Source organism: Rhizophagus irregularis, chromosome 16 (genome assembly GCF_026210795.1).
Source record: "Rhizophagus irregularis chromosome 16, complete sequence".
In the NCBI taxonomy this organism is placed as follows: Eukaryota; Fungi; Glomeromycota; class Glomeromycetes; order Glomerales; family Glomeraceae; genus Rhizophagus; species Rhizophagus irregularis.
In genome coordinates, this window is record NC_089444.1 from 3,467,303 (window position 1) to 3,611,481 (window position 144,179).

The window sequence follows — 144,179 nt, forward strand, 5'->3', positions numbered from 1 at the left end:
TTTGTTGATGATATTAACTCTCTTTTCTTTTTCTTTAATTTAGAGCATAATATCTCCACTTTGGACAAATGAAATCAACTTTATTTATTAATTGAAAGTTGTTCAGGCAGGTTAAAACCACTTGAATATTAATTTTCATAAGATTTTATTTTTTTGTAGCTGTATTAACTTTAAAACACTTATTACAACTTACGTCATTATTTTAAATAATAAGAATTAATTTATATTATTGGCTAATTATAATCACATGATACTAAGGATTTTTTTTTTATTTTTATATTTGATTTAATAATTTAGTAAAATATTATTAAAATCAAATTCATATAAATGCAACTAATATTAATAATTGTAATTTAAGCAGTAAATTCATTAACCAAATCGTGTAAATTCTATGCTTAAATTATGTAATTTCTGTGATCAAATCAATATAAATTTGGCATAAATTATGGTCAAATCATGCAAATAATACATTTTTGTGATATGGAATTGTGCATTTTTTCGTATCCCTATATAGATTAGAAACATTATTTTTAAGAAAAAATTGGATAAAACCTTATTAAAAACATGATTTTTTATAGGGTCTAATTATAATAAAATTTTATTATTCGGTAATATTTTACATACAATATCAAAAAATTTTTTTAATTATAAATGTTATGTTTGGGGGACGAAGTCCCCCAACAAATCGCATATTCTAGTTATTTTTGAATGTCAAATGTAACACAATAATATTAAGCAATGAAAATCCTGATTATGCGTGATTTACCTAGTGAATTTACTAATTATGGGGCGCAGTATTATATTTAGAATTAGTGTATAAATTTTTAGTAGTCTAAAATAGAAATCTTTTACATGATAAATTGCTCGGTTAAACTGTCGGTCGAACGCTTGGCCAGATGGACAGTCAAACCGGTCGGTTGATCAACTAAGCTCGGTCACAGTCATGACCGGTCATAATTGGTTAATGACCTATGACCGTTGTCATTTCTGGAATATATAAGAAAATATATTATAAATGAAAACTCATATAAAGGATGACAACAATTTCCCGTTATATTTACTAAAGAACTCAATTATGGCGAGCTGTACTACTCAATACTGTAAATTATTAAAGTCTTATTATTGGAATAAAATAGTATTTTGGCATCATACAACGAACTTTTTATTTATTTGTAAATTATCAATATTTAATATCAATATAGTAAATTTGTTATTTGAATAATTATTTAAATAAATATTTTAAAAATAACATCTTTTACAAATTTTATTAGTGTCTATAGATAGGAGCAAATCAGGCAGTATCATATGAAACAACTAGTACCATCTCAATGAGGCAAAACAAACGAATTAAATATAATGCAGAAACATTTTTTTATTTAATAATAATGTTTTTCAGTAGTGATAGATACAAAAATTCATACAAAATAAGCGGTTAAATTTATAAATTTGCTAAAAATATTTCTACAGTTTTCACTTTTCACATAGCCTAATGTAATTTATCTAAATAGAGAACATTGAGCAATACTATATTCAATTGAATCATAATCGTGAACACTACCCCTACTTAATTTACCAATCTCAATGACCTCCCACATACCTTGTCCAGCTCTTGATACACAACACAAAATGACAGCTTGAGACTCAGCAGCTTTTTCCAATTGATAAGTACATAAAGGTTTATCAGGTTGAGTTTCATCTATCAACTTAAAACCTGAAGCTTTAAAATGACCGATAGTAGGGGATGTAAACGTACTCAAAACGAAATATAATTGTGTTATTTCAGGTGGTAATGCATTTAATTTCGCGGTAATACGTTGGCTACCTTTTTTATTTGGTTCGTCCATCTTATCACCTGAATGTTTCATATCCGGAAATCTTGGATAGAATATTGACATATAATCGTATTTTCTAACAAATTCATCACTAAAATAACGTAACAAAATTAATTCAAGAGAAAGTTTATCTTAAATCATATTTCTTAAAAAAAATTGTGATATTTACCCCTTGTAAAGTAAACAACTTCCATTCAAATAATCTATACTTCCATGATAACCCCAAGTTAGATCAAAGATGAGACTCTTGATGGATTCTGCATAAAGTACAACAATCAATTGTATATGACTTCCTGGCTCAATTTTATAATCCTGTAACGTACAAGGTGTGGTAACTTGATCCTTAAATTATAACGAAATGAATTTAAATTAATTGGGTTAATAATCAGTTTCCATCTCACATAAGATGAAATAATTTTAATAAATTACCTGCAATTCAACACCATTATAAATTAATTTTTGTTTACTTTCATCAACATCTAATTTTTTTCTAATTTCTTTTCTTAACATAGGAATATTTTTAATTTGATTGTATTGGAAACAGCACTTTTGCCCATTTAATAATACAATATAAATTTCTTCCATATTATTATTTCCATAAGCTGCATTAATATTTTGTTTTGTTTTTTCCTTTCCAATATTACCTACATCAATTTTAAATGAAACTTTATCCCATGCTAAAGATATTAGTTTTAATTCTTTTACGGATAATTTCTCTGAGCATTCGGGACATTTACGAACTTTTTGATCAGTTATATTTGCCAAGTCTAAATTTTTTATCAAACACTGATATTATTTGTACCATTTTTGAAGGGAAAGTATTAATAGGAAAGAAAAATAGCGTTTTAGGAAATAAAAAAAGTTAATTGTAAATCATGAAACTTACACTAAAACAATAAGAAGGAATATGATTACACCGTTCTGTAATTATACTTGATGGAAACTCCTTAGAGAGTTTATCATTTTTGCACTTGGAACACTTCATATTAAAACAGCTCAAATTTTGCAATGCGTAATAACAAAAATATCCTCCTTATATTGATATATTTTGGTCATAGACAACAAAATAAGGTATTGTGTAACAGTAAATTTTATTTCAACATTGATTGTCAGTACCCTTTTTCGATAAGCATATTTTATGTTACAAAATATCAAATTGTATAAGTATAGACCATTTAATGCTTTTCTGTTAAATAACCTAATTGAAAAAACAAAAAAAGTGCACGTGATTTCACGAAAGGTTTAATTAATTAGTACATGCATGTGATTTTTTTTTTGTAAACTATTTTTTATGAATTAAGCGGTTACCATAGATTAATATTTTATAGCAAATGCACTAGTTTATTTTTGCTTATCAATATTATAAACCTGCTGTTTGTTATTTAGGAACTAGTGTAATGTTATTTAATTAAGTAATGTTAAGAATTAATATAGGAATATCAAAAAAATATATATATTATAAAAATGTATAGCGTTAAATTTATTTGTTATATATCTTATCAATATATTTTAAGAATATATTTCAAATTCATTTTTTTATCTAAACTATTCAGTTGTTTCTCGTTAAGAAGCAGTCATTCATTTATTATTTCTTACAGTCATTCATTTATTGTTTCTTATAGTCATTCATTTATTATTTCTTACAGTTATTTATTTATTATTTCTTACAGTCATTCATTTATTGTTTCTTAAAGTCATTCATTTATTGTTTCTTAAAGTCATTCATTTATTGTTTTTTAAAGTCATTCATTTATTGTTTCTTACAGTCATTCATTTATTGTTTCTTACAGTCATTCATTTATTGCTTCTTACAGTCATTCATTTATTGCTTCTTACAGCCATTCATTTATTGTTTCTTACAGTCATTCATTTACTGTTTTTTACAGTTATTCATTTTATTATTTCTTATTTTTAAAAAATTAAAATTAGAACGTTAATTAAACAAATATATATACTGTATATATATAAATGAAATAGAAAATAATGTAATCTATTTACGCTCATTATGAGATGTTTTGATATTTTGGTAATTTTGTATATCAATGGTTAGCTGAATCCATACTATAAAAAATCCAGATTTATAGCATCATGGCCCACATATAACATATGTAACAATAATGATTACGTCATACGTAGAATATTACTGTATGTTGTTGTAATAATTTTTATGATTATGCTTTATTATATTAAGATTATGCAAAATATATGTGTAATAGTAAGTGATATTCACGTTAAATCGGTGAGATTGGTAAATTAACAAAAAAGTATTCCAACATAAAACTCCAACTCGATATTTAACAGTCACATGGCATTAAAATTTTTATCATTTTGAAAGGAAAATTAATGACATAGCCTGATATTGCCACAATAGATAATTGATATTACTATATTAAATTAGGTACTATTTAATAAGGTGAAGTAAAAAAAAGAAAGTGTAAAAGAAAATTTATAGAAAAAGTTTATATGAAGCTTATCAGTTATTCCTGACCGATGAAAATACAGCATGATTAAAAAGAGCCAGATTGATAACTCTTTTATCGGATGTGAGATATATCGGCTACAGGGTCCATTTTCAACTGATATAACTACTTTTCCACTTAATTTCAGTACCAAATTAAATCATCAAAATTTTGTATTTATCAAATTTTCATATTGATACGAGTGAGATTTTTTTTTTTAAATTATACAATTTACGATTGAAGAATATAATTTATGGCAACTGGTATTATATCTTTAATTACATAGATTTTTTTTAGAAAATAATAGTATAATAGTGTTCTATATTTAAAGTTCGATGTGTACTTAGTACTTGCCAATATTTATAATTATAAAAGTAACTTTTGTGCTGTCGATACATTTTCAGTTGTAATGACAAAACCAAAAGGCCGTTTATAGCTAAAAAAAATGTTCGCTCAAATTTCAAATCACTGGAAAAAATGAGAATTGTCATATAGAAGAACGATGACAAAACATGACAAGATTTAACAATAATAAAATGTGTTGGAATGATAATAATTAAACTTATAATTGAAATAAAACTTTTGAATTCTTAATCTTAAAAATTTTGTAAATTCTATTGTCTTTTTATTTATGATTTTTATCGAAAAACTTTAAAAAAAAATCGATTTTGCCCAACAATCTGTGTCCGAAGTCATGTGTAAATCTGAAGCTATTACGTATCACGTATTTTTCTAAATACTTCATAATTTTTCAATTTCGAAACTATAATTTTTAATAATTCTATTTTCGTATTCTTTAAGTCCACAAACTTTATCAAATGTTCGAAGGCCACCATCACCAAAAATAGATTATTATTCGTTGAAAGATATTTACTACTAGAACCCTTCCAACTTAAAGGTCTAATGATTTTATCATCACCTTTCAACTTAATTAATATAAGTCTAGTTCTTTTATTACATCTTTTTTTGGTATTAAGAGCTCCAAAATTGGTAAGAACGTTTACCTGAATGATATACAATGAAGTTGGAATTATGACGTAGTACTAAATGTAATCGCACATGACACAGAAATTATATTGCCATGTTCGTTATTAAGTATTATTAAGAAAAATGATGTTTTATTTTTATTTTATTTATTTATTTATTTTTTTTTTGATTACCATTATAAATTTTGATCTCAAATCTCAATCAATTAATTCTTAGCGTTAATTTGAATATTCGTTACTTTTATTACATAAACGCTTATTAGTCCAAAATGTAATGAACTTCGGAAACCTGGTATTATTACATATGTATGACTAAAGATACAATATTTCTTACATCAAGTATTACTACTCTTTTACGTTTTGAGTACTAATTATTATAAACGACCAATATCTTATTGCTGTATTGCTACTTTTTTAATAATTTCTCATTTTCATTAATTTATAGTGGCCAATTTTGGGCGATGCAGAAAAACGTGACAAACATACTTTTGTGCTTCTTCACTTCGCTTATATTTATTACATAAAAATCAAAATCAAAATACTGTTGAAACAGATGGTAATAATATACAGTTTTTTACTTAGTTTCCTTTTTTTTTTCTTTTTTAACATTAATTTTAATTATTAAATTATTCAAATATTAAAATTTTTTTATAAATTATGTAGGAGGTATTGTTGTAGACTGGGAAAGTAATTATTTTAACAAGAGTTAATGTATTGTGAAAATGCCTAACATTATTTTTTCTTGTACAGTAAATAAACGCTCCGCCGACCCACAATATCGTCTTATTAAAGAGACGCTGATGGTTCGGAAAAATGAGCAGATTGAAATAATTTTTTTAGAAAAATAATGAAGTGTTAAAAGCTTATACAGTATAAAATCATTTATAGGGTATTAAATATTATAAAGGTAAAAAAACACAATAAATTTATTTGTTACAATAATTTGATCCAATTAGAATCTATAAATATATCTTTTCCTTAAAATATCTATAATATTGTTTAAAAAAAAAATAAAAATTATGCTAAGATTTTAAAAAAAAATTGAAATCTTAATTAAAATCGTCTTCTTCCTTTTACCTTTTTAAAGATAGTGGTTATATAGTTGATTTTAACCATTAACAATATGAATTACTTACTAATTCCTGAGTTAATACTTTGACTTTTTACTCTAGTTCTTGGCTTTTTTTTTGGATTAGAGTGTAAACATTCTTTCATTAATTCAACATAACCTTCAGGTGCATTTGTGACAATGATCATTACTATTTACAAGAATAAGATTTGCATCATGATTTTGATCCCAGAAGGGTACATAATCATACCAAAACTATATATATTATCTGAAGTTTTAGTATATTTATTTTGTTCTTGAAAAATTTCCGGAGCTATATAAGAAATAATACCATAAATTTCTAATAAAAAACAGAAAACCAAAGAAAAATTTTTTTAGTTCAAATTTTATTTTACATTTTTTAAATTTGCCTTATAGTAATTTGCCAGCAAAGGTAATCTTTTTTTTTGTATAAATTTTCAAGTGATGCTTTTTTATAAATGTGATAATAGCAAAATACTAAATGATGATTTATTTATTCTTAAATCGCTTATTATTAAACTTTGATGATTTCATCATAAAAAGATATTACCACTATGAAAATTTCTTTGTTACTAATTTCTTGATTGTACACGCAAAAAAAGGATCGGAACGTAGCCCGTGATTCATGATGTTTCTACCACACCTTTTCCAGCCCTTTTGAAATATGAACATTATCCGGCAACACCTTTCTATAACCTCTCTCATAAAGCTGTTGTATAATGAATAGGAAAAAATAAGTGAAAAAAAAATTAATAAAGAAACAAGAGTCCATCATTCGTGGGGAGCTGTGAAATTCATAGCATTCTGTTCATTTTAGTTGGTTTTCAAAATACAGTAGTTGACTCAGTAATTTCGGCATAATTTCAGGTTCAGTTTAGGACAGCAATTCCCGAAACTGAAACTCTGCCGAAAGTCAAAATTCAGGCCGAAATTGTCTGGCCAGCACTATACATTCTGGCTCGCATTGTGAATCAATGATAACTTGTCAAGTGATGAACCGACTGATTGGTAATTAAAATATGGGTTTGTCACATGATTGCCGATCAATGTTGCGTTTTTTTAAATTAACATTTTTTTAATTCTTTATTTAAAAATTATTTAATAGCAAGTTATTTTTAATTCTATTATTACTTATTTATATAATAACTACAAATGTTATAAGTTATTTATTTAATTCTATAATTACTTTATTTATATAATGTTTACATATAATTTAAACTAACTAAATTCTTTATTTAATAGATCGTAAGTTATAAGTTATTTATTATTGCTTATTTATATAATATTTACATGTAATTTAACTAAATTCTTTATTTAAAAAATTATTTATTTATTATTTAATTCTATTATTACTTTATTATATAATATTTACATATAGTTTAAACTAACTAAAATTAACCATGATAAAAAATGTTATTTTAACGTTACTTTAATGTTTTTTTAAATCAACTATGATAAAAAAAAATGGTATATAACGTTAAATAACGTTATTTTAACATGTTTTATAATAAAAAATGGTATATGACGTTAAATAACGTTATTTTAACATGTTTTATAATAAAAAATGTTATATGACGTTGAATAACGTTATTTTAACATGTTTTATAATAAAAAATGTTATATGACATTAAATAACGTTATTTTAACATGTTTTATAATAAAAAATGTTATATGACGTTAAATAACGTTATTTTAACATGTTTTATAATAAAAAATCATGTTATATGACGTTAAATAACGTTATTTTAATATGTTTTATAATAAAAAATGTTATATGATGTTAAATAATGTTATTTTAACATGTTTTATAATAAAAAATGTTATATGATGTTAAATAACGTTATTTTAACATGTTTTATAATAAAAAATGTTATATGACGTTAAATAACGTTATTTTAACATGTTTTATAATAAAAAATGTTATATGACGTTAAATAACGTTATTTTAACATGTTTTATAATAAAAAATGTTATATGACGTTAAATAACGTTATTTTAACATGTTTTATAATAAAAAAATGTTATATGACGTTAAATAACGTTATTTTAACATGTTTTACAATAAAAAATGTTATATGACGTTAAATAACATTATTTAACATTATTTTAACATGTCTTATAATAAAAAAACGTTATTCTAACATGTCTTATAATGGAAAAACGTTATATAACGTTATTTTAACGTTATTTAATATTTCTTATGATAAAAAAAACGTTATTTTAACGTCATTTTAACATTTCTTATGATAAAAAATGTTATATAACGTTATTTTAACATGTTTTATAATAAAAGAACGTTATATAACGTTCTTTAACGTTATTTTAACATGTTTTATAATAAAAGAACGTTATATAACGTTCTTTAACGTTATTTTAACATGTTTTATAATAAAAGAACGTTATATAACGTTCTTTAACGTTATTTTAACATGTTTTATAATAAAAGAACGGTATATAACGTTATTTTAACATGTTTTATAATAAAAGAACGTTATATAACGTTATATAACGTTATTTTAACATGTTTTATAATAAAAGAACGTTATATGACGTTAAATAACGTTATTTAACATTATTTTAACATGTCTTATAATAAAAAAACGTTATTCTAACATGTCTTATAATGGAAAAACGTTATATAACGTTATTTTAACGTTATTTAACATTTCTTATGATAAAAAAACGTTATTTTAACGTTATTTTAACATTTCTTATGACAAAAAATGTTATATAACGTTATTTTAACATGTTTTATAATAAAAGAACGTTATATAACGTTCTTTAACGTTATTTTAACATGTTTTATAATAAAAGAACGTTATATAACGTTATTTAACGTTATTTTAACATGTTTTATAATAAAAGAACGTTATATAACGTTATATAACGCTATTTTAACATGTTTTATAATAAAAGAACGTTATAACGTTTTTTAACGTTATTTTAACATGTTTTATAATAAAAGAACGTTATATAACGTTCTTTAACGTTATTTTAACATGTTTTATAATAAAAGAACGTTATATAACGTTCTTTAACGTTATTTTAACATGTTTTATAATAAAAGAACGTTATATAACGTTATTTAACGTTATTTTAACATGTTTTATAATAAAAGAACGTTATATAACGTTATTTAACGTTATTTTAACATGTTTTATAATAAAAGAACGTTATATAACGTTATTTAACGTTATTTTAACATGTTTTATAATAAAAGAATGTTATATAACGTTATTTAACGTTATTTTAACATGTTTTATAATAAAAGAATGTTATATAACGTTATTTAACGTTATTTTAACATGTTTTATAATAAAAGAATGTTATATAACGTTATTTAACGTTATTTTAACATGTTTTATAATAAAAGAATGTTATATAACGTTATTTAACGTTATTTTAACATGTTTTATAATAAAAGAATGTTATATAACGTTATTTAACGTTATTTTAACATGTTTTATAATAAAAGAATGTTATATAACGTTATTTAACGTTATTTTAACATGTTTTATAATAAAAGAATGTTATATAACGTTATTTAACGTTATTTTAACATGTTTTATAATAAAAGAATGTTATATAACGTTATTTAACGTTATTTTAACATGTTTTATAATAAAAGAATGTTATATAACGTTATTTAACGTTATTTTAACATGTTTTATAATAAAAGAATGTTATATAACGTTATTTAACGTTATTTTAACATGTTTTATAATAAAAGAATGTTATATAACGTTATTTAACGTTATTTTAACATTTCTTATGATAAAAAATGTTATATAACGTTATTTTAACATGTTTTATAATAAAAATTAAGAAAAATTCGCAATTCTTGCGAATTTTTCTTTTTTTTAAGGACAGCCCTTCGGGCAGATTTGTTATTTACTTGATGTTCCAATATCTACTGCGCCACCCAAAGTGCAATACAAGATCTTAGAGAATGCGAAATGAAAATAACAGCTAATACATAAAATATTTAAATGAACATGAATTTTCAATCACTAAATATTACTTAAGGGTTTTATATTTAAGAATCCTTGGATAAATTAGTTTTTAACTGTAAATAAAAATATTGGCAAAATTAAATTTTTGTTTTGTGCAAGAACAAAAATTGATCGACATAATATTAAAAAATGTGATTTATTCGTGATCTATCAAATTAACATTCATCTTTAGTAGCACAGTTAAATTCAGTGCAAAAAGTTAACATTATGATTGACTGTCTATGTACTGTACATGTACATGTACAGTACATGTTCATGTTAATGTACTGTACATGTACATGTACAAGTACAATAAGTTATATAAGATTTGATGGACCTTTTTTTACCAAAAAGGAAATTTTTTTCAATTTCATGGCAATTCTGCATGTGGGTAAATATCAAATTAAGAAACGATGTACATATATTCGAATTAATAAATTTGATAAATTTATAAAATGATTGACAAATGATTGACATAAAAATAACTACTTTTGTAAAAAACGCCCAACAAAAGATTATCTCTGTGTTAATGATTAATATGGTTTTAATATTATTCATTATGATTCTTTAGATAGTGTTAGAAATTACATTTATTTTGGCAAAAATATAATAGAATTTTATACTAATCTTACTTCGTAGCGCCATCGTAGATTTTAGTAGTTGATTTATATAATTTTATAGGGTCAATTTTACTTTCTTCTGCAGGGCGGGCTTCAACTTACCAAGTTTCGGCTAGTGTATGGGAGGTAGTGGGTTAATTAAAGAAATGGTTTTTAGGTGTAGTTGGTTATATCTTTAATAGTTTCGTATTTAATTGCCCCACCGTCGAAGTAGATTCTTCTGATAGTTTAGTTCATTTTTTTATTTTACTTTTTCATTTTTGATATGTTTATAAAATTTGTTTTCGCTAACTATTACTGTTTAATAAAAATAAAAAATAAAAAATGATTAATATGGTTTTAAGGTTGAAGATTCCAAGCTGGAAGGAAGAAATTTCCATTTCGCTCAGTGGTGAAAGTTCGCTTTCTTAATAATAAGGGGTTGTTCCTGGTGATAGTTTGGTGAAATTTCCCTCTTTACCTAGGTTTTTACTCCTTTGGGTTGGTTTTCCTAGGGTTATGAATTTTTCTTATTTTTTTGGTGAATTTTTCTCGTCTTTCTTTTTTGCCTTCTGCTTTTTGGAGTTTTTCTGGGGTATCCCAAAATTGATCGACATCAGGTGGTTTGTAGATCTTTTCTTTTGAGAGAGTTGGGTGTAATTTAAGGGGGGTGCAGATCTTGGTGATCAGTTTTTGGTCAGGTGAGGTCAAGGTGGCATATGTTTGGACTATCATGAGTTTTTACTGCGGTTTAGTTTAGATTGGAGGGATCGTTCGAAATGAGGTGGGTGTCCTTTCGGGGATTGCATGACACTAAAAAGTTCCCCTTTAGTTTACTCTTAGGTAGTTTGTTAACTCTGGTAATATAGTCACTTGGAGAATTTATTTTTATCGACCAGTGTGAGGGGATTTTTCCAACCAGGGGCTGGCGGTTCAGTTTGATAATCTGCGGGGTACGGGCTTCAACTTACCAAAACTTAGGTTTACCTAAGCGAGAGTATGGGAGGCAGTGGCGTTATCTGGGTTTTTGCGTCGTGGGGTCTAATTTTAGTATCTCACATTATACCTTCTTCCTGTTAATTGCCCACCGGTTTGAGTAGATTATTTTCGAGTGTAGTTTAGTTAGTATTTTTGTCAATTTTGACTTATATGTAATTTTCTACTTATAATCGCGTCCATGTTAGGTTTCTAACTGGAACCCATTAATAAAAATAAAAAAATAAAAAATGATTAATATGGTTTATCGCGTCCATGTTAGGTTTCTAACTGGAACCCATTAATAAAAATAAAAAATGATTAATATGGTTTGCCTCATAAGTATTTATCATGAGTATTTGTTACGCAATTTTTCGGTCGTACGATTGACCGTATTTGACTTTTCTTATTAACGCTAATTATTTTTTTTATTAAAAATTATTTCTCTTATAACCATTATATATAAATTATTATATATTAATACGAAATTATATCTAAAAAAAAAAATTCATTCTATAATATGGTAAACGTAAATTTGATTTTAGATTAATTATACGTACGTAATTCTAACAATTTTACAGATGCTTTTTAATTATTCATTGATATCTTTAGAATGGAATATCCAACTTTTAATAATATTTAAATCTTGTAATGCAGATGGTTTTTTAATGGATCCACATCCCAACATTTTTTCATCAAATCTACATAACATTGTGGAGTATTTTCAATAATTTTAGGACGTTTGCCTTAACAAATATTTATAAGAAAGTTGAAGATCATGTTCTTTATCATTATTGTACATGAAAACTACGATCTTAAACATAAAAGTAATTTGTTGAACCATGACATTGTTATGCATTGTTATGCATGAATTGCGTAACTCTATAGTTACTGTATAAATAATTTTATTCCGAAATTTTTTCTTTAGCGCTTTAGAAATAATGTCTTCCCAAAATAAAAAAATTACAGATTGGACCAGTGGAAACGAGAAAGTTGATGATTTCATTCAAAAAATGCAATTAAATACTGGTCTTAATGATGTATTATTTGAATGGATACCATACAGTCAGTTTAGTGAAATTACAGAAATAGGTAAAAATGAGTCTATAACAGTATATTCTGCAGTATGGAGGGATGGTCCATTATGTAATACATCGTATAAAAGAAATTCTAATAAAGAGGTTGCTTTAAAATGTTTACATAACTCTCGAAATTTCATTGAGCTTGTAATAAATAAGGTATAAAACTTCTACTAATCTTTTTCATTTTTTTTAAATTAATATTAATTCTATATTTACATTTCAGGTTGAAAAATATCCCAGTCGGTATAGGAATTTCTGGTTTATTACAATATACGGTATATCCCAAAATCCAGATACTAATGATTATATCTTAGTCCAAAATAATTCTATAAACCTTACAAATTGGGCAAGTGAAAATGAAAAAATTGACGATTTCATTCAAGAAAGACAATTTAAAATTAGACGTAGAGATGTAGTTTTTGAATGGATTCCATATAATCAGTTTAATGAAATTAAAGAAACAGGTAAAAATAGTTCTATAACAGTATATTCAGCAATATGGAAGGATGGTCCATTATATTGGAATGAACAGATTAAAAAAAAGTATACAAGAAATTTAAATAAGGAAATTGCTTTAAAATGCTTGCATAATACACAAAATTCTGTTGAATTTGTAATGAATGAGGTACGAATTCTCCGCAAATATTTTTTATTTTCTTAATACAACATTAATTCCTTATTTGTTATATATCTTAGGTTGGAAAATATCACATAAGATATGAGTGGGGTAATTCTGATCATTCTTTTCATGTATTATACGGAATATCTCAAAATCCATATACAAATGATTATATTCTAGTCCAAAATAATTCCATAAACCTTACAAATTTGGCAAGTGGAAATGAAACAATTGATGGTTTCATTCAAGAAATGCAATTAAAGGTTAATAATCATAGTAGTATAATATTCGAATGGATTCCATATAATCAGTTTAATAAAATTATAGAAACAGGCAAAAATAGTTCTATAACAGTATATTCAGCAATATGGAAGGATGGTCCATTATATTGGAATGAACAGAATAAAAAGTATGCAAGAAATTTAAATAAGGAAATTGCTTTAAAATGCTTGCATAATACACAAAATTCTGTTGAATTTATAATTAATGAGGTACAAATTCTCTACAAATGTTTTTTTTATTTTTTAATACAACATTAATTCCTTATTTATTATGTGCTTTAGGTTAAAAAATATCACATAAGATATGAGTGGGGTAATTTTGATAATTATTTTCATATATTATATGGAATATCTCAAAATCCATATACAAATGATTATATTTTAGTCCAAAATAATTCCATAAACCTTACAAATTGGACAAGTGGAAAGGAAACAATTGATGGTTTCATTCAAGAAATGCAATTAAAGGTTAATAATCATAATGGTATAATATTCGAATGGATACCATATAATCAGTTTAATGAAATTATGGAAATAGGAAAAAATAGTTCTATAATAGCATATTCAGCAATATGGAAGGATGGTCCATTGCATTGGAATGAACAGAATAAAAAGTATACAAGAAATTCTAATAGAGAGATTGCTTTGAAATGCTTACATAACACTCAAAATCTCATTGAATTTGTAATAAATAAGGTAATAAAAGATGAAAGGCTTTCTATATTGTACGGTATATCTCAAAATCCAGATACAAATGATTATGTTTTAGCTCAAAATAATCTCGCATGGACTACTAGAAATAAAAAAATTGATGATTTTATTCAAGAAGTACAGTTGAAAATTAATGATACTAATACTATAACATTCGAATGGGTACAATATGATCAGTTTAATGAAATTGAAGAAACGGGTAGAAATGGGTCTGTAACACTATATTCTGCATTATGGAAGGATGGTCCATTATATAACATATCACTTAAGAGAGATTCTAATAAAAAGGTTGCTTTGAAATGCTTACATAATTCACAAAATCGCATTAAATTTGTAATAAATGAGGTATAAAATTTTCACAAATATTTTCATTTTTTTGGTATAGTATATTGATCTTTCATTATATTTCAGGTAAAAAAATATCAAATAGAAAATGGTTGGTATACAATATGTGGAATATCTCAAGATCCATATACAAATGATTATATTTTGGTCCAAAATAATTCTGTAAATCTTACAAATTGGATCAGTGGAAATGAAATAATTGATAATTTAATTTGGGAAATGCAACTGATGATGAAAATTAATAATCCATGGAATACAGTATTCGAATGGATACCATTTAATCAATTTATTAAAATTAAAGAAAAAGAGAAAAATCATTTTATAACAGTATATTCAGCAATATGGCAAAATGGTCCATTACATTATAATAATAATAAGGATGAATATATTCGAAATTCAAATGAAGAGGTTGCTTTGAAATGCTTGCATAACTCACAGAATTATACTGAATTTGTAATAAATGAGGTATATATTCATTTGAAATGTTTAATTTTTTCACAATTTAATTATTTTTTTTCATATTTTAGGTTAAAAGTTTTTCAAAAAAAGAATTTAGTAAGAATATCCATATAATATATGGAATATCCCAAAATCCAGATACAAATGATTATATTTTGGTTTTAAATTTTATAAATCAGACAAGTGGAAATAATAAAATTGATGATTTTGTTCAGGAAATGCAATTGAAAATTAATGATATCGTATTTGAATGGATACCATACATTCAATTTTATGAAGTTAAAGAAACAAACAAAAATAGTTTTGCAACAACATATTCTGCAATATGGAGAGAAGGTCCAATTGATAATATCTATAAGTATAAATATAGAAGAAATCCAAATAAAAATGTTTTCTTGAAACAATTACACAATTCACACAATCTTACTCAATTTGTAATAAATGAGGTATAATATTTTACAAATGTAACTTTTTGAAATATCTGATATTAATTTCTTTATTTATATTTTAGGCTAAAAAATATTCAACAAATAGTAGTAGTTTTCTTGTAATATATGGAATTTCTCAAAATCCAGATACCAAGGATTATATATTAGTTCAAAATAAACTCATTAACTTCAATAACTATATAACTGGAAGTGAAAAAATTGACAATGCAATTCAAGAAATACAATTAAAAATACTAAAATATGATGATTTAATATTTGAATGGGTACCATACAGTCAGTTTGATAAAATTAAAAAAATAGGAAAAGGTGGTTTTGCTACAATATATTCAGCAATATGGAGAGATGGTCCATTATATTTGGAAAGTCAGGGTGAAAATTATAAAAGAGATTCATTTAAAGAAGTTGCTTTAAAATGTTTAGAAAATTCACAAAATCACATTAATGAATTACTAAAAGAGGTATGTAAATTTCTCTATATTCTTAAATAAAAAAAGTGATTTAATATATAATTTTATATGGTTAATGTTTTAACAGGTTAAAGCATATTCAACTAAACCTACACATAGTAGTATTTTAAAAGTATATGGAATATCTCAAGAACCATGTACAAAAAATTATATTATTATTCTTCATTATGCAGCAGGTGGAAGTTTTGATCATTGGGTAAATATAAATGAAAATTATAAAAATTTTAATTGGAAAAAGAAAATACAAGCATTATTATATATTGCTAGTGGCCTTAGAGAACTCCATGATGAGCAAATAGTACATCGTGATCTTCATACAAGAAATATATTATTTAATAATCCTTCTATAAAGCCTTACATTAAAATATATATTTCAGATATGGGATTATGTGGAGAGGTTGGTAACCTAGATAAAACAAAATTTTATGGAGTTATTCCTTATGTGGCACCTGAAGTATTAAGAGGAAAACTCTACACCAAAGCTGCAGACATCTATAGCTTTGGTATGATTATGTATTTTGTAGCAACTGAAAGACAACCTTTTGACAATCGAGCACATGATTGTTGTCTAACATTAGACATTTATAATGGAATTAGACCAGAAATAAATGAGAAAGCAATACCAAGATGTTATATTAACTTAATGAAAAATTGTTGGGATTCAAATCCAAAAAACAGACCTGATGCAACAGTATTATCTAGAGCACTTTCATCAATTTCTATAAATAATTTATATAAGGCAGAAATTGAAGAAGCAGAAAAGCATAGGATTTTACACCTATCTTCATCGAAAGTAGATAGACAAGTAAATACTCATCCTCAGGCTATTTATACATCTCGATTACTAAATCCTTTTACGGAAAATCTTCCGAAGTATATTGATGACAATTCTGAATGCCTAGATTGTGCAATCCTAGATGAATGATTTTACAGATTTAGCTTGTATATATATATACAATATAACATTTGTAATTAAATATAGTATTTGTTCAACACTGGTTATAATAGAATATTGTAAATGTAAGTAATTTATCATAATTTCACTTATTTACATAAATAAAATCAGTTTGTAATTGAGCAAATTAATTTAAAAAATCTTAAAACTGGAAATATACAAATGAGAGATTTTTTTATTTTTAAAATAAATTTTCATATATACTTTAATTTCTCAGAGGTGATAGTAACTACGAAATTGTTAGAAAGAATTTGTAGTCTTCTATATCTTTAATAATAGCAACAAAATATATATTCAGATTCGGCAATGTTATTAAATTGAATATTATGTAATTCATGAATGTCTATGAGGAAAATGGGTGAAATTATAGTACTAGATGCTGTAGAATTCAGTTCTAACTTGTAGAATTGGCAGCCCTAGTTCGTTTAATATTCCTGAAACTAGGAGATGAACAATTGTAAGTCCGTAATCAGATCTTATGATAAATAAAATGAGTTAAGTAATGTTTTGGAATTTTTTTCTTTGTTTTTTAGGTTGAAAACATTCCACTGTTAATAAAATTTTCCGTTATATAAAATTAATTTCAAAAATAATAAATATATAAATAAATAAAAAATTTTACCTCCATAAAAAAATTCATTTATTTTTCTTCCCTAGAATAAATAATAATCATGGAAGCAATAATGGCAGTGTTTGCGGCTTCAATACATTTACCAATAGATTACCTTAAATTAGATTAATGTTTTTATTCACATTATCGGAATACATTTCATTTCAAAAGGGATATTTAGGTATAGGAGTAACAACAATATCTGGTACATTTCACACACGTGGTTGCTGTTTCCATTTTCACTATTTTTTAGAAAAATATAAAGATCTTTGTTTCACTTTGAATAATAAAATCTATCATATGTTTCCTTTTAAATGCAACAAATTCGTTGAGAATAAATTATCACATCATCTAGATTTTTAAAACAGTCTATAATTATAGTACGTTATAATATATATTTTATTAAACAAATAAATATTTTTTAATTTCTCGTACATAATCAATACGTTATGTAAAAAAGCTAGCTAAATTACTTGACCTGTTATTTATTTTTCTTAGTTTTTCTGTGGTGTTGTTTCAACTTCAGACTTAAGCCCATTTTTATGCACATCTTTATAACATATAGACTTGTTTATTGATCACTGTACTCAAAATATCTTTCTGTAATAATAAAGTGAGCGTTATAAACATCTTAATAAGGGCCTCTATAATCACACTTTGTTACCTGAGAATCCATAAGCACTTTTGTATCAATTGCAAACTATTCCATATCAATGATTGTAGAGGTATATGGATGGAAATGGTCGAACCATGTATTGTACATAAATCTGTCCATCTCAAAGGAAAACTACTATGTAAAATTAATGAAATGTAAAGTCAAGAATTTTATTATAATGTGATACTCACAGATTGAATACGAGCTTCTTTACAAAAAACAGTTTTAGGCAAGCTTGATATTATCACTAGTTTCCTTACTATCAGGTGAGTATTTCAAGCCTGAAAGAATAAAAAGAAATTAATAATATAACTCAAATTATTATAGTTTGAAATTGAAACTTACCATGTCCGTTCCAGGATGTCCTGATGCATCCAAAAGAGTCGGTTTACATTTTACAATATATATTGTTGTGTCAATCGCGAATGTTCTTTCTAGATCCCGATTCATTTGATTTGGAGTTGTTTGGAGCTTCTAAACGTACAGCACTATTCACCATTAATGTTAACAATAATTTAAAGAACCGAGCATCGTATAGTTAATAATACTTACAAATGCTTCATAATATCTTGTGCAATATCATGCCCTTCATGAAAAAAAGGGTCAAATCGTCCCACAATAAATGACTTTCGCACTAGAGTGGGGATTTGGACATGATCACATACATCATCTGTAAACTGGTCACAAAAATCATTAAACTTGGATGTTGGAATCCAGTTTTGTTTTCTTCTAATCGATATGCCATAATCGTTATTCTTAATCCAATGTCGATTGTAGTTTTTTCACACCAGCATCCGTTAAATCAATTATTTCATTATGGAAGTTTGAGTTCATGAACGTTTTGCCCAATTTAAGGTCTTTGGATTTGCATCTATGGAGTATTTCAAGTAAAGTATTTCAAAGTAAAACTTCATTGAGTTCAAAGAATTTATCTGGAAGATTGGATATCAGTGAGTATAAATATATATATAGTATGTATACATACAGAATATGAAGCAAAAGCTATAATACCTCCAGCAATTCATCTGACAAATCCGATATGTGATTATTATCCGAATCTTGGGCCTGTTCACATTACATTGTGGAGAGAGCAATTATTAATTTTGGAACCTCATCATTGTCCTAAAGGTTAAAAACAAAGAATTATGACTTTTTTAAAACCACATCAAAGAGATTAGACACAAACTAGTAACAAGATAAATTACGTCAACAATAACATTAAAAAAACGCACCATTTACTAACCCTTAAGGTCATTTTACAAAGATTGTTTAGAAGCAGCTGCCACCATCGATGTCACTAAGAATAGCCTTGCGAACCTTTGACATACACTGATTCTGCCCATCAACGTAAGTGGAAACAGTAGCCTCTCTTGCATATTGTAGAATAGAAGCAACAGAAATGAGTGTTAATTGGAAGGATTAACAATTGGAAAATTTCTAAAACTTACTCTGATTTGTCAACAATTACAAAATCCTTCACGGTTTTAACGAGTTTCTTGAAAGAAAAAAGTTAATATAATAATCACTATAATGTTAGGTAGCAACAAGCAGATATCTCAAGAATCTTAACGGTTAACCAAGGAGTTATCATTGAGAGACCAAGGCTAGCTGCCAAAAAAATACCGGCCAAAAGCCATCACCATTCGACCAAGAATAATATGGCTAGGTGAACTAACATGTATCTTTATCCATAAAACCCCAAAACATTTTATTTACGTACATTCCAGCCAGAATTCAAAAGTTGTTCTGCCAGTTGAGCTTCATTGTCTTCCATTTTTGCGCGTTGCTGAAGATCCTTCTTAATGTAGTCGAGAATGCGGGGAACGTATCATTTTGTGGCTGCGTATGACAAAATTTTCTATGCTAATGTGCTGATTTCTGAAGTATTAACTCAAGATACACATCTATCCTAATTATCTATTTTTACCCGGTCAATGATGATTTCTGCTGATTAAAACACTTGATACGCCCAAATAATTTCTTGATAGGTCCAATTAGGCCATCGTGGGATAATGATGGGTAGTTTATAGATAGAGGTGTAGGTGTAGGCAAACACAAAAAAAAAACTTTGACCTTCCCATCATCATTATCATTCCCATCTCCAATACCACTTTGAACTTTTGTTATTATCCAGTTGACTAAAATTGGAATATCAAATAAAAGAGTTAGTAATAATCGCATTGATTTTATCAAGTAGTAGGATTCAGGTCACATTTTTCGAATTTGTTTTACAAACATACCAGTTAAGACAATGCAGTACATTACACCTGATTGCATTGCATAGATGTACGTGCTTGGACAGTACTCTGGGCAACAACTTGGTTAATATCTTCTCATTACAGAAATAATTGTTTCTCCTATTTTGATCACCCAATTGATGGGGTCCCTTTCCATGACTTCCGGAAACTTCATACCGGGATAACTTTTACAGTGCCATCGAAGATGGATGCCACGCCATATATAATAGCAGAAATAAATTCACAGCCGGTGGCTTCATTTGCACTAGTGATGGGTAGGGACGCCTTATGTATTAAAAAATCCTCAATCGCACTGTTCCTGATCTCTTCTGGAGTTGCTGAACTTCCAATCTCAATACATGTTAATTGATCATAGCTATCAGCCTTCAAACTGAAAAGAATTTTCATCTTGGGAAATCATACGAAGAGAAAGGTTGTTGCGCTAAAAATTAACGGATCAGACATTTGATGGAATTAACACGTGAAATATCATTTGGTAGTAGTCCAGATAATGCTCAATAAATCATTGGCAGCAAAAAATTGAATATCCTTTCGCTCTGTCACAATCTCCACCATATCACTTTCTACAATTGCATTCTGGGAATTTGAACTTGTCAAAAATCATTTTATTAAAGTTTGAAGCTATTTATTATGCGAGATAGAAATAGTAAAGCCGCCTATTACACGACCTATTACGATATGTTCTTTTCTCAACAGTACGATGATATGCATGTTTTCGTCAGCTGGTTGAAAGTGTTTGCTAATTTTCGAAAGGGGAAGCAGCTCCATACTACTAAGAATATTAACATAAATTTTTGTATTGACGGAGATTAATTTTTCGTTTTCTTCTTAAAGGACCTTCCATAACTTGAGTTCATCGGCAGCAAAATTATCAAAATGAGGCTTTTTCTTCTCCTTGATAGACTCATTGATCTGTTAACCTTCTTGTTATTATCAATCAGTGACAATTACAACACCAAGATTTCGTTGATATAACATAAATTGTGCCGCAGCTTTATCATTAAATATTATATCTGTTATCAACTTCAAATCGTTTTCATAAGAGTTTTCACCTGCGACCAAACAATTGAGAGTGACAGGTGACATAATGCTTTTAAAGCGATAGTTGATAGTTGACAACGCTTTTATAGTAATATTAGGCTCGGATAAAAAAAATAATGTTACGTTCTGGAATCCGGAGTGAGTGAGATAAAAATTTATTTCTGGCGTTAATATATATTTTTATGTCGTACATGCATGAGCGACATTGCATCATCGCACGTGACTTTAACGAGGAATACATACTTTATTATTTATGAAACAAAAATGTTTCCGGAGAAACAACTGATACAAAATAATAGTAATGCGAAATACATTGCTATTACATGGATGCATGTGAATAAATAATTTCTAATTATCTGTAGCCCAAAATATCATATGAAATTTCGTTAGGAACTGGTGAGTGAATTGATATAAAAAAAATTTGTGCAGAAAAATTATTGTAAATAAATCAATATATCATCTATGGCAAGTAACAGATTTAGGTTTACTTTTGAATTTGAAATTCCTAAAGGTGTTATTGAATCATTTCATACACAATTTGAAAAAGTACAATATATTCTAAGAGCGACAATTAATCGTAAACTAAGAAGGAAGAAAAATTCAATTGAAGTTTTGGTTCCATTATCGAAGTGAACTATTCCAGCTTATCACATCGTAAGGTACGTATTAATTTGTCTAGCACGTGAAATTTTATCTTGATACATTACCCTATATTTTGGCAAGCATTTTTACTTCAAACCTTTTTCGATGCGAATAGTGAAGCTTTGATGAAGTCAATATTAGCGTCTCAGAAACCTGATCTACTACGTGTACGTAAAATTAGTACATGTTAAAACATTGTTCAAGATTTCATAGACGGATGACCTGAAGAACGTAAAAGAACATATTATAACTGGTAATAATGTTTTGATTACCCGTAGGTACTTACAGCAATATTTGAAGCAAATACTATGATAAGGATTCCTTCAAATGGACAGTACCTCCTACCGGTAAAACAAAGTATATGTCAATCAGAAATTGGATTCACTTTTGAATTATAGAAAGATGATAAATCGTTAAATCTGCGAGATTCTATGGATTTTTTCTGACTCCGAATTTAAATAATAATTAGAATATCCTTTTTAATATTTTAATAACGAATGAAAGAAACTAATAGAAATACGAAAAAATACAGTGTATATTAGCGGTGACCTTTTCATTTTTTGCCCTCCCGGTTTTTCCCGAGTTTTCCTCTAATTTTTAAATGATATTATATATAATTCCGCATATTTATCTCAAATATCTTATCCTAACATTATTAATTATTTTAATCAAAATCTCCAAGGAAAAAAAATTAATTGGGGTATTTATTGTAACATTCTACAATTCTTATTACAATTCGATTTTTTTTTATTAGTGTATTTCAAAAATTCATCACATATTTTTTTTTCTTTTCCTTTTTTTTTCTTCAATAAAAAAATATATATCGTTTTTATTAAAAATAAATTGTAAAAATAAAAAAAAATGTCATATTTTTTCACTCGCGTAATCTCGTTTATTAAGACGTATGATTTATTTTTTCTTGATTATTCTTGTGTTTGTTCGTAATACATTGTGATCCGTTCCAAATCCCTTACGATATGATCGATATGATTACAATAATAATGGGCAAAAAAATAAGAAAATTTAACGCCCAAATTTGCCAAACATTTGGTTGACATATCAAATTTAATTAAGGAATATTATAAAAAAAAAATTTAATTCTTCCACATTTGGAAAATAATATGTGTAATATAAAAAAAAAATTTTTTTCGGACATTAACGAGATAATATTAAATATTATCTCTTACAATGAACTTTTTATAAATTCGTTTCTGTTGTCAGACAATAAATAAAATTAAAATGTCGTGTGACTCTTAATACCGAGAATTATTTTTGAACCAAGTTTATTAAGTACTACAAATATGTTACAGAATTCACATTAAAGTAATGTACTTAATTGAACACAAATTTTTTTAGCGGAATACGAATAACACTTGTTACACAGACGTTGCATATGGCTCTCATTCAAACATTCCGAATTTGTTATTAATAATGATGGATTTGTTATTAATAATGATGTACAAATTTATGACGTAAATAAGTTTACGTGACAATTTAAAAAGGAGAATACTTTCGTGTTGATAATTAATTTGGGTTTCAATATTTGTTTAATATATTTTAAGAACAAGAAACATATAAACTGCTTATTATTAATAAGAAAAAACTGAATGTTTAGAAAAAGAAAATATTTAACATACACATGATATACTAAATACGTCAATTTTCCCTATTAATTTAATATTACATGACAGATTAAATAACATTACTTTAAGTCCCTAAATAAAAAATAGCTTTAATATCAATAAAAGATGAGCTAGTACATAATATACTAAGTTATAATAACTGCCATAAAGTAGCCCGTTCCACAAAAAATTATACACGTTATTAGTCTTTTCTCGATATCACGTGCAATTATCATTGGTGTTATTTCTGAAAATACTTTGATATATATGGTCAACAGCGTTATTGTAATTTGAGCCAGTGTGATACATGCGAGATAAAAAGAATTTGTCCAAACGTTGATGTAATACTTATTATATACATACGTATATATTGTGTTATGCGTGAAACCTGGGATCTTAAGTATAAAATTAATTGGTTACGGTACATTACATTGTTGTGCATGAATTATCAATTACGTAACTATATAGTTACTACTGTATAAATAAATTTTTATTCGAAAATTTTTTTTGCGCTTGAAATAATGTCTTCCCAAATTAAATCAAATTATTTAAAAAATAAAATTATAGATTGGACCAGCGGAAACGAGAAAATCGATTATTTCATTCAAGAAATACAATTAAAAATCGAACTCTATGATGACATAGTATTTGAATGGATACCATACGATCATTTTAATGAAATTAAAGAGACAGGCAAAAATTGTTCTATAACAGTATATTCAGCAATATGGAAGGATGGTCCATTATATTATAATTATCGTAATGATGAATATACAAGAGATTCAAATATGGAAGTCGCTTTAAAAATTTTACATGATTCACAAAATTCCATAGAATTTGTAATAAATGAGGTATAAAATTTTAATAAATATTTTTAATTTGCAAAATATTTTTCATTTATGTATTTTATACAAATAATCGCTGTTTTCAAAATGGTGTGGCAGTTTATTTGAGATTGTATATTCGAATATCAATATTCGTCCGGGTTTCATTGTTTTATATTAAATATAACTGCATTCACCATTTTGAGCGATAAATGTTATATATTACAGGCCATATATAGTATTCTAAGTACCTTACAAAATTTAAAGGCTTTTGCTTATAACTTCTTTTTAACTTATTATATTTATCTCCTTTATTTATGTTTAGGCTAAAAAATATTCAACAAATAATGAGGCATTTCTCGTATTGCATGGAATATCTCAAAATCCAGATACAAATGATTATATTTTAGTACAAAATAATTCTATAAACATCACAAATTGGATCAGCAGTGGAAATGAAAAAATCGATGATTTCATTCAAAAAGTACAATTAAAAGTTATTGATTATAATAATACAATATTAGAATGGATACCATACAATCAATTTAATAAAATAAAACTAATAGGCAAAAATAATTTTATGACAATATATTCAGCAATATGGAAAAATGGTCCATTACACTGTAATGATTGGAATGATGAATATACACGAGATTCAAATAAGGAAGTCACTTTAAAATTTTTACATAACTTATTACAAGATCCCATTGAATCCGTAGTAATAAATGAGGTATAAAATTTTTATAGATTATTTTAATATTTTTATTAACATAGTATATTCATCATCTCTTTTGTTTATATTTAGGCTAAAAAATACCCAACAAAAAATAAGGCATTCCTCATATTGTACGGAATATCTCAAAATCCAGATACAAATGATTATATTTTAGTACAGAATAATTCTATCAACCTCTCAAATTGGATCAGCGGAAATGAAAAAATTGATTATTTAATTCAAGAAATGCAATTAAAAATTAGTGACTATGATGATACAGTATTAGAATGGATACCATACGATCAGCTTAATAGAATTGAAGAAACAGGAGAAAATAGTTTTATGACAGTATATTCAGCAATATGGAGAAATGGCCCATTACACAAAAAAGATGAGTTGAGTAAAAATTATACAAGAGATTCAAATAAAGAAGTTGCTTTAAAATGTTGGCATAACTTACAAGATCCTATTGATTTTGTAGTAAATGAGGTATAAAAGTCTACAAATATTTTATAATTCTCAAATAATATATTTATCTCTTTTTTTTGTTTATGATTAGGTTAAAAAATATTCAATAAAAAAAGAAGCATTTCTCAAATTATATGGAATATCTCTAAATCCAGATACAAATAATTATATTTTAATACAAAATAATCCTATAGCTCTCACAAATTGGATTAGCAAAAACGAAAAGATTGATTATTTTATTCAAGAAATGCATTTGAATATTAGAGATTATAATAATGCAATATTTGAATGGATACCATACAATCAGTTTAATAAAATTGAAGAAACAGGCAAAATTGGGTTTATGACAGTATATTCAGCAATATGGAAGGATGGTCCATTATATAATAGGAAGAATCAGTGGAACGAATATTATTATACAAGAGATTCAAATAAAGAAGTTGCTTTAAAATTTTTACACAATTCACAAAATTCCATAGAATTTGTAATAAACGAGGTATAACATTTTTACAGGCATTATTAATACTTTTTTTTACAGTATATTCATCCTTTTTGTTTATGTTTAGGCTAAAAAATATTCAACAAACAATAAAGCATTTCTCACATTGTACGGAATATCTCAAAATCCAAATACAAATAATTATATTTTAGTACAAGATAATTCTATAAACTTCACAAATTGGATCAGTGGGAATGAAAAAATTGATTATTTCATTCAAGAAATGCAATCAAAAGTTAGTGACTATAATAATTCATTATTAGAATGGATACCATACAATCAGCTTAATGAAATTGAAGAAACAGGCAAAAATAGATCTATGACAATATATTCAGCAATATGGAAGGATGGTCCATTATATTGGAAAAATAAATGGAGCATAGAATGTTCAAGAGATTCGAATAAAGAAGTCGCTTTAAAATGTTTGCGTAATTCACAAGATTCCATAGATTTTGTAATAAATGAGGTATAAAAATTAAATCATTTTTTTTAAAAAAAGAAAAATAAAATATATTTACTCCTCTATTATAATTTTGTAGGTAAAAAATTATTCAATGAAAAAATTTGACTATGAGGTCCTTAAAGTATATGGGATATCTCAAAATCCTGATACAAATGATTACATTTTGGTTTTTAACTGGACTAGCGGAAATAAAAAAGTTGATGATTTCATTCAAGAAATGCAATTAAAAGTTAGAGCCAATAATGATACAATATTAGAATGGATACCATACAATCAGTTTGATAAAATTGAAGAAACAGGCAAAAATAGCTTTATGACAGTATATTCAGCCATATGGAAAAAGGGTCCATTATGTTACAATGACTCGGATACAAGAGAATCAAATAAAGAAGTCGCTATAAAATGTTTGCATAACTTACAAGATCCTATTGAATTTGTAATACTAAATGAGGTATGCTAAAATATAGTATTTTTGTTTAAATAAAATAGTATAATTATTTATTTTTATTATACTTTAGGCTAAAAAATATTCAACAAAAAGTGAGGCATTTTTCATATTGTATGGAATATCTCAAAATCCAAATACAAATGATTATATTTTGATACAAAATAATTCTATAAACCTCACAAATTGGATCAGTGGAAATGAAAAAATTGATAATTTCATTCAAAGAATGCAATTAAGAATTAATGATTATGATGATACAGTATTAGAATGGATACCATATAATCAGTTTGATAAAATTGAAGAAACAGGCAAAAATAACTTTATGACAATATATTCAGCAGTATGGAAGGATGGTCCATTACATAAAATGGATTGGTGGAGTAAACATTATACAAGAGATTCAAATAAGGAGGTTGCTTTAAAATGTTTGCATGGTTTACAAGATCCTATTGAATTTATAATAAATGAGGTATAAAATTTTGCAAATATCTTAAAATTTCTCTATATTATTGTATATTTATTATCTCTTGTTTTTTGTTTATATATTTAGGCAAAAAAATATTCAACGGAAAATAAATCATTTTTCATACTGTATGGGATATCTCAAAATCCAATTACAAATGATTATATTTTAATACAAAATAAATCTATAAGCCTTGCAAATTGGATCAGCGGAAATGAAAAAATTGATTATTTAATTCAAGAAATGCAATTGGAGATTAAAGATCATAATGATACAATATTTGAATGGATACCATACAATCAGTTTAATTTAATCAACGAAATGGCCAAAAATAGGTTTGCAACAATTTTTTCAGCAATTTGGAAGGATGGTCCATTATATAGGGAGAATATATGGAGCAAAGATTATGCAAGACATTCAAATAAAGAAGTTGCTTTAAAATGTTTGCATAACTTACAAGATCCTATTGAATGTGTACTAAATGAGGTATAAAAATTTCTCCAAAAATTTAAAATTTCCCTTTAGTATAGTATATTTATTATCTCTATTACTTTTTTTAGGCTAGAAAATATTCAGCAAAAAATAATTCATTTCTTATATTATATGGAATATCTCAGAATCCAGATACAAATGATTACATTTTGGTATTAAACTGGATAAGTGGAAATGAAAAAATTGATAATTTCATTCAAAAGATGCAATTGAAAGTTAGTGACTATGATGATATCGTATTAGAATGGATACCATGCCATCAATTTAATATAATTGAAGAAACAGGTAAAAATAGATATATGACAATATATTCAGCAATTTGGAGTAATGGTCCATTATATAAGGAGAATATGTGGAGTATTGATTATTCAAGAGATTTAAATAAAGAAGTTTCTTTGAAATGTTTGCATAATTTGCAAGATCCTATTGATTTTATAATAAATGAGGTATAAAATTAAATTGGTATAGTACTTTTCTTATATATAAAATATGCTTATCTCTTTTATTATGCTTTATAGGTAAAAAAACATTCAATGAGAAAATTTGGAAAAGAGGTGCTTAAAATATATGGGATATCTCAAAACCCAGATACTAATGATTATATTTTGATTCAAAAAAATTTTGTTTGGATAAGTGGAAATGAAATAATAGATAATTTTATTCAAAAAATGCAATTAAAAATTAAGGACCATAATGATATGGTATTAGAATGGATACCATATGATCAATTTAATAAAATTGAAGAAACAGGTAAAAATAGTTTTATGACAGTATATTCAGCAATATGGAAAGATGGTCCATTACAATATCAGCATGATGATTATACAAGAGATTCAAATAAAGAAGTTGCCTTAAAATTCTTGCATAACTTACAAGATCCTATTGATTCTATAGTAAATGAGGTATAAAATTTTTGCACATATTTTTAAAATTTTATTATCATAGTTTATTTACTATCCTTTTATTTAATGTTTAGGCTAAGAAATATTCAATGAAAAATAATGAGTTTCATGTATTGTATGGAATATCCCAAAATCCAAATACAAATGATTACATTTTGGTATTTAACTGGACAAGTGGAAATGAAAAAATTGATAATTTTATTCAAGAAATGCAATTGAAAGTTAGCAACATTAATGACACAATGTTAGAATGGATATCATACAACCAATTTAATAAAGTTGAAAAAACAGGTAAAAATAGTTTTATGACAATATATTCAGCAATATGGAAGGACGGTCCATTATATCAGAAGAATAAATGGAGCATAGAATATTCAAGAGATGCAAATAAAGAAGTTACTTTAAAATGTTTGCATAACTTACAAAATCCAATTGAATTTGTAATAAATGAGGTATAAATTTTAAATCAATATAATATGCTTTTTTTTAAATGAAATATTTATTTATTCCTTTATTATACTTTAGGTAAAAAAATATTTAACAAGAAAATTTGTTAAAAAGGTTCTTAAAATATATGGAGTATCTCAAAATCCAGATACAAATGATTACATTTTGGTTTTCAATTGGACAAGCGGAAATGAAAAACTTGATGATGTCATTCAAGAAATGCAATTAAAAGTTAATGACTATAATAATGATACAATGTTAGAATGGATACCATACAATCATTTAAATAAAATTGAAGAAACAGGTAAAAATAGTTTTATGACAATATATACAGCAATATGGAAGGTTAGTCCATCAGAAAATAGACGGAAAATAGATCATTCAGTTAAAAAAGTTACCTTAAAATGTTTGCATAGTAATTTGCAAGGTTCCATTGAATTTGTAATAAATGAGGTATAAAATTTAAATCAGCATATTGTTTTTAATTAAATATAATATAAATATAATATAGTATTTATTTCTTTTATTATGTTTTAGATAAAAAAATACTCAACAAGAAAATTTGGCAATGAGGTTCTTAAAGTGTATGGGATATCTCAAAACCCAGATACGAATGATTACATTTTGGTTTTTAACTGGACAAGTGGAAATGAAAAAATTGATAATTTTATTGAAGAAATGCAATTAAAAGTTAGTGGTTATAATGATGCAATATTAGAATGGATACCATATAATCAGTTTAGTAAAATTGAAGAAATAGGTAAAAATAGTTTTATGACGGTATATACAGCAATATGGACGGATGGTCCATTAGTATATAAAGATAATAGATGGAATATAGGCTATTCAAGAGATTCAAATAAAGAAGTTACTTTAAAAAGTTTGCATAGTAACTTACAAGATCCTATTGATTTTGTAATTAATGAGGTATAAAATTTAAATTAATAGTAATCTTTTTTTAAAAAAAATTAAAATATACTTATCTTTTTTATTATACTTTATTATTTATTAGGTAAAAAAATATTCAACAAGAAAATTTGCCAAAAAAATTTTTATGGTGTATGGATTATCTCAAAATCCAGATACAAATGATTATATTTTAGTACAAAGAAATTCAAATTGGATTAATTATATCAGTGGAAATGAAATAATTGATGGTTTTATTCAAGAAATGCATTTTAAAATAAATGACTATAGTGGTATAGTAGTTGAATGGATACCCTACAATCAGTTTAATAATGTTAAGGAAATAGGTAAAGGTGGGTTTTCTACAGTATATTCAGCAAAATGGAAAAATGGTCCATTAGAATATGATGCAGATAAAAAAATATATAAAAGGGATCCAAATAGAGTAGTTGCCTTAAAATGTTTACATAATTCACAAAACATTACCAATGAATTTTTAAATGAGGTATGATTTTTTTAAAAAATTTGAAATAAAACTAATTAAAAAATATATTAACTATTGTTTATATTAATATGTTAAATAGGTTAAAGAATACTCGATAGTTAAAGGAAGTAATATTCTTAATATTTATGGAATATCTCAAAATCCTGATACAAAAGATTATATTATGGTTCTTAAATATGCAAAATATGGTAGCTTTAATAATTGGATAAATGCAAACTATGAACATTTTAATTGGCAAAATAAATTATTTACATTACTTAATATTATAAATGGTCTTAAAGAAGTTCACCAAAAACAAAGAGTTCATTGTGATTTTCATCCTGGAAATATATTATTTAGTAATCCTTCTATAGAAATATATGTTTATATTTCAGATATGGGATTATGTAAAGATGTTAGTAATGCAGATAAAACAAAAATTTATGGAGTTATGCCTTATATGGCTCCTGAAGTATTAAGAGGAAAAACTTATACTCAAGCAGCAGATATCTATAGCTTTGGTATGATTATGTATTTTGTAGCAACTGGAAAACAACCTTTTGCCAATTGTGCACATGATCATAATTTAGCATTAGATATTTGCAACAGAAATAGACCTGAAATAAACGAGCCGGAGGCACCAAAATTTTATATTGATTTAATGAAAAAATGTTGGGATTCAAACCCAAACAATAGGCCAAGTATTATTGAAGTGGAAAAATCAATATCAGTATTACTTACATCTATTTATATTGCAGAAAATAATGAAATAGAAATACAATTCAAAGAAGCAGAAGAATATAGAAAAGAAAATCTTTTATCTATTAAAAATTACCAGGAAACTACTCATCCACAAGCTATTTATACATCACGATTACTTAATCCTTTTACAAAAGATCTTAATTCTAAGTGTTTAGATTGTGGAATCTAAATTAAGTCCTAAGATATTATAATACTAACTTTATTTGATAATTTATTAATATTATGCTAGTATACAGTAATAATGGAAAAAAATAGAAAATCCATTTATGTGATCAATTTTTATTAAAATTGTTTAAAATTTAAATTTTAAGTAAATAAATACTATAAATACTATATTTGTTATATACAAAATTTTAGTATTAAATAATATTGCTATTTTTTTTTTAATTACCAATTTTATTCTCTTGCTAACTATTTACCAAATCAAAGTAGAGGATTTGTCTATATTATCCATTTCTCCTTAATAATCTTTGAGTAACTGTTTTTTCACTAAATTATTTATTACTAACCTTATTTTCTATCCTTTTACTAAGAACTAACCTTAGCCACATGATTTGCCAATTTCGCCTAAAATTAATTAATTTCGGCACAGAATTAGAACCACTTAATTTTTGCCTAAATTAATTGATGCCAAAACATTTTAATTCTGGCCAAAATTGAGATATTGATCACGTGATTTTCTTGATAATCCGAACTTTCCCTAAATCTTCTTTCTGAGAATTTCTGAAAAGGAGAAGACCTAATTTGGAAAATCATTCAGTTGTACAAATTATCGATCGTAGTACCATCATAGTACGAATTAGCAGTCTAAAATCTCAATTTTGCGATGCAATTTTCGAAAATTTTTAAAGAGAAAGTAATATTTATAAAATCACCTGAAATTAAGCACCCCTATAGTAAAAAAAGGGTGCTTAATTTCGGGATTATACGGTATACGGAATTTGTATACGGAACCTATAGAAACGTACATAAAATGTATACAAAACGTATCCTTTCCGTATACATATTTCTTATAGGGATTTATCACTACATCGCTATTTGTCTCAATAATTTTTATAACTCACAATCAACTGTAAATTTTAGTTGAATCATATATTTTTGAATGGGTCGAGAAGTACCTGAGCGCTAAAATAAACTTATTTCGGAAGATTGCGCTCAAAAATGACCTAAGAAATAATTGGAAAAAGAAAACCTGAACAGACAAGCAAATAATACTAATGAAGGTGCTTCTTTACTTGGGTGTCTAATTGTATGCAATTCATTAAACAACATAAACAGCAACTGCAACAACTGGATCAACGGACAGTGATATATATGATTTGAATGTATTCAAATAATTATCTTATAGAATAATTTAAAGTTTGATCTATTTTGAATGTTACATTTTTACATTTTTATAATTATATCAATTTTTTTTTTTATACAATAGATATAGCTTTTAAGCATGAAAGACTTAGAAATTTAATTCAAATAATAAAATTAAATCTTAATATAAAATTGAAAATTCATAATACAAAATAAAAAATTATGCAAAATAAAAAGAAGCCGAATTAGCAAAATTGAATTTCTCCCAAATAAAATGAATTTGCTCTACTGAGTCTTTATCATTTAAATATGAATCACCTGAAATACCTCATAATCTTTAATTGAAAGGCGCCTAGTTTATTTCTTAGTTTAATCTCGTATGAACCCTGCCTATTATATCCAAAATTTTCCAAAGCGAGCCTTCGAAACTTCCCAAAACGGGATGAAAAAACTTTAACTATGGCCAGCACTAGTGATGCGAAAAAAATATTATTTCATATAATTACTACTTACTGGTATGAGACTTAAAAATATTTCGCAGGTCGCAGTCTTCACTGAGCTGGTCCGCAAGAAACTTCCAGAAGGATTGCAAGGTAAGACTATTATCGATAATATTGCCAATAAACGGTCTTTCTCCTTGCGATTACTTGGGTCGCCCAAGTACAATGAAGAAACAAAAGAGCATGTTCGTGTCAAAAGAGCTTTACTACCCAATGATGGACCGTCTTTGACTTTATGATTCGCCCGCCCAATGATGAATCGACAGCATAGACAGTCCTCTTCTCATTGCTAAAGAAACGGAAGTACATTTTGCGAAAATGGAAATGATAAAACCACTCAGCTCGAATTCGAATTAGTAGAGAAATTACTCAAAGATAATAACATTGAAAGATTTAATCTGTTATTTCCGTCCCTTTAAGTGAAATAGAGTAGTTAGAGATTGGAATTGACCAAAAAAACCTTAATTGATTAATTGATTAATTTATAACAAGGTTTTTATTTTATTTATCTATCAATTTTAAGTAATTTTTTGACATTTAATGTGTCATAATCAGTGTTTCAAAATACTTAATTACAGAATTTATAAATAGTGTTAAAAAAATAAATAAATAAACTTGTGTAATACTTAATATATTGATGTGTTCACACTTGCTACTAATAAAGTAATATTCTAATTATGTAATTGAAACGTTCTCTTATACTGCTGTAGTGAACTAATAATTTTTATTTATTAAATTTAGAAAAAAAGTAAATTAATACTTTTTTTTATTTTGAATTTCTTTTTAATAAAAGAATACTTGAAAAACTTTTGGATTAAGGCGTGTCATTCTATTTCCAGCATCTGAAAATAAGCGTTCACTTCACCCATATTAAATGGCCACTTTATATAGATGTAATATAAAAAAAAGATTTATTTTAAAAAAATAATTAAAATATTCAAAATAAAAATTTATTTTTTTACACAGTCAATCTAAATATATTATTTTGAGATGATCCGTCTTAATCGATTCTTAATTATAGAGTTTCTATGCTAATGTCTGCCGGTGTTTGTTCATCTAAACTTTCTATACTAACAAAATATTCCAACATTAACTCTAATCCGATTTCGTTTATCCCAACATCGATATCCTGGATAGAATAAAATGGTTGTCAGTTATGCATAGAACACGCAGAATCAGAAATAATTAACAATACTGACCTTAGTATAACTCGTCGAAAGTTTATGTTCTCCGCCTAATAAGATCATCAAAATTTCTGAACAGAAAAATAGATATTATCTTTATAAGCTCTGAGTCACGTCCTTGCAAATTTTGCGTAATATCTTGTCCGAAACATTGAACAACTGAATGCTGGAATTATTTTATGTGACAGATAATGTGTGTATTGTGACATGTGGCTGATTCTCGATTGATAAATTTTTTTGTTCGTAATTTCATATTTGATCCTTCTGACTCAATTCGTACTAACTCACAGTTCGTAGTAATTGGTTAACAACCATTCATGGAAACAATATATACATATGAAAATGTCAAAATATGTTTCGCCTTCGCTATCTCAAGTACTTTCGCCATTCTGAGTGCAAACTAAGATTGAGGAGACGTTGTATCCATAATCTTTATACTAAAAACTTACTTTCGAACCTTGCTCTTAACTCTCGATTTTATTGCGCAGATGATTTTAAATTGTTTTATCTTAGGTGACACTCGTGGATTTCCGGTTGTTCTTGGAGAAAAAATTACCATTAAGAATGATACCATCCCTTTTGAAATTTTCAATGTTGGACTTCTCATAGACTACATCTATGAAAAGAAAAAGGATATTATTAGTAGCTCTAATATAGATGTTTGGAAGGTTGAAATCGAAGAAACCGACGAAAATAGAGAAAAACTAAAAAATACTGAAATTAATATCGGAAGAGAATTCGGAGGTAAAAGGTTGTCCACAACTAAATTGACTAGAAAAATTTTCTCAGATGGACCGCCGGATGAACGTATCCACATACTCGTCCAACCACCACCTTCGCCCGCCAACACCGGTAATGTGTCTCCCAATGGTTTACCTAATGTTAATTTTGTACTGGTTCACTAAATTTAAATCATCTTTCTTGTACAGGCCTTAAACGGACAAATTCTGATCAAAATATGAGAGCTCGTAAACTCGTGAGGACCTATGGTCCTGTGGATGTATCAGAAAATTTTTACGTTCCATTTAGGGAGCTGGATTCAACCCGTAATCTGGAGGATGTCATAAATCAAAATTTGTGCGCGCTCCTAGTTGGACATTTCCAATCAGGGAAGACATCAGTCTTGCATTATTTACGGGACACCAAAGCGAATTATTTTTATGTACATTCTTCAGTATTAACATGTGGATTTCTGCTTGGGTTGTCCGATTCACTTTCTTTAAAACAGTGTACTAGCTGTGACAGTTTATGTAAAGAAATTAAGGATAAATACAAGGAGAAGATAGTGATACTTATCGATGAATTTGATCGATTCTTATTTAATAGCAAAAAAAACAAAAACATTGAACATGCGATTGATGAAATAAGAGAACTTACTAAACTCATAAGTGATAGGTCGATTGGTATCAAGTCTATTGTTTACACTGGCACTTACTCAATTGTTGCCATGCTAAAAGAAAGTGTTCCACAAATTAGAAAAGTCATTGAAACACCATCACAAGAGAGCATTGACAGTTTATCGGAGGATGAAAGTTTATCACATGATAGTAAGTGCCTTCTAGAGCCACAACCAATTCCGTCTCCATTAAACTCAGCTAAAGCAATTCAGGCGTCTGATTTCACTAAAGATCAGCATATGTTGTTTTTTAATGATATCCAAAAAGATAGACATATTAAATTAAGTGAAGAAGTTCTAGATGATATTTATAGTATCACTAATGGCTACGCCGGTTTAGAGGGCCTTTTGGCATCGTTATGTATGGAATATTCTGCTAATGAAAAAACTCTTGAATTTGATAAGTGGAATGAACGTTTCACGGAATTTAGACGCAGCCCAACGAACTATCAGATTAAAGCGGTTAATCACATTGAAAAACACCTTTCCGGTTCTAGTGATAACGGACTTCTTGAAAGTGCAAGGAATCTCTTAGGGCGCTTTTTACGAAGAGGGACTTTACGTTCATCAGAGATCAAAGATAGTGATACAAACGCTATTATGCACCTGCAAGCGATTGGCATAATAAAGGATCTGGGTAGTGAACTTTTTGGGTTCACATCCAACATTATGCTTGATTTGTTATCAACCAAATATTATCCTCTATATAGAGAGGGCCTAGCAACAATCCCAGATATTAAAGAACCTCAACAATTCCTGAAAGATATCTTAGGACTTTTAAAATTTATTCATCACGATGTAATTTTTCATTCCTTGGCCGCCAATTTACATTCTTTCTCTGAAGCAATTATCCAAGGGGAGCTTTATGCTCTATTACGTTCAGCTGTGTCTAATAATACATATAAGGTCTTTCGTGAGACTCGAACTCTAAAAGGATCTGAGAAAAAATGCGATCTATGGGTGTGTAATGGCAAAGAATATGGTATCGAATGCATGGTTAATGGTGATTCTAAAGATGAGATCAGTAATGCAGTTAAGCAGGCCGTTGGATATACAAAAGGACGAAAAAATGCATGTTCAATGTTTGTCCTTAATTTCATGCCATCTGACAGTATTGCCAACAATTATGGATTTTTTTTCCCATCAGTAATCTATCCGGAAGGACTATACTTTGAAATGGTTCATATATTATATTCTAAAGCAGATCGAAGTGCACAAATCTTTCGCCGTTGTGCGGAAACCGAGAAAATTTCTTTTGCAGCAGAAAGATAATTTCGTATAATATCTACCATTATGTCATGATAAACACTTTTTATGTGAGCTACAATGTAGTCTTGTAATATATTTGCGATTGTAACACTGTTAAATTAACTTTCTGGTCATTTTATTTTCGGTGCAAAACATATATGAGTACATAGCAAACTGACTACCACGAGCCAAAATTTAAATTTGTATAAAATAATGAACGAATTTACGAATCTTGGGAAAATTAGCGTCATATATATTTAATTTCGTAGTGATAACATATTACTATAACTATTTTAAAACACATGCGACTCAATTTATACTTAATTTTCTGGAGTTAAATTTAAACTTTATATCATGGAGATTCTAATTTACCAACATAAATGGGTTCAGCAGTCAGGTGATGGGAGAAAATTTTTATTTGGAACTAGTGTTCGGTAAATGACAGATATACTGTATATAATTGAAATAATTTAAATTACAAATGATAAAGACCCGAGTCCCTTATCGACTCAAAAATACAATAAAAGCTTCACTTTGATTTTGTAACGTGTGTGTGCATGTTTTTTTGTATATGGTTTCGTAAATATTGCCAAGAAAAATTTTATTAATACAGACCGAAGGTTAAAAAATAAATACAATGATTCAGGACGCATCCCATTATACAGGTGTCAGAAGTACGAAATAAAATAAATACAAAGTATCGGGTCTTTGCCCGTGATACATGATTTAACGACTGACCATCGCTGAAATTTCTATTGCTAACGTCTAATCCCTAACTAACCACCTGACATTTACGTGATTTGGAAATTCGTCCCACGTTCTTTACAAAATGTCTACAAATACATTTTTATTAATGGTAAGAAACTTACAAGAAACCGCAGCACAGGATTGTGAAATAATATATACTTACGCATTATATCTATCTAGCAAGTTGGAATAACTTCTTTTTTGTGTCTGCCTGACTTGCTATCCCGAAGTCAATCAGGTACACATCGCCGTTATCATTGATTAAGATGTTTTCATCCCATCCGTAATCCGTAACACACTAATTTCGGGATATACTTGCCTTGAATGTCAGTGAGGTACTTATATCTCGACTTCTTTCTGCATTTCTTCCAGAACATACGGTGGGGCTTTCGACAAGTCTACGCTCTTCAAAGCAATCGTATCGCCACGAAACTCGCATAAAAGTGTTTTACCACTTCGTCCTTCATCTAGTAGTATGCCCTTAAACTTGAAGTCCATGAAGCTAAACTTCTACGAGGATGTTAGAAAGCTATTGTTGATTTGCAAAAGTTCCGGAAGTTGGTTGTTGGTTTAAGTTTAATGAGGAACTGGAAGATGTGATCAAAGAACACGTAAATTATTGTCCCGAACTGGCACTAGTACTTGAGGTTTAGGAGACTTGGGATTCTCTTTCGCCTGTCGAGTTAGATTGAGCACAAGAGGAGATTCGGATTGCAAAGTAAGGCTTTTTGAGATCCAGAGCTCCGTGTGTTCTCGGCGTAGAAACCAGTGACTATTATATGTGGTAAAATACCATATCTAAGTTCGTTTCCTCCCATATAATTATAGATTTGTTGAACTACGTCCTTGCCCTTACTCGTCTGATAAAACTCGGGAAATGTTTGTTCGCCCATATCCTCTAAAACATGCTTTCTTTTAGCCTCAATCACCAAGTTCAATAAACCCACGAGATGACAGTTGAAATCTGGTATGCCGGGAGTGTCAGTAGATCGCCTTAAATACACGTTGTAAGCTTATTTAGTACCAAACAAATATTAACGTGAATAGCAACATGAACATCTTTCTCAATTAACACCTCTATATCTTGGGTAATTTGCAGTCTCTCGAATCTTGGTTGTTGGTCGAAGCGAAACCTGTTCACTTGCTCAAAAAAGTCCGCCATAGAAATACATTTGTTGGTTGGTCACTATTGACCTTTGTAGTGGACTTCGATGTTAGTACACAGTCCGGAGAATATGTTATAGGTGGCGGAATACACGACAACACCCCTTGTCCCCTTCTAAGCTGAGAACGAAAAAACGTGTTAAGTGCTACGAGTGCAAATGACGAAAAATTACAGACCGTACCAAACACTTACGTGGCAACTTTACTGATAACATGAATATGCCTCTTAGGCGGTTTCTCGGCCCAGTGTTATTTCTCTTATTGCAAAGAGTTCGTCCCCGTCATTGAGTGTGAGATTCCCCAAGAGATAGTATTAATCGTCACATTCCATAACTTTAAGTCCTTCACTTTGAAACCAGCAGGAACATTTATTTTATCTTTTATAGTCTATTTGAAGTGGCCGACAAGCTGGTCCTTCTCAATATCGACAGGGAAAGCGTTCGCAAGAGTATTTTCTTTGACCAAATAGAGTAACGTGATAGTCATTTTCGTATTTTATACTGTTTTTTGCGAAATGCTATTGGCTCAAGTAAAAAAGAATTTTATTTGCGAAAAAATATTGAATGGTACTATATGTGAGAAATTTAGCCGTCACACAGACCCTGTTGTATGACGCATTTATTTTGTCGCACAGGAGTACATGCATGTGGCTCATTGAACATCCGCCGAGCTGCTCCAGACTTGCTTCGAATTCACAAAAGCTCGGGGTAATCGAACACGCCTATTACTTTATCTTCCTTTATATTCTTGACAGTAATAAAAGTGTCCACCATTCAAATTAGATATACCGCTCAATATAAGCAAAATATGGTACAATAAGTTAGACAGCCTGTGATCATTTATTTTTATTTTTTTTTTGTTTATACCTTTTAAAAAAAATTATTTATCAAATAAATAATATTTTAATAAAGAATATTAACTTTATGATCGGTACACTTCTTGTAATTGAATAATGTAGCATTTTTAAAGGTTGGAATCCAGCGTCGCCAAAGAAAAAAATTTTTTAACTAATAAAGCAATTGGTTACACTATTTTTCAGCCGAGTTGCAATATAAATTTGGTTAGCTACTTTCTAGGCAATATCACCAATTTGTATAACATCGTGACCTTAAACGGCAAGTATATTTTGATCAAACTTGTGAAATTAATATATTATGACGCAAATTTATCATACTTAGGAACATTATTCTATAACATTTTAAAAAAAAAAATTTCTGGGTAAATTAGCTCAAAAGCCATTTAAGGGATAATTAATTTGCAAAAATGATTCCCCGAAATGTATTAGTAGTTCGGAGACGGATCACGAATTAAGTTCTATTCATTTCAACCAGATAGATATTTATTATATTATTTTATTAAATCCTCCTTTTACTTTTCCAATTAAGTTTAATTACATTTAAATAGTTAAACTTGATGTTTGAATTAGGCATACAACTTTAAACATCTTATATTTTCAAATATTTTTTATACAATTTTATAAACAAGGTTACGAGGTTCATTTGTTATGTATAATGTAATATCAAAATAATTTAAGTGCTCAAATCGAACAACTTTATTTACAGTATATTTATACGAGCTATGAGTTTATCATATGTAGTTTTGAATTATATAGTAAATAAACACCTTATTAATCATCCATTAATCATGTATCGACTATCGAGAAAAATTGGAGCTTGAATAAGAATGATGTCAGTTTATCTGATACAGAAATTTGATATAATCAATCCCGATAAAATGTTTTTCATTATAATTTCTTTATTTGTCTTGTCTGTTATTGTTACGATGCGTAGTCTTCTATATCTTTAATAGTTATAATAATATTTACATCCGAAATCAATCATCTACAATAGTCGATATGGTTAATATTTATAGTATGATATTAATCTAAAAAGAACGAAAATAATAAATTAAATAACAAGTAATAAAGGATAACAATTTAAAGTTATATACTCAACTAAGTTTACATAGTTCCATCAGAGTCCGCATGTTATTTTTTTAGTTATTATCCATGACAATTTTGAGTAAATACTAATTTCACGTTAATCGTCTGATCTTTAATGACAGGTTCATAAGAAAAAATGTGATCGGAATTTTTGATATACAGTATCCAAAAAATCACTATTTTTTTTTATTTTATCATAAAAAAATCATTATACCGATTTTTAAAGAAATTTGCTTTTTTTATTAAAAAAAAAACAGCAGACCAATTTTTTAAAAAAATTTAATAAAATGATTTTTATTATATTTCATTACAATCTAAATAAGAAATCTAATTCACACTTTTTAGCGATTGCACCATAATTTTATGCCACGAGAGATATAATTATTTGGAGAAAGTTCTTGGATAATAAATCCACGATCAATACGATGAAATATGAAATAATGTTAACGGAAAAAATATATCTAAGTATAATATACTCCTTTCATTTTTTCATTTTCTTTTTCATTTTACTTTTTTAGTATTTAATCATTTTATTATTCAAAAGAAAAACTAAGCTATAGTTAAATTTATTTAGATTATAGTTTAGTAAAATTTAGTTTAATATATTTTTATATTGTATCTTATCCCTTTGATAATAAATTATAAAGATAAATTAAGAGAAAATTTTTATTGATTTATTTCATAACTTTTTTTACTGTCAATTTTTATTTTGAACTAATATCATCGTATATATTTATGCATCCAATTAGTTATCTACATATAAATATTTTTGGGTTTTATGGCTGAAGTTGACTAATTATCATGTGGCCTAAGTAAATATAATATGTAATGTACAAAATTCACAAGTAATATGTCACAAGACTCTAACGCTCACTTATAATTCTTTAATTTTTTTTTCTATTTAATTTTTCCTTAATAAAATGATCATGAACAACAATAATGTATTACACTATTACTCATGTATAATTAGACTAATTTAGGTATACAAGAACATTTGGCATTTTTGCTTCAGTATATTGTAGAGAAAAACTCTGGCATGGGTTCAATTTATAGTACACGTGTTCCAAATAGTTATGTGTCAGATTATGATATATTAGTATTAAAGTTGAACATTACCAAAAGTTTCTCATTTTACAATTTACTGTAAGAGTAAGAATTGAATTTCTTTTAATTCACAAAATATAAAATGTGAGACATATTTGATGCTAGAGTCATAGGAGAAGAAAAATTAGATTAGATTAATAGAAATTAAAAATAGGGTAAGAGTTTTATCAAGGTTCTCGCAATTACACTATGAATACTTATTTTATAGTACACGTTAGTAATTTCATCCCCAGAAAATCCAAACTTTTTTTAATCATATTAATGGTTATCATTAATATTATATACTACACAAGCAACTAACTAGTACGGGTCAAAGTTGGTCAAAGTTTTCCTTTGAATATATTGCTGTAATTTGTATTTCTATAAACATCATAATTAATCAAATAATTATGTCTTTAATCTTACTACTTTAAATTGCTATTTTATAAAAATGCATTGTAATATTATATTATTAAAGTGATTTATACATGCATTGGTGACTTGATCTGGAATAATAATTCAATAAAAGATAATTTACTTTACATATCATGAAAATTTACATGATTTTTGGTAAGCTACGCGCTCAGGTGATATTTAACAATAAATTTTGGAACGTGTTTCACCAATAGAATGGTTTATTTTGCATACGATCAAATGAACATATTATGCATCCACTGAAAATTACTGTATTTACTATGTCAAAAAAACAATTTGTTGAGTTTATTTTTATATGAATAATTGAGGTACAAAATTGTAAAAATAAATTCAAGAAAAAAAAAATATGTGATCAAAAATTTGTGCTTCATTGTAATAATTTACTTCGGCAATAATATTCATAATTTACCAGAAGCTTATTGAACAAGACCTGAAAAAAACGGTTGAAATTATAGTTCTAGAATTCGGTTCAATAACTTTATAGAATTGGCAGCTCCAATTCGTTGATTATAGTAGATGAGCAATTGTAAGTCATAATTACCTGTTATGGATTACTTTGGAATATTATAAACTAATCAAATAATTCTTGAAACTATTATCTATTATTAAATAAATTAAAAACGTTATCAAAATAGTATTCATGATTCCATAAAAAATCGTATTGGTAACTCTTATACAATGAATATATTTATAAATTTTAGAATACCGGTAAACGTAAATCACACACATTATAATATTAGTTTTCTCAAATAATCATTAAAAAGTCATCAAAGTCAACACAAATTTTTAAAGTCTTGAAATACTTGAAATAATTTTTTTTTAATTTCCTTTTCTTTTTTAAAAAAAACGTATAACGTTTTTATTAAAATAAAACATGCATAATTACCAAATTACGGTATATTAGACCATATAAATAAAATAATTCGTTTCTCAAGAATATAAATAGTAAAAAGTAATCCGGCCGTCCGGGAAAATAATTTATTTTAAAAAAAAATTAGATTTCTGAAATATGATTGGGTTAAAAATTTTTTCCTATCTGGTGACCCGCATGAAAATTTAAGATCGATTAGTATGTAATTAAATAATGAAAAAAATATTTATTTTTAAAATTTTTTGGACCGGCCGGTATCATGTGACTATAAAATAAAAAGTGTTTTTCGTGACGTTCATGTGACCCGGCCGCTGATGAGAAATTAACAATTTTATTTATATGGCCTTACAAAAAAATGTGTTTAATTTTTAACTCTTCCATACGTGGAAAAATTATGTTGTAATTTATAATTGCTCATGCTTTATATTTTTTATATTGTAATTTTTTTGAATTAAATATGGTCTAATATAAAAATTTTTTTTTTTTTTTATTAATAAGACATTATTAAAACAATACTTATTCATCTATATTACAATCAAACTGAAAAAGGTTATGTATTTTTTTTACAAACATAAAATTCGTTTCTTTTGTCAGACAATAAATTTAAATTCCAAGCGACTGTTTAATATTCATTGGATACTATTTGGTTTCTTTGGCTAATTATACGACTAATGCTGCGGTTGTGTAGGTTGAATATTTGTTACAATAATATTATGATCCAAAATATTTTCTGATTTTAGATCAAAATTTACAATGAGCAATAACGTAAATAGATTTACGTGTCACATTTCTATTAAATTCTCGTTGTCACGTGAACTTTTAGTATTTATTATCTCCTGGCCATTATAATTTTAGCCATGTGACATTTGCGAAGAGCAACTAAATTTGTTGTACAAATATTTTACGTCACGTTCACATTGTTATACGTGTAACCTTGCACATAAAATTGCGTATAAATAAACTTTTTATTATAAATTTTTTCCTTGCTTTTGAAATAATGTCTTCTCAAAATAAAGAAATTGAATATTCAAGAAATTCAAAATATTTAAAAGATATATTTACAAATTGGATTAGTGGGAATGAAAGAATTGATGCTTTCATTCAAAAAATGCAATTAAAAATCGATGACTCTGATAATACAGTATTAGAATGGATACCACATAATCAGTTTGGTCAAATTAAAGAAATAGACAAAAATGACCTTATAACAGTGTATTCAGCAATATGGGAAGTTGGCCCATTATGTAAGGAAAATATACAAAATGAAAGTTATTATACAAGAGATTCAAATAAAGAAGTTGCTTTAATATGTTTACATAATTTACAAACCCCCATAGAATTTGTGATAAATGAGGTATAAAACTTTTACAAAATATTTTTATTATTTCTTTTTACTATAGTATATTTATCTCTTTTATTCATATTTAGGTTAAAAAATATTCAACAGGAATATTTGGCAAAGATATTATTAAAATATATGGAATATCTCAAAATCCAATCACAAATAATTATATTTTAGCTCAAAAACATATTACCTGGATAAATGGAAATGAAAAAATTGATGATTTCATTCAAGAAAGGCAATTAAATATTGGTTTCTATAATGATGTAGTATTTGAATGGATACCATATAATCAGTTTAATGAAATTAAAGAAACAGGCAAAAATGGTTCTATAACTGTATATTCAGCAATATGGAAAAATGGCCCATTATATTATAGTAGGTATACAGAAGATATAAGAGATTCAAATAAAGAAGTTGCTTTAAAATGTTTGTATAACTTGCAAAATCCTGTTGATTTTCTAATAAATGAGGTATAAATTTCTATAAATGTTGTTACATTTATTATTATATTTTGTTAATTTTCTGTTTATGGTTTTAGGCAAAAAACTATTCAACAATAATTGGCAGATCTTTAGCATTATATGGAATATCACAAAATCCAGATACAAGTAATTATATTTTAGTTTTTACCTGGACTAGTGGAAATGAAAAAATTGATGATTTCATTCAAAAAAGACAATTAAATATTAATTCCTATAATGATGTAGTATTTGAATGGATACCATACAATCAGTTTAATGAAATTAAAGAAACAGGTAAAAATAGTTCTATAACTGTATATTCAGCAATATGGAAGAATGGTTCATTACACAAAGAGGATAGGCGGAGTAATTATTATACAAGAGATTCATATAAAGAAGTTGCTTTAAAATGCTTACATAATTTACAAAACTCAATTGACTCTCTAATAAATGAGGTAAAAGAATTTTATAAATATTATTACATTATTTAATAATATTATTAATTTCTTGTTTATGGTTTAGGTTAAAAAATATTCAATAGAATATGATGCATTTCTTTTATTGTATGGAATATCTCAAAATCCAGATACAAATGAATATATTTTAGTCCAAAATAATTTAATAAACTTAGTAAATTGGATGAGTGGAAATGAAAAAATTGATAATGTCATTCAAGAAATGTATTTAAAAATTAAAAACTATTTGAATGTCTTCTATAATAATTACTCCACCTATACTCATTTTGTAATGGATCTTTCTTCCATTTTGCTGAATATACAGATATAGAACTATTTTTGCCTATTTCTTTAATTTCATTGAACTGATTGTATGGAATCCATTCAAATACTTTATTATCATAAAGAAGTTGCTTTAAAATGCTTACATAATTTATAAAACTCAATTGACTCTCTAATAAATGAGGTAAAGAATTTTATAAATATTATTACATTATTTGTTAATGTTTTAGGTTAAAAAATATTCAATAAAATATAATGCGTTTCCTTTATTGTATGGAATATCTCAAAATCCAGATACAAATGAATATATTTTAGTCCAAAATAATTTAATAAACTTAGTAAATTGGATGAGTGGAAATGAAAAAATTGATAATGTCATTCAAGAAATGCATTTAGAAATTAAAAACTATGGTGACATAATATTAGAATGGATACCATACAATCAGTTCAATGAAATTAAAGAAATAGGCAAAAATAGTTCTATAACTGTATATTCAGCAAAATGGAAGAAAGGTCCATTACAAAATGAGTATATGTGGATTAATTATTATAGAAGTCATTCAAATAAAGAAGTTGCTTTAAAATGCTTACATAATTTACAAAACTCAATTGACTCTCTAATAAATAAGGTAAAGAATTTTATAAATATTATTACATTATTTGTTAATGTTTTAGGTTAAAAAATATTCAATAAAATATAATGCGTTTCCTTTATTGTATGGAATATCTCAAAATCCAGATACAAATGAATATATTTTAGTCCAAAATAATTTAATAAACTTAGTAAATTGGATGAGTGGAAATGAAAAAATTGATAATGTCATTCAAGAAATGCATTTAGAAATTAAAAACTATGGTGACATAATATTAGAATGGATACCATACAATCAGTTCAATGAAATTAAAGAAATAGGCAAAAATAGTTCTATAACTGTATATTCAGCAAAATGGAAGAAAGGTCCATTACAAAATGAGTATATGTGGATTAATTATTATAGAAGTCATTCAAATAAAGAAGTTGCTTTAAAATGCTTACATAATTTACAAAACTCAATTGACTCTCTAATAAATAAGGTAAAGAATTTTATAAATATTATTACATTATTTAATAATAATATTAATTTCTTGTTTATGGTTTAGGTTAAAAAATATTCAATAGAATATGATGCATTTCTTTTATTGTATGGAATATCTCAAAATCCAGATACAAATGAATATATTTTAGTCCAAAATAATTTAATAAACTTAGTAAATTGGATGAGTGGAAACGAAAAAATTGATAATGTCATTCAAGAAATGTATTTAGAAATTAAAAACTATGATAACTTAATATTTGAATGGATACCATACAATCAGTTCAATGAAATTAAAGAAATAGGCAAAAATGGTTCTATAACTGTATATTCAGCAATATGGAAAAATGGTCCATTAGTATATAAAGATAATGGACAGAGTAGGGGCTATTCAAGAGATTCAAATAAAGAAGTTGCTTTAAAATGTTTGCATAACTTACAAAATCCTGTTAATTCTCTAATAAATGAGGTAAAAGAATTTTATAAATATTATTACATTATTTAATAATAATATTAATTTCTTGTTTATGGTTTAGATTAAAAAATATTTACCATTAAAATATAATGCGTTTCCTTTATATGGAATATCTCAAAATCCAGATACAAATAATTATATTTTAGTTCAAAATAATTCAATAAACTTAGTAAATTGGATGAGTGGAAATGAAAAAATTGATGATTTCATTCAAGAAAGACAATTAAAAATAAATAACTATGATGATGATGATATAAATAATATAGTTTTTGAATGGATACCATACAATCAGTTTAATGAAATTAAAGAAACAGACAAAAATGGTTCTATAACTGTATATTCAGCAATATGGAAAAATGGCCCATTACAATATAATGAAAATGAATATATAAGAGTTTCAAATAAAGAAGTTGCTTTAAAATGTTTGCATAATTTACAATACCCTGTTGATTCTCTAATAAATGAGGTATATAATTTAAATTATTATATATTATTGTTGGTAAATATATTTACTTCATTATTATATTTTAGGTCAAAAAATATTCAACAAGTATGCTTAATCTAAAGGTTACCAAAATATATGGGATTTCCCAAAATCCAGATACAAATGATTACATGTTGGTTCAGAATAATTTTATTTGGATTAGTGAAAATGAAAAAATTGATGATTTTATTCAAAAAATGCAAATTATGCAATTAGAAACTAAAGTCAATTGTGGTGATATATTATTAGAATGGATACCATACAATCAGTTTAATGAAATTAAAGAAACAGGCATAAATGGTTCTATAACAGTATATTCGGCAATATGGAAGAATGGTCCATTAGTATATAAAGATAATGGACAGAGTAGGGGCTATTCAAGAGATTCAAATAAAGAAGTTGCTTTAAAATGTTTGCATAACTTACAAAATCCTGTTAATTCTCTAATAAATGAGGTATAAATTTCTATAAATATTATTACATTTATTATTTTTTTTTAATATAATGTTAATTTTCTGCTTATGGTTCTAGGCTAAAAAATATTCATCAAAATATGACAAATTTCTTGTATTATATGGAATATCACAAAATCCAGATACAAGTGATTATATTTTAGTTCAAAATTACCTTATCCTGAGTGGAAATGAAAAAATTGATGATTTCATTCAAGAAAAACAATTAATTATTAATTCCTATAATGATGTAGTATTTGAATGGATACCATACAATCAGTTTAATGAAATTAAAGAAACAGGCAAAAATGGTTTTATAACTGTATATTCAGCAATATGGAGAAATGGACCATTACATTATAGAAAATATACAAGAGATTCAAATAAAGAAGTTGCTTTAAAATGTTTGTATAACTTACAAAATCCTGTTGATTCTCTAATAAATGAGGTATAAATTTCTATAAATATTATTACATTTATTATTATACTTTTTTAATATAATGTTAATTTTCTGTTTATGGTTTTAGGCTAAAAAATATTTATCAAAATATGAAAATTTCTTGTATTATATGGAATATCACAAAATCCAGATACAAGTGATTATATTTTAGTTCAAAATTACCTTATCCTGAGTGGAAATGAAAAAATTGATGATTTTATTCAAGAAATGCAATTAGAAATTGAAAACTATGATGATATAATATTAGAATGGATACCATACAATCAGTTTAATGAAATAAAAGAAACAGGCAAAAATGGTTCTATAACTGTATATTCAGCAACATGGAAGAATGGTCCATTAGTATATAAAGATAATAAATACACATGAGATCCAAATAAAGAAGTTTCTTTAAAATATTTACATAATTTACAAAACCCCATTGACTCTCTAATAAATGAGGTAGAAACATTTTTTAAATATTATTACATTTTTAATAATAATATTTATTTCTTTGTTTATGGTTTAGGTTAACAAATATTTGAGGATATTTCTTGAATTATATGGAATATCTCAAGATCCAAATACAAACGATTATATTTTAATTTTTAACTGGTTAAGTGGGAATGAAAAAATTGATGATTTTATACAAGAAGTGCAATTGAAAACTAATAATATTATTATGCTTGAATGGGTACCATACAATCAGTTTTATAAGATTAAAGAAATAAGCAACAATGGTTTTGCAACAATATATTCAGCAATATGGAGAAAGGGTCCAATTGTTAATTTCTATAAGTATAGTTATAGAAGAAATTCAAATGAAAATGTCTTTTTAAAACAATTACACAACTCACACAATCTTACTCGATTTGTAATAAATGAGGTATAAAATTTTACAAATGTTTTTAACTTTTAACATACTAATTTCTTTATTCATGTTTTAGGTTAAAAAATATTTAACAAGTAATAGTAGTTTTCTTGTAATATATGGAATTTCCCAAAATCCTGATACCAAAGATTATATATTAGTTCAAAATAAACCTATAAATTTAACTGGGAATGAAAAAATTGACAATACAATTCAAGAAATACAATTAAAGATATTAAAATATGATGATCTAATATTTGAATGGGTGCCATACAGTCAGTTTGATGAAATTAAACAAATAGGAAAAGGTGGCTTTGCTACAATATATTCAGCAATATGGAAGGATGGTCCATTATATCGGGGGAAAAATATGAAAGAGATTCATATAAAGAAGTTGCATTAAAATGTTTGGACAATTCACAAAATCACGTTAATGAATTACTAAAAGAGGTATGAAATTTCTCTATACTATCTTTATAAAAGTGATTTTGATTTAATATTTTAAACCAACACATAGTAGTATTTTAAAAGTATATGGAATATCTCAAGAGCTGGATACAAAAAATTATATTATTGTTCTTCATTATGCAGCAGGTGGAAGTTTTGATAATTGGATAAATATAAATGAAAATTATAAAAATTTTAATTGGAAAAAGAAAATACAAACATTATTGTATATTGCTAGTGGCCTTAGAGACCCTATAAAAATAAATGTCTGGAAAATGTCTATGAAAATGTCCGGAAATTGTCCAGAATAAATCTGGCATGTCCAGAAATTGTCCGGAAAATGTCTATTTTTTGCTACAAATTTGATACCTAAAATTTTGACATATCCGGACTTTGTCCAGAATATATCCAGAATTTGTCCAGTATAAAATTTTAGACAAATTCCAGACAGATAAACCTAGACAAATTCCGGACATAGTAAAAATTCAGATAATTTGAGCTGGACAAATTCCGGACATGAAAAAATTCTGGACAAATTCTGGACGCTACTTCCAAAAAAGGATAAATTAATTTTGTAAAAAAATGCAAAAAGCACAAGACTGACATTCATAACCTTCTTTGTCATACTAATTAAATTTGCTGAGCAGGCAAAAATACTATATATCTATGATATAAAACTTTAAGTTAAAAGCAATTATAATGATGGTCACCTGTTGATCATCTTTTTGTGCCAAATTTTATGAAAAAATATTTCAGGTCAATTTCCGGACAAATTCTGGACAAAATGAGTGTTCGGAAACGAGTGTGTTTTCAGAACAATTTCCAGACATGGTACCTGGCATTTTCTAGACATTTTCTGGACAATTATTTAGACAAATTTTCCGGACAATTTCTGGACAATTTCCGGACACTTATTTTTTATAGGGAGAACTCCATGATGAGCAAATATTACATCGTGATCTTCATATAAAAAATATATTATTCAACAATCCTTCCATAAAGTCTAACATTAAAACATATATTTCAGATATGGGATTATATGGAGAGATTGGTAATTTAGATAAAACAAAAATTTATGGAATTATTCCTTATGTGGCACCTGAAATATTAAGAGGAAACTTTACACTAAAGTTGCAGACATCTATAGCTTCGGTATGATTATGTATTTTGTAGCAACTGGAAGACAACCTTTTGACAATCGAGCACATGATTGTTGTCTAACATTAGACATTTATAATGGAATTAGACCAGAAATAAATGAGCAAGCAGCACCAAGATGTTATATTGACCTAATGAAAAAATGTTGGGATTCAAATCCAGACAACAGACCTGATACAACAGAGTTGTCTAAATCACTTTCATCAATTTCTATGAATAATCAATATAAGACAGAAATTGAAGAAGCAGAAAAGTATAGAATTTTACATCTTTCTTCATCAAAAGTAGATAGACAAGTAAATACCCATCCTCAAGCTATTTATACATCTCGATTACTTAATCCTTTACAGAAAATCTTCCAAAGTATACTGATGATAATCCTGATAATTCTGAATGTTTAGATTGTGCAATCTAGATGAATAATTTTACAGATTTAGCTTACATAAAATTATATAATATAAACATTTGTAATTAATATAGTATTTGTTCAACACTGATTATATAGAATATTGTAAATGATCATAATTTATCATAAAATTTCACTTATTTACATAATAAAATCGGTTTGTAATTGAACAAATTAGCTTAAAATCTTATTAAACAAATTTGTGACAAAGCAATCGATTAAACTATGTTAAATGAAATAATCATTTATTTTAAAAAGTAAATTTCTTATAAGCATAAGTTATAATAACTACTAAATTGTTAATAAGAAGAATTTGTTTATTTTATATCCTTAATAATAACAATAAAAACATAACAATTCATCAATCTTAAGCTTTTATAACATAAACGTAGGGATGGCAACGGTCGGTCATGGACAGTCATCGGTTGATATGTCTGACCATCTGACCGACCGTTTGACTGACCAAACAAAAAAATGATCTTATGCTTTTTTTACAAAATAAATCAAATAATAAATCAAATAATAATTTTATAATCATTTTGCTTAAAATGATTAGTCAAATGATCAGCGAAATAGCCAGTCTGGTGGTCAGTCAAAGCAGTTGGTCACACAAGTTTGGCCAGATGCCTTTAACCAACCAATATTGGTAACAGTCATGACCAGCGCAGTTAATATAATAACTCATCCTAATTGGAAACAATAGTAAATTAAGATGTGACTTTAAAAATATTACAGGTTGGCTAAATAACAAAATTATCACAATAATAATGTATACATGCAAATGAGAGCCAAATAATAAAAAAGTTATCATTAATATTCAACCTTAATAAAATTATATAAACACATGATATATCATTATTAATTTATCGAGTAATAAATATAAACTAATTAAATCATTGCCTTAGGTAGTACAAGTTTATATTATTAATCATATCAACCCCTGTAGCCTATTGAAATAATTTAAAAACAAAATTCGTAAAACTTTATGTTGAATTATGGATAAATAAAGGTAAGTTATTTGTTAAGGCTGATTTACTTTTTATTATATATTTTTTTTTTTATAAACTGTAACGATATTAATTTAATTTATCCCTCATAATTCAATATATTATTCTAGACTTATTATGCTAAATAATATCATGTTTTTAAACAAAGTTACGTATGACCTTTCTGGTGATGATCAGCTTCAAGTCAGCTGATCAAAAGTGCTTAAATATGTAATTGTTATCGGTCATGTTGTAGATGATAACTGATTTACCACTAGGATTGCTATGTATATCATATGGCCGAAGGCCACATGATAGAGTAGCATCCTAGTGTAAATCAGTTATCATAAACATGACTGATAATAAAGTTATTGGATATGTATGACGTAAAGCAACTGAGACCTTTTTCGCGTATCTTATTTATTATTTTATAATAATGTGATCAAAATTTTGTATATCACTAATTATAAAGTGACCAAAATTTGTGTATCACTATTATAAAGTGATCAATAACATACGTGAAAAATGTCCAGTGCTTACATAGAACATATACAATAAAGTTATATTATACTTTTAGAGCTTATATTAAGAAAGTCTGAATTGCATTTGAGTGTATATTAAACTTATTATAAATGGCTTGTTCAAACTACTTGAAGTCTATAATTATTTCATGGCATAGTTTTATGAAAAAATAGTGTATACAAAATTTGTAATTTCTAACATTTTACCGCCTGATCTTCAATTATAAGTTTATATAAGAAATATACTGTATACATATAATGTACTATAATATTTCATTCAATTTCTCATTTTTTTTATCTTGTTTTTTTTTCATTTTATATTTTATTATTTCATCATTTTTTTTTTATTATTTGAAAGAAAATTTAGGTTGTTTTAGATTATATCATATTTTTATCATTAAATTTTTAATCAAATTAGTAATGAATAAATATACAGTATATATTAAAATAGATAAAAAGTATATCACTTGATTTATAACATTTTATTGTCAACTTTTAATTTAAATTTTATTTTTAAATAGTTAAAAAGCTATCAAAATTTTCTTATTTGTAAACAAAATTGCTTTTGATTTTTTCAATTTTCTCGTGTTCAACCGACTATCTAATTAATGAATGGAATCACGTGTTTTCGGAATTTTTTTTTTTTTTTTTTTTTTTGAAAAAATCGATGAAATTAAATTTATTCAGAAATAAATAATCACAAAATGTATCTTTTAATGTATGATATTATGATATTTATTTACATAAGTAATATGCTACGTCAGACGTCAGCGATATGTAAGTGAGATACAATTATGTTTAATAAGTTTATAGAATGTGTGTAAAATGACTTTTAAAAAAAAAATTTACCCCAGTTTAACGTGACATGTCAGATAAAAGAAATTCCACCCAATTTCCATTTTTTTACTATTTTCGTAAAAAATATAAAGTCCTTTGTTTCATTGCTCTTTTTTATGAATAAAACATTCAGTTAAATATTATGAAACGACTTGGTGAATTAAACGTTTATTGGAGAAATTACCTGTCAGCTAAAAAATGTTTGTCAGTAAAATGATTGCCAGTGAAAGTAATTGTCAGCGAAGCGAACCAACCTCATTTCTTTCATTAATATCTCATATCTGTCCATACATAAAAATTTTGTCCGAATATTACTGTAGTAATCATTACTCGTGATCGGTAATATAGTTGCAACTCATCATCATTTCATCGACAATTATATAACCAACAATCATTTGGTTGACAGGTACGTTTTGCTGACACATTTTACCAACAATCATTTAACCGACAGGTACATTACACCGTTAATCAAATTACTGACAAATATATCTATTTCCTTTTTGTAAATGGGAATAATTTTTTTCTCCATGGGAAAATTTTAACAAGCAATCTAAAGTATATGACAGTTGCCAATTAAGAAATTCAAATTCACGTACACAATCCAATAAATTTTAATGATCAGATGTATAAATATCAATTAATCCCTTAAATTACGTCAATATTAACAAATTTTTTTCAGTATTTAATATTTTACACAATATGAATAATATTATTGTATATCATCAATACAAAATACTTACTTTTTAAATGAAGCCACAATTTAATTTATATAAAAGGAAATTGTATTATTTCGTACGCAGTCAATAATGATTAATTTCTTATCTCTTTTCTTTGTGTTCGGATGATACCCATTTGTTTATGGATAGCATAGTAAATAACTAATAACTTATTTGTAATTTGATTGTCGGTATGATGTACATGTACCTGTCGGTTAAATGATCGTCGGTGTAGGGATTGGAATCGGATTCTACTAAAATCGAATTAATCGAAAATCGAATCAGAATCGACTATCGAATAAAAAATCGAAACTATAATGCCGGCCAGAATTACTAAATTCCACCTCGCGTTATATCACATGACTTTACAAAAAAAGGAAATTTTTTCTCCAATAAAAATCGGAGAATTAGTGTAATATTACACGAGGAGACGATCGTTTAGTTATTAAAAGTCACGTGACACATATTAAGTTGCAAACAAATCTAGAGCACGTGACCTAAAGTGTCACGTCTAAATTTTGTGTAACATTTTGAAAAAAAAATTCGGAGACTTTTTAATACTTAAATATCTTTATAGTAAGAAAAGATATAGTAAGAAAAGACAATGGAAATAAAATAAATTTTTTTAAGTTTCAAATAATTTTATTATATTTTTATTTAATAATTTTTACTTTATATATTTATGAAGTAAAAAATTTTTTTTCTTTGTCGTAAAAAATTCCCTGTATAACTGATAAAATAATATATACCTAACTAATATATTATGATAAAACAATAAATATTAATATTTTACGTTCCTTTAAAATTTTTAAAGTTTGTTTTAGCAAGTATTAAAGTATTTTTTATATTTAATTATATATATTTTGACTTTTTTTGTATAAATAGCACAAACTTGTATATTTTATGATAAAAATAATAAAAAGAAATAATATGGGCTTCCAAGGTTTCCAAAAAATAAATTGTATAAAGAAATGGGTGAATGGACAAGTTAATATTTGACGTGAGAAAAAAATATTTATTTATATCGCATCATCACGGATCACGTGCCACGCTTTTTTGTTGGTTACTAAAATAAGTAGAATAGCTTTTGCGTTAAATTTGTGATCATTGGAATTGCCTTGCCACAAATTTAATGGTGCGCAATCGATTAGAAACGATTAATCGCAATCGAAAATCGATTCTAATTATGGGAATCGATTCCCCCAGTCCCCCTACATCAGTGAATCTAGTGTCGGTGAAATGTTTCTGTCGGTAAAATGTTTCTATCGGTAAATGCTTCTGTCGGTGAAATGTTTCGTTCGGGAAGTTTTTCTGTCGGTGAAGTGTTTCGGTAAAATGTTTTCTATCGGTAAAATGTTTCTGTCGGTGAAATAATTGTCGATCAAATTATTTTTGGTTAATTAAACCAAACCATAGGTTTGAATTACAAAGTAAAAATATAAATAGCATGATATTGCAGAAATAACTCTCGGCGAATTATATGATAATATAAAGACAACGTGAAGAAAAAAACTTTTCAATATAATTATTAATTCAAACCAAAATGCCAATAATAGCTATGAAAAAAATCTTCTTTAAAATATATTAAAAATATATTCAAAGTTTAAAAATATTTTAAAACATATTTAAAATATAATTAAAATACACTTAAAATTACAATTTTAAGCATATTTTAGACGTAAACTTTCTGATGTATTTAAATTATTTAAATTATATTTAAATTTGAGCATTCTTCGTTCTCGATCGGTTAACTTTATTTGTATTAATTTTTTTTTTATAAAGCTTGTCTACCAGTGTTATTACAAAAAACATTGAGAATTAAAACGAATTTGAAAAAAAAAAACTTAAAACTTGTAAGCTATTGTTTTGATAAGCATAAAATACGGAAATATTTGTGAAGTGTAAACTTCAATAAGATTCGGTAAGACCAATAAAACATATAGTATATAATATATCATATATATCATTTAACTTAATTAGCTTAAATAGAAATGCTTATAATAATAATTCATATAAATTTTTAAATTTGTGTAAACGAATATATTACCAATTAAAAAAGTCATATTAATGCTTTCTTTTTCGAACTTGTCAGCGTGGAACGATTCAACGTTTAAGTAAATAATCAATTGTTTGTTCCAACATTCTAATATATTCTCGATCATTAAGTGCATGTGAGGGATTAAAATTTAAAGAATTTACTAGGGAAGTGTCAGTTGAACCGACAGTAGGATGATTCACTCTATTACTATCAAGTTGAACTTCAACATGTTTTTTATTTTCTTTTTCTGTGCAAAAATCCATGTAATTGCTTTTTTGTTTATTTTCAGCATAATCATTCATATGTTTATCTAGAACAATTTGAATGTTATTCTGCTTATAAATTGATTTCGCATCCTTAACTAGCGATTCATAAAAATCTTTTACGTTTTTTGGTTCCATATTCCAAGAACTCTTAGCGATTTTGGAAACTTTACCCACAGGAGGTATTTTACACTTTTTAATACGATATTCTTTCATTAACGCCATTCTATATACGATAAAAGCGTTTGGAACCAATTTTGGTTTATTATTTGTGTTGGAGTTTTTGATTAATTCATCAATCGTCAAGGTCGGAGGGAAAGATGGCTTGATATCAATGAGATTATTGTTGTTGGGGTTGTCGATATTGTTTGCAAGGATTAATGAAGTAACGCGTTTGCGATTTTTTTGTTTTAAAGAAGTTTTAGGCATAATGTAATATAATAAAGAAAAATAGAGAATTTATCATATACATAAACATAAAAAAGAAATTGAAGTCTTGAAGTAATTGAAACGCGCTTTTATATTATAAGTTCTGAAGCCCAAAATTCAATTGAAAATTATAAATCCCGTCAGTCAGTAAAAGAAAGCTAACTTGTAACGTTACTCAAATTTATTGTTTCAGAAACGAATTTTCATTTAAATATATATTATCGGAAAATTTTTTAAAATAACCAAATAAATTATATTATTGGATGGTCAAAATTATTGTACAATTTGACATCACACATTGTGTTAATCTTTAAATTCATGATTCGCCGACTATGGGATGTGGCTATGTAATGAAACAATCTGACGTTACCTTCTATTAAAAATTTATATAAAGAGGAAGTGGCTGAAAATCACATACCAGATACTGTGTTTCCTAATGGGTCTAATTTTTCCCAAATTTTAATTAGTCTCGGCCCACATTACACTAGTCATTTTATGTCACTGATCGGCGAATCATGTATTAATACTTAACCAATAGGATCTTACCAACATTTATTTATAGTAATTAAATTAAGTAAAGAAAAGACATCATATTTTTTATTACCGCATGACATACAGGATACAGCCACATTTATTTTTAGAGGTAATGCAATAGGTAAAATTTATAATTATATATTATCAATCTTTTTTTATTAAGATTATCATTTCATTTTTTTCTAAATGGATATTTGCGATAGAGTTCGTATTTGTTATCCACGGATATTCGGATATTCGGATATCCGGATAGAACGGATACGAAATTTTGGATATCCGGATAAACCAGTGGCAGTAATTCGGGCCAATTTTTATAGTGCTGGCTGGAATAATGTTAAATTATGATTATTATATTTAGTTGTGATGAGAGTGCTTCTTATATAATAAAATATATGATGATAAGTTTATAAAAGAAAAGAACTCTTTAGTTTCCTTAAAAACGGCTGTCTGTGAAACAGACAAAATTACGTAATATTACGCAGTTGCCTGACACCATTTTTACTGGATTTTAAATTCAGTTAATATTACTAGCTCATCCGTACCATTCCCTTTTAATTAATTTATGAATCTTATTAGTTAATTAGCAAAAAAAAAAATTGTTTTTTGAAATAGTTACCCTGCAAAATATTAAATCGTAGATCTCAATATTAATGTGATTCGATTGGTTTATCACAATTATTCACGTGCTCTCGCAGAAACAATGAATGTGATGTACAGTACATAAAACAATGCGAATTAAAAATAAACACTTTCTAGAATTTTGAAAATCGCATTTATTTAATACCTTGCAGCATTCTGGAAATCTATTATTGGTCACATGCAAAGGAATAACCCGTGTCTTAATAAACTATTTGGTAAACTATTATTAGTTTACTATTTTCAGCGAAAGTGACGTTATTTTACACTATCAAATAACCGCTTGGTTAATTTATATTAGATAACTAGAATATGTGGCTTTTGGCTGACCCTAGACATAATATTTATTATTATAAATATATTTATTGTTCAAAAGAAAATTCTATTAAAAACTAATTAATTTAGAGTGTTTTCAAAGGTTTCAGTTACATAATATTTATTTTCTTCATCTCCTAAACAGTAAACACAATATATTGTATTTATAATTAAGAAACTATGATTAATATCATCGAATTTAATTACAGTGTTGGCATTGGACTCATTTCAATTAACTTAATTAGACTTATTTGACAATTGGGCAATTGGATATAAACCAATTGCGTCCAATTGCCTAATTAGTTCAATAAATGTTTATTAGATTTGGATTATAACTAAATCAACCATTGACATTTGGACTTGGTTCAATTCAACTAACTAATTAAATTTTGCATAACATATGAAACATATAATAAATTAATAAATTAATAATTTTTTTTTAAACGATCATTTTTAAGATTATGAATTTTTTTTATTAAAATGATGATATGATCTTAGTGGATACTTCTTAATGTTAGAAGAAGTCTAACAAGTACAAGTATAACAATTTCGTATTTTATCAAGATTATATTAGGGTTTTAAATCGGAAAGAAGTTATGAAAACATATGTATACAACCATAAATTAAATTTTATTGAATTGAGATTTCCTCCATGTTTATACAATATGCATTACTATAAAGAAATGCATGTTGCTGTAAGGAAAAGTCCGATCAAAATTTCATCAATCGGAATGCACGTTAATCGTATATCACGCGTTCACCGTTACATAATTCAATTTACTGAACGTCAGAAGAATTTTTTTAATTATATAGATTACAAGAGATTATTCTTTTTTTTATTAGAAAATTAAAAGTCTATTAGAAAATCATATCCGCCGATCTGCAGAATGCATGTGTGCGGTTTTATATCTGCAAATCGGCCGGATATGTAGAAAAAATTGTTTCGATCATCATGTGGTCATACAAAGTCTCTGAGATAAATAACAGCACATCCCGTTTTTAGTCACATTATCTTATTGAAGTATGTTTAAATGCAATCAATTTTGTAGATCGACATCAATTGGTCCTACAAAATCGCCAATGTGAATAAGCCGAATAAGCCACAAAAAAATTTATTGTTGAGGAAGTCTCCATTCCACCTATATTTTAGCTAGCTTCGAATTTTCTATTCATGAATTTTATAAATTTTATGTTTTTTTTGCACCAAAAAATATATGATATATTTACTCTTAAATTAACAAAATAACACTTTATTTATTCATTTTTTTATTTGGCCATATTCTGGTTCTATCCTCTTGTGGAATACCTCAGGTAATGTAATAAATTTTCAGTGTGTTTATTTTACTGTAAAGTGTTTTTTAAGATTTTGCAAACACAACATATTAAAGCCCGAAAATGGATTGCCGACCATTTTGTACCGCTGAGTGGCGTGTCAGGTTGTCGGGTTTGTCGGTAGCCAATCAGTACGCTTTGGAACCAAAAAGGGTATCACGTGATATAAATCATGTGTTCGTTATTTTTTAACAGGCAACTCTTGGCGTAAAAATTTGCCAAGTGTCTTGTACATTATGTAAATCAGCTGTAACTTGCCAATCACTCGGCGAAAATTTGCCAAGTGTCCCGTACATTATGGAATCAGCTATAACTTGCCAATTACTCTCGGCAAAAATTTGCCAAGTGTCCCGTACATTATGAAATCAGCTGTAATAGGCAAAAAAAAAAATAAATAAATAATTTGGGCGGGTAAATATAAAAGTATGTAATTGTTTATTGATAATGAAAAATTAGATAGTAGATATATCTAAAATAATTATTATATAACAACGATTACATCAACATATTTCTAATTTCACTTTGTTTTTAATGGGTCTGGTTCATTTCACCAACAATTACTTCACCGACAAACGTTTCACCGACATCTTAGACGGGTTAGTAGATAGAATAAGGGGATGGCCAGAAATGACGTAATTTAAATTTTAGGATTTCCCCCCCCCCCATGTCATTATTCATTTTAGGAAATGTAAAATTAAAACACAATTCTGGCTAGAATTATATTAACTACAAGTGTCTAAAAATGGAAGGTGTGTAACATCATCATGGTCTTAACCCTTAGGAAATGACGTCATTTCTGGCCATCCCCTAACATATAGTTATATATATGTTATTATAAATTTCATTAAAATAATAAAAACTAACAAAAATATATATATAAAATAAACTTTTTAGTTATTGATCACAACAAAACATTAATACATTTATTAAAAAAAAATAAACTATTGTAAAAAGTAGTAGTTTTTTTGTATTTATAAAATCTATCAAAGAAATACGTGTTACTAACAAAAAAAAATCCCCATTTCATATAAAGATATATGTAAAAATATTTATAAAATATTTATATTTATTTTATATATATGTCGGTGAAACGTTTGTCGGTGAAATGACCCTGTCGGTAAAACGCTTGTCGGTGAAACGCTTGTCGGTGATATAACCCTGTCGGTGAAACGTTTGTCGGTGAAATAACCCTGTCGGTGAAACGCTTGTCGGTAAAACGTTTGTCGGTGAAGTAATTGTCGGTGAGTTAAACGCGACCCTTTTTACAGTAATAACGCTCATACAAAATTTTTTTATAAAAAACAAATAAATAAGTTATTTCTCTTTTTTTAAAAAAAAAATAAAAAAAAATTAAAAAAATACAGATATCTATTTTTTCTTTAAATATGTAATAATAAGTACTATGCCGACAAAGATCACCCTAAATTGTGTAATTTACAGCAAAATTCGACACTTGAAAATTTTTATTGTCGGGATTGTCGGGTATTCGGGTTAGAAAAGATATCACGTGACATTTATATATATGATGGCGTAGTATAAAGTATAATTAAATTTTAATATAACATAATTACATTATATAGTATATACAATTATACTTTATTAAAGTATACCTGTGTTATTTTCTTTCTAATAACCTGACTAGCCGAGTAACCCGAGTACCCGACAATCCCGACAATAAAAATTTTCAAGTGTCGAATTTTGCTGTAAATGGATAGCAATAATTTTATCATAAAAGAAGATAATACAACAATGAACTCAAAGTGATTACTTTTTTCCCAGAAGATCCTTCAGTCCCAAAAATGGATTCCAGATTTTACGTTTGGAGATTTACAGTAAAATTTGCCCTCAATGAAGAAACCTCCTCATGATAATATTTTGGAGATAATCCATAAGCATTAATTATAATTCTCACAAAAACAGAAGAATTTATTCTTGTCTATATCAATATTATGAAAAAAATTAAAATCCAAAATTAAATTACTTAAAAAAAAATCGGTGATGGTTATTTGCATCGTGTAACATCATGTAACGTGTGACATGTCTGTGTCTGATCTATTTCGTATTGGTTTGCTATTGTGATTACATGTGCATGCTTATAGAATGTTTGTTGTTAATCCAATTCCGGCTAATGAAATTTTGATCGGATACTTTGTTTTGATAGTTTTTCTTATTAATCAGCCTCTCAGGATGATGGATCAGCTGCAGCAGATCAACATCACTGAAGCTACTTTTTATAAATATCTTTACCTGTTCTTATAGAGTATAGACTGAATTTTTTTTTCTTTTTTTTTTTAATTATTTTTTTTTAATTCAATGCCGAAAAAAATTTTTTTTATATTCTAACTAAAAATTATTTTTTTTTTATTTTCAATAACTGATAAGGCTTAATATTTAATGATTTTCGATTTTCGAAATATTGATATTCATATCCTTTTCAGATACAAATCTTCATATATTCTCAAATTAAGTGAATAATAATTAACCTTTTAAATACACGCTTGAACGTGTGATAAGAACCTATTCGCAATAATTGGCTTTGCGGCAAGAGGGTGAATGAGGGTTAGCGAGCAACGAGTTTTTCAACTAAATCTTATTTAGTTTATCCAGCTCCATCTTCCTTTATTTGATTTTCAAAGCTGCTTTTGCCCTTCATGTTGATTTATTTCAGCGTGTATTCGCCATAACACTTCATACATATTTTCGACCACGAAAACTGGTTTGTCATCTCTAAATTCTCCAAAAACAAGTTCTCTAAAGATGAAAACGTTTTATTGCCCAATATAGGATATTTTTATCACAAATATGGATATTTGGGATCTAATGATTTTTATTTTAAAGGTCCAAATTTATTAAAGCTTTATCTCATTTACATTCAGGTATTCTATTAAATTAGTTTATTTATTACAATAAAAGTTAAATATTTTATTAAGTACCGATATGTGTTAGATGATAACTAACGCACGTCAATTGTCAATCGTGTAAACCGATAAGTGAAGCGCGTCGGGTGTCAATCATGTCAATCAACACACGACCCGCATCAACAGTTATCAATTATCAGTTTATCACACTTGAAGCCTCCTTCCTATTTGAGTATGCATAATTTAGCATAGCGGCCAATCACAAAACAAAAATGGTGATCACCTGATACTGTACATATCGCGAACTGAATTAAACTGTGCATGATATCGATTTATGATAGTATAATATATAATAGTTATTGGGCAATATCAAAAGATGGCCATCGGTCCTAAAAAAGACGGACCGGTCCGTCTTTTTTTTTGCAAATAAAAATTTTTTTAGCTTTAAATTTAATATAAAAATCATTTAATATGTGAGTCTACTGCGCCACAAAAAAATGCGCCGAAAACATGACCGAATCCGAAAGTTCCGAAATCTGAAAAAAAAACTCTGGCTGAAACTTCCGAAACTATTTTATAATTCTGGCCAAATTTTTAGTGCTGGCCAGAACCATATATCACGTGACTTCGGATAGAAGTTTTGCCACCGGGAAGTAAAGACATTTTCATGAAATGTTGTGTTACATCAATGTTACACAATATTTACAATGCGGGCCAACGTGCATAATACTGGCCAGAAAATTTCGGCCCAACTTTCGACTTTCGACTTTGGAATGATTGGCCGAAGGCCGAATCCTGAAATTATTTCAAAATTTCCGAGTTTCGGCAACATGTATAATTTAACTACTATATCCAATAACTGTGTTATTATGCAGACTCCAAGATCATGTTCCATATAAAAAGTATAGTTATTTTACCTACAAAAATTAATATGTGTAATATTTAATCTAAATGACGTAATGCGTCAAAAATATCAAATATATTTTTTCGCAATAATAATTTATCTAAAAAATAAAATATCAGTATGTTAAAAACGACATGATCCTATTTGATTGCATAAAAAAACTTTTTAAAAATCCTTATATATCTCAAAGTTCACATTTGTATTAAGGTCTGAGAGTATGGATACACATAAATGTAAATGAAGTATCTGTATTGTATGTAACTATGCAAAGAGTCTATGTTAGTGTGTTCAGATACACAAAAATGAATTTTCAGAGCTTAACTATTGACATTAACTTAGAAGTACTTGGTATGTTACCTATTTAATACTGATAACAGAATTTTAAGAATTTTAATAAAAAAATAAGAACATTATGTTATAAATAATAAATAAATAAATTGACAATGATAACTATAATTTTACTATGGTGCTGCCAAATTCTGTCTTTCTCTATTCCCAGCAGATAACTTATGACTCTCTCCACCAATTTCAGCATTACATTCTGGACATACACTCTTTTCCCATGCTCTTCCACATTCTCCGATCGTATACTAAAAAAATTTGTTAATATATATTATACATATACATATTTTAAAAGAAAATGCTACTAAATTACTTACTGGATGACCGTTAGGGCAATCATACCAATGACCTAATTAAATAATAAAAATAAGAATTAAAAATTTACTTTAAAAAAAAAAACTTTTGGTATAATGATGATTAAACGCACCTGAACTTTTAAATTCAGTTTGCATGACCCGACGAATTTCTAATTCTTCTTCAAAAGTTATAGTTTTGCTTACATCTTCAGCGTAAGTCTTAATTTCATCAAATTTTTTCTGTAAATCACTTAACTTTTTGAGGATATAATCTTTAAATTCTTTCTTAATATCATTATCTGTACAGTATTTAATCATGTTTATAATGAATTTCTTTATATCTTCGCATTTTTCCATAGTACATGTTTGAAGTTTATTGTCAACAATTCCATTAGGTGGACATTTTAACTGAAGTTTAAGCATATTAGCATGTAATTCTATTAATTCTACATTAGCTGAAAGATAATGCCTGATATGATGAGTTGATTCTGCTATCTGCCTTATCGTACATAGATGGTCTTGGATAGAAAGTTGTAAATTATCAGCAAATATTTTCCAAAGTTTTTTACATTTTTTATTTGTCTCTGCAAATATAAATAATACTACATTTTCAATTATGAATAAAACTTCGTGATATAGAATTTTTTGTATATTGATAATTTCAAAAAATACGTCTAAATAAATTTTCTGATCTATTTGTGGTATTGAGATTCCCATTTGTGAAAATGTTTCTTGGAAAGTTAATTGTGTTTCGGAAATTGCAGAATCTAAAGAAGTGGAAGCTAAACTTGATGAACCACTTGATTTAGCTTGGTATCTAAAATAAAATTTCTTTGAATAAATAAAGTTAAAACAATCATCTCAGGAAATAACTCATTTTATACTTACAAACTCGAAACGGCGGCTTCGACTTTTTTATATGGCGCCATTTTTGTGTTATGAATAATTGAAGTTAATTTCTGATAGCAGCTTAATAAAATTTTAACATGATTAACCCAAATTTTGTTGATAGCTTTACTAAACCCATGATACCTTTCAATATTTTCAAAATAATCATAAGGTGTGACTTCAGATGATTTTTTATTCACAGTATTATGATTTTCAAATGTTGCTACTTCCTTTAACATTGAGCCATACAAATTATTTATTAATTGAATTCTTCCATTTCTCATTTCTTCTTCGTGTATAATAACTTGCTTAGTGATTTCATTATGTTCATCACTATATTTTTTTAGAAATTTTATGTTTTGTATATCCAAAGTGTATTTGTTGATTATTCTCCCATACCTCCTGATATTTTTAACTGGCGCTCTACATGCTGGACATTTTATTATATTCTTTGATGAGGTTGGAAGTGCTTTAATTGATGTCCATCCTCCGTTAGTTGAACCTTCATAATATTCTTCCATTTTCACAAGCATGTCCATTGTTTCCATGGTATAAACATGACCACAAGATAGAACAATCATTCTTTCTTCATTCCAGTCTATCTCACTAAACTTAGTACCCATTATTACATCTGGTACTATTTTTTTTAAAAAATAAATAGTAATTAAAGGTTAGAAAAAAATCCTAAAAATAAATTAATAAAAAATTTAACGTACCCTGATCCTTAACCTTCTCAGAAGCACAGTTGACACAAAAATTTTCTGAAGGACAAGTTTCACCGCAAATTCCAGCACATCCGTGTCCACATTTCAATTTCTTGTCACATCTTTCATTACAAGGTAGTCTATAACAAGGTGCGCCACAGCTTAACTCACATTTTCCTTGATGCTCACATTTCCATAAGCATTTCTCTGCACATACATCACAAGGTTCAGCGCAATTTTTATTGCATGTTGCATGTTCACATGATACAGTACATTTATTCTCACATGGTGGACAATCATTTTCTTCATGCATATGACAATATTGTTTACATATATGTCCACAAAATAATAATCTTTCACATATATGCTTACATTCTCCATGCTGGTTTCGTTCAAGTTCATTTCTATTTTCGACTTTGCTTTCATTTTTAGAATTTTCAGGCAATATAGAATTTTTTTGACATTCAGAACACTCATTTAAACACTCATGTCCGCATTTCAATAGTTTTTTGCATTTATCCCTACACTTAACATTCTCAACGGACTCAGAACACTAAAACATGAAAATAAACAATAGATATATTAGATTAAAAATATTATTAATAAAGTAACTACTGTACTCAACGAAAAATTACGTACTTGAATTTCTTTATAGTGTTCGCAGTTTAGTAATTTTTTTGTAACCAATTCAATACAATAGAGTCTTTCTTTATCTTGATTTTGCCAACATCTACCATTTTGTATCTCATGATCACAAGGTAATTTAACTTTGCTAATAGGATATTCACACCTTCCACAAGTTTCAAAGCATGGTTTTGGACATGTATGACCACAAACTGGTTGTGGTTTTCGACAAGGCTGAAAACATTTGATTTCAATATGTTTAGGATCGTCAGAATGACATTTATAAGTACATTCATGTCCACAATTAAGCATAACTTGACATTTTTTATGGCATCCTCCATCTGGACTAAATTGTTTAAATTGTTCAGGTTCAGTAATAATATTCTTGTAATCAGGATGTTGATCACATACAATTGGCATACCAAAACCAATTTGTGGAGGGTTTCGTGTTTTTAACATTTTAATTACAGGATTCCATATATCTTCAGATTTCGTTGCCATCAATTCAGAATTACCAATGAGATACATTCCTTCACGAGCACGTGATAATAAAACATTACTTCTATTTGAACTTTTGAGGAATCCGATAGAATCATAATCACCAGATTTAGAAACATTGCGAACTAACGAGACAATAACTATATTCGCTTCTTCACCTTGAAAATTATCAATTGTTCTTAAAGTTACTTGATGATTTAATGATTTTGTTGTAGCAGCATTTGTACTTTTAACAATATTATCTTTTCCTTTCTTATCATTATCATTTTCTTTTTGTTCCTCTTCCATTTCAATAATATCCTGTGCATCTCTTTCATCAATGATAACAACGAATGATTTAGCTAAAGCCTCTTTAATTTTCATCATTTGTCCTAGATAAGGAGTAAGTACAGTTATATCTTCTGGCTTAGTATATCCATTTCTAACAAAGTATTTTACCATCTCTACCACCATTTTTACTTCATATGTATTCACATAAGATTGTATTGCCAAATCACTATCAGACTTATCTTCTGGATGCCTATGATCGATAAAATACACGTTATGTTGAGCCCCACGTATATTAGAATATTTAGCAGTATTTTCACCATCAATTAAATTGGGATAAAGTGTGTATCTAATTAGGTCAGAGATCTCCCCCTTTCTCATACGTCTCTGAGTTAAAAGTTGAGTTTTCTCAACCTTACTGGTTCTATCACTGTTAACTAATCTTTCAAATAATGATTTATCTAATTGATAATTTCTTCCTGTCTTTGAGTCCATACCAAGAGAAAAAGTTGAAATACGAGGTCGGAGTTGGTTGTGATCCCCAATTAATATTAAATGTTGAGTTGACGGAGTTAGTGCACCAAGAACATGGGCTTCCAAAATTTGTCCAGCTTCCTCACAAATAATTATTTCAGGCTTAATTGATCTAATTAAGTCTTGATATCTTGCCACCTCATTTGTTGTCGCACCAATAACATCGCTTTCTAAGAGTATTTGACGACTTGCTGAATCATAAATATTATTCATTTCTTTACGTTTTTCCTCATATCTTTTTTGTAATTTTGATAATTTTTCTACAAACTCTTTATGGACCTTTGTACGCCAGTAATCGTGAAGTCTTTGTCTTTCTGATCTTGACATTTGCCAGATTGAATAATCATTTAATAACAATGATAAAGGACGATCTGATTTTGGTTCATTGTAATTTTCAATCCATTGCGTTGTCTCATAATCAATTTGTAATTCGTCATAGCTCTCTCCATATTCTAAAAATGAATTTTTACTTACAACTTTTTTACCTTTCTTATTATTATTTTGTACATTTAATAAAATTTCCTTTTGCTTCTTTATAGTGTTAATATCTTCACATTTTGCCCATTTCTCAAATATTGATGCATTTTTCTTCCTTCTATCTTGATGATTACTCCAAGATTCTTTCTCGCTATCATAAAAAATTTCATTGTAACATAATTCTTTCATGTTAGTTCTTAAAACCCAACTAGGTAAATCATCGCTAGTCACGCAAATAAATTTTTCATAAAAACTGTTTTCTTTAATCATCAAATATTCTTGTATATCATCCCATGTCATCCAACTTCTATAAAGCGTCATATCATTAACAGCATCTTCAATAGATTTTAATTCACGATTCAATACTGCCATTGAGTAAGGTATTTTCTTATTATGAGCACGATTTTCACTAAGAACTTCTAAATTAAAATCTTTAATCTTTTCAGATTGTGTTCCAGCACCTAATCTTACTATATTTTTTATATTTTCATCAAGTAAATGCTAAAAAAAAAAGGAGAATATGAATATTACCGAAAATAAATATTTAAATAAATGAATACATAATCAAAAGTTTATAATTACCTCCAAAAATTTATCAAGAGCGTGATTAGTAAAACAAATTATGAGAATAGGACCACTTATTGTTTTACGATTTTCTTTGGCTAATAACACCTTCATTATTTCAATACCAACCGCAGTTTTACCGGTACCAGGTGGTCCTGTTAATTACGAAATGCGGTTACATTTTTTTTAAAAAAAAATTTTTGGTCTTAAAAAAAATACTTACCTTCGATTAATGCAATTTCATGTGTTAAAGCAATTATCAATGCCTTGGCTACAATTTTCAAACAAAGTCAATAATTATTTTTGAAAGGTTATTCGATTACCTTTAAGAACAAAAATTACGTTATACCTTGAGTTTCATCTAATTTACTATAATTAGTAACACTTTTCACTACTTCATCATGAGTTGATTCATCGGCAACATTTAATTTTAAACTTTGTTCTTTGTTTTTACATAACACCGACAGGTCAAATTGAAATCCTGGTGCTCTAGTATAAAAAGGATTATTAACCTTAATTTCGCTCTTGTTATTAGGTGTCAAATATTTTTTGAAAGGGAGAGAAAAAGGATTTGTACTCTGAAGAGCTTTAAGAGTATGAATATAAGTTTCTAAATAAACTCCAGTTGATTCTAACATAAACCTTTTTTCTAAAGACTTTTCAGTTATTTTATCATAATTTAAAATTTCGTCCAAGGCAATAGGATAAATTGATGAATCAATAAAATTAATACCGATCGTAGCACGATCATAACCAGCTAAATCTTCTTCTTTTCTCGTTACAACGACACCAAAATAAAGTGAGTATAAATCAGAATTACTTATATTACCATTAACAAAGTTATTTGATTGTGCTTGTATGATATCTTGGTTTGGCAATAAAAGAGTAACTAGGCTACCAATTTGTAATTTTTTGCATTTTCTCCAATATTCTATTCTACCTTCTAAATTACTTGCACTACGAATATTTGGAGGAGTAAATCTTAAAGTACAAGAAACCCCTTTTCTTTTATCACAAGCAATATCAACAAATTGTATGCCAGTATATACTTGTAAATACCTAGTATTATCATATCTAAATCTACCTCCTTTTTCTTGTATGTTTTTTAATTCTCTATTTTTATTAGAAGATGACCAATCATTCATTAATGCATTTATAAAGTTTGATATTCCACTACGGATCACATTTAACATATCTTCTCTTAAAAGTCGAAATTGTGTATCAAATAATCTTTCTATTTCATCAGGTAAAAAGTGAGGTGCGTTAGGGAGCGAAGAAGGTAAAAAAGGTTGACGATCACACATCACTTCTTCTTTTGTAGGAATAATTGATATTTCTGAAATTCTTTTAAAGTCATTATCGTGTCTTCTACCATTTTTTGATAGTTTACCAGGTGGATCATAAACCACATTAGCTATATATAACATTTTATTCATGATATTCATTTCTTCTTCTAATAGCTCAAAAAAAAATTTTCTAGTTTCCAAATTATTAATTAATGGGTCTGTCGAGGTAGGTGATGGTTGTTGCTCAATTGATTGCTGATAGTCAATTTTTAACCGTTGTAAATCGCGAACAATGTTACACATTGTCTCATTGATAGTTTCTTCTTTGACGCGATGTAATAATTCTGTAAGAAGTCGCACAATTATTAGGAAAAATATTCCTAAACTAATTAATTAAAGGAATATTAGTTAAATGTACGCCACCAGGTTTTGTACATAATATGTGTTTGGTTACTTACGAAGTCGGAATAAATGAATATGGTTCTTCATCTACAAGCGAATTACGTTGCACCAACGTCTCCAACATTTTCATCACACCATTATAAAGAAAAGGGTCCTATTTATTTATTTAATTAATTAATTTTTCATGATATTAAAAAATCAACTGTTAACTTAAATTTATAGTATTAGTGTTATACTTACAAGGTTCGTATAAACAACCATAAAGATGTCATGAACGTAATTTTTCAAAGTACATTCAGTAATAGTAGTTCTAGTTAATACTCCCAATAAAGGTAGCACGACATATTGGAAGGATAATACCTGTTTATCAAGTCCTGCATCACACGACATAGAGCAAAAATTTATGATTTCCTCTAATTTCTTAAGACCATCAGGATTACCTAATTCTGTTACTAATTCATCTGCTCCAGAATCCGCTGCTGATAAAGCTGAACCAACAAAAATTCTAACGTCATTTTGATCCAAAGGACTCTTTTTACACAACACTGACTTCCAAGCGCTATTTTTAATCTCTTTTCCGTTAGTAATAAAAATTATTTTGTCACTACCTTTACATGTTAGTTCGGAAGAGCTAAAAATTTTGGAAATATTAACTGGTGGTGTACAATTCCTTTGTCTAGGCGATTGTGGAGAATAATTTCTTTGTGTAGGTTGCAAATAATTACTTTGTCTAGGTGGCGAGTAATCCCTTTGTCTTGGTGGCGAGTGATTCCTTTTTCTAAATGACGAGAAATCCGTTTGTCTTGGTGGCGAGCAATTCCTTTTTCTAAATGACGAGAAATCTGTTTGTCTTGGTGGCGAGCAATTCCTTTTTCTAAATGACGAGAAATCCGTTTGTCTTGGTGGCGAGCAATTCCTTTTTCTAAATGACGAGAAATCCGTTTGTCTTGGTGGCGAGCAATTCCTTTTTCTAAATGACGAGAAATCCGTTTGTCTTGGTGGCGAGCAAGTCCTTTGTCTTGGCGGAGAGTTATTCCAATTCCTTTGTCTTGGTGGAGAATGATTCGTTCGTCTTTCTCTAAGATGTGGTGGCATATATTTTTCTTCCCCACGGTCAGATTTATGATTCGTATCATGATAATTGTCAATAACATCGCTAACATTGAAATTATTGACACTGTCACTTGTTCCAGCATAACTACTATCATTATTATTGGTACCAGACCTTTTAAACATAATGGTAAATTTCGAACAAAAGTATTTAATAAATGATATTTGTTCTTTAGTTTATAGAATCCTTGTAGCTTTTACTGTAAATCTGTTCGCTTTGTGATTTTAAAAATAAAAATAAAAATAAGTGATATTTGTTATTGTAAGTAATAATATAATATTGTTACTGTGACTTAAAAAGATATTTAAATTTTTTAAAAATAACAATAAAATATTTTTTTTTTCTTACTATCAAGGATTTCCTTGGGGGAAATGACGACCCTTTAAATAATTTTTTTTTTTCAAAATTTGTTTCTTAAATTTGTCTTTATTGTGTACCAATAACTATTAACAATTAAAATTAAAATGTTTCATTTTTTTTTATAAATGACTACTAATTGTTCCCAAATATAGTTAGGCATGATAGTATAATTAGTATTGATAAGTAGATCATTTTGTTTACCGGTTAAAGTAAGGACATGAAGGACATGAAAAAAAAAGTAGTCTATTTTTGGTAGTGAACGGCACTGCGCCATGAAAAACAAACGTTGAGACAAAAAAGTGTTTGAGAAGCTTGTTTCAAGGACTAAAGAAATCCAAAACCCTTTTCAAAAAATTTAAAATGTCAATTATTTAATTTTATATAAAACTCACCATTCTTGGGTGTATCAGTGTTAAGCCCGTTACCCCCCTTTGTGTGTCGTTAGTTTTTGTATCAGAAATATAAAAAAAATTCTTTATAAAAAATTTGTTACATGATCGGCAAAATATAAAGTAAAAGCCGAATAATTCCCAGGTAATAAATTCTATTTATAAAAATAAACCGGGTTAATGTTTTGCATCTCTCAAATAATAAAATTGTAAAAGAAAAGAAAGAAAAAAAAAAATTTGTAAAAACTACAAATTATTACCGGGTCCGGATTTCCGGGTTTCCGGGTTCCGGTCCCGTTTGCAGGCCTCTAACGGTCTAGCCCTTATGACACTATAATATAAGATATTGTTAGTTTGTATATACAGTATATGAAAAAAAAATAAAATAAAAACAATATATCTCAATTAAACGATTTAAAATTTGCATAAAAACTACTCAGTAAACTTTATAAACTAGTTCTTTAATAATTTATTATACACGTATCATTCCGAAATTAAACAAACCTGGCCCGCATTATGGTATTTTGACCAGAATTATGACTACTTTGGCCGGAATTAAGTTCAAAAATGGTTGTTTAATTTCGGAATGGTACAGTAATTAGCAAAAGTAAGAAGTCCTTTTAGAAATTATTTTCTCAAGAAGGATTTATATTAATAAATTCTATTTATTATGCAAATATCATAAAATAAAAATAATTTAGAGAATTTTTGGTTCAGTTAGAAATTATTCATTATTATAATGAGATAATTAAAATGTTATTAATACGTCAATATGTGTCATGAGAACCAAATTTACTAAGATGACTTATTAGGTTTGGTTTTATAGTCACAGTTAGTTAATGTTATCAATGGTATGTCATAATAGTCAGTTGAAAATACTATAAATAAATATATATTAATAAAGAAAAATTCCCCAGGAAAAATTCCTCAACAAATAATCAAAATTGTTCAACATAAGAAAAAAATTCCTCAACATATAAAATTGCCTAATAAGAAAACTCTTCAAAAAATAATTAAAATTTTCTAATAAGGAAAATTCCATAACATTAACTATACATTAACCTAAAATGATACTCTGTGGGGAAACTGTTATTCATATCTATCGGATCATGTGTTTGTTGCTTGTGGCGTTAAATTACGCGATTATTTTATTCAGTATATGTTATAACATATCAATTCTTGGTGAAAATGCTGAAAATTGGAAACACTGTACAGGAGGAAATTTTCTTCACAATATTACTGTCTTTGCTCTTATCACTGATATCATTGGTTTCATTTCAGCAAATAGTTTAAACGTTATAATGTCTATATTATATTGTGCTATGGGTTATAGCGCAATACAAGAAAAAAGTGGGAATTGTCAAATAACGGATCCTAAAAAATACGAATCAGTTCTGCTCAGCCAAATATTAATGATTACATTGCTTTGGATGTCGATTCCTTCATTGATTATGTTTATTGCTTGTGAAATACCAAGTGAAACATGCTGTGAAGGTCGTATAGATAATGAAGTTTAAATGAATCAAAAGTTAATAAGAGTTAAATTATTCTATTTTGATTAAAAGAAAAGAGTTACAATCATAATAAAAATTGCAAGGGGTGGATCGTAATATGTTAAATGAGTGAAAATATTAAAGTAGATTAAATAAGAAATAAATCTTTATGTATTATCTGTATGGCGTTATATTTCAGCTTGAAAAGTGTTAATAAATTATTCTTGCTTTATCGGTTAATAAATTTATTTTCAAATTTAATTAATCAATTCGTTTTATTAATCAATTCGTTTACATGAAATATTTATCAATAAGTACTGACTACATAAATAAATTGTAGTATAATAAATAAAATTTGATAAAGTATAATTGGTTTTTTTCGAGTGGACCCTGAAATAGATTTGGTTTTAATTACTGAACCAAATCCATAACCATCTATTCCCAAAGTACCATTCGTTTTAATATAATAAAAATCTTTATCCAAAAATAAATCTTTAGCATTTTTTCTTTGAAGATAATATAATATTGCATTATTATCAATATTCGCCTTTTTAACAACTGTTCCACTTTTACTCAATCTATCTGCTTTACCAGTAATTCGAATTCTTGCTGTAAAAGGTGTCAAAATATTAACCTTATCTACAATTGTAGTTACTATTACTGAAGTGTGAAATGGGACGATAACTTTTTGTTGAATATGATATGAAACTGTATCTAATACAGTTTCACTGTTTGTTTCCCCTTCCGTTGAACTAAATTTTCCTTCAATACCTATATTATTTCCTACTTTCACATTTATTAAGTTGAAAATATTTATACCAATTTCAAAAGTCATATCTACATGTTTGCCAACTTCAAATGAATCAGCTTTTCTGATTTGCAAAGTAAAGACATTTGATTTTTCTTCTGTTCTATCAATTATTTGTTCTATAATAGCATTTGTTGGATTCTCAATTCTATTATTACCTCTTAAAAGGGTAGCGTTACTAGTCAACATTTGACCATAGTTAACATCTAAATTAAAATCTACTACTTTTGTAATTAATTTATAATTGGTGGGTTTAAATAACCACTGTTGATAAGAATTATTTTTATTAGAAATGCTAATATAAACTAATTTTCCATTACTATCTATACTACCATCTAAACTTCGAGATTCATTTCTTACATTAGCAATATTATATGTATTATTTTTGATTTTCATAAATATCCAATGTTGATAAGGATTAGTATTAGAATCATGATCAAGACTACTAACATATACTCCTTTACCGTTATTATCTAAATTTGTACCTGATCCTATATTTATGATATTATAAACATGATTATTTTTACCTTCAACCTTTCGTAATGACCAATGTTGATATGAATTATTATCATCAGATACACCAACTTGAACATGATCACCAACACTAACTAAATTCTTTTCTGATACAAAATGTACAATGTTATATGTAATTCCTTCTAATAAGCCAAAGTCTTTAGGATCATCGGTATTAACCCAATCATTTGGAATTAAAGAACAATAAGTTGAAATTATAAAAAGAAGGAGAAAACCTAAACAATTAAGAAATTCACTATTTCTTACTTTCATTATTTTAAATTTTTTTTTAAAAAAAACAGTGAATTAAGAATAGAGAAAAAAAAAATCATAATCCATATTATTATTATATTGCGCCATGGAAAAAGTTTTGACGAAACGAAATTTGACCCAAATCTCTGATTAAAATACGTTATTAATTTTCTTTATTCAACGTTTCAAAACAATAATTTTTCTTTTTTGGAAATATGCACAGCCATTTTACGAATAGTACCCATCAAAATATGTCACGAAAGTGGCAATGCTGTGTCATGTGGCTTGTCATAAAAAATAATTTAATCTCACTCCCTATAAAAAATTTTTATCCAAATATTTACATTAATTTACATTATTTCTCCGTGTCTTTCGTAAAAAATTCCGTGAAAATGATACATTTACGGATAAAGATGAAAATTTCCATGATTTAAGCCATGAAAATGATACAATACACGGATCAAATTTTTTCAGGGACTGTGCATGACTTGCACGATTTTACTCTTTCAAGTATTCTGGGGCTAAGTTTTTTCATGCTTTTAGCTTGTGTACTTGTGTAAAAATTAAAAGGATGTTGGAACTAGTACTTCGATCCGTATTCAAATTGATCCGGATCGATCCGGATATTTTTTATCCGGATTTTGCGGTTTTCATCCGGATTATAACCCGGATGAAAAATATCCGGTTTAAACTGGAAACCTTATTTTTTTTTACATAGCGCCGTAACTTTATATAATTAAGATTTATATATATATTTTTCATTAAAGTGCGACCATAGACAAACATATTAAATGCTGAAAAGTAAAAACGCTGAACACTTGCATCATATGTTGATCAACTGAAGTTTAAAATGTAATAATTTACTAAACAAAGAATCATTTTTTCACATTCAAACGTTCAAAAAAATAAAATCTTATTATTATACTTTTACAACGAAATAATATTTATTATTTTTAAATGAAAAATTATTTAGATCAAATTACAAAAAAATTGAGATATTTATAAAATTTATATAATTATAACAACTTTTTTTAAAATATTAAAACCTTAGTGTTATATAACTTGATTCAAATGATTCTTTAATTTTTGAAAGAAGAAATAAATCTCTTTTTAACATTTTAAAAATTGTCTTACTAACTCATAGTAATCTTTAGCTGTATATAATAAAAATATCTTGTTTATTCAGAACTTCATAATTAGTTAATTCAAAAAGAAATGTTAAACAATAGTCTGAGACAATGCTGAAATAATATGAAATCGTTTTTAAAAAAAAGTATTGAATAAAATTAAAATTATGAAAATTTCGCAATCTTAGTCACGTGACACCAAAAAAAATAGCACCGGGTAAAAAATTGCTAAGCATAGTGGCCCGAAAATTTAATGTTACACAAATTTGTAATTCTGGCCGGCGTTATAAATTCTGGCCAGAATTATTGCCGATCGGATTATTTGACTCGGAAATAAAATCCGGATTTTTTTGTGTAACCCGGATGACGGTTTTCATCCGGATCGAAGCACTAGTTGAAACACAAATGATTGATTTTGCCGACACTAGCCAAATACGAAAAAAAAAGTACTTTACGTAGCTATTGTTTAGGTTAAACGTAAAAAAATTCACTAAATCTATCACAAATTTAACTTATGCATAAAAATACCCGTTTTCTACAAGTTTTTATATTTCAAGTTATTTTATTGAAAGTACCGTAATACGAAAAAACATACTATTTTATTTCAATACGCTTGTTTTGAAAATTATCATGAGTAACTGCATATACTTCAGTAATTGTAATATTTTACTATATGAAATGTGGTACAAAAATCAATTGGATATTCTGGCTATACGAATTACGAATGTCAATTATTGTACACGTGGAAGTTGTTGATCGATCGCAAAAAAAAAAAATCTTGACCACAGTCAGAAAATATAGAAATGAGGTGGATTAATATGGTGAAATATAGGGTACTTTTTAAATATTTACTATTTAGACTTTAGAGCAATCAGTGATTGTTTTTTGAACAGACGAATATAAATGGAAATATGTATGAAGGTGAGAATGTTTTAAGATAATTTTAAAGAATGATATTCTGTAATGGAAAATTAATTTACCCTTTCTAAATTAATTTTCTATTCCTAATTGGATAAAGAACTTTATAATAGTCGGTGTGATTTTTTTTTATTAGATGTTTTCGATTAAAGGAAGTATATCGGGACGTTTAGTCCTCGTGATAGAAACAAATTAATTATCGTGATGGTTAATGATATACAGTAAGTATATATCAGATAGCTTTCGTGAAATGACTATTACTTATTTCACAATATTTTACGAAATAATTAGATAAAACAAGAAAATTCCCACAGTCAGATATTAAATATTGGCAAATACTAATACTAGAATGTAAAAGGCTATAAAATTATTATTGTAAGGAATAAGTACAGTACGATGCATTGGATATTTTACAAATATGATTTATAAAATTTTATTTAAATTTATTATTTTTTAAATTTTAATTTTCATTAGCAAAGTTTCTTTTTTATGTTAAATAATGACAATTTAGACAAATTAAAAGGAAAAAAAAAATTTTAATTAAAAAATTTCTTTCACTGTTTCTCAAGAATATTATTTTTTAATGTGAGAGAAACCTAAAGTTCAAGTTAAAATGTTTCGTCTTTTATGTATAAATACCCTAAAGGTCAATAATGAGCGAAATTTGTCGAAACTTTCGATACTCGGGAAATTCATTTATTGGATCATATGATTTAACGAAAACTATAATGTCACGCGACTTCAATCATCGATCACGGTATTACATTTTTGTTTCATTTATCACTTTAAAAGATAATATAAATTATAATTTTATTTCCAAATTTAAATTATTTATTCTGAATACTATAGAAACAATGACTTACTATAAAAAGTTACATTGAAAAAAATAATGAACATTTTAGAAATACTCAAGATCTCTCACGTAAAAAATATTTAATCATAAATAAATTGTAACATAATTATTTGCAATAATGTGAGAATTATTTGATGAAACATAACCAGATTTTTCGGAGAAGACTCTGATGCCGCCTTCGGGGTGGACTCTGGCTTCTTTGGAGTGGACTCTGGCTTCTTTGGAGATAACGTGCCCTGGGATTCCAAAGTTTTTAATTGAGTATATGAATTATATCCATAGCCATTTATTGTTAGAGTGCCATTTGTCATGATATAAAAAAAATTTTCATCCATGACTTTAATTCCAGGATTCTCTCTTTGAACATAATATCTAATTGCATTAGCACCAACATTGGTCATTTCAATAACTTTTCCGCTCGTACTCAGTCTATCTGCTTCGCTTCACAATTGATTCGAATTTTTGCATTAAAAGGTACTACACAATTAATTTTACTTGTATTAGCAATAATTTGTATTGAATTGAAGGGTGGTACGCTAACTTTTTGTTGAATAAGGTAATGTACTTCATCTGTCACAGTTTCTTTATATATATCTCCGGTTGTTTTTTTAAATTCACCTTCAATCCCTCCACTAATACCTGCTTTTACAGGTAGTTCAAAAATAATAGCACCAATTTCAAAAGACATATCAATATATCTACCAATTTTAAAAGACTCGGATTTTCTGATTTCCAAAGTATAAGTATTTAATTTTGTTTCTTCTTTTTTAAACCATCGTTTTATAGTCGCATTTGTTTGATTCTCAATTGTATCGTTACTACTTAAAATGTTAACTAATTTACGTTCCAGTTTATTTTCTTTAAAATTTAAATCAAAATCTATTACTTTTGTACTTAATTTATAATTAATGGGTTCAAATAACCATTGTTGATAACGATTATTCTTATTAGAAATTTTGATATAAACTAGTTCACTATTACTGTCTATACTATCCAAACTCAAAGATTCCATTCTCGCATTAGCAATATTATCAGTTATATGTACAACTTTGGATTTTTCTAAATGTCCAGTGTTGATACGGATTATTACTAGAATCATGTTTAGGACTACTGACATACGCTCCTTTACCATTATTGTCTAAATTTCTACCTAATCCTATATTTATAATATTGTAAATATTACCTTCAACCCTTCGTAATGACCATTGTTGATTAGGGTCAGATCTATTAGGTGCACCGACTTGAACTCTTTCACCAACATTAACCAAGTTCTTTTCTGACATAGAATGCACAATATTATACGTAATTCCTTCTATTAGGTCAAAGTCATCAGGATCATCGGTATTAACCCAATCATTTGGAATTAAATAACAATAAGTTGAAATAATAAAGAAAAGGAGAAACCCTAAATAATGAAGAGATTTATTCGTATATCTTACTTTCATTATTTAAATTAGAAAGAAGATTAATGAAGAAAATATTAAATGTACATGTTCATTCTGTATTTATTGACGTAAAGTTACGCCACAGAAAAAAAAAACTTCGTAGTTCGTACGGTAAGCCAACTCACCATAACAAAAATTTTATGACGTAATATATCAAAAATCATGTTTTTATTAAAGTTATTTAACCGTTTCAAAACAATATACTTTTTTGGAAGTAAAAGGTTGGGGCTTAGTTATCCGCTTATCTAAGTTTTTCGATCTGAATCTAGAAACCGGATATTTCAGGATGATCATTTATATTTTTTTTCTTTTTTTATCCGGTTATTATGAAATATCCGTTTGTTCTATACATTATTCGGATATAAAAAAAAAATTTTTTTTAATCATTTAAACTAATTATTAACTACTAGGATTATTGGTTTATTTATTCACAATAATTTTACACGCAATTTCATAGTTGTAAAACTGTAGAGTTAGCGTTCTCGATTTGTCGATCATCTGGACCCGTGAAAGACTCTGTGATTAGCAATCAGGAATGTGGCGCGGCTAAAATAATATAAAAAAAGTGTAATGATTAGCACAAAGCCACGATTTATTAGAAACATTTTGTTTTTTGAATATTACATACGTATATCCAATGTTACACATAATTTAAGATCTAACCGTGATCATGGATATGTAGATTGATATTCGAACCAGATTTTTCCGGATAGTTGATTATATTGGTTATATTTCTTTATTTCATTCACTAATTTACTTAATACCGTATAACACTGCCTATAGATTTACAAGAAATATAATTGAATAATACTCGTTGTGGCAAATGGGCAAAATAAACCAAGTACTATACATGATCTTATGATGCAAGAGACCTAATTTAAAGGGATACTATAATCGGTGGTACACGGTATTTCTCTACGTACGATTTGTTTATTGGATGTAATTAAAATATTTCAATACTTTTTAATGATGATATAAAAAAAAAATTTTTTTTAATACTTTAATAATGAAAATATCAAAATTTTATTAAATAATGTTTTTAAGTGGATTTAAATTTAATAAATGAAAGTAACAAGTAAATACGGTATTTAAAATTAACGCAATTAATCAATTTTTAAATTAGTTTTGAATAAAAATTTTGATAAGGTTAAATCATATAAATTTGTTTAAAAATACTAAAACCTTTTGTAAACTAAATTTTACTTTTTTTTTTGAAATTAGAAAATATAATATTTAAATGTTTATTCAATTCTTTAATAATAATAATTACGATTTATAATATCCGACGCTAATAACTTTAATTTAATTTAATGAAATTCTATTTCTAATATTTCTAATAAAAAAATTTTTTATTTCTTTTCCCTTTTTTTCATTTTTCTGCTTTTAAAGAGTCTTCTTTCTCAAAAAAAAATCTACTTTTTATTTTCCTTTTTCTAACTTTTTTTTTTTAAAAAAAAAACCATCCCAAGAAAACAAGAAAAAGGTCAAATTTATATCCAGCCCCTGTGATGCTTAGATCTCACTTTACCCAAAAAAGGAAATTATTTTATGCCGATCAGTTAATTCTGGCTAGAATTAAATAAATCACGTGATTTAACGAAAAAAAAAAATCGAAAAAAAGTTTTGTCAAATAAGTCAAAAATGACATTCAAAACCATCTTTGATGCTTTAAGTAAACTTGCGGAGCAGGCAAAAATACACATACTATATAACTTTTAAAAAAGGTTTGTATATTAAGAATTTCTTTTTTACAAATTTTTGTTGGATTTAAGCATCATACGGGGGGCGAGATACACATTTATCCAATTTTTAATGTCATGTAAAATTATTTGACATGATCGGTATTGCTAAATATCTATTGGATGTTATAGGATTCTTTTAAAGGTAGGTAGTATGGATTGGTGTAGGATTGTGGGTTTGATGCTGATGAATGATATTTCTTTTTTTTTAATTTTTTTGTTTTTGAAGCAATTTCGTACTTCAAGTAATGTCTTCAATAAAAGTGAAAAAATAAATAATTATGAAGCTGCTCTATCATTTCTAATATTTCCAAAGGTAGGTGGTTTCTGATTAGGGAATAATTTAAAACAAGCAAATATTGTGGTTTATTTTGTCTAATCTATACTTTACTTTCTCATACTTAATTTTCTCAATATATAAATGAAATTAATTGTGCAATATAATATGTTCTAAGAATTTTGTGATATTTGTGCGATTGTATTTTTAATATCATTTATTTTAATATATTTTCATATATAAATTTCTTTTATTTAATAATGTTTATTGTAAAGAAATGTGATTACAAATAAATTAAAATAAATAAATAAACATAAAAATAAAAAATAAAACAAGTTTATATAATAATAACTAAAAATTAACTAAAAAAATAGGAATTGAGCAAAAATTAAACATTTTATTCAAAATAATGCAATATTTTCAACGAGATTTTTATCTGATAATTGACATTATACGTAAAAATGATGTAATGATGTAACACGAGAAAATTTTAAAGGACATTTCGATTAACGAATGTAAAAAGAAAAAAAAATATTATAATACTTTTTACAACAAATGTTATAATGCACGATAATTTTTGATAATTTTTTTAATTTGCTGTATCTTTTTAATGTATGCATACAAAAAGAAAGTATTTTAAAACAAAATTATTCCTTTAATGTACATTATATACAATATATTAAATATGTTCACACGTAACATTTCCAATTTATTGTCTGACAAAAAGAAACGAATTTTTATATTTGTAATAAAACTTTACGCAGCTCGTCAAAAAGGTTTGGACAACGGTCCAGTTGTAAATAAAAAGTACTACTCTAATATTGGCATATAAAAATTTTTCGAATATTAATTTGATTTCACAATGAGAACACAGTTCTTAACAAAATACGCGTCGCAAGTTTCAACGAAAAAATATTTCATTTTAGAAAAAAACTATGTAAAAGATTTTTTATTTTGATAATAAATTTCGCGCTGACTTTGATGGCTTTTCGTATTATAATGTGCATGATTTTAATCTTTATTAAACAGCTTAACTTTCGCTTTGCTTATTTTAAAATCTATGAATAAATCTGTTGAATAAGAATTACAAATACGATTTTTTGTAACGTTCTGATAAAAATATTGTACCATAAAATTTTATTTTAAATATTCAAAGTTAATAAATACATTACTTTTTTAAAAATATTAGTTTGGTAAATCTTTAAATTTAACTAGAAATAACACAATTTGCTGATTATACTTACAATAGTGTATATTATGCCTACAGCAGAAAAGCTTTAAAAATAAATTCCTATTAGAAAATATTACTTTGCTTATTATGGTAGTATTTTGCTTGAGTTTTAAACCTTTTAGTTAATCAAGCCAGTTAGCTTAATTTGATAACAAGATCATGGCAATAAAAGCTCAAATTCAGCTTACATGAACATCATTTTGATATTGTGAAATATTGTGTTAACATTTTATGAATATAAGGGGTGGAAAATTTTATTTTGCAGAATATAATCAACAAATTCACACATCTGATAAAAAAAGAATGTCTGGAAATTGCCATAAAAAATGTCCAGAAAAATATCCGGGAGTCTGGAAAATGTCTTGAAAATTGCAATATTTTGGATACTGAGATTCCAGAAAATATCCAGGGGATTTCTAGGATGACTCAGGCCTGGTATCCAGAAAGTGTCCGGAATATTACAATTTTCTGGACATTTTTCACTTTCCAGACATTTTCAATGCCAATTTCTGGACATTCTTTCTTTATGGGGGCATTGAAGAATTATTTCATTAAAGTGTTAATGTTACCAGCATTTGTCTATTACATCATAAAAAAATAAGAGATTTAATGTCCAATTACAAACTGATTTATTCATGTAGAAAAAATTACATATTCATACACAGTGTTGGACAAAACTACATATAATTGTAAATTCCTATAAAATAGCAGTTATGTATACAGTATATATTAAATGTCAAACAAAATTTTATTCTCCTATACTTCGTTGTGTATCATTTGAAACTAATTGGAAGAGCACAATGATCCAAAGATTGAGAATTATAATCATCATCATTTTTTGGAAGATCTTTTGTAATAGGATTAAGTAATCGAGATGTATAAATAGCTTGTGGATGGGTAGCTGTTTGGTAATTTTCAATGGAAGTAAGATTTGCTTTTCTATATTCTTCTGCTTCCTCAAATTGTATTACAATTTCTTCATTTCCTACAATAACAAAATTCTCCACATACAACTCATAAAATGATGTGATTAATTTATCTATCTCAAAAATATCTGGTCTATTATTTTTATCTAAATCCCAACACTTTTTCATTAAATCAATATAATATCTTGGTGTTTCTGGCTCACTTATTTCAGGTCTAATTCCTTTGCAAATATCTAATGCAAGAAGATGATCATGTGCATGATTGCCAAAAGGTTGTTTTCCAGTTGCTACAAAATACATTATCATACCAAAACTATAGATATCTGCTGCTTGAGTATAAGGCTTTCCTCTTAATACTTCGGGAGCCATATAAGGCATAACTTTATAAATTTTTGTTTCATCTAAACTATCAACTTCTCCACATAATCCCATATCTGAAATTAATACACAGTTACTAAAATAACTTATGAAATTTAAAAATAATATATTTCCTGTATGAAAATCATGATGAACTAAATTTCTTTGATGTATTTCTTTAAGACCATTAACAATATTAAGTAATACAGATATTTTATCCTTCCAATTAAAATATTCATAGTTTTTATTTATCCAATGATTAAAATTGCCTTCTTCTGCATATTGGAGAACCATAATATATTCTTTTGTATCTGGATTTTGAGATATTCCATATATATTAAGAATATTACTGCTTTTACTTATTGAGTACTTTTTAACCTATTAAAATACATTGATATATATCAAAAATCATTATTACATCATGCTTAAATGAAAAATTACTATATTAAAGTGATTCTTAAAAAAGTTTCATACCTCATTTAGAAATTTATCAGTAATATTTTGGGAATTACACAAACATTTCAAAGCAATTACTCTATTTGGATTCCTAATGTAAATGTCTTCATTCACATCATATTCTAATGGACCATTCTTCCACTCTGCTGAATATACTGTAGAAAAACCACCCTTACCTATTTCCTTAATATCATTGAACTGACTGTATGGTATCCATTCAAATACTATATCATCATAGCCATGGCCATTTATTTTTAATTGCATTTCTTGAATGAAATAATCAATTTTTCCATTTCCACTTGTCCACATAAGAACTAAAATATAATCTTCTGTATCCGGATTTTGAGATATTCCATACAATGCTTGAAATGCTTTATATTTTGTTGTATATTTTCTAGTCTAATTATAAATAAAAGAGATTGTAAATATATTAATTAAAAAAGGTATTTAAATATTTGAAGAAATTTTATACCTCGTTTATTAGAGATTCAATTGAATTTTGTGAGTTATTTAAATATTTTAAAGCAACTACTTTATTTAAATCTCTTGTATAATAGCTCTGCCTATTCTTTTTGTATAATGGACCATCCTTCCATATTGCTGAATATACTTTTATAAGGCCATTTTTGCTTGTCTCTTTAATTTCATTAAACTGACTGTATGGTATCCATTCTAACACTATATCATCATAATCATTTATTTTTAATTGCATTTCTTGAATGAAATAATCAATTTTTTCATTTCCACTTGTCCAGTTAAGAATTAAAAAATAATCTCCTGTATTTAGATTTTGAGATATACCATATAATACTTGAAGTAATTCTCTATGTACTGTTGGATATTTTCTAGCCTAATTATAAATAAAAGAAATTGTAAATATACCAATTAAAAAAAAAGTATTTAAATATTTAAAAAATTTCATACCTCATTTATTAAAGAATCAATGGATTCTTGTAAATTATGTAAATATTTTAAAGCAACTTTTTTATTTGAATCTCTTGTATAATTACTCCTAATATACTCTTTATGTAATGGACCATCCTTCCATATTGCTGAATATACTGTTATAAGGCCATTTTTGCCTGTCTCTTTAATTTCATTAAACTGGTTGTATGGTATCCATTCAAGCACTATATCACTATAGCTAATTATATTTAATTGCCTTTCTTGGATGAAATCATCAATTTTTTCGTTTCCACTTGTCCAGGTAAGAACTAAAATAAAATCTCCTGTATCTGGATTTTGAGATATACCATATAGTACTTGAAATGCTTTATATTTTATTGGATATTTTTTAGCCTAAATATAAATAAAGGAGATATGTAAATATTAATTAAAAAATTATATAAATATTTAAAGAAATTTATACCTCATTTATTAATGAATCAATAGATTTTTGTGTATTATGTAAACATTTTAAAGCAATTTTTTTATATAAATCTCTTGTATATTTTGTATACTGCTTGTTATAAAATAATGGACCATTCTTCCATATTGCTGAATATACTGTTATAAGGCCATTTTTGCCTGTCTCTTTAATTTCATTAAACTGATTGTATGGTATCCATTCTAGCACTATATCATCATAGTTATTTATTTTTAATTGCCTTTCTCGAATGAAATAATCAATTTTTTCATTTCCACTGACCCAATTTACTAAGTTTATAAGATTATTTTGAACTAAAATATAATCTCCTGTATCTGGATTTTGAGATATTCCATACAATGCTTGAAATGCACCTTTATCTATTGAATATCTCTTAGCCTAAATATAAATAAAAGAGATTGTAAATATAGTAATTGAAAAAAGTATTTAAATATTTAAAGAAATTCATACCTCATTTATTAATGAATCAATGGATTCTTGTGAATTATGTAAGTATTTTAAAGCAACCCTTTCATTTAAACCTCTATTATAATTTTTATTATGCTTTTTATAACATAATGGACCATTTATCCATATTGCTGAATATACTGTTATAAAACCATTTTTGCCTGCTTCTTCAATTTTATTAAATTGATCGTATGGTATCCATTCAAGCACTATATTATTATAGTTATTAATTGTTAATAATTGTCTTTCTTGAATAAAATCATCAATTTTTTCATTGCCACTGTTCCAATTTACTAAGTTAATAAAATTATTTTGAACAAAAATATAATCTCCTGTATCTGGATTTTGAGATATTCCATATAATACTTGAAATGCATCTTCAATTGTTGAATATCTTTTAGCCTAAATATAAATAAAAGAGATTGTAAATATAGTAATTGAAAAAAGTATTTCAATATTTAAAGAAATTTCGTACCTCATTTATTAAAGAATCAATGGATTCTTGTAAATTATGTAAATATATTAAAGCAACTTCTTTATTTGAACCTCTTTTATAGTAATTTCTCCAACTATACTCTTTATGTAATGGTCCATCCTTCCATATTGCTGAATATACTGTTATAAGGCCATTTTTGCCTGTCTCTTTAATTTCATTAAACTGATTGTATGGTACCCATTCTAGCACTATATCATCATAGTTATTTATTTTTAATTGCCTTTCTCGAATGAAATAATCAATTTTTTCATTTCCACTGACCCAATTTACTAAGTTTATAAGATTATTTTGAACAAAAATATAATCTCCTGTATCTGGATTTTGAGATATTCCATATAATACTTGAAATGCATCTTCATCTGTTGAATATCTTTTAGCCTAAATATAAATAAAAGAGATTGTAGATATAGTAATTGAAAAAGTATTTAAATATTTAAAGAAATTTCGTACCTCATTTATTAAAGAATCAATGGATTCTTCTTGTAAATTATGTAAATATATTAAAGCAACTTCTTTATTTGAACCTCTTTTATAGTAATTTCTCCAACTATACTCTTTATGTAATGGTCCATCCTTCCATATTGCTGAATATACTGTTATAGAATCATTTTTGCCTGTTTCTTTAATCTCATTAAACTGATTGTATGGTATCCATTCTAGCACTATATCATTATAGTCATTTATTTTTAATTGCCTTTCTCGAATGAAATAATCAATTTTTTCATTTCCACTGACCCAATTTACTAAGTTTATAAGATTATTTTGAACTAAAATATAATCTCCTGTATCTGGATCTTGAGATATTCCATATAATACTTGAAAAGCATCTTTATCTGTTGAATATCTTTTAGCCTAAATATAAATAAAAGAGATTGTAAATATAGTAATTGAAAAAAGTATTTCAATATTTAAAGAAATTTCGTACCTCATTTATTAAAGAATCAACGGATTCTTGTAAATTATGTAAATATATTAAAGCAACTTCTTTAATTGAATATCTTTTATAATTTCTCCAACTATACTCTTTATGTAATGGACCATCCTTCCATATTGCTGAATATACTGTTATAGAATCATTTTTGCCTGTCTCTCTGATTTTATTAAATTGTTTATATGGTATCCATTCAAATACTACATCATTTTCATTATTGATTTTTAATTGCATTTCTTGAATGAAGTTATCAATTTTTTCATTTCCACTGGTCCAATTTGTAAAATCGTTTTTTAAATATTCCAGAATGTTAGGTATCTCTAAAGGTTTTTTTTTGAAAAACATTTTGTAATGCTCAAAAAATTTCTTAATAATAGTACTATTCGAATGTAAGAAATTTGGGCGTTAATAAATTCCAAAAAGAAATTTTATGTAATACAGCTAGTAATATTGTTGCGCAGATCAGCATGTATGCAAAATTCGGCAAAAATTCGGCATACCGCTGACATAATTGAAATGATCAACAATTTGTTGGTGTTTTGTATAACTTATACTTTGTATAACTTACACTCATTGCAAGTTATACTAAGTGTAAGTTATACGCGATGAAGGATTAATATATAAGGTTTTAGTTTATTCATATTAAATATTGTAGATCGCCGATAGCGAGGTAGTAATATTGTTAATTTTATTTTGTTTGTGATTGCATTTTGGCATTTACTTTTCGTACTTATTGTTATACATTTATTATAAATTTAATAAGTATGCACTTTAATTTCCACACATGCACTTTAAATTTCAAACTATTCGTTAAGGTGTATTTCTGTTACAATCACGTGACCTCGACGCAATATCAAAATCGATGTCAATCATGTTCTGTAGCACAAAAAAGTTACATATAAAAAAATTCAAATCTTTATAGCTTTGTAGAATAATATTTAGATAAATACGCAATTTATATCATTTATAATGTGTTTATGAAGTTTTGTTAAAAAAAATTGGTACTTTTTACTCTTAGAAATCATAGCCAGAAGTCTTATCTCGAAAATCACATGATTTTGTAAGCGATCTGATCACGTGATCTAGTCAGCCAATAAAATTCTGAGATTTGTAGATTTTTCGTGCATAAATATTTTCCTACTTTCTCAAAATCTTTCAAATCTTCTTTTATTTAATCATAAATCATTTCACTTCTAAGCCTCTATTCGATTTCAAACAACTCCACCATTTGTCCATTCTTCAATAATTTTATTATTCATCCATTTTTCATCTTCAACAGCCTTAATCCGAACATTGTGTCTGTAGCATTCTTTTTTCTAGGTATCTTAATAATCTGCTCTTTGTTTTATATTACATTTGAAATAAATGGTTATTAGCCTATTCAAATAAGGATTTTCATTTATTATGAATGTCAAAATTTTACTCATAATCGCTGTAAATTAATTTTGGACCATAATTTCAGCTCAAATTATGGAAAATTTCAGCCAATTAAATTGCTTTCACATGATCGCAATTTTAAATGGTTATAACTTTTTGTGATAATTTTACGAAAAGTGATACAAATGTCCAGATATCCTAACTTTGACAGTTTCTAATAACAAAGGATGCATTATGATCATCCAAATACTTAAATAACTCATGAGGCAAATTAAAAAAAAAAATCCTTGCGCTTCTCTTTTCTCTTCTATATTTTGTCAAGCATGATGGACTGAAGGTAAGGTATAACCAACTCTTCACACTGTAAAATGTACTTGAACGAATATAAAAACTGAGGTTAGATAGGGAAACCTGTGTATAATCCTAAATGATAAGTATGATCGTATGGATATAATGAGAAAGTTTATTTTAAAAACAATTTCTTTATCGATTTTAATATCATGTTGCATAGGCAACGGAATTGTAGACGAATTATACTTAGCAGAAGCAACATATAATTTAATTACTGTAATTTATTTAATTCACTATAATAGAAAGAAATAGTTATGATGAATATGTTGAAAATAACTGAAGTTACGGACTAGTTACGGTAGGATAAAAATATAATTATAAATAAAATTCTTTATTTCTAACCTTTATTGGTCAATAGTCATATAAACTCGTTTCAACCCCTAAAATAATAAATTTTCAAGTTAATAACAGTACATAAACATTTAGAGTTATGCGTATTTTAACAATGCAGTCAAACTTCATACAATATATGTTTTCAATGATGATTTTAATTCCCGTTTAAGAAAGTTTCTGACCAATTAATAAACCACAATTTCTTACTAAATGTAGATTTGGTAGCTTGTACTGTATTTTTTTTAGCGTAATGCAAGCCAAAATTAGATATATGACCAGCATTATAATCTACTAATAGGCATTATATACCAATGAGACATTTTTATACAAAGTTATTAATAGGTATACAATAAAAAAACGTATTTTCATATAATATTAATTATCAAATATGACTAGAATTGAATATTCCATTTTTTATCAGTTAAGCTTTCAAAGTTCATAACCATGTTAAATTATTTTTTTTCATGAAGTAACAAATTATTATAATCGTATAAGAACACGAAAAGAAAATAATATGGAATAAATAGTCAAACACATAAACATTACAACGCACCATCAGAAAATTGTAAGTAAATATTATTAAATTTCGTAAAGCATTCGAAATAATTTCTATTAAATATAAATTAGTTATATAGTTTATTTAGTATATAATATATTTGTTATTTGTTTGCAAGTGATATATTGACGTTTTAACTGTGGTGATGAATTTTCAGAATATTATAAAAAGCTTATATAATATAATTCCTTCATTTATTTTTCAAAGTAACTGATTTCATTCTAACTATTACGTCATGACTGAATAATAATTTTAAAAAATTTATTATGTGATATACGTCATATAACAATAATTTTTGTTCAAAATTATAATATTTTTCTAAAATAGTCAAAATATCCAAAAATTTTAACGCAATTTATGATTGTTCTTATTTCTTTAATAATATATTTTTCATTCAGTTAATTTATCTAAAAGTAAAAAATTTACAAATTCCAAATTCAAAATGGTCCAAAAAAGAGTATGGTCAAGAATCTATAAATGATTACACGTCATCATCACATAATCGTATGAGAGGATAGACAACTAAAAAATAGATTTTTTTTTTATAATACAATATTGATATTATTTCATTTTATTTATTTAACCAAATTCTCGAGTAACATATAAATGAAACTTATATAAGTAATAGAAGGTCCAGACCTGATTTATTTTTATTTGGGTTGTATTTACCCAGGTAATTCTTTCATGCTCATAGGGATGATTATAATTTGTTAATAATTTTATTATATATATATATATTTTTTAACGAAGTCAAATGTAATTACTTTATTTAGAAATAAGAAAAATTACAAACTACACTATATAACATTTAGTAAAAGAACACAATGCACGTAAATAACGTGATATTATTTAACCAATAAAATACAAATCATGTGATCATAAATCATTATTTAAGTTACTCCACCCGCAATTTTTAAAAAAGGGAAGTAAAAACATTTTTCTAGCTTAGAATTTTAAAACTAGCTGATTAAAATTGTTGATATATAAAAATACTGTATAAATATTTTTACAATAAATTTTCTATTTAAAATTTACGCAATCACGTAAAAATAGCACATGGTTCATACATTATAAATATTTATAATCGATAACAAGATAATTATTATTCGTATTTCAAAGAAATCGGTTCTTTAAAACCAAAAACCGAAAATAATATTAAATAATGATAATATCCCAAAAATGTGTTATGTTGACAAATTTTATTACTTTTATTTTTATACCTTTCTTAAATATTAATCAAATTTCTTGTTACTATGAAAGATTACTTAACATTTAATTTTTTTAAAAAAAAAAGTTTATTCATGTAATAATATCCACGCAAAAAAAAAGATATGTAAAAAAATGTTTAACAATTCTTTTGGTTTGTTTTATTTATGTCGCATGAGTTCTCCGACTTCTTTGATAAAAGTGTAATAATAGGAATCAATTGGAATAACAAAAATTTGTAATATACAGTTTTTACTACACCTACCACAAATGATACTAAATTTGATTAGATAGTCTTTAATTTTTTTTCTTGACATAAAAGATAAGACCGTTTCTAATTTTAGAAAATATTAGTATTACGCAACATTCTTTGTTAAAATCATTTTTTCCGTAAACAAAAACGTCATTGTATATTAAATCTAAATTGGAAAGATCTTCAAGATAATGTAATACAATTGTTCATACAAGTTAACAAAATATTCTATCCATCAAAAAAAAATTTCGAGGTAAATTACTTGTCAAGATATTACTACCTCACAGTGTCCCTTCATGATTTACAATTAATTGTCGCTCTTAGAATGTATTAAACCTTCCCAAATTGTGTATGAAATGATCCAATAATTCTGATTCAAATTATAGATTAAATTGTTATCAATTCATGACCTCATTCAGTTGAAGATTTCCATAAATAAAATTTACGCACGAATTGTTTTTTAGACCGACCATTCAATAAGTTATTTCTGGATGATATGAAGAAACAATCTGTTGATAAAGGCGTTGAAGCCGTGAGTGCTGCTATTATAATTGCCACCATGTTATTAATTATTCCAGAAAAGAGAAAAATAAATAATTTTTTTTTTTGAAATAAATTTTACGCGACGTAAAAATAATGTGATGTATTTTAAAGGACATTTTTTGACGATTAACGAATGTAAATAATGATTATAATTCTTTTTCAACAGATGTTATAATGCACGATAATTTTTGATAATTTTTTTAATTTTGCTGTACTGTATATTTTTAATGTATAATTATATAAAAAAAAGAAAGTATTTTAAACCGAAATTATTTCTTACTTTAATGTACATTATATATCAAATATGTTCCACACGTAACATTTCCAATTTATTGTCTGACAAGAATAGTGAATTTTTATATTTGTAAAAAAAACTTTACGCAGCTCGTCAAAAAAGGTTTGGACAACGGCCCAGTTGTAAAATGGATAAGTATTACTCTAATATTGACATATTGTCTTATTAATCAAATTGTGACTTTTTACTGCTACGATGAATTTTTTTAATTTTTTCTTAATACTATGAAAAAAAATTAAAATTTTCGAATATTAGTTTGATTTCACAATGTGAACATAGTTCTTAATGTAATGAAATACGCGGCACAGAGGTTTCAACGAAAAAATATTTTTATTATTTTATTTTTAAGAAAAAAATTATGTAAAAGATTTTTTTAATTTGATAATAAATTTCGTGTTGACTTTGAATACCTTTCGTAATGATGACTTTTCGTATTATAATGTGTATGATTTAATCTTTCTTAAATAGCTTAACTTTCGTTTTGTCTATTTTAAAGTCTATTAATAATTCTGTTGAATAAGAATTACAAATACGAACGTTCTGATAAAATATTATACCATAAAATTTTATTTTTAAATATTCAAAGGTAATAAATACATTACTTTTTTTAATTAAGAAAAAAATATTAGTTTGGTAAATCTTTAAAATTTAGATAATATAAATAATATGATTGTTTGAACACTTTTAAAATTATTATGAAATATTCATATCAAGTTTTTAACATTCTTAATCTATTTAGTCATTGATTAGTTCATAAAATTCCAAAGGAATTTATAGTAAGTACTCAGTTAAATTTTCAAAACATAGGGATAAAACAGTGTTATACCAAGATTCTAACATTTTATTTTAATAATTTAATATTGTTTCATATTCTAATCTCAGGAAATATTAAATGTATTGTAGCTGCAAATTTACAAGTTATAGGACCGCACCTAGTACTGTAATCTCAACTGTTTCATCTTATAAAAATCCAGTTCATATTCAAGAAATTTCTGGTAAAATTATTAGTGATGCCGACGATGGTTTTTCCAGAATTAGAAAACCAACATTGTTAATCACTAAGATCTATCTACATATAATAGACTCTCGCTATTTTTTTAATAATAAATTTAGCAATAAAAAATTATATAAAGATAAAATTACTATATTTTGCTATTTCTCTATAATGAAAACAATTTTGGACCGGAATGCATTGTCATCGAATGAATATTATATACAGAGGTTAATTTATAAGTTTTAACAAACTACTATTAAACTTTATTATAGCTTTAGCAATCGCAACAACTGGCTAAAATTATTACTCTAAATGTTACAAATATTTTAAAGTTGGCTTCAGTTAACTATGAATCAATCAATAACATTATCGAGGTAAATTACATAATAAACTACATATGATAAATATACTACAAATAAAAATTGCACAATCTGGGCATTTAAATGAACTAAATTCCTTTTTAATTATTTTGATATTTAGCTTCTTTAGTATTTTATGTTATACACAACAAATGAACCTCGTAACCTACTTATAAGATTGTATAAAAAATATAAATTTTTTATTTCTTTTTAAATATAAGATATTTAAAGCTGTATGCATAATTTAGCATCAAGTTTAACTAATGAGATGTAATAAATTTAATTAGAAAAGTAAAAGGCGGATTTATAAAATAATATAATAAGTGGAATACCTAAGTATCTGAATGGAACTTAAGCTATTTTTAACAAACCAATTTAATTTCTACCATTAAATAATTATCTAATATACACAATAAGTAATTCTAAAGGACCTAGTAATAAAAAATTGATTCAAATATACTTACAAAAAAAAGCTAATGAAAATGTCAATAAACTTCTTAAATTATCAATCTTTAAGGTTTAGAAAAACTCAGCTGGACGATTAATTGTAGTTCTGGCCGGCACTAAACTTTTTTCGGTCAGTAAAATTACAAAAGGGTTTCGCTTTTTAATTAAAAAAATTTTTTGCATGATTATTCTAACTCAAGTCCAGGCTCTTAAAATTTTATAATAAATATCTTATTAGTATATCTGATATTATTCTGCTCAATCTACAATAAGAAGACTATTATATAATTATGGATTTTTTTGAGGAACATGTACTATTATTATACTAGTATTGTACTAACAGCCAATGTAAATGGTATGATTGCATAATCTATGTTAAGAATCATGAAAATACGTAAATTATAATTTAAGGGATTAAATTTCGGATTAAGTAAGCTTTTAAAAGTTTAGAAACATAGTCACCAAAACATTTAATATTTTGGATTTTACATATAAAAGTGTTTTATATTCCACGTTTTTTCCATGAATGTATCGTTTCATGGAATTTATAGCCTTAAATCATGGAAATTTTCATCTCTCTAACACGGATATCCGCGAATGTATCATTTTTTTACGGAACTTTACGAAAGCCACGGAAATATTCGGATAAAACTTTTTTATAGTGATATCATAAAAATTATTTTCACAATAATATTATTTAACTATAAACTTAGAGATAGTAAATTCATAAGTTTTTATACTTACGTGACATAAAATGTTATATTTATCTCATTATGGACAATTAACTACTTTCCAAGAAGTTGAATGAAACACCAACCTTCTTGAGGCTTAAGATTGTTGCTGAAATTGAAAATTGTATTATCAATCTGATTCCGGATGTCGAAGGTCATTAATTTATTAAACCAAGCAAGATAATACCTATAATAGACTTTAAAATAATTTTTGCATCAAAATAAATAGTGAATTTTAATTCTCGTGATTAAAACAAAGTAATTAACTAAATTATTCCTGGAAATTATTAGTGTCAGATTATATATATTTAGGTTTGTTAAACTTCTGCTCAATTACAAACTGATTTTATTTATGAAGTAAAAACTTACATATACTCTATAATCAGTGTAGAACAAAAACTAACTACATAATGTAAAAAAATATATAATTACTCTATCTAAAATGATTATCAATAATATTGATAATTATAATTCAGATTACTAGTGTTAATAATAGAGAAAGAAGGCTGATTTTTTGATGCAGAAACATTATGAACAAACATCTATACATGATATTAAACAAATTCTATAATTGATGCAAAAATATTGTAATAAGGACAAAATATTACAATCATATATATATCTGTCTGCATTTTAAGTTTTCCATAGTAAGATATTAAAGAGTTTGGAAAATCTAATTGATGTATTGAAGATATTTGAAAGTTAATCTGAATATATTATCATTTATCAAGGATTGCGCAACTTAAATATTCAGATTTTAGAAAATCTTCTGTAAAAAAATTGGGTACTAATTGAGATGTATAAATTGCTTGTGGATGTTTGATTTTTTTAAAAGAATCTGAAAGGTGTGATTTTCTGTAAATTTCTGCTTCTATAAATTGCTTTCTAATTTCTATTGCATTTGAATCACCTTTTTTATATAAATTATAGAAATTAAAAAATGACTCAATTAATTCATGTATTTCCGTAGTATTTGGTCTATTATCTGGATTTGAATCCCAACATCTTTTCATTAAGTCAACATAACATTTTGGCACTTCCAACTCACTTATTTCAGGTCTAATTCCTTCACATATTTCTAATATTAGATGATAATCATGTGCACGATTGACAAAAGGTTGTTTTCCAGTTGCTGTGAAATACATAATCATACCAAAGCTATATACATCTGCTGCTTGGGTATAAGCTTCATTTCTTAACACCTCAGGAGCCATATAAGAAATAACTCCATAAGATTGTACCTCACTTGTATTATTTACGTCTTCACATAATCCCATATCAGATATAAATAATGATTTTCTATTAAAAGTATTTAAACTTTTTGTTAAAAATAATATATTCCCTGGATGTAAATCATGATGAACCTTCTTATTTTGATGAATCCCATTAAGACCTTCAATGATATATAGTAGTGTTTGTATTTTATTTTTCCAATCAAAATATTTATAATTATTATTTATCCAATTATTAAAACTTCCACCTTCTGCATATTCAAGAACTATGATAAAATTGTTTGTATCTGGATTTTGAGATATTCCATATACATTAAGAATATCACTCTTTTTATTAATTGAATATTCTTTAACCTATTTAAAAATATATATCATTAACTTTAAAAAGGTTTTTGATCAATTACACTATAAATTCATAAAAATTTTCATACCTCATTTAAGAATTTATCAATTAAATTTGATGAATTATTCAGACATTTTAAAGCAATTTTTTTGTTTGAAACTCTTGTATACGTTTTCTTATCAATATCATATTTTAATGGACCATCTTTCCATATTGCTGAATATACTACAGCAAATCCACCTTTACCTATTTCCTTAATGTAATTGAATTGATCATATGGTATCCATTCAAATACTATATTAAAACAAGAATCTATCCTTAATTGCATTTCTTGAATTAAATTAATAAATTTTTCATTTCCATTTGTCCATTTTATAAAATTATTTATTTGACATAGTTTACACCACAAATATTTTATTTGAGTAAATTTTACTCCACAATTTTTACAGTATTTTTTACCATATTCCAAACAATATTCTTTTTGAAGAACTAAAATGTAATCTTTTTTATCTGAATTTTGAGATAATCCATATATTTTGAAGCTACTATCAAATTCTTTAACCTGTTAAATTAAAAATATATTATTAAATTAAAGAAAATTATATTAAAATAAAAATTATTTCATACCTTAACTAGAAGTTTTTGTGAGTCGTTATAACATAATAAAGTAACTTCATATTCCCATATTGCTGAACATACTGTAACAAAATGACCTTTGCCTGTATTCCTAATTTTATTAAACTGATTGTATGGTATCCATTCAAACCTTAAATCACTTGGTTCATTAATTTTTAATTGAATTAATAAATTATCAATTTTATCATTTCCACTTTTCCAGCCCATAAATTTACATGGTTTACACCATTTATACTGGATATCTGTACATATTTCATCACATATGACACAATATTCTTCAGAAAATAAAGCCAATATATAGTCATTGGTATTTGGATTTTGAGATATTCCATACAATATAAGAAACTCATCATATTTTTTAGCCTAAATATAAACAAAATAATGATATGTTAAAAAGCACATGTTATTAATTAAACCGTTTGTAAAAATATTATACCTTATTTATTACAGATTCTATGGAATTTTGTGAATTATGCAAAAATTTTAATGCAACTTCTTTATTTGAATCTCTTGTATAATATTTATTATGGTAATTATAATGTAATGGACCATTTTTCCATATTGCTGAATATACAGTTATAGAATTATTTTTACCTGTTTCTTTAATTTCATTAAACTGATTGTATGGTATCCATTCAAATACTACATTATTATAGGAATTAATATTTAATTGTCTTTCTTGAATAAAATCATCAATTTTTTCATTTCCACTCAGAATAAGATAATTTTGAACTAAAATATAATCACTTGTAACTGGATTTTGAGATATTCCATATAACACAAGAAACATATCAAATTTTGTTGAATATTTTTTAGCCTAAAATCATAAGCAGAAAATTAACATTATATTAAAAAAATATAATAAATGTAATAATATTTATAGAAATTTATACCTCATTTATTAGAGAATCAACAGGATATTGTAAGTTATGCAAACATTTTAAAGCAACTTCTTTATTTGAAACTCTTATATATTCATTTTCATTATATTGTAATGGGCCATTTTTCCATATTGCTGAATATACAGTTATAGAACCATTTTTGTCTGTTTCTTTAATTTCATTAAACTGATTGTATGGTATCCATTCAAACACTATATTATTTATATCATCATCATCATAGTCATTTATTTTTAATTGTCTTTCTTGAATGAAATCATCAATTTTTTCATTTCCACTCAGGATAAGATAATTTTGAACTAAAATATAATCACTTGTAACTGGATTTTGTGATATTCCATACAATACAAGAAAATCATTATTTTTTGTTGAATATTTTTTAACCTAAAACCATAAACAGAAAATTAATAAAATATAATAATAAATGTAATAATATTTATAGAAATTTATACCTCATTTATTAGAGAATCAACAGGATATTGTAAGTTATGCAAACATTTTAAAGCAACTTCTTTATTTGAAACTCTTATATATTCATTTTCATTATATTGTAATGGGCCATTTTTCCATATTGCTGAATATACAGTTATAGAACCATTTTTGTCTGTTTCTTTAATTTCATTAAACTGATTGTATGGTATCCATTCAAACACTATATTATTTATATCATCATCATCATAGTCATTTATTTTTAATTGTCTTTCTTGAATGAAATCATCAATTTTTTCATTTCCACTCAGGATAAGATAATTTTGAACTAAAATATAATCACTTGTAACTGGATTCTGTGATATTCCATACAATACAAGAAACTCATTATTTTTTGTTGAATATTTTTTAACCTAAAACCATGAACAGAAAATTAATAAAATATAATAATAAATGTAACAACATTTATAGAATTTTTTTACCTCATTTATTAGAGAATCAACAGGATTTTGCAAGTTATGCAAATATTTTAAAGCAACTTCTTTATTTGAATCTCTTGTATAATTCTTATCTTTCCAATGCTTTTTGTGTAATGGACCATTTTTCCATATTGCTGAATATACAGTTATAGAACCATTTTTGCCTGTTTCTTTAATTTCATTAAACTGATTGTATGGTATCCATTCAAATACTACACAATTACTGTAATAGTAATAAATATTTAATTGTCTTTCTTGAATGAAATCATCAATATTCTCATTTCCACTCAGGATAAGATAATTTTGAACTAAAATATAATCACTTGTAACTGGATTTTGTGATATTCCATACAATACAAGAAAATCATTATTTTTTGTTGAATATTTTTTAACCTAAACCATAAACAGAAAATTAACATAATATGAAAAAAATAATAAATGTATCAATATTTATAGAGTTTATACCTCATTTATTAGAGAATCAATAGGATTTTGTAAGTTATGCAAACATTTTAAAGCAACTTCTTTATTTGAATCTCTTGTATAATTCTCATCTTTCCAATGCTTTTTGTGTAATGGACCATTTTTCCATATTGCTGAATATACAGTTATAGAACCATTTTTGCCTGTTTCTTCAATTTCATTAAACTGATTGTATGGTATCCATTCAAATACTACATCAAAAGAATACTTAACTTCTAATTGTTTTTCTTGAATAAAATCATCAATTTTTTCATTTCCACTAGTCCAGGTAACAACTAAAATATAATCACTTGTAACTGGATTTTGTGATATTCCATACAATACAAGAAAATCATTATTTTTTGTTGAATATTTTTTAACCTAAAACCATAAACAGAAAATTAATAAAATATAATAATAAATGTAATAATATTTATAGAAATTTATACCTCATTTATTAGAGAATCAACAGGATATTGTAAGTTATGCAAACATTTTAAAGCAACTTCTTTATTTGAAACTCTTATATATTCATTTTCATTATATTGTAATGGGCCATTTTTCCATATTGCTGAATATACAGTTATAGAACCATTTTTGTCTGTTTCTTTAATTTCATTAAACTGATTGTATGGTATCCATTCAAACACTATATTATTTATATCATCATCATCATAGTCATTTATTTTTAATTGTCTTTCTTGAATGAAATCATCAATTTTTTCATTTCCACTCAGGATAAGATAATTTTGAACTAAAATATAATCACTTGTAACTGGATTTTGTGATATTCCATATAATACAAGAAACTCATTATTTTTTATTGAATATTTTTTAACCTAAAACCATAAACAGAAAATTAATAAAATATAATTATAAATGTAACAATATTTATAGAATTTATACCTCATTTATTAGAGAATCAACAGGATTTTGCAAGTTATGCAAATATTTTAAAGCAACTTCTTTATTTGAATCTCTTGTATAATAATTGCTCCGCCTATTCTCCTTGTGTAATGGGCCATTTTTCCATATTGCTGAATATACAGTTATAGAACCATTTTTGCCTGTTTCTTTAATTTCATTAAACTGATTGTATGGTATCCATTCAAATACTACACAATTACTGTAATAGTAATAAATATTTAATTGTCTTTCTTGAATGAAATCATCAATATTCTCATTTCCACTCAGGATAAGATAATTTTGAACTAAAATATAATCACTTGTAACTGGATTTTGTGATATTCCATACAATACAAGAAAATCATTATTTTTTGTTGAATATTTTTTAACCTAAAACCATAAACAGAAAATTAATAAAATATAATTATAAATGTAACAATATTTATAGAATTTATACCTCATTTATTAGAGAATCAACAGGATTTTGCAAGTTATGCAAATATTTTAAAGCAACTTCTTTATTTGAATCTCTTGTATAATTATTACTCCCCCTATCCTCTTTGTGTAATGGACCATTATTCCATATTGCTGAATATACTGTTATAGCACCACTTCTACCTGTTTCTTTAATTTCATTAAACTGATTGTATGGTATCCATTCAAATTTTACATCATCATTGGAATTAATTTTTAATTGTCTTTTTTGAACGAAATCATCAATATTTTCATTTCCACTCAAGATAAGATAATTTTGAACTAAAATATAATCACTTGTATCTGGATTTTGTGATATTCCATATAATACAAGAAACTCATTATTTTTTATTGAATATTTTTTAACCTAAACCATAAACAGAAAATTAACAAAATATAATAATAAATGTAACAATATTTATAGAAATTTATACCTCATTTATTAGATAATCAACAGGATTTTGCAAGTCATGCAAACATTTTAAAGCAACTTCTTTATTTGAATCTCTTATTGCATACCAACTATAATATAATGGGCCATTTTTCCATATTGCTGAATATACAGTCATAGAACCATTTTTGCCTGTTTCTTTAATTTCATTAAACTGATTGTATGGTATCCATTCAAATACTACATTATTATAGGAATTAGCTTTTAATTGTCTTTCTTGAATGAAATTATTAATTTTTTCATTTCCGCTGGAAGACATTTTTCAAAGTCCAAAAAATTGTTGAATGAAATTCATTTATAATTATGACGATCGTTGTACGCCAATTCATGTGTTACTCGGAACAACATGAATATTTGATAAGCAAATGATCTGCACGCCCGTGAGGCACGAGATCTTCCCCAGTAACACCACCAAATTTTGGGCTGATCTGACAAAATTGTCAGCGCTGAAGCGGCAGAGTCACAGGGTTGACCATATGATGTCATTTTGGCCAAAATGATTGGCATCATCAATCCCATATGCTAAATTTTTATTAGAAAATTTTTTATAAAATAAATTTTTTGATAAAGAATTTTTTTTTTAATATAGGTAAAGCTTTTCTCTGATAGAATTTTTTCAGAAATTATTTTTAATAGAAAGATTTTTTTTTATAAAACATTTCGTATGATAGGGGAATTTCTTTTAAAAGAGGAGAATTTTTTTTTTTTGATAAAGAATATCATTAAAGAATTTTGAATAGAGCTTTTCTTTATAAATAATTTCTTAATTTCTTTTAAGAATTTTTTCTTTAATAAGGGATATTTTTTGTTTGAGAATCTATTAGAGAATTTTTCTTTAATAGGGGAGTTTTTTTTTGATAACTTTGTTGGTTGAAAAATTTTTTATAGGTGATTCTTTTATTGGCGGAGAATTTTGTTTAGAAGTCTTTTAATAGAAAATGTTAAAATTAATTTTTTTTTAATAAGGGTATTGAGAATTTTGGCTTGAAAATTTTTTTTTTTATTAAAGAATTTCGTTTAGACATCTTTCTTTTAATAAAGAATTTTATTGAAAATTATGGAAAATTTTTTGTTAAATTTTATAATTTTAAAAAATTTATAACTTATTTTTTTTTTTAATGAATATTATAAAATTGACTGTTGACTTGAAACTTACCATTTACTTCGATACCGAAATTGAAAAATCTACAAAAAAGAAAATGGGTAATTAAGGAACAGTAGTAAAAAAAAACTTACCTTTAAAAGTCTAGCGCCTTTTCTTTTCTTCTTAAAGAACGTTAAAGGATGTTAAAAGACATTAAGAATGTTAAAGGTTGTATCTTGTATGATATTTAGGATTTTCTTAATTTTATCTTGATCTTATTTATGTATTTTATTCTTAATATATCCACCTACAGTATTATTACCTTTAGCATAATTTCCTCCAAAGAGATTTAGGAAATGACGCAATAAAAATTGATTTATGAATGACTTTGAAAACGGTAAGTTTCGTAACGAACATTACAAAACTTTGATATTTTGGAATTTCCTCTACATAACATTAATTGTGACAGTACATTTTAGATATGGTTTCAGATTTTTTTTAATTTTTATTTTTTTTTATAATTCGATACTGTATTTTCTCTGTTTTACAGTATCTATAATTAATATAATTAATATTCTTTTTTGATCTATATTAGCAGCATACTTTTTTAATATTTAATTTAATTTATCATTTTAGTATTTTTAAATTTTTATTATTTTTTTTTATTATTAAAATTGCTCATTATAATAAATAATAAATAATAATAAATTAAAGAATGCTACAAAAAATCAAGAAAATTATATTAAATAGATAACGTTGATTGAATAATTTTTTTTTATTTTTTTGCTCTTCAAAATCATTAATTTCGGCATCACGACAAAGTGAACAAAATTCTATATTAAATTTTGATATATCATTTATTAAAAATCTAATCCTATGAATAAATAATTAATGTATAGTTTTTTAAAAAATATTAAAATTCTAATAACGAATGTGATTTGTATATACATTGAAAAGTTGAAAAGGAAGAAGAAACTACCCCGGAGGACTACTGTACAAAAAATTTTCAAAGTCACGAGGGCATTTCCCAATAAAATTGGATTATTATAATTACATGTAAACTCTATCGCTCGAATATATCTCTCTCACACACAAGAACGTATTGATTTATCATTCCATGAAACATTTTTTCTTTAAACATTTTATTCTTTGTCTTTATTAAACTTCATAAGGTACTAAAGCTTCTGTTTCTGGAGTTTTTCTTTATATAAAAACATCTTTAAGGGCAAAATAAGTCGTGATTCTCCTAATGATTACGTTGCGATTACTTACGAATTTAAAGTTAAGTTTTTATTATAAAGTTAGGTTCTGAACTTTTATTCATTAAAATATGTATATTTTGTTATTGTTTTTTATATATTTTTTTTATATTATTGTCATAACTTATTCTAGGAGTTTTGATTTTTTTTTAGGTAATAAAATATTTAAAAGTGGATTTATTTTATTTCATTTATCTAATATAATCTTGTTGTTAGCATGTAAGATTAGATATTTAATATTATTTATTAAAGAAAATTTTCAAGGTGTTTTAATTTTTTTTTTTAAACTGTTAACGAAAATTATAATCTTATCATCTTATTAATGATTTATGCTTCTTAAGATAATTATTGAAATGAAAGGTCTTTATTTTTTTCTTTCGAAATTAAAGATTTTTTATTGTAAAGATAAAAAAAAGGATTAATTGTCTTTTTTCGTGAAATTTGTTCTTTATAAAATCACGTGATCTGTTGATTGGCCGATCAATCATGCGATGTAAGTTGCCATCTTCATTTCTCTTTAGATTCCGGATTTGAATTCGAAAAAACTAACATTCGATCATAGAAATGCTCTTATTACGATGTTCATGCTTAAGGGCAGAGTTTATTCCATCGGAATTAGATCCTAATCAAAAAATTTTGACCATCTTTATAGATGATGAGTTGGGTACTCGTCAAATACATGTATACAGTATATGAAGAGTTCCATAAAGTTATGGAAATAAAAGGAATTAGATTATATAACCATGTAAAATATTGATAAGAGTATAAATGAGGGTGCACTTAATAAGAAATATTTCAACAGCTATTTACAAACTTCATTTATCTCATTTTATTTTTAGATATTTGATAATATTTTTCTACATCCCAAATACGTTGAGCAATCAATCAAAGTAATAAAGTTTCATTTGAAAATGACTATCCAAAGATTAACTTTAATATTTATTTATATATATTGGCAATGACTAATGATTACAAAAATTAGTGAAATTTTTAATTTTTTTGATTTAAATTCTTGCTTGCCACCAACGTAAAAATAATAAAAAAAAATTAACACTGTAAAAGATATTTTTTTTTTATCAAAGAATTTCACTCCATTGAAATAAAAAAAATATCCCAATTTTCGAAAAAAAAGAAAAAGCATTTACAAATTATATATTAAAATTAAATTGCTGTCGTATATCAAAATTATAAAATGAAATTATGTGATATATTGTAAATGAAAATTTTTAATAGCAACAAAAACTATAATTTTGTGATTTGCGTACGTTTTTATTTGCAGTATTTAAGTTTATTTGCTAGAGGTTAAATAAGAATAATTCTAAGATATTTAATATTAATTAAATGACTTAAATAATGATTAGTCATTTGATTTTGAATGATGAAGTTGACATTTTATTTATCATTTCAAATCATTTACTAAATACTAATATAGAAATATTGAAAGAAAATCAGATGACTTTTATATTTAATTAATTATTTGTTAATTGAACTGGTTCAATTAACTTGATTTTCAAACTGGTTATCTCTTTTAATTCATATTTATCTGGTTAAACTTACCGAATTCCAACCTTTAATAAATTATAAAATGAAAATACCATTTGGAAAATTTTAATCAATTTTTTATTTCTAGAATAAATGTCAATAACATGCAAAAAAAGCTTCCAATAACCTTTTATCTTATGGAATTGGACCTTTCAATCCCTCTAATTTAAACTGAATCCTTTCCAAAATTTCAATAATTTTTTCATTTATATTATTCCACAAATAATGTGCATAATAATATGAAACCTAATGTATTATTATTAACCTCTAATGGAAATCCTATTAGAATTGGAATAAAAAAAAAATGTGAGTTTCCAATAGCTTTCAATACTTCAGTAAATATGTCTAAATTTATAGTAGTATAGAATTAGAAGAAAATATAAAAATATAACATCTATTAGTAAACATAATAGAAAGTATTACTATAGTTGGATTTATTGGATTAATAAAACCTTATAAAATTTGTGATAAAGAAAAAAATAATAATAAATTTGATAAATAAATTTCTTAAATTATAATTGATTAACAAAGTTATAATAACTTTTTTTAATCCTTTTCTTTTTATTACTCATTATATTTATGTAATTCACTAATAATTTTACACTTTGGCCTTTATTATATAATTTGGTTTATAAATATTACTTATTTATAAATTCTTTTAAGAATAGAATTTTTTTATTATTTAAAAAAATTTCAAAAATTAAAATCCATAAATGAAGAAAAATAAAATTATTTTACCATAATTTGATAATAATGATTCTGATGATAAGATGTTAAATAAAAATGTGGACCAAAAATAGGTCAATAAACATGTTAAAATTAAAAAAATTTGTTATTACAAATTTATAATAATTAAAAATAATATTTGAAGACAGGAAAATATGTCAAAGACAAATTATTTATATATTTTTAAAAAAATAAATTGCTAATTGATATTTAGAAGAGAAATTAATTTCCAGACTTCATTGAAATGTATTTATTAGTTCTATATACTCAATTAAAAAGTAAGATAAGATAAATTATGTAGCCTTGCTTCATCAAATGTAAAAAAAAAATAAAATAGAAAAAATAATATAGAAAATAATCAAAAAAATAATACAAGAGGTATTAGAAAAAGAGATAATCTAAAAGAATGGATTAATAAAATACTTTTAGGACAAAAAAGTATTATAGGAGAAAATAAATAAAATTCAGAATATGATGTAATAAATTTAATATATAACTATGCAAAATGAATACAATTAGTAAGTCATACATGGTAATGGAATTATTAATATATTAACTATATTATATCATTGTATTATATAAGCAATTATATAATGATTTTACTCATATAAATATTCTAGTTATGACTTAGAAAAGTTTAAATTGAAATAAAATACTGTTTACTAATATCTATTTTTAAAACTTTAGACAATTATTCATAAAATAATTCTTTTAAAAGAAAATAATAATACCTAATATATTAAAGATTTACAAAAATAGATATCTGTAATTGGCCATTACTTCCAATTGTGTCAAAATATCACAGAAGATGGCAATATCTTAAAATTAATTAATTATTTTTCTAAAAGAATTGTCAAAGTTAATTTATTTAGATAAATTAATATAAAATATTAATATAGTAAGAAATATGAATTCTACAAAGCCAAAATTTACTACTCCTATTTTTCAGTTATCATATGATCAATTTTGGCTTAAAAAGTTTAATAAAAAACCCTATAACATTAAGATTTCAATGAATGTATAATTTGAGTATTGAGCAAATGAGCTTTGTTGCAATCATTTGGAAGAGGTACAGATTCATACTTGTATCACATAATCATGAATAAAAAAATAAATCATAGAACAGGAGTTTTGAACCTTGAACAGCAAAAAGAAATAAAAATATTCCTCCAAAAATAATTGTATATTATGTCAAGAAAAAACATTCATAATTATTTAGAATGCAAAGCACTCAGGTGGAATAATATTTTTGGTTTCCTAAATGGATGTAACACTAAGACATTGAAGTATAAGATTAACTCAAGTCTCAATATAATCACCAATAACAAGAAAGATTGCAGGCATAAGAAAATACTGAAATTGCTCAATAAGTATAGAGAAGTGATTAAGAGCTTTTTCATTGTGAAATTTTTGGGTTATTTAAGACAAGGTTTATAAAAAACTTACATTAAAATACAATGATATTATTAACAAAATTAACCTGACTGCAAACTTACAAGAAAATGGGTAGAAAAACATTTGCATAAGTAGATTCACCATCATTTATGGAAAATACAGAAAATACTATAAACAGCAGGACTGTTAATAGCAGGACTATCCTTGCTGGAATCATGTCAAAGGAGAGAAATATACATACATTCAACTCATTGAAATTATAGACAAAAACATCTTGTTTAAGAAAAGGTTACGAAACATTAAAAGTTATGAAAAGCAATGTACATCAAGAAGGAGTATAGTAAATCCATAAACAGTATAATAATTCATTGTTTTTTAACTAAAAATAGTAGCAACTTAACTCCTTCTTTTTGTATTTAGTCTGATGATGACTTCATATCCATCCATTAACCAAAGTGGAAAATTTTATTGTTATCAAAGGTTCTGAATATGACAATAAAATTTTTTAATATAAAATATTGTCTTGAAATTTATGTGAGATTTATATTTATAGAATAAGGAATTAACTGGTTCTAAGAAAGTTATATAGAATACTTTCTTATAGGATTTGTTACAGTGAATTCCTCTCAAAAATTTTTATTATTTTTTGTTTGAACAGGCCAAAATTATGAAGAGCATTCAATTATCATCACCATTGTAACAAAAGAACAGTAGGGTTCAATTTACTGTAAGGATTGGAAATGAAGTCTCCATCACTTTATTTTATAATGGAAAATAAAAGAAAAATGTTTAAATATAAAATCCCTTATTTTATTTAAGTTATTTTTATGGGTTAATAACCAAAGTTACATTCATATTTCTATAATATAAACTTATTTATACAAAGATACTATTTTACAATTACATAATTATTACTAATAATTAAACTATGCAAATAGCTATGTAAATATTCTAAAACTTTCTATAAACTTCTTTTACTAATGATTATTAATTATTAATAATAAATTTCCCTTATGATGTAATTGTACTCCTCTATCTAATGACTTATGATAATGACTTACAATTAATTATACAGATCCCATCTTGACAATCATCTAATTTGCCCATGATGTAATTGTTCAATCATTTAATTTCCAAATTATCTAGCTGAACCACCTTTTTCTTTATCTTTTTTCTTTTTTAATTTAATATAATAATAAATATTAAAATTTTTAATATATTTATCATTTTAAATTAATACATAAAAGAAAATTCACCTACTGCATTTACAACTTTTTCATAATAATTAATCTTTATCACAAATCTCTGGTTATACCATGAGTAGTACCTAGAAGAACAATGGCACTATCAAGCCATCATTATCAACTTCAGAAATGCAAGTTGAAAAGTGAATAGGTATTAAAATTATCAGAACCTGAGTTTAAAGGAACTGTAGGCACCAGAAAGGAAATCAAAAAAGTGCAAAGTCAGCAGAATTACCATCAAGTCCTAAAGCCTCTTCTAGCAACAAGCTTGAGACTGAAATGGTATTAAAGATGAGAATAAAAAGTTGAATTCAATATCAATACTATCATAAAGCAATAGGAAATATAACCCATAGTTAAGGTATATGATTTCTAATTTTTCAATTCTTGTTTTCTTTTCAGTTCTTTAGTGAATGTTGATAATATCAATGATTCACAAAGTTTCCACCAATATTAACAGATGGAAACTGATAAATTAAGGAATAATAATAAATTAAAATGGAATAATACATTTGAGATACAGTAAGTATTGTTAGAAGTCTGAATGTAAAATTGCATTTCACTGGATTTATCTTTTATAATTCTATTTTAGGGCACTATCATTAATTATTATACTTAATTCTCAATGTCCATATCCAAATTTTACAATACTAAAATGGCATAAAATTATTTAAACAAACCTGTATCAGCTTTAACAATTCATTATTTTCACAATCAATTACTGAAAAGGAAAATATGCTGTTGGTGAAGACAGTTACATGCATCTAAAAGATCTGAACTAAGCAGAATTGCTGCTCATAACTTAATAATCTGTAAATTGTGCTTCATATTTGTAAAGACTATAAAGATAAGTCTTGCTTCAAAAGAATTAAGCTATTTACATCAATTTGGAAAATCGATCTAATGAAGAGATACCCCAGAGGTAACAAATGGTGTGAATGATACTAATATGCAAGAGAATGAATTCCAATCAAAAAGAAATTCATCAGGATAAACTTTCCTAAGGATTACCTATATAAGAACAGGAAAAGTTTTAGGGCTTGCTTGTTGAGAGAATTATCTATGCCTGTTAAGGGAAAGTTTATTCAGGTCAATGATAAGAATGAAGAGTCTAAGGATTTGAACTTGCAAAGTTTAGCACTTTAGCCTAATTATTCTAAAAAGCAATTAAGGCCAAAAAAATGAATTACTTTAGCCTACCAAAGGAGATTCAGTGTTAGTACTATTTGCCAAATTATATGTTGAAAAATAAGGATGAGACCTGTGTAGGTATTTTTTTGTGAAGTAATAAGCACTGAACATCAGAATGAAGAGAACAAAATCTATTGGAACATTTACCATGGCTCTGTATATATATACTAAGGACTCAATAGATTTGAATATAAAACAAAGTGAGATACATCCTGACAAAATCAATCAGATCATTGTTTTTATTAAGGGTTATAAAATGAAGGTTTGTATTATGATCATCCTGGATCGGAATGTATTTACTGGTTGAAGTGGGTCATGCTCCATAACAAGAACTGTTAGGGATTTAAGAATTGATTATAAACCTTCATTAAGTATTGATAAGTGTCTGGGTTAGTTTTTTTGGATAAATTGGCTGGTAAGAGATATTGTATCACACCATTCCAAAAAATATATTTAGAATGGTCATGCCCAACTGACCAGTAGAATGATCTGAAATGACTAGTACTCAAATGACCAATTATTTAAGTCATTTGAAAAATATTAAACATTCTGTTAATAATATCACATGATATATTAAAGAATTTTCAAAAAATAAGAACATTTGAAGCACATGAGCACTTTATACAATATATTGTAATGAACTAATAATGCTTATACTAAGGTTGCTTGCCGAAACCTAGGGGTTTAGGCAAGATGGCGTTTTGCCGAAAAGCGAAATTCTGCCAAAACTATATTAAAGTTATATTAAAAAACTGGCGAAACTTTGGAGAAAGGCGAAACTGCTGAAACTTATTATAAATGCCGAAACTGCCGAAACTCTGCTGAAACTATAATAAATCTATAGTAAAATTTTGATGAAACTAATCGTAGGATTTTGAGGAGGTTTAGACAAGCAACCTTAGCTTATACTATATTTAGTGCTTTACAAGATTTTTAAAGTTTCTACGTTTTGCAAGTATAAAGATTTTTTGATTTGTATCACTACACACAATTCTTGAAAAAAAAACTTATATATTCCCTATAAAAAAATATTGTCCACTTTATGTATAGCAAATGTACAATGTATAATATTTATATAGTTGTTTGCTAAATATACATAATATATCCATATTTTGAGTACCAAATGTATAGAAAAATGGGCCCGATTTGAACAAATTATGGTTAAATTATGGCTAAAATAATGTTTACTATATGTTTACTATATGTACAAAGTATGTATACTAAATATCTTATATATATATTAAATGTATAAATATTGTAATATATTATGTATACTTTACATACAAATATTGTTTATTATACGTGTAGATAACATGTTACAAGTTTAATAATAATCTAAGTTATTGCCTTAATTTTTGATTTCTTTCTTAATGACTGCTTCAGTTGATCTTAGCGGATTTAACATTTTTTTTTGAAGTGTTTGTTCTATTTTAACTGATTTAGTATTATTCCTCCCGCATCACATTAAAACTGGAATCTACAAAAAAGAACAAATGAAATGTTAGAGAATGATCCATTAAAGGGAATGAATTCAAAAAAAATAGTTCCTAATTCTCTCACCGAGATCCAAAATCTGAAATCTATGTGTTTAGAAAAAAGAGAAAATAGAAGTTAAAAAAGTTTCTAAATTAATTAAATAAAATAAAAAAAAAATGATTACGCCACAGAACGTGCGAAACCTACATTTTAAGCATCTTTAATGTGAACTTGCAAAACTTATCATAGATATTTTGGCATTCTACCTGAAAAACTACAGGAAAGAAATAATGAAACGTCAATAGATGTTTTAATTAAAGAGAATTAATAAAAATTAAAATTTTGCGACTAAAAGTTGGAAACTTACCATTTTGAAGTTTCTAATATCCTAACGCACATCAAAACCTAAAAAATTTTTAGAGAATCATTAATTAATGTTTCTATTAAATAAGATTTAAAAAAAAAATAAGTTTCATGTTGCAAAACTTACTTTAGAGTCCCAGTACCAAAGCCTACAAAAAAAAATATGTAAATGTTAGTTAACATTTCTAATTAAATAAAACTAAAAAAATAATTAAGTTCGCAACACAAAACTTACCATTTCCAGAGTCCCAACGCGAAAGTCTACAAAAAATAAATTTAGAAACGTTAGTTAACATTTCTAATTAGAAAAAAAATAAAAAAAAATTGTTTCGTAACAAATTTTACAAAACCTACCATCTAGTATCCCAACTCCGAAACTACAAAAAAAATTAAGAAATGTTAATAAATGTATCCAATTTTAAATAAAAATTAAGGTTTCGCAACATCTGTTGCAAAACTTACTAATTCCCATATCTCCGTTGAAAGTTATAGCTTCATGAAGTAGCACCCAAAACGCATAATATCGAACAGACGCGATGCATCAAGTACAAATAGGTCGTAATGGAAGAAAATCATTAAAAACTGCGGTTGCATTTAGTATTTCTTTGGAAAAAATGTGTAACATGTGAAGGATCTGATCGCAGGAAGTCATTACGATCTTAGATCTTTATAGGCTAAGTGAATTTCCCAATCGAGAAGTCACATGTATCGATCATTTGGAGGGAGGATGCCGAATTTTCTTTTTGTTGGTTGAAGATTGATGCTGCTGCACATTTGTGGAAATATTTTGTTAATAAATAATAAATTAAAAGATTAATCATCAGATTTTAACGCATAACCTGATGAAAAACTCTCCTAAAGAAAAAGAAACAAAACAAGTTAATAAACACTATAAACAATTCAGAACATTCCCATCCTAACCAAAATCCATGTTGAAAAAACATAACATACTTATTATTGATTTCATGATTTCACATATTTTTTTAAAAAAATTTTATTTTGAAATTTTATAGTCAATAGACTATGAAAAAAAATACATTTCGTCTAAAAAAAAAGAAACAATCAAACGTTAATTAACATTTCGTTAAATAAATCTAAAAAAAATTGATACCTACTAATTTTTCCACATCTTAAGAGACCCGTCATCTACTCTCATTGATATTTTACCTATAAGATTTTTCTCTTTCCTTTGGATAAAAAGAAAATACAAAATGGAAGGAAAGAGGGGAGAGGATTTGGTTTTGGTACTTAGGTTTCAGAGACTCTTGAAATGGAGGTGAGTCATTGGTTTTTTTTATTGCTTATTGTTTTTTTGTCTTTAATACTAATTTTTCTTTTTTTTTAAGTTTGTCCTCACCTTTCAGACGCGTGAGTTTTCAGTTGAAAGAAAAGAAAGGAAGTAGTATGAAAACCCCAATTCTGGCTCACCTACTTATCTCATAATCTAAACCGTTTATTAATATTTTCACCTACTTATATGCTACATATTTTATAACCTAAATCACCTTTTTTATATTTTTACCTACTTATATCCTACTTATCTCATAATCTAAACCGTTTATTAATATTTTCACCTACTTATATCCTACTTATTTCATAATCTAAATCATTTATTAATATTTTCACCTACTTATTCCCAACCGAACAAGAAATAGGATTTCAAAGCCAACGGAGCCAAAAAAGGTAAGGAATATTAACCCATTCAGGAAACCAGCCATGGAGTCAATAGAGCGGAATAGCAAGGCAAGCAATTACCCTTATACCGAGAAAAAATGTAATTGAATAAAAGGTAGGTACCAAGTAACTATACAGATAAATAGTACATAACATGGTATATACCGCAGAAAAGTTAGCAACAATCTTCGGCTGCACAGTCTCTGATCTTATGGCTATCAATAGGGAGATCCTAAAAAGCTGTCAAACCCCGCACACAGTATCAGCAATCCCCGAACTTGTAGGCCATATCCTGGAATACATTCCAAGTAGCAATTTTGGACCACATCTTCTAGAAGTCAACCCAATCTGGAGAGCCGAAGCTGAACGAGTACTCTGGAAGCGGCGCATGCAAGCCGAAGAGGCATACGAACAGGTGGCAAATATATGTAAGAAAGCTGAAAGGGCTTTCTGGCGAGATTGTGCAGATGGTGGTATAAATTTTGATAAACTTGACGATGAATCAACTAAAATTAGTCAAGAAAAGTATACCAGATTCGAAGAAATGGTAGTCATAGAACAAGCTATTCTCCATTGTAGTTTTATATCGGAAGAAACTAATAAGGGAGAATACATCCGAATGATGCGCAATTTTGAGTTATTTAAGGATGGGGATACTCCTGATGAGGATGCGTTCGGTGACTCGGATGATGATGACTCAGATGACGAAGAATAGATTATATCCAGATAAATTTTAGAAGGTGATATTAACCCGCCTTCATCTTTTTTTTATCCTTATAGGGTAGGCGAACAATTAATTTTATTTTCAGAAAAAATGTAATTGAATAAAAGAGGAGTATAAAAAGTTTACAAGATGTCAACACATCAAGCAAGAAGTGCCCAACACAGACAAGTCATCCGATCAGTTTTAGCTGAACTCAAGCAGGTACCTGTCAAATCCATCCTATATCCCCGCTCAAATGCAAAATTGCAGGAATATGAGGATGAGATCCGCCAAATCCGTGAAGCACAAGCGGCGGTAACCAATGAAGAGATAACCCGCATGATGCAAATTGACCCAGACCCACATTATGAGGTAGTCTTTGAACGTCGTGATCAGGTACGTATAGGAAAGGAGTTAACAGACTCAAACTTTACGGCTGATATTGCTATAGGAACACCTGGAGAGCATGACTATGCTTCATTTCTTACAGCACACAGTCAAACAATCCAGAATATTCTTCGGGATGAAAGAAATCGATTGGGATCAATAAAAGTAAGAATTGGAATATTTGCCACAATAATACGTTTAGATTCTTACCTTGAGGGATTATTCGGAGATGGTAACTTTAGTGAAGATGATGGAGTAGAGTATATCTACAGATATAACATACCATTTAAAACTCGCAATATGCCAATCCTACCATCAACAGATATTAATGGTACATTTAACTTTGCATTAGCAAGAATCATGCAGAAAGTAGAAGACTATGTAAATTACAGCTCAGGTTGGGAATTCTATCGTGTAGAAAAAATATTTATAGAAATCTCGCAATTCCAACCACCCACAGGAGCAGGACATATACCACTCCCAAAAGATCTTGCCACGAAAAAGGGAGTAGTAAATCCAGCTAATGATGATGACAAATGCTTCCAGTGGGCAATCCTAGCAGCATTACATCCAGTAGAAAAGAACGCAGAAAGAATTTCCAAGTATAAGGAGTATGTAAATGAGTTAAACTTTGAAGGTATCGAATTTCCAGTACAAGCTGATGAGGTAATTCTAAGAAGATTTGAGCGACAGAACCCAACTATTGCCCTCTGCATCTGTGAATGGCGTGACCACCGCCTATGTCCAATATATGTTACCGATAGGGATGATGCAGAGGGCCGTAAAATAATAGATTTAGTACTTATCAGTAACGGGAAAAGCAGCACTATTGCTGGATTAAGAATATGAGCCGTTTAGTAAATAAACGTACAAAAGATGGACATGCAACATTTGTCTGCCGATGGTGTATCTCCCACTTCACACATCAACAAGAAATCCATGACAAACATGTAGCAATATGTCGAGGATTAAAGAAAACCCCACAAGCAGACCGAATGCCATCAGTAAAGAAAGGAAATGATATATATGAATTCAAGAACTGGAAACGCCACATGCAAGTCCCATATTACTTTGTTGCAGACTTTGAAGCCCTAGTAATGGACATACCACCCACAGATGAAGACAAAGATAAGAAAACCAAGAAAGTACAAGAGCAAATCCCCTACTCATACTCGTATATTAAGGTAAGATATGATGGTGTAAGTGAATCACAGAAGATATTTACAGGAGAAAATGCAGCACAAAAATTTGTAATCGAAATGCTAAATGAGGCTGAAGCAATTCGCAATGAATTCAGAAACCCAATGGAAATGATGCCATTAACAACCCAAGAGCAAGTAAGTTATGATAATGCAATAAACTGCTGGATATGTCGCAACCCCTTAGATGGAAATAAAGTAAGAGACCACTGCCATATTACAGGAAGGTATCGAGGTGCAGCACATAGAGGATGTAATCTTGACTTATCCATAAAACCTCGTGAAATGCATATCCCAGTAATCTTTCACAATTTATCAGGATATGATGGACACATAATTATGCAAGGAATTGGTGCAATGGAATGTGAGGATGATATTGATCCTATCCCTTATAACATGGAAAAGTATATGGCATTCAAGTTAGGTCCCCTCTGATTTATAGATAGCCTACAATTCATGAAATCAAGTCTCGACAAATTAGCATCCAACCTAGGTGCAGAAAAATGTAGAGCACAAGAATGTAGTAATCCACAACACTTATGGCGAATTGATGCAGGTAGATGCTTTGCACATCCCGAAAACTTTAAGATAACACGAAGTCAAATACCACCTGAATTACTCGAGATTTATCTTAAGAAAGGTGTCTACCCGTATGAATATATGGATGACTGGAAAAAGTTCGAGAAAACTAGTTTACCACCTAAAGGAGCATTCTATAGCAAACTTAATGAAACCCACATTAGTGATAAAGAATACGAATATGCACAGTATGTATGGGAAAAAGCAGGATGTAAAACAATGCAAGATTATCATGACATTTATCTCAAAACTGACATCCTCCTACTAGCCGATATATTTCAGAATTTCCGAAAAATGGCCTTGAAAAAATATGGGTTAGATCCTCTCTGGTACTATTCAACACCAGGCTTCGCATGGGATGCACTATTCTTAATGACAGGGCAAAGATTGGATCTTATAACTGACCAGGACATGTACATGATGGTAGAACAAGGATTACGTGGTGGAATCTCTATGGTAAGTAAACGATATGCTCGTGCAAATAATCCAGGTATGGGAGAAGGTAAATGGACCACAGATAAGCCCAAGTCATCTATTCTATACTTAGACGCAAATAACCTGTATGGATGGGCCATGTTGCAATACTTACCTACAGGTAACTTCCACTGGATAAAGGAGGAAAACGAGTTATCTAACATTCAAAGGCAAATAGAAAGTAATGAAATACCAGATGATTCTTCTGAGGGATATATCCTTAAAGTCAAACTGGAGTACCCTCAAGCCCTCCATTCACAACACACAGATTACCCCCTTGCACCAGAACGAATGAAGGTTAAGAAGGAATGGCTTAGTAAAAAGCAGCAGGAAATAATAGCACGTTCAGGACAACGATATACACCCACGGATAAGCTCATCCCTAACCTATTTGATAAGGATGAATATGTAGTTCATTATAGAAATCTCCAGTATTATGTTAGCCAGGGCTTAGTAATCAAGAAGGTCTATGAAGCTATAAAATTCGAGCAGGCTCCATGGATGAAACCATATATAGAATTTAACACTGCCGAACGTGCTAAGGCTAAGAATGATTTTGAGAAGGACTTCTATAAACTCATGAATAATAGTGTATTTGGTAAAACTATGGAAAATCTCAGGAAACGTGTACGTGTCTCAGTAGTACAACCCCAAACCCATCCCAAGAAATATAAAAAGCTTACCTCAGATCCTGCATTCAAGGGTCGTAAAATATTCTCAGAAAATCTTGTTGCAATCCACCGACGAAAAGTAGAGGTAATGCTTAACCGTCCAACATATGTGGGTATGAGTGTGCTTGACCTTTCAAAGCTCTGTATGTTAGTGCCTCGACCCGTATCCGGATCAATCCGGATTGATCCGGATTTTTTTTTTTTCGGATATCCGGATTTTTACGGTTTTCATCCGGATTATAATCCAGATGAAAAATATCCGGTTTGACCCGGAATCCGGATGAAATTTTTATTATTTTTTTTTATTAATAATAATTTTGCTGATCCATAAAGATCTATATCTAAATGATATTATGGCTTAATTATTTTTGCGCCTAATACCAATTTTTTTATTAAAATTTATTAAATTTATATTTGTTATATTAAACTTTTTAATACAGTAAGTTTAAGAAGATTTTTCAATTATAATTTATTTATTGAAGTTTGTATCAGATTTTATTTAAATTTATACATTAACAAATAACAAATAATTTTAGATTTCACATTCAAAAGTTCAAAAGAAAAAAAACTTTATATTATTTTGTTGTATTGTTTTAAATGAAAAATTGTTCAATATTATAAATTTATATAATTATAACAACTTTTTTTAAAAATTAAAACTAGTGTTATATAATTTGATTCAAATGATTCTTTAATTTTTGAAAGAAGAAACAAATCCTTAAAAAATTGCCTTACTAACCAACACATCTATTTATAGTAATCTTTAGCTGTATATAAAAATATCTTGTTTAAAATTTCATAATTAGTTAATTTACAAAGAAATGTTAAACAATAGTCTGAGACAATGCTGAAATAATATGAAATTGTTTTAAATAAAAATATTTAATGAAATTGGAATTATGTAAATTTCGTAGTCTTGGATAATTTTGGCCAAATTTGTAATTCTGGCCGAAATTAACATCACGTGACACCGGAAAAATAGTTTAGCCACCGGGCAAAAAATTTTTTATCGGCTGGCATGAAAATTTAATGTTACACAATTTGTAATTCTGGCCGGCGTTATGAATTCTGACCAGAATTATTGCCGACCATTTGTAAATCCAATCCGGTTTCCGGTTTCTATCCGGATTATCTGATCCGGATTCAAAATCCGGGTCAATCCGGATATAATCCGGATTATTTTTTTGTGTAATCCGGATGACGGTTTTCATCCGGGTCGAAGCACTACTGTATGTATCAATTCTACTATGATACTCTTAAAGTACGATATGGTGAAAAAATCCAGTTATGTTATACAGATACAGACTCACTTCTCGTACAAATCCAAACTGAGGATATCAATGCAGACCTCATAGATATGGCAGACCAATTTGACTTCAGTGATTATCCTAAAGATCATCCTGTACGAAAAGCATTAGGTGATAAGACTGACATAAATATGAAAATCCCAGGGAAATTTAAGGATGAATGTAATGGAGCAGTTATAGCAGAATTTATTGGCCTCCGTCCCAAAATGTACTCCATTCTCAAGGTAGGGGATGAGACCACCAATCCAAAACATGGTATCCGTAAGGCTAAAGGTGTCCCCTCAAAGGTAGTTAAAAAAGAGTTCCACCATGAGCGGTATAATAAGGCACTCTTTGATCCTAAACATAATGATACAGTCACCTTTAGAGCAATCTGATCTGATAGACATGCTATAAATGTTATAGAAATGTCGAAGGTGGGGTTATCCCCTATGGATGATAAAAAATGGATTGCACAAGATAATATCACAATGTATGCACATGGAGATTATAGGATACCACAACTTGAAAATTAATATAATATATGAGTAGGAGGCAGCATAGTATTAGATGGCACAACTAATAATTCTTCTCGAGTAAATATTTTTTTAGGTCCATCAGATAACCTATATATAACCGGCTGCCCATCAACAACTGTGGAAGATTCAATTGTATAAACTTTAGTAGACCATATTGGATCAGTTGCACGTCTCCTACCTTGGTAATCTGAGTTATCAAGTAAGTATCTCACAAGAGAACCAGCTGGTAAACGTATTTCTTCTGCACCTACAGGTCTATCCTTCCGAATTTTTGAAGGTAGTGCATACACTTGATCTTTCTGGATTGCCTCAACTGGAGACATACCTAGCAGACTAGTATTAGAATTATTTAGCTCATTCACAATATCAGAAAGGTTCTTAACCCAGGCAGTATTCACACCTTCTGTAAGGAGTTCCTTTGCATCCTGTATTTTGAAAAGTCTCTCTGCTAAAGTTCGATTATACCGTTCAACAATAGCCTGACTCTTATGAGTAGTACCCACCCGAATACGCACACCTTTTTCATCCATTAATCGGATAACTTCATCCTTAAATTCTGATCCCCATCTACTTGTAAAACTCTTGGCCAAATAAGCGGGCAGTCTGCTTTACTATAAATCTTTTTAAATGCCTTAGCAACACGTGCAGAGCTGTGATCTTCTAGAGGTACTGAAGCTTTATATCGGCTAGCAACATCTACAATATTTAGACAGTATTTATACAGCTTTCTATCTACAGTATCATAGGGCATATATAAGATATCTGCTTGATGATACATATTTGGTCGAGTAATCTTATTAAAAGAAACCTGTGGAACATACTTGGGTATAGGTGAGTGTATTTGCCATATAGCCTGTTTATGCAACCACTCTGTAATATCAGATATGTTAAAATCATGGCCCTCAGCTTGCACTTTAGCCCAAAGTTTTTCAGGAGTACGATAATATCCACATGGATGGTAATAGATTTGTTGAAGGATATAATTTTGTTCGATTTGTTTATTAAATGTAGGGTCTATAAAAATCTGTGGAACTGGCAATGGAAGATACATCGTTAAGGACACAGATTACAAAGCTTGCACATACATTGCAATCACAAGAGCAATATATAAAATACCTGTATGGTGTAATCGAGGGTCATGAATCTGAGATAGAAGAACTTAGGCAAAAAAATGCTGAGTTGCGTGCAAAGCTTAAGAAAGCATTAGAAACGGCATCACTAAAGGAGGAAGGGCTTCAAGCATTAGAACGTCAGCTGATTGAAGTTGATACTCTAAATATTCAACTTAAAGATCGAATAAAAGAACTTGCTAATAGACAACGGAAAAACATGGCAGCAATTCCTCCTGACCCTATTACAGAAATCTTAAATAATCGGACAACTATAGCAAATAGTGTAGCTGGTATTCGTATTCACCTTGATCGTACAACTATAGCAGCACACCCTCATATAAATCATTTATTTAACACTGCAAATGATAGTCTTGATGCCATTATCCGATATGCTAATGAGTTGCGAAATATTATAGAAGATCAAGATAATATGGAAGATAGACTTGAAGGTTTGTTAGATGATGCGCATAACCGTGAAGAATATCTTAGACATGAACTTAATAATACACGTGCTACTATACTGAGAACAAGACGTACCTATGAGGATGCATATGCAAATGAAGTGCGTCATCGCCAACATTGGGAAGTCCTTGCACAAAATACTCAGATCCAATTGGCTAACATCCAGGCTCAATATGCTAACAGTCAAATTCAACTAGCTAATGTCCAGAGAGAACGTGATGAGAGTAGAAGAAATGCTCATAGATTATTACAGCGCTATAATACTGAAACAGAACGAAGTAGAAGGCGGGCTAATGGTATCATTCAGCAAGCTCGAGCATGGAGAGGGCAATTTTTAAACTGTCGTAATCATGGTCAAAATTTGCAAAATCAGGTCAATAATTTGAATCAACAGATTCTAGCATTACAAAATAACCCTCCGGTAATACAACAACCGATAATGGCAGGATATGCACCTAAAAAATTTAGAGGAGCATCTGGTGAAGATCCAGAACTTTGGCTTCAAGAATTCAGGCAATGGTGTGAGTCTGCTGGACTTGATCCTGCTGCTAATGCTAGAACTCGTGTTAGGATTCATGGGGTCTTTGAGACTTTACTTGAAGATGATGCTAGAGATTGGTATGAAACACATATCAAAGGAAAAAATTGGGAATGTGTAAATCTTCTGGATAATACTGGTGTGGCCAATCTTGCTGCTTTTAATGCTTTGAATAATGGCGCTATACAGGCTGTAGCAGCGAATCAATTTCGTGGAGGGGCTAATGTATTACATGGACAAGCAGCTGCAGTTAATACTATTACTGGTGCTAATTTTATACCTGATCATACTGTATGGGATGAAGATTGGTCAATAGTCGAGGGTCGTCCTACTGATATAGCTGTTAATAATCCTAATGCTAATAATGGAGGTACAATTGTGGCTCCTGGAATACGTATTGGACAATTAATATATCGTTTTAAGCATTACTTTCCTACTATAACATCTGAAAAGTCTAAGCTTGCATTTAATGCTATTTTTCAGGGTAGTGATACTGTAAGCCGATTCTATTCTAAATTACGAAGAATGGTTAGACTTGCATATCCAACTCTTCCAGAGGTAAATCAGAATGAATTAGTACGGCAACAGTTCTTAAATGGTCTTTCCAGTGAAAATAAGTTGGATGCGTGACGTATTGGTTTAGAAAATTCAGTTGCATCTATTCTGAATAAATTGGAAGAAGTTGAGAAATACAGGACAGATATGCCACCTACTCCTATAGTTACATATCAGGGTCCAACTTTAGCGGATATTGAGAATCTTATAAATTCTAAAATTCCTATGACTACGGCTAGATCATCTGCAGTACCAGTACCATCTTCTAGTCCATTTTCAAGTCCTCAAAATGATACATCATTTCAGAGATTACTTGCTTTAGCATATAAATTAGGTCTTCCAAGAGATATCGATATAAGTAAAGTAACCCTTAGTGATCTTGAAATATTTATTGATACAGAACTTAATAAAAATTTACCATCTGACCATATTTACCGTGGTAATCAGGTATTTGGTATAAGTTCAGGTACACGCAAACCAAAGAAATCAAAGAAATGCTCAAGTTGTGGAAAATCTGGTCATACTAAGAGTTCCTGTCCAAAATCTAAGAAGGGAAAGAGGAAAACAAATTATGCACATGACTCCTCTGATTCCTCTAACTCTTCTGACGCCTCTGACTCCTCTGAATCCTCTGATAGTGATTCAGACTCTGGACATGCCTGCTATGGATTAAAAAAAAAAGCCTACAGAAAGGAAACGTATAGATAAAAAGCCTACTGATAAGAAAAAATCACAACTTGAAAGGCAGCGTATTATCTTTGAGGTTTTTATACAACTCTTAAAGCTTCTGGTTCAATCCTTCGTTAATGCTGTACCAAAAGAGACTGTTATATCTGCTTACAATGCTCTGAATGCTGAATTCATTAATTATAAAGAACCAGTACTCAGTCAGCTTAAAGGAGAACCCTCAATAAAAACACGTGAAAAAGTTTGGGATAATGTTAAGGACCTTTTCACATCTATCCTTCATCCTATGATTTCGGTTGTAACTAATAGTATGGCTGCAAATTTAATCCGTAAAAATGATGATGTTATATGTAATAATGACTTATGGTCTTCTATAGCAGGTATTGGAATTGTTAACCGCAAGTCTGCTAGTGATGTAGTCACTATTAAGACCAAAGTAGTCGCACCTGAGAGTGAAAAATCTTTAGTTATTCCTACGACAATTTTCGATACTGGTTCTGATAGTTCTCTGATATCTAACAATATTGTAAAGCGCCTAAATCTTGATGTTGATAGAAGTAATGCTCCTGACCTTAGTGGTGTTGCGACAAAATCTGATACTATTGGGACAGTATATGGTCTTGGTATTCTTGTGTATGATGGGGAGAACTCTAAAAAAATCGAAGATGACTTCATGGTTGTTAAGAGTGATAAGGACTTTTTATTACTGGGTGTACCTTGGATTGATCGTGCTAATGTCATTCTAGATTTCCAAAATCGGCAACTGACCATCCCTCTATCATCACGTAAAAAAATTACCATTCCAATTTCTCTACATAAACGGAAAACTAACGTGACTTCCTTGCAGATGGATACTATCGACTTAAAAAAAATTCACACTCTCGAGGAAGATTAACCTGTCATCTATGTGGAGCAAGTTTTGACTTTCCCTCTAAGTTAAAGCGTCATCTTGCTAGGAAAAATCCATGTGTTTCCCAAACTTCTGCAGCAATGATGGGTAGTGGCGGGCAGTGACAGGGCAGTGCCCAAATTTTTTCGGCAGTGACGGGCAGTAACAGGGCAGTGCCCAAATGTTTTGGCAGTGATTAGCCTTTACAAATATTACATTTGCCATGTTACTCTGATTTCTAGGTCTTTACGGGTTTCTATGAGTTTTTCAATGGCATTTCTATTTTTAAAATATCGACTATATCTGATATCTAGCTTTTGAAGGTTTGGTAATATATGCAGGATTTCACTTAGCAAATCTCTAACGTCACCTTTTCCACCATAGTATTGATAATCTATTATGCTAAGTTCCTGGATATTGGGGCAAGCTTGTAGCATTTTTACAATACAGATAGGCCATAATAATACTCCATCCATATTAAGCTTTCTGATATATTTTCCACATACTGTCCCTGGTTTTGTGAGATGTTTGTACATTTGGAACTCCTTAATATTATAGAGGTTATAAAGGTCTGTTTCACCCCATAGGAGAGAGTTTGCTACTACAGCCCATTTTCGACACACTAATGCATAATTGCAAAGATAATGCCAACGGGAGTAAGTACCTTCATATGAAGTTTTGAATATCTTTTCTAAAAGTTCGAAAGGTAAGCTATTGTTTGTCATGGTATCTCATATGAGATATTGATGAAGAAGTTTTATTTAATTAGATTTTTTCTTAGGATAAAATAATTTGAACATTTCTTTTCTATCAATAGAAAAAACCAAACATGCTTACTTTTAGTGAACTTACTCCATCTCTTACTGTTACTGAATTTAAGATCAATGTTGAAGGGCTTGATTACACCATGCTTGGTCATAAGCTTGAACCTACTAAGGATGTTATTGCCATTAATAGCAACTTTATTCATAAAGCTTTTGAGGGTTATGAACAGTACTTGTCTAAACCAAAAGGTGAGAGGCGATGCAGACGAAGTACACCTGACAATCCATTAAATAGATGGCGACGTACAGGAGATGGTAGCACTTTTAATGCATGCATTGAGTTTGTTATCATCTTAGCTGATACTGTACATACTATTCGTTATTTTCCTAAATCTGGTAGTATACAAGTTTTCGGGTCTTTTGATCCTGTTGCTATCTTCTTACGTTACCTTTCTGAATGTTCCCTACCTGAATTTTCTTCTGTAGAACTTGTGGGTGGAAATAAGGCTCTCCTGTGCAATTATAAATTTGTGATTAATATTGGGGGTGATAAGTTTATTAATCTTTCTACCTTAGCATATGCTTTAGAATCTATAGATGGTATTCGTGAGATTCTTCCCTTTCCGATAAAGTATATTAAGAATGATGCAGGTGATATTCATTCTAAAATTGCTATAATCTTTACTTCAAAGATTCGGGTACATATCTGGCCTAAATCTGGTAAGGTTAATATATTTGGCACTAAGACTGAATTGGATGCTGATATGGTTTATAAGTTCTTACAGAAGTTGTTTTCTAATCCATATGATTTTGGAGATTTTATTTGTGATGCACCTATTCCAGATTGCGAGAGGTAAAAAAATGGTTTCACTGAAAACTAGAAACCCTCTATTTGTAAAATCCAGCAATCGCATTCATGACTTCTTGTTGGCATAAGACATTCGTCACATAGAGTTATAGCCAACTCATTTTTTAGCCTATCCAGCTGACTCTCGGTGGTTGGTGCAAGATTTTGGTAGTATTCATTGAATTCATTCTGCTCTTCTTCATTTATGTCTTCATCTATATCTTCATCTGTGTCTTCATCCATATCTTCATCTCCTTTTATATGATAGATGCTGAATTCATTTCTATATTCATCATTAGGATTTGTGAATATTCTTTGTATATTGTAATCTATAATGTTGAATGTTGTAGGTTTCTTTTTTGATAATATTTCTACTAAGTCTAATAATGCATATGCTAATTCTTTATCCTCTGAGAAGTTCTTAATGATATCTGAAAATCTTTCATATATTGCCATCTCATTTGGTAGAATAGAATATCTTATTCGTGATAAAAGTGATGGATGTATCCATATATCATCACCTTCTAACATCTCATCAAATATTTCTACTAGCTCTTCTAATCCAGATACTAACATACTTTCTTTGCTAAATTCGGAATCTAAAGCTTTTAAATATGCTATATCTAAATACCACATTATTTCCTTTACCCATTCTTCTATGTTGAGTTCAAACTGGCCTAGTATACGTCTTAGTAATGGTCTGTATTGTGACATCTTGTAAGTCTTTTATATGTGAATCTTTTATTCAATTACATTTTTTCTCGGTATAAGGGTAATTGCTTGCCTTGCTATTCCGCTCTATTGACTCCATGGCTGGTTTCCTGGATGGGTTAATATTCCTTACCTTTTTTGGCTCCGTTGGCTTTGAAATCCTATTTCTTGTTCGGTTGGGGGTAAGTAGGTGAAAATATTAATAAATGATTTAGATTATGAAATAAGTAGGATATAAGTAGGTGAAAATATTAATAAACGGTTTAGATTATGAGATAAGTAGGATATAAGTAGGTAAAAATATAAAAAAGGTGATTTAGGTTATAAAATATGTAGCATATAAGTAGGTGAAAATATTAATAAACGGTTTAGATTATGAGATAAGTAGGTGAGCCAGAATTGGGGTTTTCATACTACTAAGGACACGTTAAGTTTAATATATAGATGGCCGATCATTATTACATGTATCACGTGATTTTAAATAAATACTCCCGTTATTACTTTTTTTTAAATTTTTTTTGATTAAGTAAATTTGTTCCCACCTTGTTATAGTTGTGTCACCAGGGGCGCTTTGTCAACGGAAATTTAGTACATTGATCGCTTAAAAATCCGTGGCTATCCAATTACAACAAGAGGAATTAATTTTTACATTAGATTATACAATATAATTTTACAATTAAATTTTACATTATATTTATTTACAATACATTTATGAAAAACTTTGAGCGAATTTTCTTTACTGTAAATAATATGAATAATAACACATAATTTGTCCATTAAGTTATGTTGGTAAATGTTGGTAAATGTACAAATAACGTATATAAGATAATATAGTATGATTTATGTATATTTTAGTGTACAAGTAATGTATATAAAATGGAAAATCTATTTTTTTATACATTAACATACATAATTTGTAAATTACTTGTGCCCGTTTAATATACATTTTATGAGCTCCAAAAAGATGCAATCTTAAAATATGAGCAAATAATAGACAAATAATGGACATATATGACGTTATATGGTCAAATTATGTATAACTTATGAACAATTCGTTTTTATAGGGATTGGTCTATATTTTCGCAAAATTTTTATTTTTATTTTTATTAATGGGTTCCAGTTAAAAACCTAACATGGACGCGATTATAAGTAGAAAATTACATATAAGTCAAAATTGACAAAAATACTAACTAAACTACACGCGAAAATAATCTACTCAAACCGGAGTAGTATGAAAACCCCAATTCTGGCTCACCTACTTATCTCATAATCTAAACCGTTTATTAATATTTTCACCTACTTATATGCTACATATTTTATAACCTAAATCACCTTTTTTATATTTTTACCTACTTATCTCATAATCTAAACCGTTTATTAATATTTTCACCTACTTATATCCTACTTATTTCATAATCTAAATCATTTATTAATATTTTCACCTACTTACCCCCCAACCGAACAAGAAATAGGATTTCAAAGCTAACGGAGCCAAAAAAGGTAAGGAAATATTAACCCATCCAGGAAACCAGCCATGGAGTCAATAGAGCGGAATAGCAAGGCAAGCAATTACCCTTATACCGAGAAAAAATGTAATTGAATAAAAGGTAGGTACCAAGTAACTATACAGATAAATAATACATAACATGGTATATACCGCAGAAAAGTTAGCAACAATCTTCGGCTGCACAGTCTCCGATCTTATGGCTATCAATAGGGAAATCCTAAAAAGCCACCAAACCCCGTACGCAGTATCAGTAATCCCTGAACTTGTGGGCCATATCCTGGAATACATTCCAAGTAGAAATTTCGGGACACATCTTCTAGAAGTCAGCCCAATCTGGAGAGCCGAAGCTGAACGAATACTCTGGAAGCGGCATAAAGAAGCCGAGGAGGTATACGACAGGGCAGTAGAAAAGAAGGAAAAAGCAAATGATGCTCTTGGCCAATCATTGGAGGAGGAAGGTATCCTCTGTGAACTTGAATGGGAGGCATATCAAAAGGCTTGTAAAGAGAGAACAAATGCCGCAGTAAAGCATATTATAGTAAAAGAAGCTATTCGCCGTTGTAATTTACAACTATAAGTTACTTAAAGATAGAGAATACATCGGGACGAGGATGTGTTCGGTGACTCGGATGATGATGACTCAGATGGTGACGAATAGTTTAGGAAGACAGTACTAATCTGTCTCCCTTTTTTTACCCTCATAGGGTAGGCAGACAATTAATTTTTATTTTCAGAAAAAATCTAATTGAATAAAAGAGGAGTATAAAAAGTTTACAAGATGTCAACACATCAAGCAAGAAGTGCCCAACACAGACAAGTCACCCGATCAGTTCTAGCTGAACTCAAGCAGGTACCTGTCAAGTCCATCCCATATCCCCGCTCAAATGCAAAATTGCAGGAATATGAGGATGAGATCCGCCAAATCCGTGAAGCACAAGCGGCGGTAACCAATGAAGAGATAACCCGCATGATGCAAATTGATCCAGACCCACATTATGAGGTAGTCTTTGAATGTCGTGATCAGGTACGAATAGGAAAGGAGTTAACAGACTCAAACTTTACGGCTGATATTGCTATAGGAACACCTGGAGAGCATGACTATGCTTCATTTCTTACAGCACACAGTCAAACAATCCAGAATATTCTTCAGGATGAAAGAAATCGATTGGGATCAATAAAAGTAAGAATTGGAATATTTGCCACAATAAGACGTTTAGATTCTTACCTTGAGGGATTATTCGGAGATGGTAACTTTAGTGAAGATGATGGAGTAGAGTATATCTACAGATATAACATACCATTTAAAACTCGCAATATGCCAATCCTACCATCAACAGATATTAATGGTACATTTAACTTTGCATTAGCAAGAATCATGCAGAAAGTAGAAGACTATGTAAATTACGGATCAGGTTGGGAATTCTATCGTGTAGAAAAAATATTTATAGAAATCTCGCAATTCCAACCACCCACAGGAGCAGGACATATACCACTCCCAAAAGATCTTGCCACGAAAAAGGGAGTAGTAAATCCAGCTAATGATGATGACAAATGCTTCCAGTGGGCAATCCTAGCAGCATTACATCCAGTAGAAAAGAACGCAGAAAGAATTTCCAAGTATAAGGAGTATGTAAATGAGTTAAACTTTGAAGGTATCGAATTTCCAGTACAAGCTGATGAGGTAATTCTAAGAAGATTTGAGCGACAGAATCCAACTATTGCCCTCTGCATCTGTGAATGGCGTGACCACCGCCTATGCCCAATATATGTTACCGATAGGGATGATGCAGAGGGCCGTAAAATAATAGATTTAGTACTTATCAGTAACGGGGAAAAGCAGCACTATTGCTGGATTAAGAATATGAGCCGTTTAGTAAATAAACGTACAAAAGATGGACATGCAACATTTGTCTGCCGATGGTGTATCTCCCACTTCACACATCAACAAGAAATCCATGACAAACATGTAGCAATATGTCGAGGATTAAAGAAAACCCCACAAGCAGACCGAATGCCATCAGTAAAGAAAGGAAATGATATATATGAATTCAAGAACTGGAAACGCCGCATGCAAGTCCCATATTACTTTGTTGCAGACTTTGAAGCCCTAGTAATGGACATACCACCCACAGATGAAGACAAAGATAAGAAAACCAAGAAAGTACAAGAGCAAATCCCTGCTCATACTCGTATATTAAGGTAAGATATGATGGTGTAAGTGAATCACAGAAGATATTTACAGGAGAAAATGCAGCACAAAAATTTGTAATCGAAATGCTAAATGAGGCTGAAGCAATCCGTAATGAATTCAGAAACCCAATGGAAATGATGCCGTTAACAACCCAAGAGCAAGCAAGTTATGATAATGCAATAAACTGCTGGATATGTCGTAACCCCTTAGATGGAAATAAAGTAAGAGACCACTGCCATATTACAGGAAGGTATCGAGGTGCAGCACATAGAGGATGTAATCTTGACTTATCCATAAAACCTCGTGAAATGCATATCCCAGTAATCTTTCACAATTTATCAGGATATGATGGACACATAATTATGCAAGGAATTGGTGCAATGGAATGTGAGGATGATATTGATCCTATCCCTTATAACATGGAAAAGTATATGGCATTCAAGTTAGGTTCCCTCCGATTTATAGACAGCTTACAATTCATGAAATCAAGTCTCGACAAATTAGCATCCAATCTAGGTGCAGAAAAATGTAGAGCACAAGAATGTAGTAATCCACAACACTTATGGCGAATTGATGCAGGTAGATGCTTTGCACATCCCGAAAACTTTAAGATAACACGAAGTCAAATACCACCTGAATTACTCGAGATTTATCTTAAAAAAGGTGTCTACCCGTATGAATACATGGATGACTGGAAAAAGTTTGAGAAAACTAGTTTACCACCTAAAGGAGCATTTTATAGCAAACTTAATGAAACCCACATTAGTGATAAAGAATATGAATATGCACAGTATGTATGGGAAAAAGCAGGATGTAAAACAATGCAAGATTATCATGACATTTATCTCAAAACTGACGTCCTCCTACTAGCCGATATATTTCAGAATTTCCGAGAAATGGCCTTGAAAAAATATGGGTTAGATCCTCTCTGGTATTATTCAACACCAGGCTTCGCATGGGATGCACTATTCTTAATGACAGGGCAAAGATTGGATCTTATAACTGACCAGGACATGTACATGATGGTAGAACAAGGATTACGTGGTGGAATCTCTATGGTAAGTAAACGATATGCTCGTGCAAATAATCCAGGTATGGGAGAAGGTAAATGGACCGCAGATAAGCCCAAGTCATCTATTCTATACTTAGACGCAAATAACCTATATGGATGGGCCATGTTGCAATACTTACCTACAGGTAACTTCCACTGGATAAAGGAGGAAAACGAGTTATCTAACATTCAAAGGCAAATAGAAAGTAATGAAATACCAGACGATTCTTCTGAAGGATATATCCTTAAAGTTAAACTGGAGTACCCTCAAGCCCTCCATTCACAACACACAGATTACCCCCTTGCACCAGAACGAATGAAGGTTAAGAAGGAATGGCTTAGTAAAAAGCAGCAGGAAATAATAGCACGCTCAGGACAACGATACACACCCACAGATAAGCTCATCCCTAACCTATTTGATAAGGATGAATATGTAGTTCATTATAGAAATCTCCAGTATTATGTTAGCCAGGGCTTAGTAATCAAGAAGGTCTATGAAGCTATAAAATTCGAGCAGGCTCCATGGATGAAACCATATATAGAATTTAACACCGCCGAACGTGCTAAGGCTAAGAATGATTTTGAGAAGGACTTCTATAAACTCATGAATAATAGTGTATTTGGTAAAACTATGGAAAATCTCAGGAAACGTGTACGTGTCTCAGTAGTACAACCCCAAACCCATCCCAAGAAATATAAAAAGCTTACCTCAGATCCTGCATTCAAGGGTCGTAAAATATTCTCAGAAAATCTTGTTGCAATCCACCGACGAAAAGTGGAGGTAATGCTTAACCGTCCAACATATGTGGGTATGAGTGTGCTTGACCTCTCGAAGCTCTGTATGTATCAATTCTACTATGATACTCTTAAAGTACGATATGGTGAAAAAAATCCAGTTATGTTATACAGACACAGACTCACTTCTTGTACAAATCCAAACTGAGGATATTAATGCAGACCTCATAGATATGGCAGACCAATTTGACTTCAGTGATTATCCTAAAGATCATCCTGTACGAAAAGCATTAGGTGATAAGACTGACATAAATATGAAAATCCCAGGGAAATTTAAGGATGAATGTAATGGAGCAGTTATAGCAGAATTTATTGGCCTCCGTCCCAAAATGTATTCCATTCTCAAGGTAGGGGATGAGACCACCAATCCAAAACATGGTATCCGTAAGGCTAAAGGTGTCCCCTCAAAGGTAGTTAAAAAAGAGTTCCACCATGAGCGGTATAATAAGGCACTCTTTGATCCTAAACATAATGATACAGTCACCTTTAGAGCAATCCGATCTGATAGACATGCCATAAATGTTATAGAAATGTCGAAGGTAGGATTATCCCCTATGGATGATAAAAAATGGATTGCACAAGATAATATCACAATGTATGCACATGGAGATTATAGGATACCACAACTTGAAAATTAATATAATATATGAGTAGGAGGCAGCATAGTATCAGATGGCACAACTAATAATTCTTCTCGAGTAAATATTTTTTTAGGTCCATCAGATAACCTATATATAACCGGCTGCCCATCAACAACTGTGGAAGATTCAATTGTATAAACTTTAGTAGACCATATTGGATCAGTTGCACGTCTCCTACCTTGGTAATCTGAGTTATCAAGTAAGTATCTCACAAGAGAACCAGCTGGTAAACGTATTTCTTCTGCACCTACAGGTCTATCCTTCCGAATTTTTGAAGGTAGTGCATACACTTGATCTTTCTGGATTGCCTCAACTGGAGACATACCTAGTAGACGAGTATTAGAATTATTTAGCTCATTCACAATATCAGAAAGGTTCTTAACCCAGGCAGTATTCACACCTTCTGTAAGGAGTTCCTTTGCATCCTGTATTTTGAAAAGTCTCTCTGCTAAAGTTCGATTATACCGTTCAACAATAGCCTGACTCTTATGAGTAGTACCCACCCGAATACGCACACCTTTTTCATCCATTAATCGGATAACTTCATCCTTAAATTCTGATCCCCCATCTACTTGTAAAACTCTTGGCCAAATAAGCGGGCAGTCTGCTTTACCATAAATCTTTTTAAATGCCTTAGCAACACGTGCAGAGCTGCGATCTTCTAGAGGTACTGAAGCTTTATATCGGCTAGCAACATCTACAATATTCAGACAGTATTTATACAGCTTTCTATCTACAGTATCATAGGGCATATATAAGATATCTGCTTGATGATACATATTTGGTCGAGTAATCTTATTAAAAGAAACCTGTGGAACATACTTGGGTATAGGTGAGTGTATTTGCCATATAGCCTGTTTATGCAACCACTCTGTAATATCAGATATATTAAAATCATGGCCTTCAGCTTGCACTTTAGCCCAAAGTTTTTCAGGAGTACGATAATATCCACATGGATGGTAATAGATTTGTTGAAGGATATAATTTTGTTCGATTTGTTTATTAAATGTAGGGTCTATAAAAATCTGTGGAACTGGCAATGGAAGATACATCGTTAAAGACACAGATTACAAAGCTTGCACATACATTGCAATCACAAGAGCAATATATAAAATACCTGTATGGTGTAATCGAGGGTCATGAATCTGAGATAGAAGAACTTAGGCAAAAAAATGCTGAGTTGCGTGCAAAGCTTAAGAAAGCATTAGAAACGGCATCACTAAAGGAGGAAGGGCTTCAAGCATTAGAACGTCAGCTGATTGAAGTTGATACTCTAAATATTCAACTCAAAGATCGAATAAAAGAACTTGCTAATAGACAACGGAAAAACATGGCAGCAATTCCTCCTGACCCTATTACAGAAATCTTAAATAATCGGACAACTATAGCAAATAGTGTAACTGGTGTTCGTATTCACCTTGATCGTACAACTATAGCAGCACACCCTCATATAAATCATTTATTTAACACTGCAAATGATAGTCTTGATGCCATTATCCGATATGCTAATGAGTTGCGAAATATTATAGAAGATCAAGATAATATGGAGGATAGACTTGAAGGTTTGTTAGATGATGCACATAACCGTGAAGAATATCTTAGACGAGAACTTAATAATACACGTGCTACTATACTAAGAACAAGACGTACCTATGAGGATGCATATGCAAATGAAGTGCGTCATCGCCAACATTGGGAAGGCCTTGCACAAAATACTCAGATCCAATTGGCTAACATCCAGGCTCAATTTGCTAACAGTCAAATCCAACTAGCTAATGTCCAGAGAGAACGTGATGAGAGTAGAATAAATGCTCATAGATTATTACAGCGCTATAATACTGAAACAGAGCGAAGTAGAAGGCGGGCTAATGGTATCATTCAGCAAGCTCGAGCATGGAGAGGGCAATTTTTAAACTGTCGCAATCATGGTCAAAATTTGCAAAATCAGGTCAATAATTTGAATCAACAGATTCTAGCATTACAAAATAACCCTCCGGTAATACAACAACCTATAATGGCAGGATATGCACCTAAAAAATTTAGAGGAGCATCTGGTGAAGATCCAGAACTTTGGCTTCAAGAATTCAGGCAATGGTGTGAGTCTGCTGGACTTGATCCTGCTGCTAATGCTAGGACTCGTGTTAGGATTCATGGGATCTTTGAAACTTTACTTGAAGATGATGCTAGAGATTGGTATGAAACACATATCAAAGGAAAAAATTGGGAATGTGTAAATCTTCTGGATAATACTGGTGTGGCCAATCTTGCTGCTTTTAATGCTTTGAATAATGGCGCTATACAGGCTGTAGCGGCGAATCAATTTCGTGGAGGGGCTGGTGTATTACATGGACAAGCAGCTGCAGTTAATACTATTACTGGTGCTAATTTTATACCTGATCATACTGTATGGGATGAAGATTGGTCAATAGTCGAGGGTCGTCCTACTGATATAGCTGTTAATAATCCTAATGCTAATAATGGAGGTACAATTGTGGCTCCTGGAATACGTATTGGACAATTAATATATCGTTTTAAGCATTACTTCCCTACTATAACATCTGAAAAGTCTAAACTTGCATTTAATGCTATTGTTCAGGGTAGTGATACTGTAAGCCGATTCTATTCTAAATTACGAAGAATGGTTAGACTTGCATATCCAACTCTTCCAGAGGTAAATCAGAATGAATTAGTACGGCAACAGTTCTTAAATGGTCTTTCCAGTGAAAATAAGTTGGATGCGCGACGTATTGGTTTAGAAAATTCAGTTGCATCTATTCTGAATAAATTGGAAGAAGTTGAGAAATACAGGACAGATATGCCACCTACTCCTATAGTTACATATCAGGGTCCAACTTTAGCGGATATTGAGAATCTTATAAATTCTAAAATTCCTATGACTACAGCTAGATCATCTGCAGTACCAGTACCATCTTCTAGTCCATTTTCAAGTCCTCAAAATGATACATCATTTCAGAGATTACTTGCTTTAGCATATAAATTAGGTCTTCCAAGAGATATTGATATAAGTAAAGTAACCCTTAGTGATCTTGAAATATTTATTGATACAGAACTTAATAAAAATTTACCATCTGACCATATTTACCGTGGTAATCAGGTATTTGGTATAAGTTCAGGTACACGCAAACCAAAGAAATCAAAGAAATGCTCAAGTTGTGGAAAATCTGGTCATACTAAGAGTTCCTGTCCAAAATCTAAGAAGGGAAAGAGGAAAACAAATTATGCACATGACTCCTCTGATTCCTCTAACTCTTCTGACGCCTCTGACTCCTCTGACTCCTCTGATAGTGATTCAGACTCTGGACATGCCTGCTATGGATTAAAAAAAAGCCTACAGAAAGGAAACGTGTAGATAAAAAGCCTACTGATAAGAAAAAATCACAACTTGAAAGGCAGCGTATTATCTTTGAGGTTTTTATACAACTCTTAAAGCTTCTGGTTCAATCCTTCGTTAATGCTGTACCAAAAGAGACTGTTATATCTGCTTACAATGCTCTGAATGCTGAATTCATTAATTATAAAGAACCAGTACTCAGTCAGCTTAAAGGAGAACCCTCGATAAAAACACGTGAAAAAGTTTGGGATAATGTTAAGGACCTTTTCACATCTATCCTTCATCCTATGATTTCGGTTGTAACTAATAGTATGGCTGCAAATTTAATCCGTAAAAATGATGATGTTATATGTAATAATGACTTATGGTCTTCTATAGCGGGTATTGGAATTGTTAACCGCAAGTCTGCTAGTGATGTAGTCACTATTAAGACCAAAGTAGTCGCACCTGAGAGTGAAAAATCTTTAGTTATTCCTACGACAATTTTCGATACTGGTTCTGATAGTTCTCTGATATCTAACAATATTGTAAAGCGCCTAAATCTTGACGTTGATAGAAGTAATGCTCCTGATCTTAGTGGTGTTGCAACAAAATCTGATACTATTGGGACAGTATATGGTCTTGGTATTCTTGTATATGATGGGGAGAACTCTAAAAAAATTGAAGATGACTTCATGGTTATTAAGAGTGATAAGGACTTTTTATTGCTAGGTGTACCTTGGATTGATCGTGCTAATGTCATTCTAGATTTCCAAAATCGGCAACTGACCATCCCTCTATCATCACGTAAAAAAATTACCATTCCAATTTCTCTACATAAACGGAAAACTAACGTGACTTCCTTGCAGATGGATACTATCGACTTAAAAAAAATTCACACTCTCGAGGAAGATTAACCTGTCATCTATGTGGAGCAAGTTTTGACTTTCCCTCTAAGTTAAAGCGTCATCTTGCTAGGAAAAATCCATGTGTTTCCCAAACTTCTGCGGCAATGATGGGCAGTAGCGGGCAGTGACAGGGCAGTGCCCAAATTTTTTCGGCAGTGACGGGCAGTAACAGGGCAGTGCCCAAATTTTTTCGGTAGTGATTAGCCTTTACAAATATTACATTTGCCATGTTACTCTGATTTCTAGGTCTTTACGGGTTTCTATGAGTTTTTCAATGGCATTTCTATTTTTAAAATATCGACTATATCTGATATCTAGCTTTTGAAGGTTTGGTAATATATGCAGGATTTCACTTAGCAAATCTCTAACGTCACCTTTTCCACCATAGTATTGATAATCTATTATGCTAAGTTCCTGGATATTGGGACAAGCTTGTAGCATTTTTACAATACAAATGGGCCATAATTTTACCCCATCCATATTAAGCTTTCTGATATATTTTCCACATACTGTTCCTGGTTTTGTGAGATGTTTGTACATTTGGAACTCCTTAATATTATAGAGGTTATAAAGGTCTGTTTCACCCCATAGGAGAGAGTTTGCTACTACAGCCCATTTTCGACACACTAATGCATAATTGCAAAGATAATGCCAACGGGAGTAAGTACCTTCATATGAAGTTTTGAATATCTTTTCTAAAAGTTCGAAAGGTAAGCTATTGTTTGTCATGGTATCTCATATGAGATATTGATGAAGAAGTTTTATTTAATTAGATTTTTTCTTAGGATAAAATAATTTGAACATTTCTTTTCTATCAATAGAAAAAACCAGACATGCTTACTTTTAGTGAACTTACTCCATCTCTTACTGTTACTGAATTTAAGATCAATGTTGAAGGGCTTGATTACACCGTGCTTGGTCATAAGCTTGAACCTACTAAGGATGTTATTGCCATTAATAGCAACTTTATTCATAAAGCTTTTGAGGGTTATGAACAATACTTGTCTAAACCAAAAGGTGAGAGGCGATGCAGACGAAGTACACCTGACAATCCATTAAATAGACGGCGACGTACAGGGGATGGTAGCACTTTTAATGCATGCATTGAGTTTGTTATCATCTTAGCTGATACTGTACATACTATTCGTTATTTTCCTAAATCTGGTAGTATACAAGTTTTCGGGTCTTTTGATCCTGTTGCTATCTTCTTACGTTACCTTTCTGAATGTTCCCTACCTGAATTTTCTTCTGTAGAACTTGTGGGTGAAAATAAGGCTCTCCTGCGCAATTATAAATTTGTGATTAATATTGGGGGTGATAAGTTTATTAATCTTTCTACCTTAGCATATGCTTTAGAATCTATAGATGGTATTCGTGAGATTCTTCCCTTTCCAATAAAGTATATTAAGAATGATGCAGGTGATATTCATTCTAAAATTGCTATAATCTTTACTTCAAAGATTCGGGTACATATCTGGCCTAAATCTGGTAAGGTTAATATATTTGGCACTAAGACTGAATTGGATGCTGATATGGTTTATAAGTTCTTACAGAAGTTGTTTTCTAATCCGAATGATTTTGGGGATTTTATTTGTGATGCACCTATTCCAGATTGCGAGAGGTAAAAAAATGGTTTCACTGAAAACTAGAAACCCTCTATTTGTAAAATCCAGCAATCGCATTCATGACTTCTTGTTGGCATAAGACATTCGTCACATAGAGTTATAGCCAACTCATTTTTTAGTCTATCCAGCTGACTCTCGGTGGTCGGTGCAAGATTCTGATAGTATTCATTGAATTCATTCTGCTCTACTTCATCTATGTCTTCATCTGTGTCTTCATCTGTGTCTTCGTCCATATCTTCATCTCCTTTAATATAGTAGATGCTGAATTCATTTCTATATTCATCATTAGGATTCGTGAATATTCTTTGTATATTGTAATCTATAATGTTGAATGTTGTAGGTTTCTTTTTTGATAATATTTCTACTAAGTCTAATAATGCATATGCTAATTCTTTATCCTCTGAGAAGTTCTTAATGATATCTGAAAATCTTTCATATATTGCCATCTCATCTGGTAGAATAGAATATCTTATTCGTGATAAAAGTGATGGATGTATCCATATATCATCACCTTCTAACATCTCATCAAATATTTCTACTAGCTCTTCTAATCCAGATACTAACATACTTTCTTTGCTAAATTCGGAATCTAAAGCTTTTAAATATGCTATATCTAAATACCACATTATTTCCTTTACCCATTCTTCTATGTTGAGTTCAAACTGGCCTAGTATACGTCTTAGTAATGGTCTGTATTGTGACATCTTGTAAGTCTTTTATATGTGAATCTTTTATTCAATTACATTTTTTCTCGGTATAAGGGTAATTGCTTGCCTTGCTATTCCGCTCTATTGACTCCATGGCTGGTTTCCTGGATGGGTTAATATTTCCTTACCTTTTTTGGCTCCGTTAGCTTTGAAATCCTATTTCTTGTTCGGTTGGGGGGTAAGTAGGTGAAAATATTAATAAATGATTTAGATTATGAAATAAGTAGGATATAAGTAGGTGAAAATATTAATAAACGGTTTAGATTATGAGATAAGTAGGTAAAAATATAAAAAAGGTGATTTAGGTTATAAAATATGTAGCATATAAGTAGGTGAAAATATTAATAAACGGTTTAGATTATGAGATAAGTAGGTGAGCCAGAATTGGGGTTTTCATACTACTAACCGGTGGGCAATTAACAGGAAGAAGGTATAATGTGAGATACTAAAATTAGACCCCACGACACAAAAACCCAGATAACGCCACTGCCTCCCATACTCTCGCCTAGGTAAACCTAAGTTTTGGTAAGTTGAAGCCCGTACCCCGCAGATTATCAAACTGAACCGCCAGCCCCTGGTTGGAAAAATCCCCCACACTGGTCGATAAAAATAAATTCTCCAAGTGACTATATTACCAGAGTTAACAAACTACCTAAGAGTAAACTAAAGGGAACTTTTTAGTGTCATGCAATCCCCGAAAGGACACCCACCTCATTTCGAACGATCCCTCCAATCTAAACTAAACTGTAGTAAAAACTCATGATAATCCAAACATGTGCCACCTTGACCTCACCTGACCAAAAACTGATCACCAAGATCTGCACCCCCCTTAAATTACACCCAACTCTCTCAAAAGAAAAGATCTACAAACCACCTGATGTCGATCAATTTTGGGATACCCCCCTACCCCCCAGAAAAACTCCAAAAAGCAGAAGGCAAAAAAGAAAGACGAGAAAAATTCACCAAAAAAATAAGAAAAATTCATAACCCTAGGAAAACCAACCCAAAGGAGTAAAAACCTAGGTAAAGAGGGAAATTTCACCAAACTATCACCAGGAACAACCCCTTATTATTAAGAAAGCGAACTTTCACCACTGAGCGAAATGGAAATTTCTTCCTTCCAGCTTGGATTCTTCAACCTTATAACCAAAGTCGTTCAAAACATATGAACAAGTGCCGCTGGACCCAATAGAGACAAGTAGCGGAAACCAAGTTGGTGTTTTAACCAGGTATTTAGGGCAACTTCTTTAAATACGAGTATTTTAAAATGAGTGAAATATTATTTCCATTAAGAAAAGTGAGAGAAAGGAGAGAGAGTTTTTTTTTCTTTATATTTTCGCAAAATTAACACCCAAGTAGGATTTTTAGGCGATTTTTTACTTTAAAAAGCAAAAATTTTGGTTGATCATTTCATTTTGGTCAGATTTTCACCTAAATTTTCTATTCCGTTTTTGAAAATCATCCACATGCATAGTTGCCATGGATACAAAAAAAATTGCCTTTTTCGTAAAAAACTCTCAATTTTATGGAAAGCCATCCTTGACAAAAGGTTGATATCCAGACATCATGTTGGATAATGTCTAGACATCATGTTTGATATATGTAGAATAATGTTTGTACATCATTCAACATGATGCTCAAGCATCAACCAACATGATGTCTTAGACATCATGTTACCAAATATAGTAAATTTTATTTTGTGTAACTCATAAATATACTATATTTGGTAATTTGATCAGCATGATGTCTAGACATCATGTCGGTTGATGTCTTTCACATCATGTTAAATAATGTACAAACATCATCCTACATATATCAAACATGATGTCTAGACATACCATCATGATGTCTAAATATTATATTTCATGATGTTTGGACATCAACCTTTTGTCAAGGACGGCTTTCCATACAATTTAATCTTAAGTATTTGTACATGTACAAGTACAAGAGCAAGAACATGAACATGTACATGTACATGTACAGAGAAAGTGAACATTCACTATGGAAACTTTTTGCGCTGAGTTTAACTGTGCTGCTCAAAAAGAATGTTAACTTGACAGATCATGAATAAATCAACATTTTTTAACAATATGTCGATCATTTTATTAAAATATGAAAAAAATTATTTTTTTTGATTAAAAACGTCAAACTTGACATTTTAATGATTAAAAAATCAAAAAAATCAATTTTTTTTAATTAAAAATGTCCAGCTTGGTGTTTTTATAATTAAAAAATCAAAAAAAATTGATTATTTTAATTAAAAACGTCAGGTTTATTAGAAAAAAACATTTCACAACTTTTTTTTGATATTTTATTGAAAAGTATTGCGAAAACTTTTTTCTATAAGATTATATTAGAAAAAAATGTTTTGCAACATTTTTTTTGATATTTTATTAAAAAATGTTGTGGAAAACGTTTTCTATGACATTATATTAGAAAAAAACGGTTCGCAACATTTTTTCTATAAGGTTATATTGGAAAAAACATTTTGCAACATTTTTTCTATAACATTATATTAGAAACAAACGTTTTGCAACATTTTTTTTGATATTTTATTAAAAAACGTTGCGAAAACATTTTTCTATAACATTATATTAGAAAAAAACGTTTTGCAACGTTTTTTTTGATATTTTATTGAAAAACGTTGCGAAAACGTTTTTTCATAATGTTGTATTAGAAAAAAACGTTGCGAAAATGTTTTTTCATAATGTTGCATTAAAAAAACATTTCGCCATTTGTTATTATCGCCGTTTTCAGAAATATGTGTATTTGTTATTTTTGTAATAGTAGTTCACGTGCAAAACTCAAAACTCAATAATGATTAAAATTATCCAATAATATTATCCACTTTTCATGTGCCAATTATTAATAATTAAAGATTATCACAAATATCAAACACGAAAATTTAATTTCTGTGTACAAAAATTTTGCAGTGAACGATTGTAAAGACTATAAAGCTTATAAAAAAACTGAAACCTTTAGTATTAAAGAACGAGAGTATCAAATGGGAACCTGTTATTCATGTCAAAAGTGCCTTTATTGTAACTCTAATTTAGCAATTGACAATTGTAGTTGTAATAAAACTATTAAACCAACTAATAGTAAAAAAAAAAGTATAACTTGGTTTCGTTAGAAATGGTGTATATGATCCTAACAAATGTCACAGTGTATTAGTTGCTTTATTACATCCTAGTAATCAATTATATGGATATGATTCTAATTTTTCAAAAAAATTTAATTTTACTTTATGTTCCAAATGTAATAGTCAGCTAACTAGAGATCAAAATACTTATAATAAAAGTGAGAAAAATAAAGATCCAACGCAAGAAAATAATCAGATTTTGATAAATGAAAAAAGTGAAACAACTATAAAGCAATCTGATAAAATTTCTAAAGTAGATAACACGCCTAATTCAGATTCATCTTTTTGCTTTAAACTATTAATTAAAACACCTGATTTAACCAAACCAGCGAAGGCAATTACTTTAGAAAAAAAGCCAGTTGATTATTATTATGAATTTGAAGAACTAATACTACAAAGGATTTGTTAAGAAGTTGGTTTATTAGTTCATAATGATTATGAATTATCATATAAATCAGAAAAAGGAATAGGAGCTAGTACTATTTTAGAAGAGGAAGATTTTGAAGAATTCATAAAAGAATATTATAGGTTAACTAGCTCTAATAAAGTTTTGTTGATTACCGTCACTATTTAAAAAAAAGAAACAGCGAAAAGAAAAAGGTATTTATATTTCTTAAACATTTATTTATTTAATATTATTATTAATTTATTAATTTATTTATATTTTTAATTTATAACCATTTAATATTAGATGATGATGAAGAATCTATAAGTGAAGAAAATGAGATTACGCCACCTTCAAAACAAAAAAAGAAAACTTCCGTTCCTAAAGAATCAAATTTGGATGAAATCGATCTTATGAAAGGGGAAATTCATAAGAAATTCAAAGAAAAGCATGGATGTAATATCCATAAAACAGGATATTGTTACATCAAAGATGATAGACATTTACCGCTCACAACATTACATTTATCTATGTGGACTAATGAAATTGTAATTATATTAATTTAAACAATTATTTATTTTTTTATTTTAACACATATTTTTAATTACAGTATAAGAACCATTGTGATTATGAAACTCCACCACCACGTCCTAATTTTGGAAGGGAAAACTCTCTAAAGGTTCCATCATCAAATCAATCGTCAACAGCATCAGCAAGTAATAAATTTATAAACTGTTATTCCCATTATAATATTCCACAACCGAATGCTTATTCTTATTATTATGGATGGC

At 28.0% G+C, this 144,179-nt stretch overlaps 23 protein-coding genes across 23 annotated transcripts in view; 10 read left to right on the forward strand and 13 right to left on the reverse strand.

The window, feature by feature from the left end:
* Positions 1–1,496: 1,496 nt before the first annotated feature.
* On the reverse strand, positions 1,497–2,839 carry OCT59_008458 (uncharacterized protein; the record flags this gene model as incomplete). Its single annotated transcript, XM_025332670.2, has 4 exons — positions 2,719–2,839; positions 2,262–2,618; positions 2,002–2,174; positions 1,497–1,923 (listed from the first exon to the last, which is right to left on the reverse strand). The coding sequence occupies exons 1-4, from the start codon at positions 2,815–2,817 to the stop codon at positions 1,497–1,499; spliced, it is 1,056 nt and encodes a 351-aa protein (XP_025168989.1). The 5' UTR covers positions 2,818–2,839.
* A 10,035-nt stretch (positions 2,840–12,874) lies between these two features.
* Positions 12,875–17,271, forward strand: OCT59_008459 (uncharacterized protein; the record flags this gene model as incomplete). The annotated part of the gene is made up of 11 exons (XM_066142480.1): positions 12,875–13,171; positions 13,239–13,640; positions 13,712–13,742; positions 13,962–14,125; positions 14,198–14,971; positions 15,038–15,436; positions 15,499–15,876; positions 15,942–15,977; positions 16,248–16,337; positions 16,414–16,743; positions 17,086–17,271. The coding sequence occupies 11 exons, from the start codon at positions 12,875–12,877 to the stop codon at positions 17,269–17,271; spliced, it is 3,087 nt and encodes a 1,028-aa protein (XP_065999359.1).
* A 1,570-nt stretch (positions 17,272–18,841) lies between these two features.
* On the reverse strand, positions 18,842–19,311 carry OCT59_008460 (uncharacterized protein; the record flags this gene model as incomplete). The annotated part of the gene is made up of 4 exons (XM_066142481.1): positions 18,842–18,847; positions 18,912–19,040; positions 19,119–19,134; positions 19,232–19,311. The coding sequence occupies 4 exons, from the start codon at positions 19,309–19,311 to the stop codon at positions 18,842–18,844; spliced, it is 231 nt and encodes a 76-aa protein (XP_065999360.1).
* Positions 19,312–19,396: 85 nt separating this feature from the next.
* Positions 19,397–20,340, reverse strand: OCT59_008461 (uncharacterized protein; the record flags this gene model as incomplete). The annotated part of the gene is made up of 5 exons (XM_066142482.1): positions 19,397–19,498; positions 19,578–19,631; positions 19,884–19,935; positions 20,015–20,061; positions 20,287–20,340. The coding sequence occupies 5 exons, from the start codon at positions 20,338–20,340 to the stop codon at positions 19,397–19,399; spliced, it is 309 nt and encodes a 102-aa protein (XP_065999361.1).
* A 634-nt stretch (positions 20,341–20,974) lies between these two features.
* Positions 20,975–21,211, reverse strand: OCT59_008462 (uncharacterized protein; the record flags this gene model as incomplete). Its single annotated transcript, XM_066142483.1, has 1 exon — positions 20,975–21,211. The coding sequence occupies one exon, from the start codon at positions 21,209–21,211 to the stop codon at positions 20,975–20,977; it is 237 nt and encodes a 78-aa protein (XP_065999362.1).
* A 3,850-nt stretch (positions 21,212–25,061) lies between these two features.
* Positions 25,062–32,171, forward strand: OCT59_008463 (uncharacterized protein; the record flags this gene model as incomplete). Its single annotated transcript, XM_025329457.2, has 16 exons — positions 25,062–25,064; positions 25,279–25,683; positions 25,759–26,157; positions 26,228–26,632; positions 26,703–27,101; positions 27,175–27,549; positions 27,617–28,015; positions 28,097–28,137; positions 28,393–28,495; positions 28,570–28,947; positions 29,020–29,403; positions 29,478–29,855; positions 29,929–30,303; positions 30,388–30,777; positions 30,863–31,261; positions 31,341–32,171. 16 exons carry the CDS (start codon positions 25,062–25,064, stop codon positions 32,169–32,171), a joined length of 5,664 nt encoding a protein of 1,887 aa, XP_025168993.2.
* Positions 32,172–33,824: 1,653 nt separating this feature from the next.
* On the forward strand, positions 33,825–34,046 carry OCT59_008464 (uncharacterized protein; the record flags this gene model as incomplete). Its single annotated transcript, XM_066142484.1, has 1 exon — positions 33,825–34,046. The coding sequence occupies one exon, from the start codon at positions 33,825–33,827 to the stop codon at positions 34,044–34,046; it is 222 nt and encodes a 73-aa protein (XP_065999363.1).
* A 1,433-nt stretch (positions 34,047–35,479) lies between these two features.
* OCT59_008465 (uncharacterized protein) lies at positions 35,480–37,659 on the forward strand (the record flags this gene model as incomplete). The annotated part of the gene is made up of 2 exons (XM_025327909.2): positions 35,480–35,843; positions 35,921–37,659. The coding sequence occupies 2 exons, from the start codon at positions 35,480–35,482 to the stop codon at positions 37,657–37,659; spliced, it is 2,103 nt and encodes a 700-aa protein (XP_025168994.2).
* Positions 37,660–44,862: 7,203 nt separating this feature from the next.
* OCT59_008466 (uncharacterized protein) lies at positions 44,863–50,235 on the forward strand (the record flags this gene model as incomplete). Its single annotated transcript, XM_066142485.1, has 12 exons — positions 44,863–45,231; positions 45,306–45,692; positions 45,761–46,138; positions 46,206–46,349; positions 46,651–47,049; positions 47,096–47,494; positions 47,561–47,962; positions 48,030–48,434; positions 48,500–48,907; positions 48,984–49,308; positions 49,495–49,706; positions 49,873–50,235. Exons 1-12 carry the CDS (start codon positions 44,875–44,877, stop codon positions 50,233–50,235), a joined length of 4,179 nt encoding a protein of 1,392 aa, XP_065999364.1. The 5' UTR covers positions 44,863–44,874.
* Positions 50,236–51,690: 1,455 nt separating this feature from the next.
* Positions 51,691–52,234, forward strand: OCT59_008467 (uncharacterized protein; the record flags this gene model as incomplete). The annotated part of the gene is made up of 3 exons (XM_066142486.1): positions 51,691–51,712; positions 51,982–52,115; positions 52,184–52,234. The coding sequence occupies 3 exons, from the start codon at positions 51,691–51,693 to the stop codon at positions 52,232–52,234; spliced, it is 207 nt and encodes a 68-aa protein (XP_065999365.1).
* Positions 52,235–56,995: 4,761 nt separating this feature from the next.
* OCT59_008468 (uncharacterized protein) lies at positions 56,996–58,166 on the reverse strand. Its single transcript, XM_066142487.1, has one exon. The coding sequence runs from the start codon at positions 58,013–58,015 to the stop codon at positions 57,389–57,391; it is 627 nt and encodes a 208-aa protein (XP_065999366.1). The 5' UTR covers positions 58,016–58,166; the 3' UTR covers positions 56,996–57,388.
* Positions 58,167–65,055: 6,889 nt separating this feature from the next.
* On the reverse strand, positions 65,056–72,712 carry OCT59_008469 (uncharacterized protein; the record flags this gene model as incomplete). The annotated part of the gene is made up of 12 exons (XM_066142488.1): positions 65,056–65,184; positions 65,254–65,285; positions 65,364–66,049; positions 66,121–66,453; positions 66,520–66,757; positions 66,837–67,377; positions 67,464–69,725; positions 69,807–69,943; positions 70,012–70,059; positions 70,138–71,459; positions 71,533–71,630; positions 71,717–72,712. The coding sequence occupies 12 exons, from the start codon at positions 72,710–72,712 to the stop codon at positions 65,056–65,058; spliced, it is 6,822 nt and encodes a 2,273-aa protein (XP_065999367.1).
* Positions 72,713–74,445: 1,733 nt separating this feature from the next.
* OCT59_008470 (uncharacterized protein) lies at positions 74,446–74,853 on the forward strand (the record flags this gene model as incomplete). Its single annotated transcript, XM_066142489.1, has 1 exon — positions 74,446–74,853. The coding sequence occupies one exon, from the start codon at positions 74,446–74,448 to the stop codon at positions 74,851–74,853; it is 408 nt and encodes a 135-aa protein (XP_065999368.1).
* Positions 74,854–75,067: 214 nt separating this feature from the next.
* OCT59_008471 (uncharacterized protein) lies at positions 75,068–76,423 on the reverse strand (the record flags this gene model as incomplete). Its single annotated transcript, XM_025332671.2, has 1 exon — positions 75,068–76,423. One exon carries the CDS (start codon positions 76,421–76,423, stop codon positions 75,137–75,139), a length of 1,287 nt encoding a protein of 428 aa, XP_025168998.1. The 3' UTR covers positions 75,068–75,136.
* A 2,957-nt stretch (positions 76,424–79,380) lies between these two features.
* On the reverse strand, positions 79,381–79,701 carry OCT59_008472 (uncharacterized protein; the record flags this gene model as incomplete). Its single annotated transcript, XM_066142490.1, has 1 exon — positions 79,381–79,701. The coding sequence occupies one exon, from the start codon at positions 79,699–79,701 to the stop codon at positions 79,381–79,383; it is 321 nt and encodes a 106-aa protein (XP_065999369.1).
* A 23-nt stretch (positions 79,702–79,724) lies between these two features.
* On the reverse strand, positions 79,725–80,745 carry OCT59_008473 (uncharacterized protein; the record flags this gene model as incomplete). The annotated part of the gene is made up of 2 exons (XM_066142491.1): positions 79,725–80,359; positions 80,430–80,745. 2 exons carry the CDS (start codon positions 80,743–80,745, stop codon positions 79,725–79,727), a joined length of 951 nt encoding a protein of 316 aa, XP_065999370.1.
* Positions 80,746–84,765: 4,020 nt separating this feature from the next.
* OCT59_008474 (uncharacterized protein) lies at positions 84,766–89,226 on the reverse strand (the record flags this gene model as incomplete). The annotated part of the gene is made up of 11 exons (XM_066142492.1): positions 84,766–85,064; positions 85,227–85,653; positions 85,750–86,130; positions 86,204–86,581; positions 86,656–87,030; positions 87,101–87,496; positions 87,569–87,774; positions 87,847–87,967; positions 88,041–88,439; positions 88,512–88,913; positions 88,987–89,226. The coding sequence occupies 11 exons, from the start codon at positions 89,224–89,226 to the stop codon at positions 84,766–84,768; spliced, it is 3,624 nt and encodes a 1,207-aa protein (XP_065999371.1).
* A 7,930-nt stretch (positions 89,227–97,156) lies between these two features.
* On the reverse strand, positions 97,157–103,011 carry OCT59_008475 (uncharacterized protein; the record flags this gene model as incomplete). Its single annotated transcript, XM_066142493.1, has 14 exons — positions 102,732–103,011; positions 102,281–102,664; positions 101,824–102,213; positions 101,367–101,756; positions 100,921–101,298; positions 100,459–100,848; positions 100,000–100,389; positions 99,542–99,931; positions 99,085–99,465; positions 98,640–99,011; positions 98,472–98,574; positions 98,101–98,258; positions 97,591–98,023; positions 97,157–97,347 (listed from the first exon to the last, which is right to left on the reverse strand). The coding sequence occupies exons 1-14, from the start codon at positions 103,005–103,007 to the stop codon at positions 97,157–97,159; spliced, it is 4,626 nt and encodes a 1,541-aa protein (XP_065999372.1). The 5' UTR covers positions 103,008–103,011.
* Positions 103,012–114,913: 11,902 nt separating this feature from the next.
* OCT59_008476 (uncharacterized protein) lies at positions 114,914–115,417 on the forward strand (the record flags this gene model as incomplete). Its single annotated transcript, XM_066142494.1, has 1 exon — positions 114,914–115,417. The coding sequence occupies one exon, from the start codon at positions 114,914–114,916 to the stop codon at positions 115,415–115,417; it is 504 nt and encodes a 167-aa protein (XP_065999373.1).
* Positions 115,418–126,424: 11,007 nt separating this feature from the next.
* OCT59_008477 (uncharacterized protein) lies at positions 126,425–127,108 on the reverse strand (the record flags this gene model as incomplete). Its single annotated transcript, XM_066142495.1, has 1 exon — positions 126,425–127,108. The coding sequence occupies one exon, from the start codon at positions 127,106–127,108 to the stop codon at positions 126,425–126,427; it is 684 nt and encodes a 227-aa protein (XP_065999374.1).
* Positions 127,109–128,808: 1,700 nt separating this feature from the next.
* On the forward strand, positions 128,809–129,189 carry OCT59_008478 (uncharacterized protein; the record flags this gene model as incomplete). The annotated part of the gene is made up of 1 exon (XM_066142496.1): positions 128,809–129,189. One exon carries the CDS (start codon positions 128,809–128,811, stop codon positions 129,187–129,189), a length of 381 nt encoding a protein of 126 aa, XP_065999375.1.
* A 9,985-nt stretch (positions 129,190–139,174) lies between these two features.
* Positions 139,175–139,858, reverse strand: OCT59_008479 (uncharacterized protein; the record flags this gene model as incomplete). The annotated part of the gene is made up of 1 exon (XM_066142500.1): positions 139,175–139,858. One exon carries the CDS (start codon positions 139,856–139,858, stop codon positions 139,175–139,177), a length of 684 nt encoding a protein of 227 aa, XP_065999376.1.
* A 3,007-nt stretch (positions 139,859–142,865) lies between these two features.
* Positions 142,866–144,179, forward strand: part of OCT59_008480 (uncharacterized protein) — a gene marked incomplete at both ends in the record, with an annotated part of 1,439 nt that continues 125 nt past the window's right edge. The window contains 4 exons of the mRNA XM_066142501.1: positions 142,866–142,962; positions 143,036–143,407; positions 143,695–143,936; positions 143,999–144,179. The exon at positions 143,999–144,179 is cut by the window's right edge and continues 125 nt beyond it. Coding sequence (XP_065999377.1) covers positions 142,866–142,962; positions 143,036–143,407; positions 143,695–143,936; positions 143,999–144,179 — 892 coding nt within the window. The remainder of the gene's footprint in view (positions 142,963–143,035; positions 143,408–143,694; positions 143,937–143,998) is intronic.

What these genes read in the sequence shown, in the direction of transcription:
- OCT59_008468 (XM_066142487.1), bottom strand. Translation starts at nt 58,015, where the DNA reads ATGCCTAAAACTTCTTTAAAACAAAAAAATCGCAAACGCGTTACTTCA.